Genomic DNA, 144,179 nt, shown 5'->3' on the forward strand with positions numbered 1-144,179 from the left:
TGATATTTCAGGTGGTCAGAGTCACTAAATGCTGCAGGACAGAGTTCACATTTGTACGGCTTCTCCCAAGTGTCTTCACATCCCTTGGGCAGTCAGAGTCACTGAATGCTGCAGGACAGAGCTCACACTTAATTGTAAGGCGTCGCCCCAGTGTGTTCTCAAGTGATGGGCGGTCAGAGTGTCTAAGTGCTGCAGGACAGAGTTCACACTTGTACGGCCTCTCCCCAGTGAGTGTTTGCATAGGATGTCTGAGTCGTACAGACTGAGTAAATTCTGCTCCACAGTACTTGCACTTGAAAAGCTTCTCTCTAGTGTGCGTTTGCGACATGTCTGGCTTTCAGACGCAATGAATGGTGTAAGACAGAGATCACACTCATACGGCATCTTCCCAGTGTGTGTTGGCACATAACATGTCGAATGTGCTTCGTGCATGCTTCTTGCAATAGACACCGTTGTCTTGAGACCGCAGTGTCATCAGACTCAGGACCTACCTCTGAGAGATGATTGTTTGCTGTGCCCTCCCTATAGGCACCATGATTGAGAGAACTGGCTGTGAACAGTTGAAGAGCTGCAGCCTGGATTCAGGTTTCCACAGAGTGTTGACGTTCCGTTTTAATCTGGAGAAGACCTCTGGATGCAGCCATTCCTGAAATGGGAACGTAAAATTATTTTGAAAAGGCTTGACAAGCAATTTATCCGCAACATCCATAAAAGAGAAGATCACTACTAGGAACAGCCTCATTCTCAGTGCTTCACTGGAGCTGCTCCTGTATTAAATATGTGTTTCACCCAGCAAGTGAGTGTATTATTGTGTTAGGCATAGTCATTCTGGAATCTGCTACAGTTCATGCTTGCCAGTGTTCAGTGACACCACGGTCCCTCAATACTCTTTCTGGTCAGGAAACTCCCGCGAAAAGTTCGCTTAGGGCGTCCCGACGACACGTGGCGGCGCATCGTCGCTCGGGAGGAGGTGGTGGTGGTGGTGGTGATAGGGCTTGCCGTTGTCGGCCTCACGGGAGGAGACTTTCGTGTCCGCCGCTGCCTGCGCGTATCGATTGCATGTGTTTCTGCGGGTGTTTGGAAGTGAGAAGTTTTTCTTTTTTGGTGCTTGGCGTTTTACGTGCGTAAACAGAGGTTTTAAATATCCTTGAAATTTACTGCAATCTTTGCACTCTGTTCGTGTGTAAGGATGATCTACACAGATGTAGGAGACTGATACGAGCACGCAGCATTTTGGAATGACTATATTCCTCGGAGCCTTAACTTTAGGAGAAGTGAATGAAAGTATTTTTTTCTTTGTCTACAAAACAGCGATGACTTGGTATACGAGAATAAATACAAACCATTCGCTAATAGCCTTATTGGAGGTGTACTGCGATGAGCGTGATTTGTGGAGCATCAAACACTATACGAACCGTAAAATTTTCAAATGATAGGTCTTTCAACATGATGTCAATACAATAACATTTCTTATGGTACAACTTGCGGGGAAAGATGCAGCAGTAAACGAGTTAGCTAATACCCGTTTACTCGTTTACGCATCCGTTTACATACCGGCTTATATATTCGTTTTTGCTGAATCGGAAGCAGGGAGAGGGAGGGATGATGTTTTCACCCTTTTTACCTTTTCCTTTTTCTTTTTCCTTTCTGATCTGCAATACGTGAAATTTTACTGCGGCCTATACACTACAGACTCTAGAGCTCGTTCATGACCGTGTATAGTGCTACAAAATATCGTTTCTTTGGCTTCATCATTACTTTCAAGCGAAAGACTGACTCATTAAATTTTCTGCATTTCTCCTTACTTATCTCTTTCCGGTTATTATATTTATTTGTCACCAGATTCTCCAACGTTTTTCTTGTAAATGTAGTTCTTGGCCAGTCCTAAAATTTATTTCCGAGATATGAGAACAGTGGCCGCTCCACCATAAAACTTCATTCTGTAGCAGCACACGCCGCTACAATTTTATCATTTTAAATAGTTTGTTCACTGGAACGTCCTGGAACTGATCTGACTGATACGCCGAGGCTATCTCCAACGTGATGAATTTGACACCTGAATCTCGTCAACCAATTTCTATAGCTGAAAAGTGCTATGAGGGCCACACTTCAGTAAGCGGAAATTCTGTCCTGTTAATTTAGTAACCCGGCTTAAATCATGTTGGAATCTCCTTATTACAACTGGTTGGTCAGTCAGTCCAATCTGCAAAAATAGTAGGAATACTTGAAGGGTTCTTCAGAAATATTATCATGGGATGATCATGTGCATTGTGTTTAAAGGGAACTCATGAGAGCCATTGCTATCTTAAGTCGATACATCTTCCCAAAGTGTGTAAAGATATCTACAATACGTTAATAGTGTTATATAGATCAGTTATTGTCAACCACATCGAAAAACAACATAAGTTTATTTCTTCACCAAAAACGATCGAGTCATGGGATTTATAGCATGTGTATCCCCCGTCTCTCATACCACCAGAGACGACTTTCAGATCATCATGATTACAACGCAGGATTTCTATAAGTACTTCTTCTCTGAAGTAGAATCACCTCGTAATTTTATCTCTGCTCAGATTGCAACAAACCGCATGCTACGAGGAAACCACGCGTTTGGAAAGTTTCGCCCTCAGGAAATAACTACCGAAAGCGGCATTACTTTATAACACACCACTGTGTGTGTATAACACACACACCTAGTTTGTGTGATTGTGTAACAGAATGAATTAATATGTTTCTCAACCTTCATTGAGAGATATGTGAGAGTACAATCAACATTTTCCGTGCCAGAAAAAGACAACAACGAAAGCTGCAATCTGCGCGGAAAATCTGCAAATTTACGCTAACTGAACTAAAATGTGCGGGCTGAACTCATGAACCTATTCGAGAATTATTTCTGTTCTAAACCCGAAATGAACTTCAAAAAGTAGCTGATCAAACCTTCCCTAAAAACACGCAGCGCTATGGAAACATTCGTCTGCTCCACGAGGGTGTCTCCTCCCAAACGACGCGATCGCCCCATGCGGGAGCAATTGTCCCTAAGTGACCTTGTCTATTGTATTCGAGCGGAGTTTCCAGACCAGAAAGAGTATTGATGGGACCGTGGTGACACTTTGGCAGATGTGGTTTATTGCGTCGTGGAGACGCTGCTCCACACGCTAGAAAATTGAGGAAAACAATTCTAGCTGGCGAGATGTATTCACATGAGTGCCATATTACCCAGAGTACTTCAGTGGAAAACGTGCAAAATGTCATAGCTTTGTGCTGCTACGTGAGCACTCGCAAGATCATGTCTTTTCCCGCTCTTGGGCGATTTCATTTCAATTCAGGCAGGGCCCCAACCTTTGGGTCCTCAATTTTCTTCGTTAATTTTTATATGATAGCCACATGTGTGGCATGAACATTGGCGGTGGCCCGGCTTTCCGGAACGAAGCGGTTCGCAAGATAAAAAATCAATAAGCGGGTAAGCGAGAACGCCGGATTCTCGCGAATGCGTTTTTCGGCTACTTTGAAGCGCAGTATTTCCTTGTCCGTAGCCTACGTCACTCTGACCTTTTTGCGACAGCATTACTGGGTCATGGGCTATGGCTGTGAGTGATATCTTTTCCCAGGGACCCCTGGAAGACCTTACAAAAAGGACACAAAAACGCTTCCCGTGCATTATTGCGCATATTTTGTTACTGTACCTGTGCGATTCACTTTCGCGGTAACCCGATAAAATGCATATCAAACGAAAGCTTGTTGTACGCTCTTTCTAATGGTATGCAGAGCAAATTTCTTCATCGCTCTTTTTGTGGGGAAATCGCGCCTGAATTGACATAGGTCGACACGTTTTGTCGAAGTTGGCCAAGCGTTCGCGTAAAAACCCCATGTTCTATTCGAAAAAGAAAAATTGTGCCTCAAGGTGGATGCTTTTTCTTGCTTTTGACGCAAAATTTCCCTCTGGTAAGCGCTCACAGGCCGAGTTACGGCCGTTGGGATCGACCCTACTCCGCCAGGCTCGTGCGCACTGACGCGCCACCGTATCGCTTGCCGGGCTTCGGCGCGCGAATTCTTCACGCATAGTAATCGATGGCTTGAATGGATTAAGACACAATTTGAAGTTGTAAATGGTATTTGAATCAGATTCATTGATTGGTTCAAAAAGTGAAAAGGCAGAAACAACGATGACAAATTATGGTGCAGTACATGGAAATCAGGACCAGAGTAAACTTCTCTCAATTTTAAGATACACAGAGGGCAGATATTAATGCGGGATGCTGACTTCATTCATTGTTCGTGCAAGAAGGACCTCCGATTGTGCCGTGCCATTCGCCTTGTACCAGACGTGTGCGGACCGAAGACCGTACACTGGCCGCACCGTCGACCACTCGGTTTGTTTCGCACTTCGGAACGATGCAACTTCGCCTGAAGGAAGATGCAGGAGATGTGTTGCATGCCTGCGGTTTGTCAGCACAGAGACAAAGTCTTCGGCAGATCGTATGACGTCCGCTGCTGGCGACCGCAGGTTGTATACGCTTGCCGCGTGCTTGAGGGATCCGCCAACACCGTCGCAAGCATTTTTCCCATGCCCACTCGCAGAGAATATCCAGCGGGTCAGCAGGCTATTAGAGCGCATTTCGTGCACCTGATATCTGTTCTTGAAATGCGCTGCAGCACCGTCAGATATGTGCACGATGTTTGTAAATATGGGGAGAATGTCCTCGAGCGTTTCTACTATTTGCTTCAAAGCAAGCAGCGCATGGGCTGTGTCATGCCGTAAGTCGTCGCTCACGGTCGCCATGCTTAGTGTGGCGTTCTGTGCTTTAACCACACACGTGAAGATAGACACTTGGCTTCTCTGCCAATAGTGGCCCTGCACTTCATTTGGCAAGTTCACTGTCCAGTTCTCAGCAAAGTCGAAGTGTAGAACGATGTGTCTCAACATTGCGAACTGCTTTTCGGTCCAGATTGCCTTCCTCTGGATGTTGTGAACGTGCTCGTGCTTTACGTACAATGAGGCCCACTTGCGTATCTCTTTCAGAAATGCGCGCCCGCTCATGATCTTCCTGATGAGGTCACCAGACTCCCACATCGCCACCACAACTTCACATTCCGCAGAAATCTCTAGTTTCCTCAGGGTTATGCGCTTAGCCTCAACGCACCTCCTGCACTCCCGGAAAAGGCACGCTTCGCTGTTGGGGTCACACACACACAAACTTGTAATCGTTTCTTTGCATAACTTTGTTGCAGAAACACTGTTCGCTGCGATTATAAGAAGTTCGTAGTTGGCGCAGTAGGTACACAGACACTGCAACTGGTAAGGTGCCATTCGAACCCATTTTGGTCGTAGGGAGTAGAACTTGGTCACACCTAGCTTTATTTCCGGATGGTCTTTTTTAAAAATGCTGTATGTCTCACGTATGGAGCGAGTCATAAATCTTTTCACTACCGATTCCTTTTGGCCGTTTCTCAAAGTGTGAACAACGTCCTTCTTATTCGGACTTTGCACGGAACAGTCTAGTTCGTCATCCAGGTAGTATTTCAGTGCCGTCGCAACTTCAGCCTCACTAAGCGGGTGCCCAGCGCATGGATCTGGCACGGCCCAAACACCTTCCGATCGCCTAATGCGTCTTGCCTTATCAATGACGTATTTCGTGGCTCCTGGTACCAAAGTCATTGTTTCTTTTTTGCTGATCGTGTCCGGCAAGAGCGTTAGAAGTTGACATCTGGCCTGCTGTGAGGTACATTTCTCGTATGCTTTGGCAACGCTTTCTAGAAGGCCCGGGCAGTACTTGCACTCCACTGCCGATTCACGCGGTTCGTCCACACCGTACGCATCACCGATTTTGCGGCGCACAGATCTGCTGATTGCCGATGTTACTTGAGAATGCTTGCGAGAAACGTAAGCCTCTATGCTTTTTCCCTTCAAGGACCCCGGATGTCTTAAAGGGGTTACATCAATATCGGTAGAGGAGATCTGTTCGTTGATATCTTCGATGATCTCTTCGGGCTCAACATATTCGCTGTCACGCGCCGAAGAATGAGCTTCACTGGGCATGCCACTTATGACGTCGCAAAAATACCTGAAACAGTTCCTGCACAGCTGGTCGTCCTCGGCCACGTTGCTGGCGACCGCTGGGTCCAGGACTCTCTTCAGCGCTGTCATGTCCAAACGAGAAACACTCACAAAGTCACTCTGCTTTGAGATGCGCTTCTTGTGTCGGCGACCATAATCTGCGCAATAAACACGGTCGCTGCTGTAGATCCTGGCAGCCATGGATGGGTCACTACAGCTGACACTCACAATTGAGATACTTAGGTGTGGCTTGTGCAAACTCGAAAGCAAAAATGACGAACTGCGGTTCCCACGCTTCGCTTATCCAAATCCTTCCAAATCTTACGACAAGGTCAGTTTCGTTACTGTACCTCGGTTGTTTCCGCCGCAGAGGGACCCGGTGGGGCCACACTAATGAAAACGACCTTCCACAACAGTGTGGTCCACACTGCTGTCCGTCTCTGGTTGCGAATACACGTTTCCTTTTTTTTTCTTTTTTTTAACGCCGCATACATAGCACCATCTGAATTCCCCGTTCGTCAGTGATATTCATAAGTTAGGTATCGCTGCCGTAATTTCTGCAGGTTTTATCTCTTTTTTCTATTTTTGTACCAATAAATGTATCTTATTCAAACACATGACAGTTCCAACTTCGACTTGTGCTGCAATCGTTTAGGTTTGCGTGAAGAATTCGCGCGCCGAAGCCCGGCAAGTGATACGGTGGCGCGGCAGTTCGCACGAGCCTGGCGTGGTAGGGTCGATCCCAACGGCCGTAACTCGGCCTGTGAGCGCTTACCAGAGGGAAATTTTGCGTCAAAAGCAAGAAAAAGCATCCACCTTGAGGCACAATTTTTCTTTTTCGAATAGAACATGGGGTTTTTACGCGAATGCTTGGCCAACTTCGACAAAACGTGTCGACCTATGTCAATTCAGACGCGATTTCCCCACAAAAAGCGCGATGAATAAATTTGCTCTGCATACCATTAGAAAGAGCGTACAACAAGCTTTCGTTTGATATGCATTTTATCGGGTTACCGCGAAAGTGAATCGCACAGGTACGGTAACAAAATATGCGCAATAACGCACGGGAAGCGTTTTTGTGTCCTTTTTGTAAGGTCTTCCAGGGGTCCCTGGGAAAAGATATCACTCACAGACATAGCCCATGACCCAGTAATGCTGTCGCAAAAAGGTCAGAGTGACGTAGGCTACGGACAAGGAAATACTGCGCTTCAAAGTAGCCGAAAAACGCATTCTCGAGAATCCGGCGTTCTCGCTTACCCACTTATTGATTTTTTATCTTGCGAACCGCTTCGTTCCGGAAAGCCGGGCCACCGCCAATGTTCATGCCACACATATGGCTATCATATAAAAATTAACGAAGAAAATTGAGGACCCAAAGGTTGGGGCCCTGCCTGAATTGAAATGAAATCGCCCTCTTCTAACCATAGGGAATGTCCTGTGTCCCAGCCACAAGAGATTCCGTAGCAGATGACAATACCATAGTGTCGTCTGCTATGTGTGAAATATGGCACTCCTGATATTCCGGCACAGTACAGACAATCAGCATAGGAACCAGCGGATGTTCTGCACATTGACCAGGTTTTGCCTTTTCTCCCACTAGGGTATTCCGTGGGGATCTCACTCAAGTGAACACATGGATTCAAACACTTGAATGAACTTCTGCGTCAGGCTCTGACATCGGAGAAGCCTCAGCCATTTCTATTGGTGTCTAATTTGTGTTTTGCTGGTCCAAAATAGTAGGATGCAGTTGTGAATCGATATTTCGAGGTAGTTCGAAGTTTCGAAGTTTTAGTAGAAGTTTCGAAAGTTTCGTTGGTAAAATTAAAAACAGGCTAACAATGGGTACAACAGAGGCTAAGAAGATAGGCAGATTAGAACTCAAACGTGTAAGCACCTTCTCAGTGATCTTTACTGAGAAAGTACTGGTTTTTCCTAGATTGTGAGCACATGAAAAGTACTGGATATGCAACGAGTAACTGATGCATTTAAGTCTGTATTTTTCCTATTACTCATATCTTTTGTCACTGAAACAATGTTCTAACTTCGCTGTTGCCTGTTATAACTATTCCATAGCTCTCACGGTCGTCTCCTGGTAAAGAAGAACAGATGACGCTGTAGGGTTCAGTCCTGACACAGACTTGGAGCCATTGTGGCCTCTAAGGACAGAAAGAAAAAAATCCCTAAATTGTAAAAACTCTGTGAAGTATGGAAGGGATGCTTGCAAGAAAGCTCATGACATTAAAACTCTGAGACTAGGGAGTTGACAAAAAATGGCCACACACAGTCTCAATTAAGTTTCAAAGCCTCTTATTGAGAGTTTGGGCGGGACCATCCGTTTTCTGTTAACCATTCTGTTACTGTCATGTATTATGGTCACCTGCTCGCATGCCTAATATCAACTCTTTCAACAATGCTAATAATAATGTAATAATGTAATAATAATAATGTAATACAAATGCTTTATAAGGCTGCAGATGCATTGTTGGACAAAATATATCAGGGTGCTCCAAACAGCCTAAAACCAAAGCAAAAACTAAGTCAATGGTTATCTAACCAAAGCAACTGCATGTACAGCATACATACAGTATGCATCTGCATATAAACGAAGCCACACTCAGTATTCTGTACACCTTACTTTGTAGTGTAATGATGACTAGAGTGTGGATTGTCATGTAAATGCATGTTCTTTTTTTTTTGTTATTTACTTCGATATGGTTTCGTATCTGGGCGATGAGAAAACACTTTTGGTCTTTGTTCTGGACCAATCCGAAGGGTTCGACGGTGAATACAAATGCGTGTTTTGCATATTACGGCTTATTTCGCATGAAGTGCATGCATAGTGCACATTTTGCCACATTTTCCATTGGGAGGGCCTATTCCTTCTTTTCTTCGTGGATGGTTTTGCTGGCTTTAGTAGAGCATTGGGTAGTCTTTCATGAAAATTCCGGCCAGAATCGAGTTGTTTCTATGTTTTGGTGGGATGGTTCAGCACGAGCCCTGGCTGCTCCATCCTCAACTTTGTGCTTTTTCTGAAAACGGCACTGTTGCTGCCCCGTGCGCTATAGTCAGGCAGATATACCTAGCTTTTCTTTTCGCTTCTCTTGTCTTTCATGTGCAGGTAGTGTTATTGGAAGGTGCTGGCAATGTGGGCATACACTAGCAGTACCCTGGAAGACTAACGGACATTGCTTATGCCGCCACCGGCCCGTCACATCAGTAAGAGCACTTGAAGGTTGAACATTGGGATACGCTTTTCTGCTGGGCCCATCGACACACAAACGTATTTCATGCACGTGGGATATTAAATTTTCGACGTCTTCAACACAGCTGACATTGCGATGAAGTTCAACGGAATCAGGTGTTACTTGCTTGCCAAGCAAGCATACAGTGCCATTTAAGCTTTTGTCAATGCTGACCACTTTTCTCGCAATGCAGTGGCGTATCTAGGGTGTGGCAGGTGTGGACAGGTGCCATGGGCGCCAGGTGAACAGGGGCGCCATTATGTGGTCGGGTGTGAATGTGCCAGGTCGGGCACTCAACCTGGCACATTCATAAATGATCTAAAGCACCCCCATTAGAGAGGTCGTACCGTGAAACCTAGTGCGGACCACACGAAAACGCATCCCCAAGGACATCATGTTAACCATGTTGCCATGGGCGCAGGTAGCTCTAGATACGCCACTGTCGCAATGACATGGCTTAGAGGAGCAGTGTGGTAAACACCGCCACCTCCGACATAGTCCAGCAGTGTCGTTGCTGCTTCAAGTAGGTGTACCTCAGCGAACACAATTGTTCGCTGAGGTACATCGACTTTGTGACTGGCCCGCGCAGCGTTTGGGAGGTGTACACTTTCTACCTTGTGAAATATTTCATCGAAAGTACCCTCGTCAGGTTCGATTAAAGGGCTCTCACTGCCTATGTCGGTGCAAAGTGAGTTCCCTGAACACTCTTCCATCAGAGAGGGCCGTTTGGCTACAGGACACTTGCGGTTAGCAGGTTCCATTCTTTTCTTCTTTTCCCGCTTTGACGTGCAGCTCGGGCAACCCGGAAATTTTGTTGGGACTGCGTCCTTCGCCAGAGAGGCTCTGCGCGGCGCACTTAAAAGTACGTGCCCTCCATAGGTCGCTTCCCGCGTCTTCGTTATGAACCTCGGTTCAAAGTGCTTCTCACAAAGGTAGTCCGTTGACTGGAGGACACGGTCTTTACGTGGAATCGCGTGTCGCCAAGCCTCTAGGCGCTCATCTTCCTTGGGAGCAGCAAAACAGGGACACTTTTTCCTTGCATGTCCTGTACCCGGAGTTCCACCTCGGGACGAAGCACATTTTCCCCATGACTGACACACCTGTGGGACTTCTCACGAAACGAAACAATAGGGAACAAATGGGGTAACAACAACCCAGTGTTGCCAAATCTCATTCGCAGGAAGTCGCTATAGTGGCACCCCGAAAAGTCGCTAAAATTGAAACTTAAAGTCGCTAAAAAAGTCGCTGCCGCTATTGTGCCCTTTTTGTTCGTTGCATGTTATGAAACAATATGGTGACAGCCCTAACAAGATGATTCAGCGAATGAGCGCAGTAGATGGCCAAGAGGGAACATGAAAAAATGGGCATGCGTGGTTCACACTACACTATTGTTCACACTACACTATTGTTCACACTACACTATTGTTCACACTATTGTCAAACCTAAACTCGAACCGGCCCGATAAAGGTTTCGGTTCGACTTAATTCGGCTTGTAACTTAGTTACTATCCAAGGCTGCCGGGAATGTATAGTCCGGGTAACGAGTTTTCTGGATATCTGAACTCCGGATATAAGAGGGACATGACTGTATACGTAATAGGTACCGGCCTACCAGTATACGCAGTATAAAGGCTGCAAGAAGCAGTTTTTGGAACGAATGACTCGAGGAACAATGAGAAACCGGAGGACGAAGAAGAAGGCAACTGCACAGCCATGCGACAGGTAGGGTGCGGACGCGGTGCCATGTTATGGTGGAGGCTAAAGAAGAAGGTAGGGTTACGTTTCCTTACTTCCCCTCGCACTGTTCTACGGTACTTATTATTCGCCGCTTTTTGTCCACCCGTCATCGTGAGGAAGACCAAAAGTCCACTGGCCACTCTCTGCATTCTCCCACTTCTTTATATGATACCTGCAATCATTTATTATCAACTCCCTGACATCTACACCGATCATAAAGCATTAATCGTTGACACTAGCAAGTGCAGGATTCGTGACTTCGATCCCTTCGACACATTGCTCAAAGGATACATCTATCCCTTGCCGATCTCGCGTTGTGATATCTCCCCACCAGTAATACTCCAGAATGGTTCAACATTCCATCTCAGCCAGGAATCCTTACGAATTTATTACATGTGTGAACCGCAAGACACCGCGTGCACGTATCAAGAAGTCGGTAGAAACCGCTCTGCGAATATTCCGGACGACACTGTTGTCCTCTCCGAAGAGGCTAACCTGACCTTTGGCGTGCCAGTGAACGCGGAGTACATCAAAGTGGAATGCCGTTGTCGAATTAACGGAGAAATCTTCTACACAGACTACTTCTTTCTGCCCATCCTAAAACGGAAAATGCAGTCTGAACGTAAATTCACGTCCGCAATGTCACATGGTACAAACGACCGACTAAGCGTCATAATATTAGGTCTGGACTCACTGTCTCGTCTCAACTTTAAGCGTCACATGAAACAGACCCGCGATTATATCGAGCGTTTCAAGCCGTTTGAAATGCTGGGCATGACGAAAGTGGGTGACAACACCTTTCCAAATTGCATTGCGTTACTGACTGGCAAGAAAGGAAACGAAGTGAACGAATCCTGTAGCAAAAGTTTCTTTGACGAGGAAGATCTGATTTGGAAGAAGTATTCCCAGCAAGGCTACTACACTCTCTTCCTGGAGGAGATGTCGAAGTATGGCTTGTTCACGCACTTCTGTCGCGGCTTTCGTGACGCTCCCGTCGATTACTACCCTCGCCCTCTGATGCTTTCCGTTTCGACGTCGCCTCTTAAGTTTTTCGCTGGCGGACGTCCCTGTGTCGGAAGCAGAGATGGGACATCGGTGCATATGAGCTACATATCGTCGGTACTGACTCTTCTGAAAGACAAGTTTCACTTTTCGTTCACCTGGATCATTGACGCAACGCATGGTAACGTTAATGGAGCTGATTACGTTGATGCTGCATTTCGAGCGACATTCGAAAGGCTCGAGGAAGCAGGAGTCATGAACCGTTCGGTTGTCCTCTTCATGAGCGATCATGGAACGCGATTCGGAAATATTCGTCTGTTACTAACGGGAAAGTACGAAGATAGATTGCCTTTCTGTTTTTTAATGTTTCCTCCAGCTTTTCATCAAAAGTACCGCCCGGTAATTGCAAACCTTCGCGAGAACCAACATAGACTGACGACACCATTTGATCTCCACGCTACCTTGCTGGAACTGTCACAGTTGCCCGCCTCTCTCGACAAGCAGGAATTCAGGACCAAGTACGGTACCAGCCTCTTGCATGAGATCCCCGAAGACAGGACGTGCGAAGATGCTTCCATATCACCGCACTGGTGCTGCTGCCAAAGAACGCGTGAAGTATATGCGAATAGCCAATTGGCCGTACGTATGGCAGCATTCGTGCTAGACACCGTAAACGGCTGGTTGGAAGAAGCAGTGCCGGGAAGGTGCGTTCCGCTTGAATTAGGTGCTGTGCACAGCGTACAAAAGCGACTTCTGACGCACGTAGAGGACGGAACGCTGTTCTTCTGGGTTACCCTAGAGGCCTCTAACACGGGTGCCCTCTTAGAAAGCACGGTGTCTGTGAATAGAACAGGTGGGATGAATGTCGTTGACATGGTTAACCGCTTAAATAGAATGGGTCCAATGGGTCCGGCCTGTGTTAATCGCCGCGTTCTTGAACTGTACTGCGTCTGCAGAAATATGACGGTGGCGTCTTAACTACTTTTTTGAGGCAGTCATATTTCTGTATAGTATGTGATAAATGAAAATGTTCTCACTATATATATATTGATATCATGACGTTTGTTGTGTTCCCTGATTTATGTGTCAGTAGTACGGGTTTCTCCGCCAGCTGGCATGCGTACACCTATTTGAAAGCATCGGGGTCTCACCTATTTCCCTTCAGTCGTGGTCGGTTGTTGGGTATCTGTCGGAAACGACCAGTATATGAGAGGAAGGCTTTCATTGATGACGCCCTAACCCTACAGTAGAAGTAAATAAATTGCCTCGAAGAAGCAAATATAACAGGAGGTCTGTCCAGCATCATCTGGAGTAAACAAACAATGACGTAGTACTCAAGGTTCAGTTTAAGATTAATGAGTCATCAAGGCAAGAGCTTGCTTTGTTCGCATATCCAGCCTGCTTTGTGCGACTCTGCAAACAATAATTGAACATATATACGCCACAGTCTGTATCACTATAGCTCGCAAATGTATTAACACCGGGATAAGATCTGCGTGTCAACTGCACTGGGTGTCTCCGTATATAGGAAATCTGCATATGATAATCCGTTTGAGGGGGCGCCACAGTCGCTGTTCCTCGGATTACCCCTTGAGTTTTCCATATTCCACCAAATTTCACCAATATTCCACCACGCTCAACGTCCAAGGGATGGTGGTGGCTATCGGATTCCAAAGGTAGCCCTGTGCCTATGTAGTGGGCGTCAATAGTACAAGGCGATGTCCAGTAGACGAACCCGCAGCCACACTCTTAGAGATAAACTTCACCGCATAGCACGCTCCTAGCCCCCCATCAGTTCTAATGATATCGTTATCTGCCCTAATTTTGTTGAAAACGGGTGGAGTACGCCTTTTTTTGTGGCAGTTATGAACTGCATAAGTGTCACAAAAAAGGCGTACGCCTGAGTGCGTCATCAGCATACATGACATCATGCAGAATCATCGACACTCTTTTCCCACGAAAGATCTTCCCCGTGTTATGCAGAGAATGCTCCATTGGTTACGCACGAGATCTGCGTTCACGAACTCGCAACTGTTGAAGATCGGCTCCAGGGAGGTATCCAGTTGCGGTCACTGTAATCATCCGGAGACTATCGCACATATCCTGACACAATGCCGCACATATGCAGGAAACTCACCTTCCCCACGCCAGGCCTGGCATACTGACGGACGTCCTCTTCCCCGAAGGTTCTTATGCAGAACGACTTACAAAAACTCGCGGCCTGGTGTGTTTTCTTCAAGAAACGGGCCTCGCGGGAAGACCACTCGAGCGCACCTCTCATCTACAGTGTGCCTCCGTCCCATCAGTATCGGCCATCCTGCCTATGCCTCACTTTGAAATCGTCAGCTCTCTTCTCTCCCTCTCTTTTTTATTCGGTTATAGTCGTGACGATGCCCACTTTAGTGCGACCAACAACGGCAAGCTACCTCGACCCCCCCGCATTTCGAAAAGTGCAGTGTCGTTTCCACCGCGAATCGTTCGTGGCAGTTTAGAACCTATGGGAATTCCTTCCCATCTCGCCGACCACCCCCGCCCAACCTTGACAGAGGACAGAGTAAGGCCGCTCCCTGGATCGTGCCGCTCGCACAAGTCTCTCCCCACCTCCCCGCCGTTCCTTTTTACCCTTTTTCCATCGCGCCCTCCCGTGGCGGCTCCTTTGCCCTCGGTGCCTCTTACTGGCGCCCCCTATAGTCTCCACATCCCCCCACCCACAAGTCCAGAGCACTGGGTCTTCAGAGATCCTCATTCGCGTCCAGGTCGATGAGGACGTCGTCCTCCTGGGGGTTGGGGGGTGCAGCTACTCCCTCCGCTTCTCGTAACAGCTCTGGGCGGAGCCGGCGGAGAGTAGCCAGGGCAGTTGCGACGTCGACGGGTTCTGGGCGCGCTCGCTCGGTGCGCGACCGGTGGAGGTCTCCCCGTCGATGGGTGGCACGGTGGAACTCCGGGACTTTACAAATGGGGCAGAGGAGACGCTGCTCGTCTGGCGTGAGGGGTTGAAGCGGGTCCGCAGGGTGCCTCTCCTCGAGCGTCAGGCCCCGGAAAGGCAGAGGGGCGGTGGCTGGGTCGGCGCTCGTGAGCGGGCGCGGCTGGGACGACCACCTGGAGTGCGAGGCCCACGACACTGGATAACCTTGGTGGACAACCGTCCACGTAGCCGCTGATTTCTGCCGCGGGCAAGGCCTGGCTGGCGCCGGATTCGATTGTGGTCTGCTGCGCGGCCTGCTGCGTCGGTACATCCTGAACCTGGAAAAACTAGAGGGAAAAGCAGTAAGAGGGAAACTCCGCACTGCGAGTGCCTGGATAAGCACTCCCCAAATACAAATGTGGAAGTCCGCGTAACGGAAATCACAGAAATATAAACTACATCGCGAGCACCAGGTGTTGGTGACCGAAAATAGTAAGTGCTGCGTGCGCTGCATGCGCATAGTGCCGTAGTTGAAAGCAGATCCAGAAGGATCCACGCGTAGCTGATGCAATGCGGCCCTTTGTAGGTCCTTAATTGCGGTGATCAACCTTTGCACAAATACGAAGGGATCAAATGCTTGGGAGAACAACACATTCGAAGCATGGCTTGCTCGTCCCAACCAGCTGAAAGCCGGCAATCAATCTAGCAGACACGAGATTCAGTAGAAAGATATCGTGAAAGTACGATCTTTCCACGCTATCGCTTCAGAGCTATGTAAGCGATATGCTCGAAGATATGGGCGAAAGCGGGGGTGTGGCACTGGCGGGAATAGCCCGTGCGACGCATCGCCTATCACTGCAACCTGCTGGATGCGCGTGATTATGACACCAACTTCAATTCCTATGTCGGTCTGATAGGCCGTCTAGTTGTGAAGTCTGACAACGACTTATCGTCCGCGTGCCCCTGAAAGGAAAGCACCGAATGCAAGTCGTAACGGCGCGTGCGGCTATGGTTACGGCGGCGAAACCAACCTAGCATCAATGCGCACCGTCATTAGCACGCACAACTTGGTTGCACGCTGCTAACTACTCTGCCGTGGAGGAAGTCGGGCTACGGCCCTGGAGGCACCGCTGCTAAGACGTCCTACGGGGAAGGCACTGCAGACACCATAACCCCATTGGCGAGACTACACGAGTCGTCGAGCGTCCGGCCGACTAAAGGGAACGGTCTCGGAGATTTTACACATAAATGAAGGGGGAACACGTCGAAACCAACCTATTGCGTTCCTCCATGCGGATGGGCACACGAGTGGGTCCTTGGGGTGGCGGGCGTTGTCTGCATGCTCCAGCAGTGCGAATCACGAGGCAAGTGAAAAATACTATAATTTCGATAAGATAACGGGGCGACTCCGCTGCACCGGGCTGGTTGAGCTAACTGCCCCTCGAGACAACAACACGAGGTTGCTTCCGTCCCGAAAAGAACGAACACACAAAACAACAAAAAATAAAGCCAGCGGTAACGCTAATGCACTGTGCAAATTACGGTCACTGCTGCGGAGACAAGAGCACGAAGCTCCTTCCAGCCTCCAGAAAAGAAAAGCCAAATTGAAAAATTACAAACATACCTCGCCTCGCACCCTCACCAGCAGAAAACGAGAAAATCCTGTCGACCGCGCCATTTATGGGAATTCCTTCCCATCTCGCCGACCACCCCCGCCCATCCTGCCCATGGAGGAACAGAAGAAAGGTCAGTCAAACATCAGACAGTTTATTTCGTACCTTGACAGAGGACAGAGTAAGGCCGCTCCCTGGATCGTGCCGCTCGCACCAGTCTCTCCCCACCTCCCCGCCGTTCCTTTTTACCCTTTTTCCATCGCGCCCTCCCGTGGCGGCTCCTTTGCCCTCGGTGCCTCTTACTGGCGCCCCCTATAGTCTCCACAAACCTTTTATAAGCTGTGAGATCTACGTCACCCATCCCCCCCCCCCCGCGACGGCGTGGGCAGCGTGGCAAAAGCTGGAGTCACTAAATAAGCTAAATTTTAGCACTGAGGTGCAAGGGAGAGCAGGAGCGCCATCTTGCTTCCACTCCACACCGGTACCATCTAGAGGTGTGTGCCGCCGCCGATACCGCAAGAGCTGGCCGTGGCAAGAGCCTGTACAAGAGCCCGTACACGTTCTTTGTATTGGTTAAATCCGAAATATAACTCTGCTTTTTCCGGCAGTCGTCCATTCAGAGCATGCTGTCAATAATTTGTACTTAAAAGCTTCGAAACTTTGTGCTTGAAAGACTATAAAACGACGGCATCGTGTTCACGCCGCACTTTTACATAACATTTACAGAAGCGGGACGTGAGCGGATAAGGGTTACGCCCACAGGGGTGGCATCCAATGTATTGCTCCGCAGATGAAAAGCGTGCTGGGCGAACGCAGTGCATCCTGGACAGGTCCTGGTCGCACGTCACAGCAAACGTCAAGGCGCACGTGACCTTAAAGATGGCGGCGCCCGCGATCGGCAGCCAAACCGTTTGTAAACAATGCGGTTGTTGTTTCTGGACGACGTTTTGGATGTTTTTCGATCACGGTAATTATTTTTATCCGATAATCTCGCCATAAAACGCGCAGTTTTACACATAAAGCCTCGTATTGTTGACAACTTCCAAAGATGTGATGACGACCGCGCGTTAAGACTTACCGAGCCGATGCCATGTACTTAAACTAAGGTAAAATGGGCTACCATGTTGCGGAAGAAGCACCGCATAGCTTACGCTGGCAAAATACGGTCATCTCTCGGTGTTATGACGGCGAAAATATGTCGGTAAGCGGCAAAACGACATGTAAACAAAGTCACATGACCTCAAAATGACGTTTTCTATGACGTGCGACCAGGACAAGATGGCAGTTTTGCCAAAAGCACCCGCTTGAGGGTAGTTACAACAATGGCGGGTTTGTGTCACCCCTGTGGTTACGCCGATAGAAGCAGGTCGGCGTGGCGCCGCCGCGGCCGCCGTCACAAAAACAGGCATGGAGGAAGGAAAGACAAGGAGCGGCCCTTCCGACAGTTTTCCATCGGGGCCAGCGAAGCAAGCGTAGCCTGCTTGGCATTGCATTCTGGGATACTCCTGTCTACCACGTGACCGCTCACGTGACCCTCCAGACAGCACGGCGCCACCGGAGCAGACGACGGGAGCTGTAGTACTGTCACAGTTCAGATAGCAGTATTACGTTGAACTCGTGCTTGCAGTTTATTTCTGTATGTTCGAATGTTTACTCTTCTGTTAGAAGACCAGTCACAGTCTGCAGAACGCAAAAGGAGTACGCGGGACGGGAAACATCACGTGTGGCAACGGTGACTTCCAACGTATGTACCAAGAACAGTATTAATCAGATTTGTACAACAACAGAGGATATGACATGAACTTGCGGCACAGTGTCAGGTCCGAAACGTACAATTGAAGATGACTCGAGCAGACACATGCGACTAAAACAACTGACCGTGTACTTACGAACAAAACGTGTTCCCGTGACAGAGCTGCTTTCAGTTCAACGAGAGCCGCAGCCAGGACAGGAACACATTACCATACGTCGTTTCTACGATGGTGCTCACATTTTCACAGTCAATTATTTTCAAAAAAGCAAAATCATACGGAGAGCAGTGCGAGAAACAAAGACTTGCAAAACCGAAACTCTAGAGGGGATCACGCGGTGGACAGGACGTAATGGCGATTTTGACTCGAGCGACCGCTAGATGGTGGCTACGCTAGTCTGGCGCGAAGAGCCGCTCCTTGTGTTTCCTTCCTCCATGAAAACAGGAGATACGCCGCTGCCGACAAAATTGCACTCGGCGCACACCTCTAGTGCCATCTCCATTTGAGGATTGAAGACGGATAATATAATGCCCCCTGTGGGGCAGAGAATGGTGTGTGATTATTGTGAGATAATCCATTTATTGTCAACCGGAGCATCCCGAGGTAGTCATGGTGAGGTCAAGGCCGTCAACCTAGATGCGCTACTTGCAAACGGAAGGAACTTTTCACCTGCGCACGATAGATGGCATCACGCGCCAAAGTGCTCTCAAGTGCGCGTGCGCGTGGGTAGCGTGGCGCGGAAACAAAATGGCGCATGCTCGCGCTTGGAACTCAGGCTGCGTTCCAATACCCCCGGTTAGTCGACTGCCTAGCGGTCTAGCCGGAAGTGCCGCCATGTTAAGTCTCGTTCCAAACCTCGCCAAGTCCGCTATTCAGTCGGCTACCGCCTAGTGCGCATCGATGGAGTCTAGTTATACGCCTGACCATCTGACAGCCGGGATGGAGACGCGCGTTGACGGTACCAGCGTGCCCGCTGTTTCTACTGGCATTAAATGTAAGTTGAACATAGTGGTATGTTTTTTTTTTTAAACCAAGAGATAATAATGACAACAACTCGGGAAACGCTAGTACCAGCTGCGCTTGCGCCGTACGCATTTCTTGCGTGAGCAACGAGATGGCGCCACAGGCGCCTCGGTCTACTCAGCTGCCTAGTCAGGCGGCTTCGCGGAAGCAGCTGAGTAGACCCCTTTGCTTGTCACTATTGGAACAGGCTTGCCTAGCCGAGGCGCCTGTGGCGCCATCTCGTTGCTCACGCAAGAAATGCGTACGGCGCAAGCGCAGCAAGACTGTAATGCGCTAAGTTTGTAGGACATCGTGCATAAACTGTCACCTTCACAACTAAACATGTGGTGCAACTCTCTACGCAGTTTTAAAAAACATACCACTATGTGCAACTTTACATTTGAAGCCAGCAGAAACAGCGGGCACGCTGGTACCGTCAACGCGTGTCTCCATCCCGGCTGTCAGATGGTCAGGCGTATAACTAGACTGCATCAACGCGCGCTAGGCGGTAGCCGACTGAATAGCGGACTTGGCGAGATTTGGAACGAGACTTAACATGGCGGCACTTCCGGTTAGACCGCTAAGCAGTCGACTAACCGTGGTATTGGAACGCAGCCCAGGTTAGCGTGGCAGAACTTTCTGGGGTTCGAGTGCAAAATATTTCTGCACTGGCTACGATTCTTATGGTAACACTACAAATGCTTGCTGTACGCCATTCTCGCGACAGAAATTTGTACATACATCGAAGCCACATCATGCACCGAAATAAACATCCGAAGCTGTCTGATTGATTAACATGATACGATCTTCTCAAACAGGAACAATCAGGGGCGGAACGCGAAATAGAATATCAGGAGAATTTTCATTGTTTCAAATGCGTGCGAGGTGAAAATATCGAAACTTTTTAATTCTAAACTAGCGATCTGAGAGATTCGGGAGTGCGATGCGATAGCTGCCCCAGAGATCAGTGCAAAGTACCCTTTTTGTGCTTAGGGGATCCACACTTCAGTTGTTTCCAAACAAGCCAACAATCATCACATTCTAGAGCTTGCCATACATAACGCAATTTTGAGTCAGATTCTTAGTTTGTAGAACATTTCCAGGAGAAGTTGGGGACATCCACATACAACAGCACTCAGAAAAACACGCAGCATGCAGTTTAGTGCCGTTTTTGCCGCTTTTCATATTGTGCCTAGTAAAAGGGCTGGATGAAGTTTTTTTTTTATTGCGTGTTAGCGCCGCGAAGCAACTGTGGCCATGAGCGGCGCGCAGACATGGACAGATGGAGAGAGGACAGCAGGAAGGAGTGGTGGATAGGGGGATTAGTATGCGTCCTGGGCCGACTTCGGGAGGAACCGTGCCGACGCTCGTCTGGCAGGTCGTCGGAAAACCTAGGGAAAACCTCAGACTGCACAGCCGGCGGTAGGATTCGAACCCACCAGCTCCCTGACTTCAGCACGACCTTGGCTACCCCCAACGGGCGGACGCCTTAGCCCACCCGACCATGTAGCTGGTGCTGGATGGTAAAAGTGGTAAATGAAAACGGTAAAATTCATAAAGGTGACGCAGGTGCATCAATGGGCATAATTTTTTTTTTTTTGAGCTGTGGAAACCTAAGTTCCCACAACCCGTTAACCCGTCCGTTCCGCGCGCAGAGGAACAAGCAGCACAACAACCAAATCAAGCAAACATCAAACCAGGTTTATTACCTCCTTACAAAAGCACATATACTCAGTAGCCACTAAGGCGAGTCGGCGCCTGTGTCGTATTTTGGAGCACATTGTTGCAGCTTCACATGCTTTTTCGTGACGCGTAAGCTATATAACGCGAGTTGAATGCTGCAGATAACGCTTTTGGAGTATATAGATTGTTGCAGCTTTATATAGCTTTATATAGCTGGGGCTTACTGTCCATAACTGAAAGTAGAAAGCAGACTGGTAAGCATTGGTTCCATTACCTTGAAGGCTTGGACTTCTGGGATGTTGCTGGCAGCTGGGATGGCAGCCAGCATGGCACGGAAGGCTGTGATGAGCAGGGGGACCAACATCATCACCAGCTGGGTGCCCTGGGGAGGTGCAGGTTCCGGCTTGGCAGCAGCTTCCTGTACAGCAGGCTTGGGAGGGGCCGGCGTCGTCCGCGGGGGTCTGTTGGCGGCAGGCGGCGGCGGTCTCTGGGTCGGGGCAGGGTCCCTGGGCAGATCCCAAACACTGGGGGTAGCATTAGTGTCAGGAATCTTACCTGAGGCCGGTTTGGCTGTGGCAGGCTTCTTGGCAGGGGTCGCTGGCTTCGGCAGTGCTGGGAAGGCGTCGGCGCTGCGGACGGGTGCTGGGCGCGTTGGCTTCACGACGGCAGGGTTGATGCGGCCGCTCCGGGACGGGCGGACCTCGCAGGCTTCCGTCTTCACAGCAGCGATGGCAGCCTTCCTCCTGGGGCATCCTCCGAAGCTGGCTGGATGGGGACCTCCGCAGTTGGCGCACCGTTGCTCCTTCCGCGTCGTGCAGTCCTTGAAGGCGTGGCTCCCGGCGCGTGCGCGGCAGCGCTCCGACCGACGGCAGTACTTGGCAACGTGCCCAAAGCCCTGGCAACGATAACACTGGGTGGGTGAGAAGTACTCGCTTACCTTGAACTTGTTGAAGCCTAGCGGCACTTCCTCGGGCATGGCGACGTCGCTCTTGAAGGTGACGACGACGCTGCTCGTTGGCTGGGACCTGGTTGTGCCGTCCGGGTTCGGGCGGTAGCGTACCTGGCGGCGGGCGTCGATGGCTCCGAAGGGTCGCAGGTACTCCAGCAGCTGGGCGTCCGTGTAGCTGGAGTTGACGCCGACGATCTTTCCCACGTTCCTGGCGTAGGACTCCGGGATCCGGGTGGTGACGGCGGTGGTTCCGAGGCACGTGACGCCGAGCAGCGCCTTGGCAGCTTGCAGCGATGCGACGGTCACGGTCAGGCTTCCGTTCCGCGAGAAACGGTTCCTGCGTGGATTTGAGTACCTGCGCAGCAATCAGATTCGGGTCAGTGTTGAGGAGACTTACCTCGGGGTCGACGGGCGTGAAGACCACTGGGATGCCGGCCTTTCGTGACTTCTTGTACACGACCGTGACGAAGCCGTCGTCGTCGTCTTGCAGGTGGCTGGTGGCGCTTGTGCTACGGGATCTGGAACGGAAAGAAACGTCGTCAGGAGAAACTCGCCTTGGACGTTTCACTGGCATGGTCCCGCGACGGGGTCGCCGGCGGTAGCAGCATGGCGGGATCCGGTTCCAGGTTCATTCCTGTAAAAGAAAAAAGAAAAACGCAAAAGGGTGAACGAGGCACTTAGCCCTGAAAAGGGCTGTTAAGGCTGGGAGGCGCTAACACGAGGTTAGGAGATTCCCAAAACACGTCCTCACTCGACAAGACCCGAGAGCGTTATCTGCAGCATTCAACTCGCGTTATATAGCTTACGCGTTACGAAAAAGCATGTGACGCTGCAACAATGTGCTCCAAAATACGACACAGGCGCCGACTCGCCTTAATGGCTACTGAGTACCGGCTAAGCCACTGTGTCGTAGACGGTCCCAACGTGTCTGCATCGCAGTACTTTTTTCTCTGCGTCGGGATCGTTAAAAAAAATTGGAGCATTACGAAAACGCATCTGAAGCTGCAACAATCTGCTCCGAAAGCGTTATCTGTATCATCCAACTAGCGTTATATAGCTTACGCGTTACGAAAAAGCATGTGACGCTGCAACAATGTGCTCCAAAATACGACACAGGCGCCGACTCGCCTTAATGGCTACTGAGTACCGGCTAAGCCACTGTGTCGTAGACGGTCCCAACGTGTCTGCATCGCAGTACTTTTTTCTCTGCGTCGGGATCGTTAAAAAAAATTGGAGCATTAGGAAAACGCATCTGAAGCTGCAACAATCTGCTCCGAAAGCGTTATCTGTATCATCCAACTAGCGTTATATAGCTTACGCGTTACGAAAAAGCATGTGACGCTGCAACAATGTGCTCCAAAATACGACACAGGCGCCGACTCACCTTAATGGCTACTGAGTACCGGCTAAGCCACTGTGTCGTAGACGGTCCCAACGTGTCTGCATCGCAGTACTTTTTTCTCTGCGTCGGGATCGTTAAAAAAAATTGGAGCATTAGGAAAACGCATCTGAAGCTGCAACAATCTGCTCCGAAAGCGTTATCTGTATCATCCAACTAGCGTTATATAGCTTACGCGTTACGAAAAAGCATGTGACGCTGCAACAATGTGCTCCAAAATACGACACAGGCGCCGACTCGCCTTAATGGCTACTGAGTACCGGCTAAGCCACTGTGTCGTAGACGGTCCCAACGTGTCTGCATCGCAGTACTTTTTTCTCTGCGTCGGGATCGTTAAAAAAAATTGGAGCATTAGGAAAACGCATCTGAAGCTGCAACAATCTGCTCCGAAAGCGTTATCTGTATCATCCAACTAGCGTTATATAGCTTACGCGTTACGAAAAAGCATGTGACGCTGCATCAATGTGCTCCAAAATACGACACAGGCGCCGACTCGCCTTAATGGCTACTGAGTACCGGCTAAGCCACTGTGTCGTAGACGGTCCAAACGTGTCTGCATCGCAGTACTTTTTTCTCTGCGTCGGGATCGTTAAAAAAAATTGGAGCATTAAGAAAACGCATCTGAAGCTGCAACAATCTGCTCCGAAAGCGTTATCTGTATCATCCAACTAGCGTTATATAGCTTACGCGTTACGAAAAAGCATGTGACGCTGCAACAATGTGCTCCAAAATACGACACAGGCGCCGACTCGCCTTAATGGCTACTGAGTACCGGCTAAGCCACTGTGTCGTAGACGGTCCCAACGTGTCTGCATCGCAGTACTTTTTTCTCTGCGTCGGGATCGTTAAAAAAAATTGGAGCATTAGGAAAACGCATCTGAAGCTGCAACAATCTGCTCCGAAAGCGTTATCTGTATCATCCAACTAGCGTTATATAGCTTACGCGTTACGAAAAAGCATGTGACGCTGCAACAATGTGCTCCAAAATACGACACAGGCGCCGACTCGCCTTAATGGCTACTGAGTACCGGCTAAGCCACTGTGTCGTAGACGGTCCCAACGTGTCTGCATCGCAGTACTTTTTTCTCTGCGTCGGGATCGTTAAAAAAAATTGGAGCATTAGGAAAACGCATCTGAAGCTGCAACAATCTGCTCCGAAAGCGTTATCTGTATCATCCAACTAGCGTTATGTAGCTTACGCGTTACGAAAAAGCATGTGACGCTGCAACAATGTGCTCCAAAATACGACACAGGCGCCGACTCGCCTTAATGGCTACTGAGTACCGGCTAAGCCACTGTGTCGTAGACGGTCCCAACGTGTCTGCATCGCAGTACTTTTTTCTCTGCGTCGGGATCGTTAAAAAAAATTGGAGCATTAGGAAAACGCATCTGAAGCTGCAACAATCTGCTCCGAAAGCGTTATCTGTATCATCCAACTAGCGTTATATAGCTTACGCGTTACGAAAAAGCATGTGACGCTGCAACAATGTGCTCCAAAATACGACACAGGCGCCGACTCGCCTTAATGGCTACTGAGTACCGGCTAAGCCACTGTGTCGTAGACGGTCCCAACGTGTCTGCATCGCAGTACTTTTTTCTCTGCGTCGGGATCGTTAAAAAAAATTGGAGCATTAGGAAAACGCATCTGAAGCTGCAACAATCTGCTCCGAAAGCGTTATCTGTATCATCCAACTAGCGTTATATAGCTTACGCGTTACGAAAAAGCATGTGACGCTGCAACAATGTGCTCCAAAATACGACACAGGCGCCGACTCGCCTTAATGGCTACTGAGTACCGGCTAAGCCACTGTGTCGTAGACGGTCCCAACGTGTCTGCATCGCAGTACTTTTTTCTCTGCGTCGGGATCGTTAAAAAAAATTGGAGCATTAGGAAAACGCATCTGAAGCTGCAACAATCTGCTCCGAAAGCGTTATCTGTATCATCCAACTAGCGTTATATAGCTTACGCGTTACGAAAAAGCATGTGACGCTGCAACAATGTGCTCCAAAATACGACACAGGCGCCGACTCGCCTTAATGGCTACTGAGTACCGGCTAAGCCACTGTGTCGTAGACGGTCCCAACGTGTCTGCATCGCAGTACTTTTTTCTCTGCGTCGGGATCGTTAAAAAAAATTGGAGCATTAGGAAAACGCATCTGAAGCTGCAACAATCTGCTCCGAAAGCGCTATCTGTATCATCCAACTAGTGTTATATAGCTTACGCGTTACGAAAAAGCATGTGAAGCTGCAAAAAGATAGGTGATGGAAGGAACATCTTGCCGTGAAGGAACGTCTGTGAAAATTACCATACAGAAAGATTAGAGGAACAGAAGAAACCATCAATCAAGAATAAGAATTAAATGTTCCATGTTCTGTTCCATGAAAGGCTCAGTCACGAAGAATGCTGTCGGGAACTGTCAACTCCACTTGGAAGATTTCGTGGGCGGCCTTTGCAGAAGGAACATCTTGCCGTGAAGGAACATCTGTGAAAATTAGCATACAGAAAAATTAGAGGAATTGAAGAAACCAAGAAGCAAGAATAAGAATGAAATGTTCCATGTTCTGTTCCATGAAAGGCTCAGTTCGCTCACCAAGAACGCTGTCGGGAACTGTCAACTCCACTTTGGTGGAAGATTTCCTGGGCAATTTCGTAGGAGGTCCTTGCAGAAGGAACATCTTGCAGTGAAGTAACCATACAGCAAGATTAGAGGAATAGAAGAAACCAAGAAGCAAGAATAAGAATGAAATGTTCCATGTTCTGTTCCATGAAAGGCTCAGTTCGCTCACCAAGAACGCTGTCGGGAACTGTCAACTCCACTTTGGTGGAAGATTTCCTGGGCAATTTCGTAGGAGGTCCTTGCAGAAGGAACATCTTGCAGTGAAGTAACCATACAGCAAGATTAGAGGAATAGAAGAAACCAAGAAGCAAGAATAAGAATGAAATGTTCCATGTTCTGTTCCATGAAAGGCTCAGTTCGCTCACCAAGAACGCTGTCGGGAACTGTCAACTCCACTTTGGTGGAAGATTTCCTGGGCAACTTCGTAGGAGGTCCTTGCAGAAGGAACATCTTGCAGTGAAGTAACCATACAGCAAGATTAGAGGAATAGAAGAAACCTAGAAGCAAGAATAAGAATGAAATGTTCCATGTTCCATGTTCTGTTCCATGAAAGGCTCAGTTCAGTCGCCAGGAATGCTGTCGGGAACTGTCAACGGAAATGCGAGCCAGACTTAAAAAAGCCACTCCTCCTTATCGTCTTTGGTGATCTTGAGCCTGAGTCTAGCGCCGCCGTTTTACGCGGGCGTTGGTGATAAGGCTGCAACACGTCCATTGTCCAACACTATGTCCATTCTTTGGGGGGAAATAGGACGTTATGAACGCTGTAGCTCCGAAGCTATTTCATTTTAATGCAATGAGGGACAGAAGAATGCGCAGATGGCGCAGCGTGTTGGCATACTATGTGCGCTTACAGCGCGGAGAAGACACAAAAAAGAAGACGAAAGAGGCGTAGACGCAGGCAAGATGGTGGACGACATGCATGAAGAACAAAACCTGAAAGTGGGCTCTACGTGGGTTTCTTTCAGTGTTTTCCCTGAAAAATAGTTTTAAAACCACTCAATTGTAAAAAGTGCCGCCAGAAAAACCGCTGGAAATTTCCAACACAATCCGGGCGCACTTGTGCCGAGTAAACGAGGGCAAAATATCAACGAAACATATGCGTCTTTGAGGTAGACCAAACAAAAAGCTATTCCACCTTTTATTTGTATGGGGAACAACGCATTGAACAATATCAAACTGGTTTAACTAATGAGCTTCTATTTCCGCCACCCGCTTGCGACGTCGTGTCGTTCGTCGCCAAGTGAAAGCTGGCCCTTATCCAATAGACCTCTCCCTGTTTATTAAAGTCATTAGGAATTATGTTATGACTAGGGTTTGTGGTTTCCGGCATTTATTTTCAACCCAATTCGGGGGGTGTTTATCGGCATTTATATGGGGGACTATAAATCGGATTTTTCGGCATCTATATTCCGCCCAAAAAATAAATGCCCGAATACGGGCATCTATTTATTTCGCATGAAGGCCTATTTTGCGCGTGAAGTAACAACGAACCGAAAAGAAGTGAATCGATTCATGGTTTCATTAACAATGTCTTTTATTCCTGTGCCAAACCAGCAAATAAGGAGACTACCTCTTTTTGCAATAGATGCAAGCGTACATCATCATGCTCGCATCTGTCATAGCGGCTCGCTCCTTGCGATTAATAACACGCAGTTTAGAGAACGCGCGCTCAACATTAGCGCTAGAAACAGGAATAGCCAGTACGATAACAAAGGCCATGTGCTGGAAGGGGTCGTCCAAAACTGAATAGGAGATATATCCACCTGAGGGGCAGGGCATGCAGCATATTCGAAAAACTCGCGCTTTATATCATCCATACGAGATTCATCTCGTAGAGAAAGTAAGAATAAGTCCTCATACAGTGGAGTGCCTCGAAGTGCCCCTGGAACGGAAACAAGGGTCACTCCAATTGGTAACTGGAGCGGAGTAGATAGAGGAGTACAAAGAACACAAAAATGAACTAGAAGGCTAGGACAGGGGATCAGCGATCGGCTTTTGAAACCGTTTGGGAGCTCCGTACACTCGTGATCTCTTTTTAACCCGACAACAACAGATCACAAAGGTTCTGAATAGTAAACTCACTAAAGATAGGTGTGTCACTAAGTACGTGTGCTGCCAAAGCTGAGGTCATCTTCCTATAAGCGCTTAAGCACAACGAAACAAGGGCACAGCCCGAAGATAATGCCACGCTCGAGAAATAGTCGACAACGGGAGATTCCAAGGGGATTTCCCTTTGCGGTTCCAGGAATGGCACCTGTCAAGATACGAGAAATTCGGATTTTTTCGGAATATTCCGAATCTGAAAAATATCATTCGGGGGGTGTTTTCCGGTACTTTTCGGAAAATGCCGAAAACCACGAACCCTAGTTATGACTCTGCGTGAATGGGAAAAACTTAGCCAAAATCTGAAATAGAAGGAACACAATACACATAACAAAGAATATTACAGGTATCATACATTAGCATTGAATAGGTATCACAAATCAAACACAATATTTTTATTAGTGGAAGTTTTCAATGAATCAGAATTGATAGCGCATTTAAAATATTCTTAATCAATACGATTACAATCAAAATTACAAATTGTATTATAAAATGTCTAATATTCCTATACGTGAGAACCATCAGTGCAATACCGGGAAGTTCTGATAGTTGTATGCAATTAAATGTGAACAGCAGAGACTCTGGAGGACTATGGGACACGAACACAAGAGGAAATAAAATCTATACCACTACATTGGTTAATCAAACGACATAGTAATCTATCATTCAGAAAATGAAAAAAATCAAACTCATCAGGAAATAGACATGTTAAAAATGAACCCACTACATTGGTTAATCAAACAACATAGTAATCTATCATTCAGAAAATGAAAAAATCAAACTCATCAGGAAATAGACATGTTAAAAATGAACTTCACCACATAGCACGCTCCTAGCTAACAATCAGAACAAAGAACGACACGAACACAAGAGGAAATAAAATCTATACCAATACAAAGAAGATATTCCACTTCACCACATAGCACACTCCTAGCCAACAAACAGAACAAAGAAGGACACGAACACAAGATGAAATAAAATGTATACCAATACAAAGAAGATATTCCACTTCACCACATAGCACGCTCCTAGCCAACAATCAGAACGACACGAACACAAGAGGAAATAAAATCTGTACCAATACAAAGAAGATATTCCACTTCACCACATAGCACACTCCTAGCCAACAAACAGAACAAAGAACGACACGAACACAAGAGGAAATAAAAGCTATACCAATACAAAGAAGATATTCCACTTCACCAGATATCACGCTCCAAGCCAACAAACAAAACAAAAAACGACACGAACACAAGAGGAAATAAAATCTATACCAATACAAAGAAGATATTCCACTTCACCACATAGCACACTCCTAGCCAACAAACAGAACAAAGAACGACACGAACACAAGAGGAAATAAAATATATACCAATACATTTGTCAAACTCATCAGAAAATAGACATGTTAAAAATGAACGGGTGAATGAATGAAGAAGACGGGTGCCGATAGATGTATGGACGACCACGGAACACGAGCGACAAGAGGAAATACAATCTATACCACTACAAAGAAGATATTCTTAATCAATACGATTACAATCAAATTACAAATTGTATTATAAAAGTCTGAGACGTGAGAACCATCAATGCAATGGCGTGAATATCTGTCATAACATTTCGAGCGCAATAGGGAATCTCAGTTTCATATTACTCAACTTTTAATTTCTTATTAAGTTCCGTTCGTCACACACTCCTGTTCGTCTTCGAACGCCGGCTGCGCCAAAATGTAACGTTCCAGTCTCCGAAACCGACTTCCTGGTCCGGACACTAGCGTAACTTCATTGTTTCTTCTTCTTCTTCAGCCACAAAGGAAATGGCCCTAATGTCCCGTGCTTTTTCCTCGTCCTCGTCTTCTCCTACGTTACAAGTCTGTTACAGGAAACAGTCACGTAAGATGCCTAGTCAGGATGCCGCGTTAATTCTCAGATTGCTTCTTTGTTGCCCTTTCTGGTGAGTACCATACAGATTTTCAAGAAGTGGTCTCACTAAGCTGCCATCACTGTTGTGACTCGGAAAATCGGAATCACGTTCTTCATTGCCAGCATTACTTGTCAGCTTAGTCGGCTTTACTGTCTCTATGGCCTCTCACTGTGACGCTATAGACTCACATTCCCCCAGGGCGTCAGTCGTGACGTTGCCCACCTCTGTGAGGCCCACAACGGCGAGCCCTTTCATCAGCAGCGCCACCGCCGCCGCTAGACTCATGCCCAAATCCAACCATCAACGCCACAAAAATCCTGCTAATTACTTTTCTCGTTTGCTTTTGTCACGTGTTTAATTAGGAAATGCGGCACACGACTATACAACTACGAGGGACAGTTAACGCAATATTTATAGCTGAGCTTATCTGGCAGTGAGTTTGAGTGATTTTGCAGTGATAGGACAGAAGTAGTATCATTATTAATGTCATCAGCAGCTGGTCCCGCCTCGTGTGGCTTGTGGCCACTGTACTTGTACTTAGTGGTGGAAGAAGGAGAAGAAGGAGAAGGAGCTGGTCCCGTGTAGAAGGGTAGTTAGAAGAAGAAGAAGAAGAAGGGTAGTCTCGTTCACCCGTTCGGTTGCTCACTCCTTCCCTTGACTTGCTGAGCACGCCTGGTAACATCAATATGGGTAAGCTGTGTTCCTCTTTCGTGCTTTGCAACCGTTGCCTACGTTCCCTACCCTATTTTTGCAAACCATAGCGTACTCGCACATCTACACAGTTCTATCAAGATGCTCTTATTTTTAGGAACCTTATTTATTTATTTGTTGCCGTTGAGTTTCGAGTAGTGTTGTCTGGATGTGATTCAGCAGTGAAATTAGGAACACGGTTGGTGGTTCGTTTTTGATAGCTGCTCGATGCTAGCAGGAAGGTTCACCTCGACGTAGCCAGTTGTAGCACCAGTTGTAGTGGTATGGTTTCGCTTAGTCATTGCGAGCTTTTTCAGTAACCGCTGGTGGAGAAACTCTTACGTCATGGCGTTGTAAACGCGTGGCAGCACTCAGCCATTCTTTGGCCCGAGGGCCCTTCCCTATTGAACATAATTCCTGAGGTTACCTCAGGGTCTGAGGTCTTGAGGTACTATGGGACATCTGAGGTCTTCAGGTTGCCTCAGAGCTTGAGGCCCTGCGGTTACCTCAGGGCCTGGGGTTTACACAGAGTGGACCTCAAGGCATGAACAACACAGAGCGCCCTCAGCACGACTTCGTGTTCAAATACTTTTTATTGGTATTCAGGGCATCAGGTTCTAAATACTTTTCCAGACAGTTTAATTTGTCGTTCAGTGTCGCGGCTCTCTTCATTTTCTTCCTGGTTTCTTCGCCTTGCTCCGCTCTGCTCTTGAAGCACTGGAGGTATGCACCTAGAAATAAAATTCTGTTCAGGTACGATAACCAAAGAGGTCATACAAAATAACACACGAAATACCGAATAGTAGTTACCGAGGTGAGTGAGCATGTGTGCACCTACGAAAGTAATTTACTGCCCGCAGTGACAAAACTGTAAAATTCCATGATGGTAAATTGCCAAACTCAAAACGCAGACGGTTGTGACCACTGGCATGCTCTATGCATACCACAAATATGCGTATACGTTTGGGACAAGGAAAATAACGATAACTGCTTGTCAAACCTGGGGGCTTAATCGCTTCATCGTCATTACGGTCGTTACAAGCTAACGAGTGGCGGGAAATTCAAAATGGCGGGCGGGAAATTTAAACAGGTGGGCACGTGATAAAACACGTGCACGGCGCTCTTTGCGCGATACGTGAAGGCCGTGGTACACGTCACGCGCAATGTGTCACGTGCCCACCTTTTTGAATTTCCCGCCACTCGTTAGCTTGTAACGACCGTAGCGACGATGAAGCGATTAAGCCCCCAGAGGGATTAACAGTCTGTCATTTTTTAAAAGTATCTGTCCGACACCATCTACAAGCTGTGAATGAGTGGTAGACGTTCATTATTTAAATAAAAATTCAAATTCAGTTTCCTGAAAGACATTACTTCTAAAGCAGGGCGCCGTTGGCATTAAAATGGGTACTACCCGTTTTCGGGCCATCGGTGGAGACCTTCTAGACAAAAATCTGCCACGGAAGCGGGTCATTAGTTGCAGTAATTAATTGGGTTTGGTTTACACATTTTTGTCGCGGCTGGTAGCCGTGAAGCGCAAAAAGACGCTCTTCCACTCCCTTATCCACTGATGAATTACGTGTTCTTGAGCTTACGTGTTCTTGAGTAAGGAGATATAGTCGGCATAAGGAGACTCGAGTGCGGAGAGAGGCTCGGTTTGTAAAAAGGGGGCCGAGTGAGCAGTAATCCCGTGCACCGCGAGGGAGGTAGCCGAGTCGACGAGACGGCGCCGAGCGAGGTCTACTAAGAGGCCAAAGTGCCCTAAAATGTCCGCGCCGAGGATGGGCTGGCTGACGGAGGCGATGGTGAAGAGCCATTTGAACTGCCGCCGGCGGCCAAGATCGATGGTACGTAGACACTTCTGTCCGAACACCGGGATGCCCGTGTTGTTCACCGCAGTCAGGAACAAGATGGGGGTTTTGATGACGCTGGGCGGCTGTTGCGGGAAGAACGCTGACTGCGGCACCGGTGTCGACAAGCACCTTGAGTTTCGAGTTCCGGTCGGTCATGTAGAAGGAGGCGACTGGGTGAGGGGTTGGGGGTGTCGCCTGTCGCCGTTAACGACGCCCCGCGCAGTTTCCCGGTCACTGGCACGGAGGAGTGCACTTGCGTGCAGAGACACCGTAGTTGTATTTGGACCAGCAATACGGGCAGTCAGCGGGCAGGTCGGACGGCGCGCCTCGAGTTAGGGGATGGCGAGCGGAAGCGGCGAGGGCTCCTAAATCGAGGGCGGAAAGTTCGCTGAGCAGGCGGGAGGCGAGGGAGGGGATCTTGGGAAACTCCGCATGTGAGACTTCCTTCGATGAGGTGACGCAGCTCTTGAACTTCCGCGCGAAGCAGCGTAACTGCGTAACAGAATCCTTTCCCGAGGGGGAGCTTCCGGCACCACAGGGATGGGCGCAGGAGGAGACGGAGAGGAAGTCGTAGTCGGAACATGAGCAATAGTGGCTCGCGATACCTCGGCTACTCTGTCTGCGACATCAGCGAGGGCCTCGATGGAAGAGTCGGGCAGAGCAGCGAGCACCATAAGAGTCTGGGGAGGTAGCCGGTTAACGAAAAGTTCCTTGAGGAGCGATTGGTCAAAGGTTGGGAGCCGCGTACTTACAACGCTGTGCATGTGGCGGAGCAATTGGCAAGGCTTGCGATCTCCAAGTTCTTCGGCCGAGAGCAGGAGTCGCAAACGCTCGCGCTCCGAGGCCATTATTCGGTCCGTGAAAGAACGTCGTATGGGTCGTATGGGAACATCGTATTTTGCGTGGGCGGAGCAGTCAAAATATCAGTGACCTCGATCAGGATTTCTGGCGGCAGGTTGCTGACGATGTGATGGAATTTGGTGGCCTGTTGTGTGACGCCGGCTAAAGCGAATTGGCTGTCGGCCATCTGGAACCATAGATCCGGATGGGAGGCGAAAAATGGGGGAAGGCGGACGCCAACCCGAGCGATAGTGGGGCCCGAGACGTCAGTACCGTGGGGGCCGCCGGGAGTCGGAAGCGTTGGTGGGCAGGGAATGTTCGGTCCGGGTCACCAGTTTGTGGAGCGCTAAGTAAGGAAGGACCGGCCATCAGTGAAGACGGTAAAGGAACGAATGGTTTATTATGGCGCGTGAGATGATGCCTGTAGATGAAGATGGCGATAAAGGCGAGCTATAGCGATGCCCCTACATTATTTAGCCCGGGGATTTAACTGAGACACCCTGTATGCATCATCAACTGCTGTTAATCCCGAAGCTAAGATGGACCTGTCTGGCAGAGCATGTAGAGATAATGTGGATATCATTGCTTTAGAAACTTACAATACTACCTGTCCATTGGCAGCTTCCTTCTCAAGTCGGCAATCAGCTTCGGCGAAACACGTTTCGGATATAGCCTTGTTTTTTATTTTTTTTTTTAGCTTGGCGACCGTTACATGGGACACCTTATGTATGTGAGCACTTCTTGCGGCTCATGGACCTCAACAATTTAGTCACAGCAACCTGCGCAATTGCGTGCACTTCGGTGAAATAACAACGTAACTAATGTGAGGGTTAAAATGTGCTCGTCTTCATTTTCACACTAAGGTTAGAAACCTCTAGAAGCAGCAACCTCTCCGATGTCATCTGCTGGAAATTGGAGGGGAAGAGGAATAGCGAAAAAATTGCATTACCTATTAGCAAGCTCGAAACCACCCAGTGTAAGCAAAGCAATGCTGTGTGTAAATGACAGATAATTTCAGGACAGCTGAATCGCTTTTGAAGTACGCAACTTTCTCGAATCGTTTTTCATATTTTCAGTGTACCCAATTTCGGCAAATCATGTATTTCTCTTGGTGAGTCTAGTTGAGTTTCCCAGTAATGAATTGAACACGCACACCGTCGGGCGCCACAATAACTGCAGCACTCCTCTTTTTTCTTTTTAGTAATGGCATTTTGTGGTAATTTATTTTTGCGCGGCCCATCAAGATATGGCCTCAGGTCGTGCGGATCTTAATGTTTGAGAGTCCTGCTCTACACTGAAAAAAACAATGGCATGCGAGAGAACGGATGAGTGTCCTTCCGTGTGCCCATACTCGGGCTTTTTCTCCTGCTAACCTGCATTTATGCTATTTGGTCACTCCTTATTATTTTTCTGGAATTATTTTTCCGCAGCTGAAAGTCAAATGAGTGCGATGAGCGGTATGAGCTCCATGTCTGGGATGTCTGGTATGTCTGGTATGTATATCTACTGACCATGTTGCAATGTACAGATGCTCACGAGTTTCTATATTTTAGGGATATCGACAGACATAACCCAGGACAAAGGCGGTAACTGACTTTTCCTGTCCTTCTTTTAAGCTTCGGGATAAAGCGTTTCATCCTTCGTTGCTCATGCAATATAGAGTGAAGTGGCATCAGCACAACTCTCAACAGAAACACACAAGGAATAGAATATTGAACACAGGCACGCGGGGTTTTCTATTCCGCCCCACGTTATGTCGCATTTATCCCAGGCCTAACCCTGCAAAGGCGTGGTGAAGGGAGGTACTTGGAGGCTTCAGCGCCACGCCCCCCGAAATGTAGTCGACCAGGAGTAAGCGTGGCGCTCGTACTCAGCTGATGGGAATTCGAATCATAACTGTCCGTGGAGCTAGTGCGCCAGTAAAACCCAAATCAAATCCAATCAGATCAAATAACTGGCTGTGGCGATCACGAAGCTTCTGGGTCGCTCCTGGTCCAGCCCTCGGCCTCGTTCTGGCGGTATACGGCTCATAGCCGCGGTGCTAACATGGTTTTGTGCTCCTCGTGATACGAATAGTTCAATAGCCCTTAGATTGGGTGGAAAGTACATGTGACTGCTTTGTTTTCCAGCTGAGGAGTAAGTACGGCTGCATGCTTCCGTCCGGTATTCTTCGTGCTCACAACCTTCATTACTTCCAGGACTTCAAGAAGATGGATGGTGATAGCGCTCGCAGTTGGCTGCCTTCTAGTTCTGGCGCTAGGCGTCGCTGTCGCTACCGGTAAATATACTGCTTCTGCTTAAACATCTGGGGTATTGTAAACTGTCCCGTGAATCATTGGGGAACAACACCGATGCGTAGCTGCAATGACGACTGTGGAGCGCAAGGAGACAAGACCGCGTGATTGAAATTGAGAATCATAAGGGCCGCACTTCGACTCCCATTGGATGAAATTGGATACGAATTGGATACGAAATGCTTTTCGTAATGCTTTTCGCACTGCACCATAGCGGCTTTATATAGCAGTACATCGATTTCGAAACTCTGTGAAATTGATGAATTTTCTGCAGAAATGAAAAAAAACTCGGTACTTTCTTTTTTTTTTTCTTCCAAGAGCTCTCTGACGTACTTCACATTGTGAGGTATAAATTTGCGAAATTCGACTCCTCGCTGTAGCTCGTGTGGCGCCTGCGAAGTCTCCGGGGGCTCTATGCTGTAAGGTGATATGACGTAGCGGCCAAGGACTCTAAAAGCTCTAAAGGGTAAGGGAGGGTGACCTCTCACAGTGTTGTCGTACATTCTGGTCATCTGAATGTTGAATAGGATACGAAGCCCATATGGCGTATATTGTTCATCTTGCGCATCAGGCGGCGACAAGGGTGGCACGCCGCCGACCATTTCGGCCGTCTCACACACCGCCGCCGCCAAAAATATGCCTGTCTCCTTCCTTGCTATTGGGCCAGCACAGTATCGCGTTGTGGAATGTACAAGGTGCCCCGAGATAAAGTTCGGTGTTTGTAATTACGATAAAACATTCATTCCTTCGGCAGTTTAATGGGACTTTCGCATCCGCGGGAACGTACTATGTATGAGACCGATATGGGAATGTTCGTCAGCGCTCCACTTCTTCTTCTTCAGTCACTTCAACACTTCTTCTCTTCCGAAAACAGCTTCGCACTCTCTGTAGCTAAAACCATGATGGCGTAAGCCAGTTACACGAATGGGAGCGCACCGCAGGTGGTTGTCTCCGAGTTCGTCTGCTTGGCGTTCGCATCGCAATATACTAAGTGAGAACTCCTCGGTACTCGCCAACAAGTACGTCTCATTCCTTTCCTTCACCGAACAAGACTACCGTCATAGACGGCATCTCTTTCAACGTCGGAACTGTACAACAACGGATCCTGGATATTTCTGAGAGGGGGGTGCAGTCTTGGGAAGCATGGTAGATACACGATTTCGGCCAATTAAACACTACGTGAAGACAGAAATTAAGGAGGGGGTCAGGACATCCTGACCCCCCCCTCTAGATCTTCCCCTGACTGTGCTGGATTTACTCTGCAAGCATTTTTCGTCTTTTGCAAGAACTTCTACTGACGTTGGACATTGTCGAGTTCAGACTCATGCAATCCCAACGCAGGACACAGTACCCATAGCACAACGACCAAGACGACTGTCAGCGGCTCAGAGGGATCTCATCAAATCCATGATTTTAGGATCTCATTGACGCTGGTTTAGTTCGATCGTCACGCAGCGCCTGAGCATCTCCATTAGTCTTTGTCAGGAAGAAGGATGGCACTACATGTACGTGTGTAGGCTACCGAAAACTTAATGCCGTTACACAAGACTGCGTGTATCCATTCCCCCTAATTGAAGATGCTTTAAAAGCCCTAACTGGCAGCAAGTACTTCTCTGTCATGGACCTCGCATCTGGATTTCACCAAATTCCGATGAAGACAGAAGGCGTTGACAAGTCTCCGTTCACCTTGAGGACTCTACGAATATTTGAGGATGGCCTTCGGTTTGCGGAGAGCACCAATCACCTCTCAACGAGCCGCTAATATAGTTATCGATGACGCGCTCTCGTGTATATGACTGACTATGAGTAAATGACCAGCAGAACCTTCGAGGAACACATGGAGCATCTCGTGACAATTTTCCAACGATTCCAAGATGCGGACCTCCCACGCGGAAATTCAAGCCCACAAAGTGCTTCTTTTTCTGCGCCCAAGTTTCCTACCTGGTACATTTCGTCACCTGACATGGTGTTTCCCCAGACCCTGGAAAGGTCGCAGCGGTTCAGCAGTTTACGACCCCGAAAAAGGTCAAAGAATTGCAATCATTTCTCGGGCGTACTGCATACTTCCGGGAGTTCATTCCGAGCTACAGTGTCCTCGCTGGGCCTCTACGTGAACTTAAGAAGAAGGACGTGCCTTTCACCTGGACGCGGACGCTCACTCTTCAGCATTATTGGAACTCAGATGCTCTCTGCAGCCAAGCGACTCACAATCCGTTCTCGGATGACCCATCCTTCGATATACAAGATCACACCGATGCTTCCACGCTGGGACTAGGTGGTGTGCTTCTGCAAGAGGATAAGAACAAAAGCCTTCGCGTAGTGGTATACTTCAGTAGTGCCCCCAGAGATGCAGAGGTCAATTACGCATCGACAGAGTTGGAAACGCTGGCTGTAAAGTGGTCTGCCAAAGAGCTACTCCCATACCTCATCGGCAGGATTTCCACGTCATCATGGGTCACCATGCCTTGTGATGGCTCCTGAAGTATAAACAAGGCAACCAACGGTTACTACGATGGTCACTTTCACTCAGTCACTTTGACGTCTTATATAAGACTGGGCGCTTGCACTATGCGCCGGATTGTTTGTCCGGGACTCCACCGAAGAACGCAAGATCAAACGTACTGCAAGTTACAGACGCCACTACGTCATCTGAAGCCCTCTCCCAAGAGCAACCGACCGACGACCCCTTTTACACAGGCATTCTCGATCAGCTACATAGATGCACGTCATGGTACACGGAAGCAGCAACAGAGCCATTAAGAAGTTCGTCCTACTCGAAAGCGTCCTCTGCAATGCTCAACAAGGGCTCGGCTCATCAGTGCTTTCTCATGCATGATGGACATGCTATCACCAATGGAGCTAAACGCTTGCTCAATCCTTTGCTTGAGATCTCCGACCGTGTTGATGCCGCGCCCAACTTGGGTTGTTTGCAAACCATTGCAAACCATTTGCAATGCGATTATGCCGATTCACGTGGCCATTGAAATGAAAGTTCGTCTCGTCGTTGAACTCCAAGTGAGTTGGACTGTCCGAAATGCGCCTCACAGTAAAAAAAAAAAAAAAACTACTATTTGACGCACTGCCTAACGCGTACGAAATGAGATAGCATTCCGGCAGCCGAACGATGGTCCCTGCGCTGACACCGTACGTGATATCCGTGAGGTGCAATAGCAAACACGACCATAGGCTAGTATGGGCCTCGCGCAGAAATACGGGTTTCGCCTGCAAACGCGATCACTTCTTGTTGAAGTCACTGTACACTTTGGTGCGAATTTCCGAACATCTTGCCGAGTTTATACTGGCGACACGCTTTGTCGCACGCTTCTTCCTAGAAAGCCATATATATCCCAGCAATATACATGTGATATCCTGATCTGAATGTTTGGATATCCCTGGGAGCATGCTGTAGAACCCAGGAGACCGGCATTTGGGCCCCGTTTGAACGCCACAGGTACGTCCCAGACGAAGACGAACATGAGAGAAGGCTGACCAAACTCCGGAAGAACTACTTCGGTCTCCAGGAAACCGTGTGACACAGGGCAGGTGTCGCACTACGATTCACCGCATTCTTCGGAGCATAAACGAGTAGTGGTTCGTTCTTTGACTTCCCGTTCGCTTGATCATCCCTCAAGCCCCAATTCCAAACAACGGGAGATGGGAATTACGACAAAATGTTTAACAGTCAGGTCGTACCCCCGAAACTTTATTACGTGCCACCACAGGACGAGGACGAAAGAAGAAACTCAAGGGCCTCAGAAACAAGCGTTCGTTAGACTTCCTTACATCAAGTGTGTTTCTGAACAGATAAGACTGATCCTAACGCAAGCTATAGTATGGACTGCCTTCAGACTCCATGTCACGAATAAATCTATGTCATCCTAAGACCAAGACTGAAACTGGTGACGAACTCTGAGTTGTGTATCGTGTTTGGTGCAACGACTGTCAAGAGGTGTATGTGGGTGAAACGGGAAGAAATTTCTTGTATTGGTCTATGCGAGCACGCCCACAAGACATGCCACCATGTGGATTTAGATAATCCTGTTGTTGTAGTACGAGAAAATCGTTGGGGGATCGCCAACAGTTTGAATCTTGGTTTATAAGAAACTGATAACGTTATGAGTAACATCCAGGACCGGTTCGCTAATACCTGAATAGGACTGCATAGCCACGTTGTGCTTCATGCTGGCGAGGGAGCCCGTATAAACTCTGAAACGTCAATGCCTTGTTATGTTTTACCTTGTTGTGTACGCCGTGCTTTTTTATATCGCTTTTATGAACACTTTGGGGGTGAACTACCGACCCTTTCGCAGCGGGTAAGATACGTTCCCGCTGCATCTCCAGTGTGTCAAAATGCGAACATCCCAGGCAACTCAACTAGCCCCACGCTTTCAAGCTGCATTCCTTTCGTGTTTAGTAATATAGGTCGCACACCGCTTACATTCCTCATTTTCGATCACCGCGTGTTCATCTTCCGTAGCAGCATATCCTACACATACGTGCGAATTCTATACATGCGTGAATGCTCAGCAGCACGGCGCCTACGCTATAACTCCGCGGCTGACCGCGGCGTTCGTGTTGCCAGACGAGCTGGAGGACATCACGTGAGACGCGTTGTGACACACTGAGCGACTAGCGGCATTGCCGAGTGGGTAGAGGTGTCCGCTCGTTGGTGATAGCCAAGGTGGTGCGTAAGGTCATGAGGTTGTGTATTCGAATCCTACCCTTGGATGTGTCGTCCCCGGTTGTGATTCCCCCTGTTTTGGAGGCAAAATTTTCAGACACAGCACGGTGCCCCTGAAGTCAGCCCAGGGCGCACACCAACCCCCTGTCCCCAACTCCTTCCTGCTGTACTCTCTGAATTTGTCCACGTTCGTAGAGGTCCCGACAAAATTTTACGGAAAACGCGAGCGGTGAATTTCCTCCTAGGTGCGACACCCCACAGGCGAGCGGAAACTCGTTACTCGTTCAGAGGGGTACGCGAGTGCGCTGGTAGCGACACACCGCGGTAGTTTCGGTATCGCTTTTATGTGCTCGAAACGTGGTTTGAATTGGTGTCGCTGCCTGCGCACTCTTCCACCCCTCTGAACGAGGGAGAAAGCCCGCTCCCGCTTGCCGCTAGGGTGTCGCGCTGAGGGGAAAATGCACCGCTTGCGTGTTCAGTAAACTTTTGTCGGGACCTGTACGTCGCTCCCTTCCATGCTTCCTTCACAATGCCAACACGCAATCATAAAGAAACGCACATAAGGAGCTTTGCAGATCGGACGCGAGCTAAGAAACAAATTAGTGGCGATTTAGCGGTAAATGCGAGAGAAACGCGTTAGCCATTAAACGCCTTTTCCAGTCCATACTTCACTGCCGAGTATCCACTTGCTATCTGTCAAACATGCCTTTGCTGAAGGTGTTGCAGACAATGCGATTTACAATATTACTACAGGCGCTTTGCAGTCTAGTTCAGAGGGTGGAGAGGGCGGTGGAGGAGGGGATGGGGACACTGCCAATGAGGGAAGTTACGACGACTCCTTGTCCTTTGCTACAACGGAGACCACAACGACAACGACGACAACAACGACAACGACGACCACTACGACTACCACCACAACAACCACAACTACGACAACCACCACAACAACCAAGTCTCCCCGTACGCTTCCCTTACTACTACTTTTAGCGATGGTTGGATGCTGTCTCTACAGTCACTTCTAACTTGCAGTTCCGGAGAAACCCATCGCTTGCGTTGTTTATTGGACAGACAAGGCATACTTTCCATCGGATGACGTCTGCGACATCCTGCTATTTACGCAGTCGTCTCCTTTCCCATCTTCAGAATCACTGTTTACACAGTTTCGTACAAATGCCCGGAGTAGTCGAAGGACCAAGCACGGGGTGGACATAAAGGCCTCGTAAGTAGTTGGCGCTTCTGTAATCGTGTGACTTTTCGAAAGCTGTTTACTCGGATGTGTTTGCTCCGTAATGCCTGTACAGGAAACTGTCAACGTTATACGGGAAACGTGCGTCATTAAATACAATGCAAAAAATAATGAGGGCGCATCTTAATACTGGCTGACAAAACACCCTTATGGGTGTAAATCGCTTGTCCTATACTTGACTCCTCTTTTTACACCGTATGGTCTGGAACACCCTTTTTAGAGGGTGTATCTCGTGTAAAACGCCCTTTGAAAGGGTGCTTTTCCTTGAAAATGCCGTCTTTTGCACCCTTTATACACCTTTTTAGGAGGGTGTTTAACGATCTTACACCCTCTTAAAAGGGTGTTTAAAGGGTGCAAAAGAGGGCATTTTCAAAGAAAAGCGCCTTTTCCAGGGGTGATTTACACGGAATACACCCTCTAAAAAGGGTGTTCCAGACCATGTGCGGTGTAAAAAGAGGTGTCAGTTATAGGACAAGCCATTTACACCCATAAGGGTGTTTTCCAGTTTACAGTGTGTCGTCACGTCACAGACTGTCAGTCGGCCTCTCTCCTGGCCGCGAGATTGGCCTCTTGCGTACTATGATTGCGCACTGCACACGTACCCATTGTGTGAATATGTATCCCACGGCTTGTAACACTACAAGCTCAACCCCTGATTCTATTACTACTTTTTCGAGGCCTTCCAGGGGCCGCTCAGTGGCGTAGCACTGAATAATGAAATGAGAATGCACCCTACTCCAGGTTATTTGTATCTGATACAGAAATATTCCGACTCAGAAGAGTACTGAATAGGAAATTTCTCAATGGTAAAATACGCAGAGAAGTTCTCTAGCAGAATCTCCATTTGGTTTTCAGCGATGCGGCTAAGGTTTACCAACAGTTGTCATATTCCACCGGTACGGAAGCGATGCGGACGTACTGGATGGATAAGATAACAGTCTTCTCCACCTTTGACCTGGATCTAAGAACCTCCACAACTGATGCACAAATTAGCAACATCATCAGTCTGCTCAAGGTACGTTCGTATACGACGAAACAAACTGCAGCTTTCCACTCTTATTGAAAACCGCCTTGAGGAGTTACTGTACTGGGCACGCTCATTCAGACGACAAAGGCCTTGCAAATATAATATATATGAGATAACTCATCCTTAGGGACAGAAGGAATGCGAGGAAGCCTGCAGTGACGTCTGACCTTGAGGTCATTTGGGGGCAGGTGAATAGCAGGGGGCCCTGTCTGTGTTGTTTTGTGGGAGACCGAAAATTACTGATAAAGAGTACGGGTATATACTGTAGGTCCGACTGACTACCTCTATTACACCTTCAAGAGTATTATATCTAATAGCACGATTTTGTGTATTTATTTCTCTGTACCCCAAGGGACGTTTCATGTGGGAGTGGGATGAAAGAAGCAAATACGTAGGGGGTAAACTACGTGAGATAGGTGATTTTAGTAGGCATGAATGTGTTGTCGTAGATGTCGTCGTAGGTTTCAAGGGAGGCCGAAAGACAGCTATAGAACAGAAAATGATTTAGAAAGTAGATTAGTATTGCAGATAAAATGCTTAACTTTGTTCGGGTGGTCGAGCCGTGGAGAAAAATGGTATCAGGACGAGATATGGGGGTCTGATCTGAGGGTATGAAATCGAACAGTCGAGGAAAAAGGGACAAGCGTGCGATATGAGGTCGATGCTCTAGTTGTGTTGTGTCATGTTCACGTTTTAATGATAACGCACAACAACTTTATTTGGAGATGATGAATGGGGAGCTTCATCGCCAGGGGCGATACTCTACCCCAATGCATTTTAAAGGGGTAATAAACAGGTATGCAAGGTGCACTTTTTTGTAATGCAGTGTGTTTCGTTTCCTACAGTGACGTTTAGCAAAAATTTTTGTCGCAAAAAAGTAAGTAATGGCTCCAAACCAACCGAATATTCACTGCACTCTTTCGCGCTCATGCCCCGCCCTGCGATGCCCTGGCGACAATAGCCACACGTCATTTTGACGTCGCACACCATCAACCATTCAAAATGCGGGGCGCCTATACACTGATTTTGTTTTAATATCGGGTAGTGAGGTCAATTCTAAACATATTTACACTTGTCAAACCCAAGGTAGCCAGATCAAAAGGTACCAAAAGCCCACAATATTCCATTTCATGCGCGCACTATGTTTTCAGCGCTGTATTGCTCCGCGAGGTCACAGCGGTGTTCTCACAACCGGTTCTCCCCGCACGCTGCTGTTTGTGTCAACGAGGCCCGTCATTGGCTAGGAGTCCGAAATCTCCCCCATCTGAAGTGACTGGAATGCAGCTCTGCTACACGTGCGAGACGTGTGACGTAGGTGCTCTCCGAGTAGGAAGGAGAGGCTCACGCGGATTATGCTCTTTGAATGGCATTGTTTCGTGGTAAAGGCGCTCGCTAGAAGTAAATGAATTTCATAATTGGATAGCGTGAGCCACGTTCTTTCATAGAGCATAATAACTGGAGAATATTCCTGGAGCTGTTTAGTGCCCCGTTAATGATGTGACTGATATAGAGAAGGCAAAGTCGTTATGGAACCGAATGGATCTGTTATGGATGGATTCGAGGGAACAAGAGAGGGATGTTTTTGGGAAACGTATGTCAGTCGCTTGAGATGAGGAGGAGCTGTTTTGAGTTCACGCGTAATGAAGCCAAGTGTACGATTAGCATTGGCTGAGATGTGCTCTATGTGAGTATTTAACCCTCTTAATAACATACCCTGCGGTCCATTTTTTTTCGTCGAACACAACGTGGAATACTCACATAGAGCCCATCTCAGCTAATGCTAATCGTTAAGCATGTTAAGAGGGTTGAATACTCAAATACTGGGTCACGAGGGGCACGGCAGCGGCAGAATGAAACGACGTAGCATTTGAGCAACTTTAGTGGCATCACAGTACAGATGCAAATATTTATACATATTACTCGAAAGTATTAGTCATAGTATTATAATACAACGTATGACTATTACAAACCACCCCTGATATAGCATTAAATAGCATTTGCAATACAGCAAGTGTTCTTCATATTTATTTTTCTGCAAGTAAAAAAAAAAAAACGGCTGAAATCGCTATGCAGATTGTATGCGATATATACGAGATGCGATAGCATTTAAGAGGTCATCGCGGGCACTCTCTGACGATGGACGATGGACATGAAGACTGGAGTAGCTAGCTGACGTACATGACCGCCACTAGCTTGTAGCTGGTAGTTTACCGTCACTGACTAGTCGAGGCTTTGCCTCATCAAGTTGTTCTGGGGCTTTTTAATGTCCGTATTGAAGTCTCCCATCATAATCATGGGCATGTTGTATTCTTTCAAGTTTTCTACGAAGGTTTTGCTTGCAAAGTATTTAAGGGTTTGGCTAGAAGGAACTTCGTGAACTTGCCTTTAGGTGATCCCGGCGTGTACTGTATACCAGCATGATGAGGTTGGGGTGCCACCCATGTATACACTGTGTACACCCTTTATCATAACCTTTAGCGGCGTGTAACCTGTACAGAGAGGTTAAAAAGGACCTGACTTTTGCATTCAACTCAAATCCAATCGTCGTAACGAATTCCGCGTTTGCATTTCTTTCGTTTGTTTTTTCTTGTTTGTTTGCGAAATTGCTTTATAAAAGGTATTGGCCAAAAGCTCCCCACGGAATATATCCCGCGATATGGTCATCAGCGAGTTTAACATTCTGTACAATGAATGTTATTTATCATATCGTTTATATAAACAACAAACAGCAAAGGTCGCAAGACAGACCGTAGTACAGACAGGTAGCAGACATACAGACAATTCCTGTGGTAAGCCCCAGATGTCGTACTCAGTCTCAGGATGACTCAGGTTCGTTATATTTAGGACCCCCGGATGAATTTTTTTCCAGATTTTTCAAAACAAAAAACAACGAGTATGCAGTACCATGTAAGCTGCCATCATTGAATGGGAAAGGGAAATCCCCGTTGGAATCACCAACACTATTCCTTAGGTACGCTCAAACCATGCACCATGTGCCATGCACCTTCCGCCGTATACCATGCACTAATACCCATTATCTTGAAACAGTGCCCTTGTTTAGTTGTGCTTCATCCCTTAGTAGAAGGATGACCTAGTCGTGACATCTGTTATCGCCAAGGGAATGTTCCGAATTCCCAAACAAACCCAATAGCCGATCACTGACTCCTTAGCCTTCTATGTCGACTTTGTACTGTTTAAACTCATCTGGCTACACCCCTCCAATAGCGACTTAGATCCACCTTTGTGTTTCCATTTCTGAGGCCCCTTAAAACACGGCCGAGCCAGCAAGACCTACGTGTGGAATTGAATTGATACCCGCATTCGGGCATTTATTTTCGGGGCGCGTAATATAGCTGCCGAAAGTATCCGATTTTTACTGAACCATTTAAATGCCGATAAACACCCCTCGAATCAGCTTGAAAGAAAATGCCGAAAACCTCAAACCGTATACAGTACAGTTAGTTAGTACAGTAGTACAGTACAGTACAGTAGAGTGTAGTTAGTATATTCCACAAACTCTGTTCGATCACACGGGTAGTCCCGGAGCTATTAGGTGGCAGTTTTTTTATAGCGTACGTACACGGTCAAATGCATTGGAGAGATGCAAAAGCAAAATGTCAATTTATATGTTATTATCTAAAGCTAATGCCAACTCGTGGATGAAATCAGATAGGGCCGTGACAGTGGAGTAATCCCTACGAAATCGATGCTGCGAGGGAGTCAGTAATCCGTTCGCTTCCAGGAATGATAAATCATGATGTTACCTGTTTGGAAAAGATGTGCTCTAACAATTCGCAACAGCTGGTGAGAAGAGATAATTCGAAACCAAAGACGGCTCTCCTGCCATATATGTATCGATTCTATGTATGTGGCAAGGAAAATGAGTTAAAGTACGCCCTTTTTTTTTTAAGAGTGTAAACTCACTGGGTTCGCTCATAAATGCTATCGCATTTAATGGCGTTCGCGATGTAGCAAAAGCCGTTCTCATCCAAAACCCATTCGTTGTTTCTCATATCATTTACAGATTTTCTGCTTGTGATGTGCATATACGCCAAATAGCATTCGCCATGTAGCAAATGCCTTAATCAGTTGGGCTCTCATTATTTCATTCCCAACATGACCACCACCATCCATTGGGGCAGCCTGTCGCTCCTGGTGATGAAACTCCCCATTCACCATCTCAAAATAAAGAAACTGTTTTATTCCAAACCAGGTTGTTACCTTTGATATTATCGGCGTGTCAACGTCGGCGACCAGGTTTGGTATCGCCTACAGATCTGCTTCTGGTAATATATGCATATACACCAAGCTAAAGTGCATTTGCCATGTAGCAAATGTCGGTCCCAAACCAAACACCACTGGAGGACAGCCACATAGCTCGTCACTGCTCTTAGAACGCCCCTCGTACATTCGCTGCAATACAGAAGACGCCAACATGAGCAGTGACATGCTTTTCAGTCCCATTCGACAGCTGGAATGTCACCGTCCTTGCCTCAACGTCTGGAAAAAGTTGTATACGTAAACGAGTGTTATCGTTGCTTTTCAGAGAATCTCTGCGCTCCAGCAACAATTCAGAGGATACAGAGCTTACTTCGGGTACATTTTGTTCGGCGCCGCGCCCCTGTTCGAGAAGAGATATGGTGACATGGACACGTTGAAGACGAAGTTCCAGCGAGTTATAAAGTAAGGACCAGTTCACGGTAATTTCCATTTGAACTTAACCCCACTTGTTTACTACCCAGCGAGGCCAAACCTGATTTGGTGCTTTACCGAACGGCCCTGCTACAGGACTTAAATAACGACCCTGGTTGCCATGAAACTGGCCATACTGCGTGGGAAGACTCTCCTCTGCCACATATTCAGGCGTCATTCGTAAGTGTTTCTGTCACTAAGAATAGCTGACAAGGGTGTGCGGTAATAGGAATACTTACTGTATTTATGTATTACAGTACTCATTCAATGAAATTATTTGTATCAGTATTATAATACACAACATCTATGTATAGCGTGTATTATATCGTATGCTCTGGGAGGTGTAATACCTTCCCAGAGATGTCCAGGGTTCAACGTACAGAGCGTCACCCATGCACATTATGTGTAATTGCCATATCCTACAAACCTTTAGATAATGATAAGGCCCTGCACTGCTTTCTGTACTGCTCCCCGCCGCAAAATTACCTGGACCACATGTTAGCGGGGGCCCTCCGCATTCCTTCTAGTTCAGGGTTCCTAAGGACGAGTCGTTCATTTTAAGGCCCAACCGCATGAGGCGTTTTTCGAGCGGCCGAGTTTTTCTCAGCGGCTAGCGACGCTGTCAAGAAACGTACCGCATGCAGCGTTTCACAGCGGCAGGTGTACGGTGTCCCATGCGAGCTTTCCCGTACGCTCTCAAGGAAAGGAGCTCTACATGACTTGATAAGCTCCCTCGTTACAAGTAAAAAGGTCTCGAACACTGGTGCTTTTGAGCGATATTGCGCCCGCATGGAGCCATTTGTTATGAATGGCGGTCCTGCTATTCACCAAGCATCAGAAATACTCGAAGCAAATCTGTTGCACACTTGTCTTTGTGTTTTTTGCATGTTGGACCTTACACAAAATTACGTTTTAGAGCGCAGCTCTTAGGCGCACGTTCCTGCGTTGAGCAGCGTCGGCGTCGTTACCGGCAGAGCGAACGAGGAGCGAAGCGAACGATGAAGGTACGAGAGGGCGTGAGGAGGAAAGCAGGGGGGACGCGTACGGCGAGAGTGAAGGGCGCGCGAGGAGGAAAGCGAAGGAGGAGGGCACGCTTGGGAAGCCAGAGCGTGTATGGTTACAGTACGGTGAGGTTGACTCTCAAGTTACCCTGCAACCGTGGAACCTGGAATGACTGGAAACGTGGCGGGCGTGAAATCGCACGTATGAAAAACACGTGTACTCCTATGCCAACAGTCATCTGCAAAAGTTGGTGTACGTGGCACTGAGTCGCGCTATAAACATAACCGGGCTGTACCTCACCAACGTGGACAACGACATCCCAACGGCTTCACGAACTGAGATAGGAGTGCCACCTAAAGAAAGTACTACATGCGGAAAATAAAACAGTGGTATATAACTTCCACAGCTGCGCTCAAAAATTTCGCATTACCGAGTACCGTCGTAATCCGTTGAACGCCATCCACCCTAGTGTCGTGTATTAAGCTCGAAACGCATGGGACGTTTTCCCAGCGTCAAAAACGTTGCACGCACGCCATGGCCTAGCACACGCGGCGAAGAAACGTCCGCGAGGCGACCACCCCAAACACGTGGGACGCGTAAGGAGCGAGTAACGCGCGCTACTGTTGCTGTATTCGTTGGCGTGGGGACTTGAGCGGGCTTGGAAGCAAGGTGGCCTTTTCTACGACACTTGAAGCAGGTAGCATCCTTCAAGTCTTGACCTGGGCGAAAGGCAGGGACTTAATTTTTCTGAAATACTCTTCAATTGTTTTCTGAAATTGTCTTGTAGCGTTCCTCCTGCTGAGCAGGTGTCTGATCAGAGATTCGTGGTCGGAAAGTGGAATGCTGTTGTTTAGACGAAGCTGCGACCCGGTGAGAGTAGGGTGGCTTGTTAGGTGGCATATCACATAATGGTGATTGTTCTTGTTCAAAGGGAATGTTTCGTGACCCCCTGCCCCTCAATTCGATCGCCCTTTGTTGAAAATTTGCCTTTGTTGTTGGAGTACTGCGAATATACCCGACAAAGCACGTCACGGTTATTAAACAACCGAATTAAGTTGATAAAGTAAGTCTGCGATGGGGTGCAGAAATTGTCAGTTCTTGCGCACGCTAGCGCAATGGCGTGAGCAGACGACTTTCAGAAATGAATGGGGACCGTGGGAACTCTCGTGCATTTGCTTTCATTGCTCAAGCGAAAGACGCATATTCTAAGAAGTGACCTGCTTGCTGGTTTAGAACAACTGTGTCAATCCACAGGGGCGAATTAAAAGTCGCAAGCCAACCCCACCCACAAATCTGAGGTCTTCCGTCTTTGATGGTCGCTGTGGCATTACAGCTCCGACCAAATTTTCGCGCGTCTATTACACTGCCCGTTGCACACTGATCATGTTTCAAAAAGAAGTGTCGCTGACGAGATACACAGAGAAGGAGTGCGTGTTTCTTTAAAAAAACAGCATTAAATAGTGGCGAAAAGAAAACACGTGACTTCCACGTATCTGATTATGTGCCGCATTCTCAGAATCTCCGCAGTCAATGCACGGGCTACATCCTCGGCTCGCGGAGATTTACTACGTGTATGGTTGCAGCTCTTATGTTATCTCTGGGCGTCCTGATTTCGAAGGCGAAGGGGAGCTTAAAGGGAGACTTCCCAAGGATTCGAGAAAAAAGAAAAAGAAAATTAGGTGAGCATCATACCGAACAGAAACCACCCCATCGATACCGAATACAACATTCGATCGCGTTCGTTTTGCGCGAGTAATTAATTCGTACATGATGACACTAGCAAACCGAAACCGCAATGCGAAGGGCATAAACCAGAGCCACATACTACGGCGGTTTGTCCGGATGAGGATTCCATGACGTCACCCAGCATTGTCGTCTGCTTCCAAGCCTGCATTCTTTCTTCCTCGCCAGATGCCGAATGACGTCAGCAGTGCGTTGCTTTCAGTGCCCTCTCGCTTCACAGGGGCGAAACGCTCACTTCGTAATGGCGCAGCGGTAACGCGTGCGTTTGGAGACTGGGAGGTCCGCGGTTCGAATCCGCGGGCCGGCTTTGCCGTCTGGGGTTTTTCTTGGGTTTCCCTCAGATGTGTAATAGGCGTGTGCCGGCACAGTTCCCCTGAAGTCGGCCCATGGATGCAGCTATCCTCCCCCCGAGCGGATTCCGCTTCACCCTTTCCTCTCCTCCTCTCCACCTTCTTTCCCTTCCCGAGAAACATGCCGCCAAATCGGGCAGGCAGACCTCTCGGTTCCTCCCAACGACACTCCTCCTCCTCCCTCCTCCTCGTATGAGTGAAATCTGCGCAGTTTTGGACCGATATATTTCGTACACATGTTCCTGTCATCCGAAAGATTACGCATTTACCACAACCGTTGTAGTGATTTTGTTGCGGAGCCCCACTTTAAGGGGATGACTCAACCCACGATCCTTCTGCTAATTATAACTGCCATGGCAACGGCGGCGACTGCAAACAGCTGCGTTGCTGTTCGCTCAGCCAATGGGCGACTTACCTGCGGGCCGATGTCATACGTGGTGTTGCATGAGAGTGAAGTGCAGGTTTCGTCGTCTGCTATTACGGCATGTTTTGGCAAATTCCTCGAAGACGATATCGTTATTCTGGATGAAACTCTGTCGGTTGTGTGTCTACAGTACTCGAGAATATAGTAACAGATGCCGCTCCCTTTGCATTTGTCGATGACTGTGTGCGACTATGTGATGGATATACGCTCTGCCCAAGTCCGTGGATATGTCTAAACATAGCACACTCTGCGGACGTTGTGCAGAAATTCGGGCATGTTGGTACAGTCGGACCTCGTTTTATGAACCCTCGATATACGAATTCCCTCAACTTACGAACGGCTCCACAGGGAACCAAACTTTTTCCATGTATTTTGACCTCGTTTTACGAACCCTCGATATCCGAACTATGAACGGATTATTAGGGAACGGACCCAAAGTAGCCAAGCCATTCTGACCTCGATATACGAACGGGCGTTATGAACGTACAGAGGACAGGCCAATGGACCGGAGGATAATGAAAGTTCCTCAGTACATTCTGCCAAGGTCAAACATACAATGTCCCAACGTCGCTACGTTCCACAAACATGATTCATCATTTCCTGAAAGAATAATTCGGGCGTTTACAGCCGAACGGTTGTGAGTTTGGACCAGGTCTCCGAGATGGAAACATCTTGCCGTTCCAAGAGAAGGCGTTCAGTCCTGACAGCCGGTAACAAGCGTTATATTTGCCGTTGGAAACAGTCTCATCCGCGCGATACGGTACTTTGAGGACCGGGTGGATGAGTCAAGTGTCAGACTTCTGTCATTTCTTCTAAACAGGATAGACCTTGCAGAAAGTATGGTGCAAAGCACAATTACGCAGTATAAAAATAAAACTTATTCAAATCAATTTCCCGTGTTTTTGTGAGGTATTTGTGCACTGCACTGCACTCCTCGGACCTCGATTTACGAATACCTCGATTTACGAACGATTTTCTGAGAAACGAAGGGTGTTCGTAAAGCGAGGTTTGACTGTATATAGCATTAGTGAAGCGCCAAAGAACAGGGACCTGGACGACAACACAGGCGCACTTCCAACAGTTTGTCTGACAAAAGTTACGCGTACGTACGTCAGTGTCGAATTTGGGGGGGGGGGGGAGGCGTACCTGCGTAGGTTTTCTTTCATTAAACTGTTGGAAGTACGCCTGTGTTGTCGTCTCTCGTCTCGTTCCTTGTTCTTTGGCGCTTCACTAAAGGAATCCACAGACGATCACACACATTCTAGTTGGTCACCACCGAAGACTGTGTGTGTATATCCCTTCTTATCCGACGTGTCGGGGTTTCGCTATCATGGGTACTTATCACCAGCTCCCCTAGTAACACAAAATATTGCCGGAACATTGTTGCAATGTTGCCCCCAAACGTTGTCAAAACGTGGCTAATGTCCTTTTGAAGCCACATCCTAGTAACGTTACATGCGAACATTTCTCCGACATTGCCACAATGTTTAAATTAGCTTTGCAACGTTGCTGCAATGATACTGCCACGTAAGGACAACATGTTTTTAACGTTGTTCCAACATTGCTGCAATGTTCCTGGCAGCAATATTCGGTAAACGTTTTAGTGTGACGTTGTGACGACATGATGACATGTGACGAAAAATGTTGACCAACATCTAGCAACGTTGCCACAATATTGTTGAATATTGTAAAACATTGCTCCACTATTTACAACATTCGCAACGTTGCAGCAACGTTGTGGCAACAATATGTGTTACTAGGGTCACTGCTTGACCTCGTCCCGCGGACGCACCCGCGCTGTGTACGACTGTTCACGGTTGCGGCACGGCGGGAGACTGAGAATAGAAGAGGATGTGCCGTCGCGTTGCCTCTGGTTACTTCCGCCAGCATGGCAAGAACATGGCGCCAGATTTGTGGTGCCATTAGTGCCATCGTGCCGTGATGTCGTGTGTTGACAAGAGTTATTTATTGAACGGGTGACGGGGTGTCCGTTCCTGTGTGACGAGACACTCCCCGAGTTCAATGACATAGCCTTAGAAGGGGACTCTGACCAGAAGTTGAACAAATCTTTCATTTGCATCTCTTACGAAAGTATAATGTGCCTACAAGCCACATGGGAAATATTTTAACTGCGCGCGGCAGCGAAGTTTCCGGGAAAGTGATACCCGGTTTGTCTTTTCCACGTCAACCACGAAACCTAGCCTCTTTTAGTGGTTTTTCGCCTGTGTGGCTCGTGTTGATTGGACGCCCGGACCGGAAATTCTGTTGTTAGTTAGTTAGTGAGAGCGGTAGCGGAGGCGCTCTTCAAAATGAACGTCGAAGCAAGCAATGCTGAGACTCCGAGTCCGGAGCTTTTCTGTGTCCTTTCTGCGATCGAGAAGGAAATTACGTGGTGAACATTTCGGGAGCCTTGCTTTCGAAACGTCGCCGATGCCGCGAATGCAAGCCGAAGTCGAAGCTCCACGAACGTCTGGTACAGATGATACAAACGCCGTCAGTCGCCTGTCTTCGACAGACTGGTGAGTGATGATCGCACATTATGATCGCAACTGTAGATGTTCTATGTAAATTTGGTGTCCTCATATTCAATGCGCAGTTGTAAGGATGGTTGTATGTTGTTGGAAGGATTCTAGTTGTGCGGACCAACGTGATTAAATTTCGGATTGGCCACCCATGTAAAGTCAGGGCAGGTATATGCTCTAGTACGCTGTGTTGCATTCCTTATGTCAGATACATCATTGTGCACTCTCCCATAGCTTAGCCGTATTATTCATCTATGTGTGACTTGATCTGAAACACTAAAGAGCATTTACGAAAAAGCGCATCCGCGCATCTATGGAGCACACAGTTGATTCCTGCTTGGGAATTGCTGTTTTTGATTTTTTTTAGTATTGAGCATAAAAGATTATTTTATTGTCAGAGGCTAAGCTCTACTGTACTACTTGAGGAACAGTGAACATCACACATGTAAGCCAGTGTCATTCCGGCAATTATGCTAGAGATTAAGGTTAGATTTGTTTCTCTTCTTTTTTTCCTCTTCTTTTTTTTTTTCTTTTTGTCTCAGTGTACACCTTCCATAATAGTCATCCGATGCTCAACATTCTACGCAACTTTGTAAGCCTTCTGTGCAGTTTTCAAACAAAGGAAGACACAAATGCCTTTCTTGAAGGTGGATCCCACCCAAAACAACATTGTGGATACATAATTATGGACATCCTCTCTCGGTGTGAATGAAGGTATGTTGTCACACTTTGCCTAATTGCGCCTAAAGCCTAGTTGCTACCCTCAACCACACCCTCAATCTTCAAAGCAGTACAAGGCTAAAACACACATTCCGCATTTCAACATTTAAGTAGTTATAAAATCGAAGAATAGGTTTGACATATTTGCTAGCTACTGCGCCTTTCCTTGAATACGTTCATTGATTAAATAAAACATGTGAACAACTATAAAACAATCAAATACTGTAGAAGTCATTTTTTCCGCGTGGAAAATATTTTCGCGTTTCCGAACAGAGCTGGTTTGAGGAGTTATTCGCGAGAAGTTAAATTCGCGACACAGGTTTCCGGGGGTGCTTTGCTCTTGCATATAGTGCCGCCGTCAACACTCCGGCATGTTTCGGCAAGTACTAAGACATCCGTTGTTCACGTTAATGGCGGCATTCTAGGTCAATTCCTTTCTTCCCCTCACAGACATGGGAGGAAATGCCCTGTACAATGGCCTTTAGGGACCCTACAGGAGGTCATAGTACTGGCCGCGTGCAGGTCAGCCACTTGATTTTAGCAGCTCTCATTCATTATCACTCAGGCACTGAACAGTTCGGCTGAGGTGTGGTAGTATAATACAAGCTGGTTTTGAGGATGCGAGAAAAGGCTTCGTGGTATAGTGGTACACTGTATGTACAGTGCAACGGGTTTGTAGGAGTAAGGGTTTGTAGGGTGATCGATTTTCATTTCCTTACATCTAGCCTGATGGGATAAAACAATCTTCTGCGGCTTGCTTAAACTGCCTACACTGCATGGAGCAGAAAGAGTCAAGGTAGTCACGGTACAGCGTCGAACGCCGAACGATTTTCGCCTTCATGTGGCTAGAGTTATTCGCGGGAACTTAAATTCGCGATTTTGGAGGAGTGCGCGAAAAACGCGAAAAATAATTCCGCGCAAAAAAAACCACTTCTACAGTAACCCATCTCCTGGTACTACATTAAAAGAGGGGGAAGTAAATCAAAAGCTGACACATCTAAACTGATTGGTTTCCCGGGGCTACTCAGTCAGGTGTATGTCCTCAGGTGTAATCTAGAAAAGCCTTAGCTCTCTGGCGCGAAATTGCTAATTAATCTGAGTGTCTTTTGTTGGAACAGGTTGTACGTGCCTTTCTACCACCTTGCCTTAGCAAAAGCAAATATGTAATTCGATTCATGATTGCTTTGAGTGTTTTCAGACCTCTGAAATGGAGCTACCTGGTGCCGCTGTACCATGTCAGCAATGTCATAACTCAGATTGCCTTTACTTTTGAAAATGACCCTTCAGTGCTTCATCTGACTGCAAGAATGGTATCCTCAAAACAGTAAGCAATAAGAATAATTTCTGCATCGTAATGAGCTTCGTAAGAACTTTATTTACATGGTGATTCGTGGGAAGCTTCATCCTCAGGGGCACTACTATAACAATTGCTTGCGGTAATGTGATGAATTGGAATAATGCGCCTTATAAACAATTTACTTGGCACTATATTTATTTATCATGTGCTACAGGAGCATGGAAAGGGTATTCAATCTGTATAAAAACCGCTCGTACTGCGTGAAATGGTCCATGAGAAGCATACACGAAAAATATTTCGACTGAGAAGGTCCCACTACAACGCAAATTAATTGTAAGTTTCCGAACTCCATCTACACTCTTAAAAATGAACTTCACCGCATAGCACGCAACTAGCCAACCATCATCTCGAATGATATCGTTGTCTGCCCTGATTTGCTGAAAACGGGAGGCGTACGCCTTTTTTGTGACAATTATGAACAGCATAAGTGTCACAGAAAAGGCGTACGCCTCCCGTTTCCAACAAATCAGGGCAGATAACGATATCATTCGAGGTGATGGTTGGCTAGTTGCGTGCTATGCGGTGAAGTTCATTTTTAAGAGTGTACAGGCCGCTCCTCCAGTCCTGTGATGTCACACCGGCGATGCCCCTCATCATATTGAATTATACACTAGCCGTTGTACGACAACAGCGGGCGACAAACGAAGTGCTCTCCGCCATCATGTCGTCTGCTCCTCTACACCCTTCCGTTGCACTAACGGGATACGTCGTGCAAGAAAATCGAGAGCTAGTGCAGAACTAGGTCAGCACTTCCCCCAAAAGAATGGGGACGCGAAGGTGTGCAAGTGCATGACAAAAACGATGCGAGAGTGTTGCACTCCTTGCACTAGTTCAGGAGGTGCAGGTAAAAAAAAGGCAGCTGATGGCCGATCCCAGCTGACGTCACTCCGCGGTCCCTCCTCTGAGTGGTTGCGGGTGCTTCATCACATCGTGACGCGCGTTTTCCGGCTGGCTCCGTGTCCTCCACAGAAAAGCTGAGATCAGTTTCGCGCAAGCTGGGAAATCAAACGTCTGCCGTGGGAGCAATATGTTCGCTAGGACAGTGGTGTAAAAACATGATACAGTGGTGGCACATTTGAACGCGGTCAAAGAGATTTTTTTTTTCTTCCCACTTTCCATGCTCCTTTAAGGACCCCAATGTGGTGTTACATAACGGAGGGACATGCAATTATGCAAGATCGAACACCTTCACTCTTAAAAATGAACTTCACCGCATAGCACGCTCCTAGCCAACCATCATCTCAAATGATATCGTTATCTGCCCTGGTTCGTTGAAAACGGGAGGCGTACGCCTTTTTTGTGACAATTATGAACCGCATAAGTGTCACAAAACAGGCGTACGCCTCCCGTTTTTAACAAATCAGGGCGGATAACGATATCATTCGAGATGGTGATTGGCTAGGAGCGTGCTATGAGGTGAAGTTCATTTTTAAGAGTGTTGCTTCACACTACACTCTTAAAAATGAACTTCACCACATAGCACGCTCCTAGCCAACCGTCACCCCGAATGACAACGTTCTCGCCCCAGATTTGTTGAAAACGGGAGGAGGAGCCTATTTTGTGCCGTGCATAATGGCACAAAATAGGCCCCTCCTCCCGTTTTCAACAAATCAGGGGCGAGAACGTTGTCATTCGGGATGACGGTTGGCTAGGAGCGTGCTATGTGGTGAAGTTCATTTTTAAGAGTGTAGATTAAAATGTGATGCAATCATTGTAACGTGAGAAGCGCCGCGTGGTGCCAGAATGTTCAATAATTGTTGGAGCAGGATCAAATTTCAATAAGGCTAGTTTGGCCAACAAGCGAGCATAAAGAGCAGTGTCAAAAGCCTTTGCAAAAAAAGAAAAAGAAAAAAAGATATTCCATCTATGTGGAACCTAGAATCAAGACAGTTTTAAATGTCGTGAACGCATTCCACTATACGTTAGCCTCGCCTGATCACCTATTTCTAAAGTCACGCTGGAACCTAAAAAAAAAAAAAAGGATTCGGATGGTTAACAACATGCTAGCATCTGCTGTGCTCCATTAGTTTACACTAGGGGACACTAAATAGTGGTGCTGGTCAGTAGATTGAAGGAGCATCGTTGTCGCCTCTTCTGAAGACAGGAATCAGGTTGAGACGTCCTCGACTCGGACACACATACGAAGCACCTTTCACACAGACTAACGCATCGTCGTTCCAGCACTTTTACCTTCGAGTGTTCATCACTGTTGAGTAGTTTGCCATACACACATTCATTGAAATGCGGGTGCATAAGGGATGCTCTGAAATAAAAGTGCTTGGTTTTAGATTTCCAAAAACAAAAACAAACTTGAAAAACGCAGTCGAAGAAAAGGCAGAAGCAATTGTTGGCATTGTGTGGCTGGTGTCGAGTTTACCACACTAGGTGTCGAATAATAATATACGCAAGATATGCTATAGCATCAAAAGTACGATTATACAGAATACATTCAATATGTGGTGGGGGCATTTGAGACCAAAATAACACATACTTACATTTCAAACTTTCGTGGAAAAGGGCAGTTCAGGTCTGTCGGATTTGTCAGACTCGGTACCCACTACCCCTCGAGAGCTGACCACTACCCTTCGTCATCTCAATGCTCCGGAGCAACGTAGCTTTAGTAAGAAACCAGAATGGTCACATAAAGCGTAGCTGGGGTTTATGAAGCGGAGGATTCTGTGGGATGTATACGCATACGCGTCACACAGCAGCTACGAATCTCACTGGGGCACTCTGTATATGCACTTGCGGACACGACACAATGATCAGATACACTTGCATGGTTTTCAGCGCGTAGACTTGGAACTGAAAAAGAAATGTACTAACCCTGTTTAAACTACCTTTCCTTCAGGACCGCACGAGAGCACACTTGGTTTCTTTCGATGAAGGTTCAAAGAATCCAACCTCAACATTCGCATCGCATCTTTTGTCCACGGTGCTCCTTGTGATGCAGCGGACAGAATTTTGCTGAGGCGAGTGTAACAGCCGTTTCGGTTCGTTGCTTCGTAGTGGATCAAGAACAGTACGCCGCAACGATAGGTGAAACGTTCAGGATATGGCGAACAACAAGCTCGAAAACTCTTGCGACAACTCCAGCACCAGCCCAATGACTCGAAAAAGGCAGGATGGACCGGGAATCATACTAAGTTCGCAAGCTCGTCATATGACAGCCATGACAACTGACCGGATGCTGAACCATACGGAACGCCGTGCTCAGTTTGAAAGGCTTGAAAGGCAATCGTAAAAACTACTGTAGCTGTCAAATGCAGGGTGTATTTTTCATCTTAAGACTATTAACATAGGACATATTAACATATAAATGCTGTTTCATTAAGGTAATTTATATAGTATTGCGCCAGACACTAGACGCTTTCGAGCCAATTGTGAGTGGTCCTCATGGTCATTTTTCTGACGAGCCAGGATGGATATTTGATATAACCGTATGGTTCCTCGGTTTGACGCCCGGCGTGCTGCACTCGGATGAAGTTTTTAATGCATGAATTTTCTCATGGAGAGTCCTTTTTGGGTACTTGATCGACTGCAAGTACGAAAGAGCTCCCACGGCTTCTGGTCAGAGTCCCTTTAAAGGAAAACAGGTGGCGAATTATTGGACAAGAATTCCAATTGACAGGCAAGTGTCGTATAACCTGCTAACCTTCTTGGAGTTGCGCATAGCGACGATGCTGTAGGTGACGCGTGCCAAAAAAATGGAATAACACGAGGAATTATCGCATCAGAATTAGGTGCAGACATGTCGGAGGAGGAGGAGTTTCGTTGGGAGGAACCCGAGAGGTCTGCCTGCCTGATTAGGCAGCATGGCGGATTAGGATGGATTAGGCGGCATGTTAGGCGCATGGATTAGGCGGCATGTTTCTCGGGAAGGGAAAGGTGGTGGAGAGGAGGAGAGGAAAGGGTGAAGTGGAAGACCGAGCGGAATCCGCTCGGGGGGAGGATAGCTGCGTCCATGGGCCGACTTCAGGGGAACTGTGCCGGCATACGCCTATTACACATCTGAGGGAAACCCAGGAAAAACCCCAGAAGGCACAGCCGGCCCGCGGATTCGAACCGCGGGCCTCCCAGTCTCCAAGCGCACGCGTTACCGCTGCGCCACCGGAGCTGGTTGCAGACATGTCGGTTCTTGCACAAGCAGCATAGCATAGCCCATGTATGGCAGCCTATGGCCGTAGCCGAAATCGAACTAAGTAGTGAATTTCAAATTTCGTCACTGGGGGTGCGTCCCTGGGGGTGTGATCTAGCAACGTGCTGGTTACTTCCATGTTCTTTCACGCGATATTGCGTCCCAGATTTGGTGGTAAGAGGGTTCGGGGGAGGGGGGGGGTATGGATAAATCGCAACGACGTCCCGCACATTCACGTGCGAAAAAACGGGTGAAAGGAGCGAACGTGAAACTCGGAAACGCGAAAGTTAGGACGACGCTTCGGCACTTGGCCGTCGACGACGTTCCTGCTCATACCACATATTCGGGAAGCGAGAAAACTTTACGGCGAGTTGACTCTCTTTTACGCTAACTGGGATGTTGTGGCAGCCGATACCACACATAATTAGCTTCCGTTTTTTCTTTTGCTCTCCATGCAGGCAGTTTGAAATGAATCGATCCTTTCGAGCGGTGAAACTGGCGCTGCTGGCTGGTACATACCAGAGCCATTTATAGTGAGAGTTTGGCCATTCTTTGATCTTTTGCCGCCTCATGGGTGGAGCCTATTTTGACGTCAGAGTCATCGTTGCGCCGCCAAAAAGCCTGAATCCGAGCGGAATCCGCTTATCAGCCGTCTAGTCCGCGCCATATTGATGCTGTCCTCCAGCTGGTCCACAGCTTCGTGGTCGCGCTGAATGTAATCTACAGGAATAACCGGCTTATGACCCACTCGCCCTAGTGATAAGGGGGGCTTTGTTGGCGAACTCAAAGAGTTCAAGGACGAAAGGCTTTCGAAGCAAGAAGTTCGCACGTGTCTTCTCTCCGTGGATTGTAAACAACGATCAGCATCAATATGCCGTCGGCGACCAGCTGACGACGGGACAACAATAGAGCACGACGAGGGAGGTCGTTCAGCCGTGACGTCGTATGACGCGCTTTAAGTTAGGCTCCTCCTAATGGCCAAACTCTCCCTATAAACGGCTCTGGTACATACCACGCGTTTACACTGGAGGGGGCACTTTCATCGAAAGCGCCATCGCTACTAGTGCGCGGTGCCCAGGCTGGAGTACAACACAGTTGCTTGCATTTTGGCAGATGTGTACTATGGTCGCTTTAACCCCGTTCTTCTCTTGTGAAGGTTGAGGCCCTTTCATTCAGAAACCAGATAAGATTGCCGCCGGCAACAAGAGAGGCGCTAGCGTTTCACATGGGAGGTCGCTGGAGTTATTTTGATCCCCCTTTCACGACGGCCCAGCTCAAAGCGCCGCTGGTGATACCAAGCAGCCACGTATGCAGTTCCAGTGACACGTCACCAACTCTTCGCTACGTAAGTACTAAGCATCAATTAAATATAAGATGTCTTGTTTATTCGTGAGATAGGGGGAGCAAAATAGATGTCATTTCAGCAGGTGTGTTATACGGGCCAGGCAGACATCCTGCAGGGCAGCGTATGTAACTGCTGGTCGACTCTGGGGCGGATTTAGGGGGGGGGGATGTCCTGACCCGCCCTCAATTCCAGACTTGAACATAAGGTTCAATGGACCAATCCCAGCATGCACCAGGCACTTGTCCATAGCGGACCCCCCCCCCCATCGGAAAAATCTTAGATCCGCCCCTGGGTCGACTAATGGGCCAAAAACTTATTAAAAAACTGGTGACACGCTCTTGGGTCGGCGCAAACACTGTCTCTGCAAGACATCAATGTTCCAGGGTGTTAGCAGCACCTCTGGAAGCCGCAGTGCAAAGCCAGTAAGTACAGATACAAATATAAAAATGAGCAAATGCTCCATGGCTGCACGTGAGGCATATGTTTACAATTCGAGCGTGCCACAATCCTAGCTGTGGACGGCCGTTTCGAGCTTGTTGGCTCTCATTGGCACAGCGTAGGGATGTGACATGCTCATATATCCCATGCTATATCCCACGCTGCATATCCCATGACATGCTCATATCGATGTGACATGCTCATATCCCTACGCTGTGCAGATGAGAGCCAAGAAGCGTGGGGCGTACGCCTTTTTTGTGACACTTATGCTGTTCATAATTGTCACAAAAAAGGCGTACGCCTACCGTTTTCAACAAATCAGGACAGATAACGATATCATTCGAGATGATGGTTGGCCAGGAGCGTGCTATGCGGTGAAGTTCATTTCTAAGAGTGTGCCGTCGCGTGACGCATGGAGCGCGCTACCTTATGTTCAGTTCAGCAGCAGACCACCCAAATAGAATAAGCGGCCTCGGTTGCTGTCGTCCATCTCTCCCCAGTCAGACCTACACTCTTAAAAATGAACTTCACCACATAGCACGCTCCTAGCCAACGCCAACCATATCCCGAATGACAGCGTGCTCGCCCCTGATTTGTTGAAAACGGGAGGCGGAGCCTATTCTGTGCCGTGGGTAATGGGCACAAAATAGGCTCCGCCTCCCGGTTTCAGCAAATCTAGGGCGAGAACGTCGTCATTCGGGATGATGGTTGGCTAGGGTCGTGCTATGTGGTGAAGTTCATTTTTAAGAGGGTTGTGCCTCATATGCACCAAATTCTCATAACCTCCAAACGCCCATATGCATCGAAAAAAAGTTGGTTGTTTTGAGCGTTTGGTGGAAATGAGCAGAAGGGGAGAACCTGCTCATAAGCACCAAACGCCCAGAACATCTGAATGCTCATATGCACCGAAAGACGGGCGACCACAAAGGCCGGGTCTTTCTCTCCCGCATTTGGAACAAGGTCAGAGGGGAGAAAGGTGGAAAGGGAGAAATTTCTATTGGCGCAGCGGTAACATTTTTTTTTTTTTCGATGAAGTGTGCAGGTTTTCCACATTACATAAAATTGCTTACGAAACACTAAAAGAACGCACGACATGACGAAAAAATAAACATCATATAATCATCAATCATCAAAATAAACATCAATCATCGTCAAAATATAATTGTTGTTATGTAATGCGCGTCTTTATAATGTTTGCCTGTCATGTCTACAGTATTCGATCTCCTTTCAGTGAACAAAGTAAATGTATGTTCAAGATTCGAACACACCCTAGAATACACCCTGTATCACACCCTCACCGAGATTTTTCAGAAAAGGGTGTAATACACCATTCTTACATCCTCAAGAGCTCTCAAACAAATTTTAGGGGTGCACAAAGGGTGTATTGCTCCTGATGTGTACAGCCATTTTACACCCATTTTACACCTTCGGGAGTGCGAAAAGATTTAGAGTGTGGAAGACAGTTGTGTAGTCCGGAGGCCTCCCATATGATTAGATCCACATAGGAAGCATGATGGCTATTTTTCTACTTTTTCTTCTGATACTACTACTGCTACTACTGCTCTGTTTATTGTCGTACAAGCTGTCACGCAGGAGATTGCATTTCATGAAGTTTCTTTTTCTCTAAAATGAAGCTCTGCATAGATCCCCAAGATCCGCATCCCACTAAGAAGAGGTTCATTGATTACCATTGCGGGGACACGTCGCAGGACGTCATCGACCAGAAGAGAGTGTTACGGCTGATGCGTACAACTGGAGACTGGGTACTCGCCATGGACACAAACCTCACAATGAGGGTTAAGGTATGTAACGTCACCTTGGCTTCATTGTAGCAAGGGGTCGCGATGGGTAACTATGAATCCCAGCACGGTTCTTCAGGATCTTATAGAAATGATGAGGAAGTTACTTTCAATCAGACTTGTGCGTAACGCGTTACTAGTAATTGCGTTACTTGTAATCAATTACTTTTTTGAGTAATTTTTCGAGTAATCACTTACTTTACTGTGAAAGTAATTTTTCGAGTAATCAATTACTTTTTGGAGTAATCGATTACTCAGTAATTGATTACTTTTCCGGCAGAGATTAACTTCTTTTTCAGATGTTCTGCCCCAAATCAAGCCCCTCGTGCCGTCAGCCTTTGTTGGATCGTTCTACTATAGCAAGTACAGGTCATTGTACTAACGTTCTGGAATTTCAGGGTCTCTCTCCCTAATCTTTTCCTACACCAGTATGGTGGTACCTGAAGGTTTAGAGGTTTAGTGAGTCATGGGGAGGTTCCAGGCAATGTTCTTCCACAATCGGGTCAACGTCTTCCCGGGCGATAAATACAGTAGACGTACAGGTCTACCTGTCCTAAGCGTTTTTGCTTTTCGTGTTATTTCAGCTGTTCCGCTGTTGAACCTTTCTTTCTTTCCTTTTTTTTTCTTTTTTTCTGGGGCACACAAAGACAGGTATAATTTGTGTGAATGCAGAGTAACGACAGGAGTAACGCGTTACTTTTTTACTCGTTACTCAATTACATTTGGAGTCGAGTAATTGGTAACGATAATCAATTACTTTTTGCGTAGAAGTAACGGTAACGGTAATCAATTACTTTTTTCGAGTAACGGGCACAAGTCTGCTTTCAATGCAGTCATCGCGTGCTCGTTTTCTATCGTGTGCATGCGAGAAACGACACGCATGTAACCTGTAACTCCGGAGGCCCATATTTTTAGTAGATATTAACCAACCCTGGTGGTTGGTTCATAGACCTACCACCCACTATTCCGTGTTGACGTGTGACGTATGACGTGTTGTCTGATTATTGTTTTGAGCAATTTGTTGTCGCGGTGAAAATATTTTGGACTTGTTATTGTGTAGTCAAGATGAACTGTTTCGGTTTTGCCTGGTATATCTGATCACGACTGCATAATTCCTCGCATCTCCACCAGGAATGGGGTCAAGTATCGCCTCTGGCGAGGAAACTCCCCATTCATCCTCTCGCAATAAAGTTGTTGTTGTTTACTGCATAATTGCTAACTTGAGGCTTTCGTATAAGTGTTCAATGCCAAAGAGAAGTCTTCATGTGTACTAGGGCTGACTTTGAGGCAATTAGCAGAGATCTTGCCGCAAACGTTTCTACATTTGAATCGCTCAGCGAATTCTCGGGAATTGACTGTCAGTGGAATCACTTTAAGAACGTGTTAATAAGTTTGATTCGTAGATATGGTGTCATCAGTGAGTATCAAACCAAAAACGAAATGTGATAAGCCCTACTTCACAAAGAATATAAAGAGCTTGATCAGACTGAAAAAGAAGGCTTTCTCTGCGTATACAGAAGGGAGAGAACTTAATCTAATTACGAAAGAATCAAAATATTGCGTAAGAGACGTCGTCATGCTTTTCGAAATGAAAAACGCATCTCTCTTCACAAGTAATGTCTTAGGTTGGGGCGTGAATTACGGAAATATATAAAAACTATTAATAACACATGCACGTGTATTCCCGCGATGTAACGAAAGATAGTGAAAAATGCCGTGCGTTAAATGATTATTTTAAATCAGTATTTTGTTGTAGTGTTGCCTCAGGGTGTTCGATACGTTTCTTCAGCTCCCTATGTCTGTTGTTATACTGACTGTTGTTGATTCTCCACCACTCTTTGCAATCTTTACTTTTAAAGTAAAGAAAGTAAAGGACCCGATGGAATTCAGGCTCATTTGTCGTATTTTACGGACTAGTTATGGTTCGTTCTCATTGTCTTTACTGGGTGGCCATACCTGGAACGAACTTCCACTGCGCTATTAACTTCACATCATTCAAGAGCTCCATAAGACTGCACTTTTTGACACCATGGTACCCTTCTTTCGTATGTATTTATGGTTTTGTGTGATTGTTAACGCGTTTTTTTCCTTTACCGAATGCTTTATCTGCAGGCCTGCAGCCTGCGTTCCTGTTTATTTTTCATTTTCTTATCTTTTTTTTTTTTTGAATTGTTACTCTCCTCCCCTCCATCTATCGTGCTACCTGGACTGTATCGCAAGGGCTAGCCCTCACAGTCCTCTATTCTAGTTGTGTATATGAGTTTGCAATAAGAGAGAAAGAAAGATCAAAAAAGGAATTTCTCTTATACTTCTGAGTTTGTTCTGATGTTATTGTCGATTATATCTTTGTACTTTTTAATCGTTCGCATGGAAGTTATGCTAAAGCATGCTAAACTTCCATGAAGACTCTAGTTACACGGGCCCTGTAACCCTGGCCTTTGCGAATCGTTTGGTAACGTGTCTCTAACTGTAAAGGTAAGAGACAGTCGAGGATCCCACAGACATGGTTGCATCTTGCAACCATAGGGATATAGCACTCACACTGGTGCACCCACTGATTTGATTTCTAAGCCCTATGCTATGCCCTAACTCTCCAGACCCCCGAAGCAACATTTCTAAGTTGCAATATGTTCTCTAGTATTTCTTTTGTGTCTGCATGCATGGTGTGCAACCACATGGCTTCTGGAGCTTTCGTGTGCATGTTTTTGTGCTACGGTGCTCATTAAAAACAAAATTCAGATGTTAGACATTAAATGCAGTAATTTGTAGCGTGCTACACGACGCAGCATGACATGGGAGTGTGTGATGCAAAGAAAACTACTGAAAAATGCATATAATCCCACAAAAAGTTTAAAATGTGATTGGTATTTTGTTTTATGTCGCTCGTCGTTCCATAACATCGTCGATGGTGTTACACATTGATAAATCGTACGTAAAACTTGTCCCATACCATTATGCGGTTTCTGAATACATGGTACACTTTTTTCCTGCAAAAATAAAACGTTGTCGGCATTTTCTTGCTAGAACGGCTGTCGAAACGACAGTCAATTTCCTAAGATAATTGACCCTACACTGGGGAAGTGCTGTAAAGAGGCTCATGAAGACGCGACTTGATACAAATTGTTCGAGCTCACAAAACACAAACGGCGAATTCCAGAATTCCAAAAATCTTACCTTGGCGTTCAAATTATTTTGATTGACAGATACCCAGCGCTGTCGCGATCGGCTGTCACATGTTGAACGGGGAAGCGCTGAAACTTCAAACGCTTCCCCGTTTCGTTGTCCACATATCGCTCGCAAGGACGCACCGCGAAGTAAGTACTCTGGTTCTCTGGGGGGGGGATATGTTTATTAAGAAAAAAAAAGAAAGGAGAGGTAAGCCAGATGGACGTCTGCTTGTTATTCCAAAAAAAGTGAAAGGGGAAGACAAAAAAGACAAAGAAAAGAACGAAGCAACAGAAAACAAAAAGAAGGAAAGGAAAGGAAAAGAAAAATGAAGAACACAAAACTAAAGCTGAAGAATCTCACACACTAGCGGAATCCTATGATGTATGCAGACCTGGTATATAAATACGAGGATGGAAGAACAGAAAAAAGAAAAGAAAAGAAAAAACAGAGCGTAAACAGTGAACATGTGCACAACTGCCTTTGAAAACTGAGTGCAAAAGGAACAAAATGCATTGTATCCTCGGTGTTTGACCCGAAATGCGCGCAATATAATGAATATGGTCAATGAAATGGAGCGGCGGGAGTTGAACCCGCTCCCAACGGACATGCGTTCCGAAGATCCTACCGTTACACCTCACTGGCAGCTGCTGGTACCTTTTCGGCTGCTTCGTTTCATTGATCTGATTGCTTTGGGCGAAATTCAGGCTATGTATTTTGTCATCCTCTGTGTTTCTGCGCCTCACCTTCTACTGTGATAATGAGTATGGTGGGCGGACACATATTTTACACATTGCAAGATGCATTTTTGGGGTTGGTGCCTCTTCACTTTTTTGACCGGGCGCGCCGAGCCCCAAAGGTTGGTGTCAGTCTCTTAGCGGGACTTCCCGGGGGAGGCGGCGCCGGCCCTAGTTCATGTTCCGGGGGGGGGGGGGGGCAAGCCCCCCCCCCCGCACTCGGCGCCTATGTGTACAACTGTTTGGTTCTCTGGCCTCAAGTGCTAACAATGTACGAAACGGAATTTTTCCAGATACGCGAACCAAGAAAGTCACATTACTAATATTGTTAATGATTTTTCCTGGTGACCAGCTCACCTCTTCGCGCCTCACGTTCTTGACCCAAGCCACATCTCCAACTTCAAACGTTCTTGGCTGGGATCTTCGTTTATCCGCGTAATACCTCATTCGATTTTGTTTCTCCCGACGAGTGCGTGAAAACCCAGGCTTCAGTAACGCGAGACGTGTCCTCGGTAACCGTCCAAGGAAAAGTTCTGCTGGAGTCTTCTCCATCATGATATGAGGTGTGCGGTACTGGAACAAAAAGTTTGAAAGCTAAAGTTGCATGCTCCTTCTTCAATCTCCACGTTTGTCCTCAACAACCTGCTTCAACAGAGCTTTCGTTAAACGCTGGACCGCACGTTCCGCAAGCCCGTTTGAAGCAACATGGTACGGTGGAGTAGTCGTGTGTATGACGCCATTTTCTTGCATGAATTTCCGAAACTCCTCGCACACCAACTGGGGACCGTTGTCTCTTACAACTTCTTCCGGTAGTCCGAACTGTGCAAAGACAATCTGCAGTCGTTCGATGGTCTTTTCGGCTGTCGTAGAGACCATCAAAAGCGCTTCAATCCACTAGTCATCCACTAAAACCGGAAAATTTGCATCATATTTCTGAGCGAAGTCCAAATGTACTCTTCGGCACACAAGTGGACAAAGACCACGGCTGCAGTGGCGACAGGGGCACGCTGTTGAGCATACATGACAGTTCCGTACTAGATTTTCAAACATCTGCGTCGATACAAGGTCACCAAATATGCTGTCTTCCCAACATCTTCATTTTAGTCATTCCGGGATGTCCTTGTAGAAGACCAAGGATAACTTTTCGAAGACTTTTGGGAATGATCTGTTGAAGGGGAGTCCCACCCCTGGAAATACGTTTGTAAGTCGGGATAGTCCACCTTGTTTGGCCATCCTCGTTTCGTTAGCTTCAGTGTTTCCCAAAGTGTGGTCCACGGACCCCTGGGGGTCCGCGAGAGTGTCCAAGGGGGTCCGCGACCGTCTCACTTTTCAGTGAGGATTTTCGTCCCCACAAACACGCGCTCGTACATGCTGCCCGATTTCCAAACACCCAGAACTTCCAAAATTGCTACAAGCATGCTTCAACGGCTAGCTTCTAATTTCTGATAGAAAAGTCCTGCAATGCACGTTTGTCCGCGTCATGCACATGCTAACAAGAAGAAGAAACCAGTCCGGAATCTGAAGCTGTATCGAAAGCACGCAGCAGCTGACGAGGTTGTTGCTTATGCACTGGCTAGCATGGGAAATACAGTGCGTCATATTTGTTTTGCTTCGAGTTCGAACTGACTGAGAGTGTTCCTCCTGTGTTTAGCGCATTTTATATTTGGCAGCCGGGGTGGGGGGTGGGGGGGTCCGTGAATTGGTTCTCATCGCTTCCGGGGGTCCGTCACCGCCAAAAGTTTGGGAAACGCTGAGCTAGATGACTCCCCTTGGTAATAGAGAATTGTTTCTTCTTTCTTCTTGTACGGTCCAGTTGATGAGTGGAACTTGTTCCAATGGTGAAGTGTACTTCAAGGGGTCTTCATCTCCTGGCGCCGATGACAGTGGAAGTCTCGATAAGGCATCGGCGTCTCCGATATGGCTGCCCTTTTTGTACACTGTGTCGTAATCGTACTCAGCAAGTAAAAGACGCCATCGGTGGATCCGGGCTGCAGCACCTCCGGTAGTTTTGCCACCCAATTTTAGTAGTGCCCTTCAGCGGATAGTGATCTGTAATCAGGGAGAGCATTCTTCAAAAGAGGTATTTATGGAACTTCTTGACGGCGAACACAGTGGCTAGGGCTTCTTTTTCGACATGGGAGTAGTTTCGCTCCGTAGTTGTTAACGTCCTCGACCGTAACTCTAGTGGTTGAAAAACCCCTTACTCACTACTTGTCCACCCGAGAAATTCCCTAGACTGCACAGCGTCCGTGCCAGAACCCAAAAGGCACTCTTTATTTCGTGCGTCAACTTCACAGGGGTCACGCCCCCACACAGTTGTCACAAGGCAGGATCGCACAGCAATCTTATCAGGAAAAACAGCCTTATATCTGACGAGACACAACAGCCTTAGCGCCTCTCCCAATGCAAGCGAGCATGTTCACTCGCGCATGGTGTTGTGGATAGTTGCCCACACACGTGACCCACAAACGTCACGTTAACACGTCATCAAACATGGCGTCCTCTATGCCTGTGGCGTATCTTACCTGAATACGGAGACGAGCAGCGGCAGAATAACTTGCTTCCGCTTTCATAACATCTTGGAAGCTAGAATTATCGTACCCGTTGAAACGCAAAATAGATCATCTCAGTGCGAAAAGTTTGGGGGACACGTGGGGAATAGTCCCGTGACCTCAACCCCCCCAGGCGATCCCTCGACATAGGGATTTTCCACTGGCCAGTCTGGCCGCGTGGGCCGATTGGCGCTTCGGAAGTAGGTCAGTGGAAGGTGTCGCGGGAGGGGACCCTGGGGAGGAAGGGGTCACTCGTGCCTGGGACTTGGAAGGGATCAGACGTTGCAGCAATAAAGTCAGCAATGTAAGTTATTCCAAACCTGTGTCCTTCTTGGTTGACGATAGAGAACGCACCGGTTATTTAGGCTACACACCGGTGGGGAAGGTTACTTGCAGGAGCAAATCCCACATCTGGCGCCCAACGTAGGCCTACGTTCCTTTGTCGTCAATTGAGAGTGGTTCTGAGCGCCTACATTTTGGGGGCCCTGTTAGGATTGTGAGGGAACACGGGTCTTAGGCGCCTCATGGTATGGTAGTACATACGCGATCCATGGAGAATCAGTCCGGGTCAGCAACAACCGGGGACACTATTAACCCCGGCGAGGCAGGAGCACGTGGCGGCAACGGCGATGCCGCAACCAACACGGGGGCAGGTGTGCATCCACCTCTCCCCACTCCACAAGCGGTTGATACCGCTAGCTTATTGCATTGCAATATTGTCGCTTCATTGACCCAGCAGTTGAATGTGGCGCAGACTAGCCCGCTACTTTCTTAGTCGTTACTCGATTACAATATTAGCCAAGTAATCTGTCACGGTCAAAATACTTTTGTTACCGGAGTAATAGTAACGGGATTCAATTACCTTTTTCAAGTAACTTGTACAAGTCTCCGTCGTGAGAAAACACGGCGAAAAAGAGGAGGCGAAGATGATCATAGGAGGAGTCTAACTTTCTCACACTTTTTTGCTGTACTAAATGGCTTGTCCCTAGGGCCCATACCTTTCGGCGTTGCCTTTTCACCCGAATGAAGGGTGTTTCCTAAACCCTCCTTAATTAGGTGTATTCTTCATGAGACACACTTATAATGGAAGGGATTGAAAACAAAAGCACCCCTAAACAAGGGAGTATTCTATTGAAAACACCGTTTAGGATGGAGTCGTTTTCTAGGAAATGCTCCGTCTCGAATAGCTGGTGTAATACAAGCTCTCGTGGCACCATGCCGAGACATTATGAACTGTGTTGTCTATGCGCCATTAAGACATCAATCAGCAGCAGCAGCATGCCGAGACATAGTTCGACGTTCTTGCTTCTATGGCAAGCACCACCCTGAACACAGCAGACTTCTAGACGTGGTTCCATCGTCCAACCTAAACCTCACAGGCATGCCTTGTTAGCTTGCTTAGCTGTGGGACTAGCGCGAGTGCCGAAGTAGCCTATATTAGCCTATCGGATGGATCATATACTGAAATACAATTTGCTAGGGCATATTCGTTAAGTACACTGTAAACTTTTTCACACCTTTAAAGGTGTGCGCTATGCACATTCAACCTGGTTGCGTAACATTGCATCTCCAGGGTGATATTTTACAAAATTCGGAAAGCATTACTAAACATCAAGTGTCAGTGCAAATCTTGCTTTCATTATGTCTTGGATATCGTAGGTACGAGCTAATGCATATATGCATCGCTGTCGATAATCGAGCACGCGCAACTGTCTACAATACCGTTGAACAATGTTGAGATGTTGCAAGACTGAATTTTTGGAGGACAGACAACACTGGAGTAAAGAAAATTTGTGCGAAACCGTGCTCCATTGTGATGTTACCAAAATTACACCTAAAAAGGCGTGCGCCGTGCACGCTATTACACCTTTAAAGGTGTGAAAAGATTTAGAGTGTATATAGTGGAAAAAGTCTGACGGTGACGGGAATGCGATTTTGCAATTAACACGTACGTCTGCAACGAGTCAAAGATTCCAGCTAAATTCCTAACATCCTTCCCTGTCAAATACTGTCTTTAATGCGATTACTCGCTGAGCGGAGCTGTGCAACCAGCATAATTTTCCTTTCACGAATTAAAACACCATTTTTAACGCCATATTCGCAGTTCAAATGGAGTGTAAAAAAGGTGTATTGTACATAAAGACCTCTTTCAACACCACCTCACTTTTACGGCTTTAATGGTCGACATTGGATAAAATGTGGTGTACGTCAATATTACATCATTCGTAATGCTCTTTTTGTACCCTTTGCTTCACCCTGTGGAATAGAAAAGGGTGTTTTTGTAAGAATTTGTTTTCAGCAAATGAAGGTGTAAAATGATGTACTGTGTAGGCCAGACGACTGGGCTGACACTTACACAATTGCCCGCACTCTGTAGTGCCAAAGCTTCTCCCACGCAATCACTGTCGTTTCACCCCAAAGCGGTTACCAATTCTTATAAACCTCTAAATGGCCCGGTAAACTTGAGCAGATTCTTTTTTTCGCTGCTGACCCAATAGAGAAAAACCCACATGCGAAAGGAACACAATAAAACCGCCCCACGCAAATTTCGCGAAAGGTGGCAAGCAATTAAGCGGAAATGATTCCTAAAAAGAAGCCGTGCATTATAATGAGAGATTTCAAATTATAGGACACAATGGAACAACACACTTCGTATCTGGCGACGTACTCTACAGAGCAAGTACATTACATACAATTAAGTTCCGATGTTAGCCTGTATACTTGCATCAGCTGGCCTGTATCAACGCCATACTCAGTGCAGCGCTCCATTGCACCGCCACCGGTTGAACATTGTAACCGCACAGGTGCATTGCTTTCAGGCGTCAAGCACAACCGGGGTACTTATTCCGAGGTGCATACTACTACTTCATTATTTCATTACTTCATTATTTCAGATGTGCAAGGCAGGAAAGCAGGGCTTTCACGGCGGCTACGTTATGTTCGGCTTGCAGTACATTATCGGGACCCATGGTTTAGAAGCGAACCTTTGCCACGACAACTACAGCGATGGCTACAGGGATATTCGCCACGTCAGAGACTACCTGAATGACAATTTCCGTGTGTGCCCAACACTGCAAAATTGGAAGAAAGGTCCGCATGACTGTACTTGAAATAAATTATGCATCTGACGATTATTTTTGACGTGTTCTCATGCGAAAGGCGACACGAACCGCTTGGAGACTTGACTAAAGAATTCACATGTGCCTGCTCACAACGACCGTTTGCGAATGAATGACAGAATGAACAGGATGACTGATGGGTGTGGCTTTCTGAAACAAACGGTACTTGAGGGGCGCAAGTGTTTGACGCATCCAGTAATGGAAAGAGTGCAATGAATGTAACTATAACGTCGCTACAATGCAGCACTCAGACGGGACGAAGGGCGGTTAAAACAAAGAGACAAACGTATCTGCAACGTTGCAGATACGTTTGCCTCCTTGTTTTAACCGCCCTTCGTCCCGCCGAAGTGCTGCATTGTAGCGACATGAACCATTACCAACTCTCCCCCTCTTCCTCCCTTTGAATGTAACTAAATCTCGGTTTTGGAGGTTTCAGTGTGAGTGTGGAGTTGCATTTTCAGCCTGAAGTGAGCATTGCGGTGACATTCAGTTTTTTTGTTTTTCGCTGTGGAGTGTTCTGCAGCGAATAAAATGGGCGCCTGCCAAAGAACGATGAGTGCAGGTGACCTACAGAGTACGCGCGTGGCTTCTGTTACGCACACATTTGAAAAATCCTCCCCTCCTGGAAAGAGCACATCACAGAACGACAAGACATTGTCCCTCGTGACTCGTGATGTACAGCGGTACAGCTCGCAAATATATCGCATGGCGACTCCTGCTGGGCAGCCTGACAGATCCCAAGCAGCAAAATGTACTGAAAGTCGAGTGCAATAGGGGTGGACGGGTAGGTGGAAGGCCTTGAACAGACTCCTGAAACTAAAGAACATTGATAAGACACATACCGCCCACCCCTATTGCACTCGACTTTCAGTACATTGTGCTGCTTGGGATGAGGCAGGGTTTCGAGCCACGTTAAACTAGTTGACGCTATCTATGCCACGATCGAGTATCGACTACGGTTACTATGAGGGCTCTCACACGGGAGATGTCTACACATGTCAACATGTCTACAGTGATGGCAAATGTTTTTAACGAATCTTTATTTGTTATTGGCATTTGTTATTTATTTATTTGAATTTTAGTGCGTCGTACGCAACCACCAACGCTGTCTTACGTACGCTAAGGCGATCGCGTACGATGCAGTAAAACTGTATACAGGGTGTCTCAGTTAAGTGCATGCACAATGTTTAAAAATAGATATATTACTTTTTCCGAGATGAAATCAATTGCAAAACAGCATATATGCTGAATAGCAGTCCTTAGGAGGGCACCAGCAAACTCCTAAAGTAATTACAGTCGACCCGCGTTTGACCATTACACCGAAAACTATCCATTGCCGTCTGTTTCATTCCAATACACGCATCCAGTTCTTGCGAATCTTTGCTAATGCCATTGACTTCCGAAATATAATAGAGCTGTTCTCAGTGCCGGCCGCGCATTTTCTAGCGTCACAGCTGGTGCATCCGCGCTTTCATCATGAGATACTCCTTGAACACCGTCGGAAGCGACGACACTGACGATGTCGTCAACGGTGATTGCAGCGCAGGGGTCCTCGTTGCGGACCTTCTCAGTCTGAAATTACCAGACTGCTCAGTGGATTACTTTTGTGTAACGTGCAAAGTCGGAAAAGGAGAAAATTCTTCCTAGCAACACTGTCTTTGTGTCACTAAAAAGGAGGCCACGACCAGGGTTCTCGACCTCGCTTGACTAGGATGTGGGCCAAGTGTCATTCATGGACAATGACCGGATAACTGAATCCGATCGTTGGGTCACTTCTGTTCCCTGGAATTCTCGTCAGATTCGGGAAGCTGAAGTCCGGACCAGCTCCGGTGGCGCAGCGGTAACGCGTGCGCTTGGAGACTGGGAGGTCCGCGGGCCGTCTGTGCCGTCTGGGGTTTTTCCTGGGTTTCCCTCAGATGTGTAATAGGCGTATGCCGGCACAGTTCCCCTGAAGTCGGCCCATGGACGCAGCTATCCTCCCCCCGAGCGGATTCCGCTCGGTCTTCCACTTCACCCTTTCCTCTCCTCCTCTCCACCACCTTTCCCTTCCCGAGAAACATGCCGCCTAATCAGGCAGGCAGACCTCTCGGTTCCTCCCAACGACACTCCTCCTCCTCCTCCTCGCTGAAGTCCGGACAAACGAGGGCGAAATACATGGGGAGAAATCAGTCCCCGTGCTTTTTTGTCCGGATAGCGCAGGTTCCGGGTAAATGAAGTCCGGATAAACGCGGGGCGACTAACTTTCGGCAATGAACTTTTGAATTATAAAAGCTAGCAGGTTGTCCCAATGAGAACGTGTGGTCTCTTCGGTCGTTTTCTGAACAGAAATCTGTTCGAGAGTCGTCAGCACAAAGCTTTTTTCAAGGAAAACCTTTTCTTTTTTATTTTGTTCATTACGCATCTTCACAGACGCGTCTTCCCTTCACCCCCAATGTGAAAGTTGTGGACGAGCACAGTGCCACTTAATGCCTCGATGATGCTTGCGGAGCTTTAGCTTGCGGAAATAAAACAAAAACAAATTTATCGGGTAATTATCACAGCTTCCTTTATCTTCGGTTGCATTTCCTCTTTTCTGTTCCAGGACGCAAGGGGAGAGAGTTAGGGTCACTGAATAGCCTCACAGTACTGCAACTGATGTACAACTGCGAGTTGTAGGCTATAGAGGGCGCCGTGTGAGGACGCCATATCGGCTCCGTTAAGTTCGTCTGCTACGTTAATGATGCATCCCATTTGTAGACGTTCGTTCTTTCATCTTCATTCGACCACGGTTTCGCGTCTTTCTTGACAGTTCAAGGCCCTCTAAACAAAACCGGCACGTGCTGTTACGGTCAACGCGCTGCAATTCGCGATGTGAAATATGCTTGTCGCAACACACGGTCGTTTTGCCTGGGTGGAATGTTAGGCGTAGGAAAACAGGTTTCCTACAATTAGTACAACCGTAGCGAAATTGTGACGCCTGCAATAGCCCCGGGAATCTCCCGTGTGCGAAACACCGTCCTTCGCCTTCACGACGGACGCGTGGTGAGCGCCGCCACGCGCGTCACTATGTGACGTGCGTGGTAGGGACCCTCCACATTGGTTTTGGGATCACATGATCGAGGTGAGCAACACCTTGCAGGCCGGAGCGTCTGTTACCGGTTCGGAGACGCTTGGAGTTCTCTGGCTGCGTGATGTCCGAAACTGAGGATTTGAAGGCTTTCAACCACACGACCTCGATTTTTTGGGACCGCTAACACTACGGGAAGAACGAGGGGTGCAGCACGAATCTAACTGTCGTGTTGTACAGCGATACCCCAGTGCTTCCCGACAGTGTGCAGCATGGCTGACCGTTTTCACCGCACTAACAGGTTCAGTGACTAACAGGTGGCGCCACAATAGAGCCGTCATCTTGCTTTCTGCTACTGTGAGTTTTATGAGCAGCCAGTGCGTCCTGTGCCTTTTCCTGGTGGAGTAAGACATATTTCCCACATTGGACACACTCAGATTTAGCACTGGGAACGAGGTTTAGACGGAAGTGCATCTGATGCAGCAACGGTATAGTTTCGCCTGTCGCAAGGCTTCTGCCATGGCGCACCGACATAATCAACGGCTTCGCCGTTTGTTAGTCTAACCAACCTAACCTCACTTAGAAATGTACAAATAACAGCGTAATTCATTACTAGCATGCGCGCGACTTCCGGTTAGCCATGTTCCCAGGAGTGGGGGCCGATGTGGGAACTGTTCTTTTTCGTTTCCTGGTGTGGTATACTGTGCTATCGCACCAGGAAGGTCTTCAGCGGCGCCATCGGGACGTGACAACTGGTGGGGACGTATGTGTGTGTGTGCGTGTGGCAGCTGCTTCAACATGGCGACCAAGCGAGGGAGTATCTGCTGCTATTGACGTACGACAAAAACGCTCGTCGGTGATTGATAATCGCTTTTGCTGAAGTATAGACTGCATGTTCGAAGGTTTGCATCAGGCTTTGCATCTTGTGTGAGGGTGGGTTGATGATTTGTTGAGGCTGTTGTTTGGGGTGTTGGAATGGAGTGATGTTGAGAATGAATAAGTGATGAATGTTAAGAAGGCTGGAGTCATTGGCTACATAATGATACCTGATTTATTGGCGAACGGGAGCGTGCGTCCGCACTCGGGCAAGGCAGGAGAACAACTCTGGCAGCAGCGGGGGAGAGGCGAGTCTTTGCACGACGGGGGATTTTCGACGGGGCATTTTTCAATCCGAATGGCATGCGAGTCCACATAAAAGTGCCATGAAGGCAATCTTTTCATAGTCCTCTGGGCGAAGGCTCACCTTCCAGTAGGCGCTTTTTAAGTCAAGGGAAGCGAAGAATCCACATCCAGCAATGTCTTGGATGGTGTCATCCGCATGAGGCAAAGGTTGAACAACACTGATAGTATGTTCGTTCAAACGCACGTAGTTCACACAAAGTCTCTTTTTGTTGCCCTTGGTGACGACGCCGACGGGAAACGCCGAGGGGCCTGTAGCATAACGACAGACTAGAGTTGAGACAGGAGTTCGGTCATCCGGAGCGCAGGACTACGGCCTGCGACTATAAGGCGTGGTATTAGACAAAAGGTCAATGCGATGTTCAATGTCCGTGTAGTGGCCTATATAATCTTCATGGTCGGAGAAGACTTCATGATGACCTGTTAAGATGAACTGAATTTCTGAATGTTGGCTGGATGACAGATGAGCTTCGATTGCGGCTGGTCATTGTGCTCACTATGAATTGGAGCCATCAGTAACAGCTGGGGTGCTGTAAAGTGCTGATTGCGACGGCGGTACATTAGTTCCTTGAGCCTGGGAAGACTGAGGACGAGCCATAGAACCAGGGCACTTGGCCAAATGTCCCAAATGTTTACATTTGTAGCACGTAGCAGTGGAAATGTCTTATCCTTTACGAAACGCTGGGGCTCTGTATTGTGCGGAAGTCGCCTTGTATTTCGCTTCCTGCTAAGCTCTAGGCGACGAGGACGTAGAGTTCATGTTGCCGTTCGTAGGAGATGGGAGAGTGTGAGTAGGGGAGGTAGACGAAGACATGCGGCTATTTTAAATCTGTGATCCAGTTGTTGACGTTGCTGAGTCCAGTTATTGGGACTTAAGGCTGAGACAACGTTGGGCATGTCGGAGGCTATTCTCGAGGACAGTGACGATGTCAGTGAAGTCTGCAACGGTCTTTAGTCGCTGCACTCTTAGAAATAGGCCTTCTACCGTGCCGTCAAGAGCTGCCGTGTCTTCTAGATCCACGCTCAAGGCCGAAGTTTTAGACGACAGATGCCCACGTGACCCGGGAGAAAAGAAAATACCATAAAAAAATTTCTTGCTTTTTTTTGACGCGTACGCCGTGTAGAAGACACGTTTATCACGTGACCAGGAATCGGACGTCGTGAAATCTATTTCGTGTTGTCTAAATTTTTGCCGTGGTTTCTATGCGCTCGGAGTGATCACCTGACCGGCGTCGAGGAGTCACGTGAACTATGCGACGGGGCCAGACATGCTGGTTGCGCGGCACTGCTCACACCTCTTCTTCGATGCCTTGCCGCCAGCGTTTCCTCGCTTTGCTGATTCTGGGATTCTTTTACAGGTAAGACACGTCCGTCTAATAAATTTTATTGCGATAACTATGCAAGCAGCACTACTACTGTAGTGGCTACCTGTTACTTCCCCACGCTCCTAACGATCATTTGGAAGGTGCAGGTGCGAATGGAAGTGTCATGGCGGTTGTGACAGAACGTCAACGAAAATTATGTGGTGATGCTTGAGAAGTTGAGTATAGTGAAGGTATTCGAGAGACGCTAATGTGTTATCAGCTGTATCCGGTTTGTAGCTCTGTTAGAATTTCCTCTAAACGTGGACTTCACGAGCGCTAACGTTTGTGTATGACGCAGGATGTTTTTGTCTTTCGGGGGCTCGTTTCGACCGTGGTTTGAGTAACCATTCTCTGTCTCAGCTGGCCGCAGTGGGTATGGACGTCACCAACGAAGACTTCACTGGTGTTCAACGTGCCGCCTGGAGGAAATGTGCGTGCGATTGACCGAAGACTGACAGATATTTGCCGGTACATGGCACAAGTGTTACCCGGAACATGCGTCCAATGCTAACACTCACCTGTCGACCATGACCGCATTCAGTAAGATATCTCTTTGATCTCTCCTCCTATACATACTTGGTACTGCTGTGGTACCAAGTTTCCATTCCAAGTACCATTTTTCTCTCCTCGCTGCCTCACCTATCATCGTTTTAGTATAAGCTATAGTTCGTACCCTTTCACTGTTGTCGATAGTGGCTTTTATTACACTTAATGTTGTTCCTATCCACTTTGTAATGCTTCTGTGTCGTCGTTTACTTTGTCACAGTTACGCCTTGAAGCAGAATTCCGATTCGAGGCCAGGATGGGAAGCATGGAGGAAACGCTGCACAACGGGTGACAACTGCCATATCAACAGCCCCCACAAAGAGATGTAGAGCCGCTGAAATATGGTGATCATATGCCCTGAGCAACAAACAGGTCTGCATCCCAGCGAAACTTGTTTCGTAGCGAGTTTCAAGCTTGCAAATAGTTTCGCAGCAGCGGTGTCGAGCCGCGCCGTTTTGTGCAATCTGTGATATTTTGAGTATGTATGGTTCTTATTCATTTATATTTTCTCTGAGTCATTTCTCTGTGAACAGGGTATTCTGCATAGTTTGCAAGTCTAGTCAATAATCACTGTATCACTGTCACAATTTCACAACTTTGCCGAAATAAAGTCTTCAATCCCCTTTGAAACAAATTCTGTTGACTGCAAGCCTGCCTACCAAGCCTGCGACGGGGGAGAGGGGAAAACGGGGGACAGGCAGTAGCACGCAGGGAGGGGGAAACGACCGGGGAAGGAGGAAACTGTGAAGCATAAAACAGACGCCACTTTTGTGGCTTCTACGAGGGAAACCACGTGATGCGACGTCATTCCCCGCGCTTTCACGTGGTCTCTACGTAGAACCCCCAAAATTACCGTTTTTCGGGTGTCTGTAGAAGACACGATAGAAGATCCATTTCTAAGAGTGTGGGCAACAATTGCTGCCACAAAGTTGGGGTCTTGAAGTCCTTGAAGATGATAGTCAATTTGCTACTCTTTGGTCCAGGTGTCCGGACCCCCCCTCAATTCCAGACTTGAGCATAATGTTCAATGGACCAATCCCAGCATGCACCTGGCACTTGTCCATAGCGGACCCCCCCTCCCCTCGGAAAAATCCTAGATCCGCCCCTGCTTACAGCAATTGCTCGAAGGGCTTCGTCAGACCACTGTGCGGGCTTGCGTGCGCATTCGAGTTCGCTCAACCACTGCTTCGACGAGTGACGGCGGTTGTCCTCAAAGGTGTGGATAGGTGACAAGTCGAGCATCGCCGTGACTTGCAGCAACGACGGAGTGACTGACTGGAGAGAAGGCTGCGAAGACTCCGACGACATTTGCCAGTGGGCGGCAGGCGATTGTTGGGTACGAGGTTGGACGGATAATGGCCAAGCGCCTCGTTCTTCTTGCATACAGTCGAATAGTGTGCGCATGAGGGCATTTCGATGACCATGACATGATAACCGACGATGTCGCAGTTCGTCGACGTCGCAGTCGTCGTTAGAGAGCTTCGTCCGATACGTCACCAAGCTGGGTGATACAGGACAAGGAGTCCTAGTTGATGAGTGACACCATCACGTTTCGAGGAGAATAGCGTGAAGCGAAGGGCAAGGAACGGAAGAGGCAAAGAGCAAGTCACGTGAACCTGAGACGACATAAACAGGGGCCGTACACTAAGCTGCTATGCTCGGGACAGGAAGTCAGGCGAGGAGGATGGTGCAATGACGGGACGAATGTTCAAGTGGTGGCCATCATGGAATATGTAATGTCCGTCTTCGGTGGCGAGGCTGCCGTGGGGACGGGTATGGGTTTTCAGCAGGGGACAGGGATGCGGCCGGCTGGTATAGTTCTTGCTGAGCTTGCACTCTTAGAAATAGGCCTTCTATCGTGCCTTCTACAGACAGCCGAAAGACGGTAATTCTGGGGTTTCTACGTAGAGACCACGCGAAGCGCGGGGAATGACGTCGCGTTACGTGGTTTCCCTCGTAGAAGCCACAAAAGTGGCGTCTGTTTTATGCTTCAGTTTCCTCCTTTCCAGGTCGTTTCCCCCTCCCCGCGTGCTCCTGCTTCCCCTTTCCCCCTGCGCAGTCGAAGGAAGGGTTGGAGTCAAGACAATTTGTTTCATACGGGATTGAAGACTTTGTTTCGGCAAAGTTATGAAATTGTGGCAGTGATATAGTGAATATTGACTAGACTTGCAAACAATGCAAAATACCCTGTTCAGAGAAGTGACTCAAAGAAAATAAAAATGAATAAGAACTACTACACATAGTCAAAATATCACAGAATGCACGAAACGGCGCGGCTCGACGCCGCTGCTGCGAAACTATTTGCAAGCTTAAAACTCGCTACGAAACGAGTTCCGCTGGGATACAGACCTGTTTGTTGTTCAAGGCATATGATCACCACATTACATCGGCTCTCCATCTCTTCGTGGGGGCTGTTGATATGGCAGTTGTCACCTGTTGTGCGGCGTTTCCTCCATGCTTCCCATCCTGGCATCGAATCGGAATTCTGCTTCAAGGCATAACTGTGACAAAGCAATCGACCACAAAGAAGCATTATAAAGTAGATGGGAACAACATTAAGTGTAATAAAGGTAACTATCGACAACAGTGAAAGGGTACAAGCTATAGCTTAGACTCAAACGATGATAGGTGAGGCGGCGGGGAGAAACAAAAATGGTACATTGGTACCACGGCAGTACCAAGTATGCAGGAGGAGAGATCAGAGAGGTATCTTACTGAATGCTGCGGAGATCAACACGCCAGTCAGGCCAAGCTATCACATGACAAACGAATAACTACAATCAACTCATCTCGCATGCAATGCGAACAACGTGGCCACCTGCACGTGGCATTACCTTGCACATGGTCGACAGGTGAGTGCCAGCACTGGACGCATGTTCCGGGTAACACTCGTGCCGTGTACCGGCTAATAATACACAAGCGTTAGCGCTCGTGAAGTCCACGTTTAGAGGCAATTCTAATAGCGTTAACCGTATACAGCTTATAACACATTAGCGTCTGTCGAATAACTCCTCAAGCGTCACCACATACATAACTTTCGTTGACGTTCTGTCACGACCGCCATGACACTTCCATTCGCACTTGCACCTTCCAAATGCTCGTTAGAGGCGCGGGGAAGTAACAGGTACCCACTACAATAGTACTGCTGCTATCATAGTTATCGCAATAAAAATTATTAAGCTGACGTGGCGTACCTGGCAAAGAATTGCAGAAACGCATAGCAAAGCGAGGAAACGCTGGCGACAAGGCATCGAAGACTAGGTGTGAGTAGTGACGCGCCAACAGCATGTCTGGCGTCTGGTCAGGCGCCCACAGCTCCCCATAGTTTGAGGTAATTCAGGCAACTCTGGACATACGACCAATGAAAATGCGTCGTGATGCCTAGCAGCCAGCCAATCAGCAACCTCTCCGTTTGGCTCGCCTTTCGGCCAGCCCTGGCTACCATTGACTTCTACTATTTTTCATACCTGGCGCTCGTTATTCCAAAATAACTAAGACATTTTTGATAGGCCAAATATATATTTATTGATGCAACGTACAGACTCAAATGTTTGACTCATATATTCACCGTGCGTACAGGACGTTTCGTTTGTTGAATAGACTGCAACCAAACCAAGTTCGAATATGCAAAGCGCACACACAGTCTACTTCTGGAGGTGAGCGAAGTCCACGAGTGCGTGCGTTTCACAGGTGAGCATCTTCTTTTCATACTGGTGATGCACCGAAGGTCACACAGTCACGGGAAATGCTTTTGTCGTTACGAACACACTCTTCTTAGTCACTGTATTTGGAAATGCGACAGCGCTCCAAAGTGTTCCTCAGGCGTCAGCTCACCAAGCATTCCAGTGCCGACCCGTCTAGAATGTTGATACTTTATCGGAGATCAGTACATGGCCAGAGTCGCGATAACTCACGAACAAACCCGCCAATACACTTCCTCTTTGGTCGTTGTGGTCAACCGTCAACCGACATCGGCGAGCCGCGGAGACGCAGCGACCTTTCTTGGAGCTGCCCGCGAAAAGTGAGCTGTCAGGTATTTCGAAAAAACTTTGTCAACCAATCCCGGAGCGCGCAACCTCCTTGGGCCAATGGGCATCCGTCATGATGCCTGACGATCTAATACCACGTGACTATGACGTGATTTTATATTTTTACTGCCGCAAATGCGGGGAGCTATGGGGGCCTGGTCTGGTCCCGACGCATAGATCACGTGACTCCTCGACGCAGGTCAGGTGATCACTCCGAGCGCATAGACACCACGGCCGCGATACAACAAGAATTTAGACAACACGAAATAGACGTCACGGCGTCTGATCCCTGGTCACGTGATATAAGTGTCTTCTACACGGCGTACGCGCCAAAAAAAGCAAGGTAATTTTTTATGGTATTTTTTTTTCTCCTGGGTCACGTGGCCATCTGTCGTCTAAAACTTCGACCTTGACCGTGAATCTAGAAGAGATGGCAGCTCTTGACGGCACGATAGAAGACCTATTTCTAAGAGTGTGGAGTCGAAACTGATGATCCTTTGAGCTTGTCTACTTATCGGCTGCGGGCTTGCCCATGTTGAGATTCGAAAGTAGACTACGTCATGCGAGGGTGCAGTCTGGCTTTGGCTTGAATGACTAGTGGACGCTGGATTCTCAAGACGGAGTTTCGTGGGTGGACTGCGCCATGTGAGGTTGGGGCGATGATGGGAAATGGAGTGATGATCAGAATGATGAAGGGACGAAGGTTAATAAGGCTGGAGTCACTGTGGCTACATAATGATAACTGATTTATTGGCAAGGCAGGAGAACAACTCTTGAGGCAGCGGGGCAGAGGGCGAGGCTTGGCACCGGGCGGCGCAAATGGTAAGCGGGGGGAGAAGGTACTACGCTCACATTTGACGTTGAATTAAAGCGAGCGTCTTGCTTCTTCCTGGCTCATTCGGCGGAACCTTGTGCAAGCGATAGTCAGGCGTTGCCTTTCTTATTCACACAGCCCTGAACTCTGCGCTGGTGAGCCACACACTTCGCTGATTTAGGTAGGCACACGACAGATGAAACAGACTTTGCCGTGACTGGGAATTTGTGAATACGTCGGAGAGACAAAGAGCAAACGCCTCGAAAGTAATCTCGCTTTCAACGGCGCACTGACCCGTACGTCGCTCCACAGTTGTAGACGTACAACGACAGATTGCACACAAGCTACGGATATCACTCTTATGTTTTACTCGCTTTATCGCTTTTTAATTATTCTTGTGATCGCAATCTTACTTTGTCGGGCTGAATATATGCTTTGTTTGTCAGAAAACGTGATATAAATCATATGGGGGTTCGTAGTGAGATGTTTTTTTTTTTTTCTACCATCGAGTTAGGGAGCTCTCCACCACAAACGTCACACTAGAGGGGGGAGGGGGTCTGCAGTGGGGGTGCTCCGACCTGCCACCGCGGCAGCGATATTGTAAATTAATTGCGCGACGGTGAAATAACGTCGGACAAATATTTTGTGGGAATGCTTTTCATATACTGCTTTACAGATGACAGCAGTTTGACCATGTTTGATACCACACTCTTAGAAATGAACTTCACCGCATAGCACGCTCCTAGCCAACCATAATCTCGAGTGATATCGTTATCTGCCCTGATTTGCTGAGAACGGGAGGCGTACGCCTTTTTTGTGACAATTATGAACAGCATAAGTGTCACAAAAAAGGCGTACGCCTCCATGATAGGCAAGCCTGAGCGATGGGCAAGACACGTAAACAAACACAAACACGAAGGCTCAAAACCAGCAAGACGTTTAATTGATAACGACGAACTTCATAAACATGTAAACGGTGCGAGGGAAGACAGAGAGAGGGAAATAGGGAATTGAGGACAAAATGAGTTGAAGGAGGTCAAAGGAGGCGCTTGTAGGCCGGATGGATACATACAGACGGCACACTAATACAATTGCCCACACCCTGTATGGCCAACGCTTCTCTCAAAAGACGTTTTCGCCTGTCTGGTTCCCACGCCAGCACCGCCGTCTGGGACCATAGGGGTTGACAATTATTACAGATTCTTAGATGATCCGACAAATTTGAATCTGGGCTGTTTTTATGCTGGCCCAACCTTTGGTTAACGCATTGAGATGTTTGACCTATGTATACAAAGCCACAAGCTAACGGGATTCTACATACAACATTTTTTGCACAAGGAACAAACTTGATGGTTCTGTGTTCAACATTACAGGCAGACTCTGGTTTTGAAAAAGGCGTTAAACGATCTAACCTGAAGTTGTTCCTAGAGAGGGGACGGACCCCCATCTCATTCGACATAGCCTTCAAATTATGTGAAATCCTGTGGTAGTACGGAACTACTGCAATTTTCTTGTTTTCCTCATTTTCTTCCATTAAGCGTTTCGGACGAGCTTGAAACTGAGCAAGTAGATTGTAGTAGATTGTGTGTAGCTGTATTAGCTTAAACTCATATCCTGCTCTTTGTAATTTGGCAGTCTGTAGCTTGAGAGCACTGAACACAAAATGCGAGCAAGATTTGGTCAATGCACTGGTTATCAAGGAATTTATCAAACTATTTTTCACCAACTTAGAATGGCAACTCCTTCTTGGCAGAAGGGGTTTTTCACTTGATGCACCATATTCCCAGCATAACCCACCTTTGAAGTGTAAGGCCAAATCTAAAAACTTCAGCTTCCCGTCGGTAGGATGGTCTTCCGTAAATGTTAATTCGGGGGCCGATTCACGAGCCACACGTTGCACTTCTACCAAGCAGGAGCGGGAACGAGACATAAATATCAGATCATCAACGTATCTAGCCACCAAAACAGTGTCAGGCAAACACGAATTTACAAAAGCACTTAAATGAGAGTCGAGGCAACCTAAATAGATTTCAGATAAGAACGGTGCAACAGACGAACCTATGAAAACACCATCCTTTTGGGTGTATAAAACGCCATCTATGCAAGTTACATTAGAATCCAAATACAAATTCAGCAATTCCAAAAAATCACTTATTGCAATGCCAGCGTGAGACTGGAAACGTACCAGATTTGCGTTCAAAAGATCCGAAACCCGTTTCAACAGCAAAGGTTTCCTAAGAGGGTAGTACAGATCTTTGACATCCAATGACATCACAAACATTTCAGAACCATGAAACGGCAAAAGCATTTTGACAAAATCTTGAGAGTTCCTCAGAGATAAGGAGTTGGGTACATCTAAAACTGACGATGATTTCTGGATGAAGGTTGTAACCAACTTCTGCAATGTGCTATTTTCATTGAGTACAATTCTAAGGGGTAGATTGGGTTTATGATCCTTCAATAAAAATTTTGAAGAGAAAGTGCAAGAAGCAGTTCCTTTCATACTCTTTAGCAAGGCTGACATTTCGTTTTCATTCAAAATATTCAAAACATCCCTTTTCAAAGATCGAAGGTTCCCAATGAAAGGCACCAACAGCTTGTCAATCGCGTCCGACCGCTTTTTTAAGAACTCTTCTCTCGGCAGAACACCAAAACGGCCAGATGTGTCAGTTTGAAGCAAGACCAGATTTTTAGCCTGTAACTCCTCCTGTGCCGCAACAACAGAACGGGTGGTGGTGGTGGTGGTGATAGGGCTTGCCGTTGTCGGCCTCACGTATGTGGGCAACGTCACGACTCACGCCCTGGGGGAATGTGCGTCCTGGGCCGACTTCTAAGGCAACTGTGCCGACATATGTCTGAAAGCGTCTGAGGAAAACCCAGGAAAAACCCCAGACAGCACAGCCGGCACCGGGATTCGAACCCGGGTACCTCCCGGGTTCGAACGGGGTTTGGCACTGTAGCGGGGACCCGTGCAATGGAAAAGCTTGGCAATCGAATTTTCAATGAAAGCATGTTTCTGGGAACCACATTGCAGCTTATAGCAGCTATGAGGTCCACGTCGGAGATGAAGTCGAACTTCGAAGGTTTCACATTAAGGCAGAACTTTGGCGTTTTGGAGAGCAGGTCTGTGAGGTGCGTCGATAGATGCACACTTGCAGGATTGACGGGGAGAATCGATGAATGGACCGGCTCTTCACGGCGTTTTGCAGCAGGTTTGGGAGCCGAGCGACGGAGGACTGACCAAAGAGAAGCGAATTCTTTTTCTTGACAACGTTGCCAATGGGAAAACGTACGCGCCTCCCTCTTTTCGACAAATCAGGGCAGATAACGATATCATTCGAGATGATGGTTGGCTAGGAGCGTGCTATGCGGTGAAGTTCATTTTTAAGAGTGCACTTTAATTCTCCTTCAAAAATGAACTTCACCGCATAGCACGCTCCTAGCCAACCATCATCCCGAATGACATCAGTCTCGCCCCTGATTTATTGAAAACGGGTGGCGTACACCTCTTTTGTACCGCTTATGCAGTACATCCTGTTCTCAACAAACTACAAACATGCTGACACTCTAAAAACAGAACTTCACCGCATGGCATGTAGTTGCGCCAATCGTTATCGCGAACGATAAGGTTGTCGCTTTTGATTTGAGGAGAAGGGGGAGGCGTACGCCTTTTTGTGGCAATTTTCATATATCGAAATTGCCACAAAAGGGCGTACGCCCCCTTCTCACCTCGAATCAAAAGCGATAACCCTATCAATCGTGGCAATAGTTGCCGCACAGCGTGCTATGCGGTGAAGCTCTGTTTTTAGAGTGTATAGGTTAGGAGCGTGCTATGCGGTGCATTTTTAAGAGTGTGCGGTTCCACTGGCGCGTCAACAAAATGCCACCGAGTTGCAGATTGTGTCCCATGGGGAAGCGGCGCTGTCAATGTTGCCAGACGTCTGTTGGCCTAGCGCCGGGTGAAAGGAATGCTATACTCTGAGCGAAGCTCTTCAGTGACTCTATCGATAGGGTGCTTCTTCACCCTCTCACATTGGAGGTCAAGGGAAGACGCGTCTCCGAAGATGCGCAACGAACAAAATAAAGAAATGGTTTTCCTTCACGGTTTTTTTTTTGCGAACGACTATCGAACTGATTTTTGTTCTGAATACGGCAGCGGTGTCAGGGGACCAAAGGGACCAGATGTTCTAGTTGGGACAACCTCCTATAGCCTTTATAATCCAATTATAACAAAAGAGAAGCATGACACGTCCGTAAGGGGTGGATGAAGCAAGGTTTTTTTATGTCTGCCACAAGAGAACATAAACTGATGATGATGGTGGTGGGTCGGGACCCGCAATGTCCTTCTTCCTTTTCTTTACACTCCCCCGCACTCTTAAAAATGAACTTCACCGCATAGCACGCTCCTAGCCAACCATAATCTCGAAGGATATCGTTATCTGCCCTGATTTGTTGAACGATAACGATATTGCCACGAATCATCTTCGAGAAACTTCGAGGGCAGGCACGAAACGGTACATCTCATCCCGGCGCGTGCTAAAGAAGAAGCAATAAGTTTCCAGACACATCGCCTGCTCTCTGGGAACCGCACGTGCTGTTTCTGGACCTTTCGGCGCGACGCTTAAATGCTTGTGCGCTCCAAGCTGGAGCATTCATTCATTCTTTCTTTGGACTCAGTTGTGTTCAGCGAGCTATCACTCCTGTGCTTTTGCTACCAAGTAGTTTAATAAACCGTTTGTTGTTTATTCGACGACTCGCCGGCCCATTTCGCTTCGTGACAATATCATTCGAGATTATGGTTGGCTAGGAGCGTGCTATGCGGTGAAGTTCATTTTTAAGAGTGCGCCACAGATGATGCATAGAAGTGCGCAGAAGTCTTGACGAAGTAAGGTCAGATAAGGGTGAAGTTCACAGTGTCCTGAAATGGCGTGGAGCACGGAGTCGGTGCGCCTCAGTCCGCCTCGAAGACGAGCACAGAATGTCGGCGCAGTTCTCTCTGAAGCCGGCCCAGGATGCACACTAACCCCGTGTCTCCCGCACCTTCCTGCTGTCCTCTGACAATATGTAAATCCATATTGGGGGAAGACCCATCGCCATCGCCTGCTTCGCGCGGGAAATTCATTCGAGTTGTACGCTATCACCGCCATCACTGGAGTAAACCTTTTCCCCTCTGCTCCCCCGAACCGTCTTCACAATATAATAAACTTTTAATTAGCCTTAATTACTTTCAATTGCTCTCGTCTCCCTTCAAATCCGCGTCAGCGGTCAATGGAGGCAAATGGGAGTTGGTCCCACGTGTGTGTCCCACGGGCTGTGGGTGGGCTGGGTATTGGTCCCACAGGGCTGTGTGTCCGTCGTCCTTGTGCTTTTAGCGGTTTTATTCCGCCATGCCTTACCAACAGGCCCAGTCTGAAGTTTTAATTCCGGTTTTGACCGTAATGTCAGCTACAAACAATGAACGGTCGGAATATTGCACAGAAATAAGAAAAAAGAAAGCGCATCCGGACAGTGGATTTATGTTTTCTCACAGTGATTTTCTAAAAAAATGCGAACGGGAAAGCTGACACCTTGTTCCCAGACAGCGGCGCGCCGATCAGCAAAACCGGCGGCGGCGAGTACAAATAGAGATGTGCGCCGACGGCGTTTTTGTCGGGTGGCGGCGTTGGGCCCATTTTGGGCCGGCGGCGGCGGTGGCGTAAATCGACGAACCGGCGGCATCATAGCCGGCGGCGGCGGCGTTCAACGCAGACCGGCGGCGTGCTCATCAGCGCGTTAGCCTTACCTCCATGGCGTTAACGAACGACATTTTAGCGACAAAGCAAGCGAGCTGGTGTCATACACCCAGTGGTTCTAATTAAACGTGAACACTGATAAGAAAGATTCCCGAATTGCAACTAGTTCACTGTCTTCATATTTAACGAACTGTACTGTGAAATGTAGCCTCGTTATGAATTACCAATATATGACGTACATTGTCATGCGGTTCTACGCCCCGTTGAATTGTTAGAGCCTGAATAAATGAGTTTCTAAGTGCGAGTTTACCTAGTTTTGAGACTTTACGCCGTCCACTTGGACATCCCCTCCTAGATAGCGTCTGCTTCAAGACACGTACCCTAAATCCCACACATTTGATGTCAGTGTTTCAATGTAAAAAGCTCTCCAGAATTATATATTGAAAGAACACGATAAATTGGTGCGACTCGGATTTATTGAAGGTAGAATGGCAGGAGTAAGTAATTCCAAGCAGTAAATGCAAAATGTACACGAAACGGATTACGCAGAACTCATGCTCCAGATCACTGAAGAGCGTACACAAAATACAGGAGGCCAATTGAGTCACACTATATACTTCTGCATAACCTTATGTCATGCAAAAAAAATTTTTTTTCGACTTTCTAGGCAACGACATGTGTGCATCTAACAACGGTGGCTGCCAGTACGCATGCAAAAGCACAGTGGTGGGCTACAGTTGCTCTTGCCCGGACGGCTTTGTTCTCCACCAGAACAAGCGTGATTGCAGAGCGAGTAAGTTTTGGTCTGGTAAATGCTTTCAACCATACCAGTGCCACCGTCACCGCCGCAAAGCAGGTATTTTGCACTTCATCTGTTCCCCTGTGTTCCTCCTCCTCAGCAGTCATCCGATTTCATTCCATATCCATACTTTGCATTCGTTTTCCATTCTGCGGTCAACCCGTGCTTGTCTAGGGTCACTACTTCAATGAAGGTCTGACGCAACAGCGTGGAACAAACGTAGCTGTGGTTAATGATGGTGGTTAAAATTATTAATTTGTGCCTTGTTCGTATCTGTGCCACCTCTCCCCAGGATCTTACGCAATACACTGAAATCACGCCATTGGGCTTTAAAATTCTTGTTGTACAAGAACGTGAAAAGAACGGGGGAAAAGACTGACCGCTTATTGCAAAGGGAAGACCAATGAGGCATCAATATACAACAATTACCTGCTGAATGTAGATGGTCAGTGTAACATCTGTCTTTTTAGCCTTCGATTTAAAGTGGTGGTGGTGGTGGCGTGCTATTTCCGAGCGATCTGCCTGCCGGTGCGGCGGCATCTGATTTAGAGTCGGCCGCCAAAGTACGCGTCAAAGTACGCACCAAATGAAATGCACATAAATGAAGCTTGCGACCACTTGGTCAGATGCATGCATAATTAATGCTGAGTATTCATTTCCTTGTGTTCCACACCTAGAAGTCTGTGGAGAGCTCATCTCAGCATCGCGAGGAACAATAACAAGTCCTTTTCCGAACACGTACCCGCCCAACTCAAACTGCACGTGGATGATTCTGGCTCCTCCACAATACCGCATCGCCATCAACTTCACAGTCTTTCACCTTGAAGGGGATGAGGTAAGTTCACGTTTTCATGTGCTCCTTTTGTATCGAGTCTTTTCGTGTGTCGTGAATACTTATTTTATTCGTGGTTTGTCACGCAACAGGCCTGTGAGTTTGATAGTGTGACCATCATGAGCAAGATGGGCGACGGCACGACGCAGAAACACGGCCTCTTCTGCGGCTCTCGCCTTCCACCAGTTATCATGTCCGAGGATAACATCCTTCGCATCGAGTTTAGAACAGATTCGTCTACCCAGAGAGGAGGCTTCTCTGCCATGTTCGTCACTGGTAAGTTCTACTGGCCGGCCCTCATTGCATCCTAACACGACAATATAGGGTATCGTTTGCTATTTGTCTGCGACTCTCTATTACACACGAACACCAAAAGCTATCTTGGCCTTTCGGACAGGACACATGTGCGCGCATGACAACGGTTTATGCAGCCACATTTGTGAAAACACGGTGGAGGGTTACACCTGCTCGTGTCGAGAAGGCTTCATTCTCCACCCCAAAAAGCACGATTGCATACCGGGTTAGTTCTGGTAACGGGCTTGAACCACCGCTACCACCGTCACCGCACCATGGGAGGAGGTACGATTCCTTTGCGGTCACTGAATTCCTCCTCGGCCGGAAATACCATCGGCCATACGATCTCACTCCTCGTCCGCGGTCTATTCTCTGTAGCGCATTTCGTCGGCCTCATCACGTCCGGCGAGTTTTCGACGGGGAACCTCTGACGGGAAAGGGAATCTCCCAGTAGTCCCGTTCCGTAATCTACCAGCAACCACTGAGAAGTTTTTTTATGAAGACCCTGGGCGTTCACAAGAAACTGACGTTCATCATCGAATGAGACTCGTGGGCACGCCGACAGGGGTCAGGCTCATGTACTGTTTGTTCGACAGACCTCACCCCCGAAAATATTTCAGAACAATCCTGCGTCGAATAGAGAAGGTTCGACCTTCAGCTAGCTCTGTGGATGAATAGGGCGCAGCAGATGTAGCGAGTGTCCCCGAAATGTATCGAACCATCTCCTCTGTCACCTGCTGAATAGCAACATGTCTGACGCAGCGGCCTTCTCTGGCATGCCGGGGCGGTTTATACTGAACAGGGGTCGGGCTGCCTTGGGCGTATCGAGGGGGGCCGGAGCGTGAAGGTCACTTGTGAAAATTGTGCACTCTGTATTCATAGGTCATCGTGTTTTTTTTCTCAGATGTCACGATATTATGAACATATGAACGGAGGCAGAGTCCGCAGCGTCTCTCTTCTGCAGAAGAAGACCACTGGAAGTATTTTGGCACCCCTTAGAGAAAATTCTGTGAACGCTTATAATCAGGTCACGTTTTTGGTCGCTTTCGTGTCCTCCTTCGCGTTCCCAGTCCACCGCGGAAAGAAAAGACAAAAACGCAAAGAACTTCTTTCTTGAATGATCTCCTAGGGAGAGAGGCGTGCCCTCGATTTTAGAACAACTCGCGTGCCACAGTGGTTAGCGTGCTGGCCATGTCACGTCGAGACTGGGAGGTACCCGGGTTCGGCTCCCGGTGCCGACTGTGCTGTCTGGGATTTTTCCCGGCTTTTCCTCAGACGCTTTCAGACATATATGTCGGCACAGTTCCCTTAGAGGTCGGCCCAGGACGCACATTCCCCCAGGGCGTCAGTCGTGACGTTGCCCACCTCTGCGATGCCGACAACGGCGAGCCCTTTCGCCAACACCAGAGTTGCATCGTCTGAAGGTCAACGTCGTAATCCTGTGCGGAATATGCTTTGTAATTACGACTTAGTTGGCGCTTGCTTTGTATAGAGACACCACGTGCACTCCGAGAGGAACTGGTGCCCTTCAGGCTCAAGAAGATGGAAGAGCCCAGTAGCAGTATTTAGAAAGGGCTACCGGTACAATGGAGCAGAACAAGGCCATACGACTAATAATATGTAAGGAATTACATAAAAATCTTACAATACGAGAAGCCACATTTAAGAGTGGCTTTCCTGTGTTTTTGATAGAGTAGCCCATAGTAGTTCCATTGTACCTAGTTGGCGGCGCTGTTGTACCATCTGACGTCAGTCACGAAGTCGGCCTACTAGTCACGAAAGGAAAGTTAGATAGCAGGCGAGCTTGTGGTGACGACTCATGACTTGAAAACCCGAGACGAGGTAGAGGACGATAACAGTCAGGCCGTGTTGTACTGTCTGTTATCGTCCTCTACCTTGTCTCGAGTTTTCAAGTAATTGCTCTATTAGTCAGCCGCCGTTCAATCCGCGGCGTCCCGTAGACGACGAGACGACGCGCCTCTGCTGCCGCGCGCTACTGCACCTGGCAGCCAGTTCTACCGGCACCGTCCTAGCGTGAGGCCACGCACGTCTGCCCGCAGGGACATTCCATCATCGACGGTCAGGGCCCATGTAGGTGGAACACCACCTCCTCTACAAATCTTTCGCCGCCTTTGGTGGAGCTCCTTTCTCATGAAAGAAGGAAGTCATTGAAAAGGTTAGCCAGCTGCAGGACTCCTCTTGGAACCTACATCTTGTGGATTACTGGATGTGGGTTCGAATACTGCAGCTGGCTAGCCTTTCAGCGACTGACTTCTTTCATTGTTCTTAGGCAATTGAGGCTTGTGTGTAGTCCTTTGTGTTCCATCGTTTCCCATACGTAGACTGCTTCCTATGCAATAAACGTTTCATTTTGCATGTGGGTCACACAGGCGAAGAGGATGTGTGATATTACTCATTTTAAATGCTGATGCCGCTGGTGTGAAAATATCCACCCCCCAAATGCTGAAAACTCTACTTTCCCTGTAGGAATACGGTGAAAGAAGACAAATAGAGCCTACGGGAGACCATGGAAAGCCTTGCGTGAAAGCCGTCAAAAATGAAGTGAATCAATAAAGTACATCTATTCCCATGTGATTTTGCGTGCCTCTCCCTTCTCGGGACGGAAAGGTAAATATTAACCCATAGGGGCTTTATGTTCATCGGAAAGCTTGCAATGTTCAAATATGCAAACCACTCCGCTCCAATCGCCGTATTTTATAAGAATCGAATTTCAAAGATTGCGTGTCCAGTGAGCTGGTGGGAAAGAGTCTGGCAACCCTTTCATCACTGCGCCATCTGTAGATGACGCTTGCAATACGGAACTCAGACTTGCAAATCCGGCGCGACTGAAACTACACAACCTGTTTCTACGTCGACAGTGTCGCACCTTCCGATTCTGAGCACGTTGCAAAATGCGCTCGTCGTTCCCATTGAAAGAAATCCGAACATACTTTCAATATTTTACAATAAATTTATTTTTTCTCACTGGGATTCTCAGGGCAACAAAAACAGTCTGTAATCCTTTACACTGCAGCGTGGACACCGACAAAAAGTGGACAATCCACAGGACAACTTTAGGCGACATCCATTGAGCGTATGTTCAAGATGTCACTGGGACCACCACAGAAGCGCAATTGTCGGCCCCAAAACTGCTATACCACCTATACCATGACACAGGGTTCTTATGGATGACTTGAGTATGCATACATTGTGCTATTTAAATAAAATGTGTCGATGGAGAGTTCGAAGCACTCGCAAACCACGTGATGAACGCTGGAGGTCCGAAGCCAAATCAAGACCCTTCTGGAGGAATCCGTTGATCTAAAACATGGGTCAAGCAAAACGGATTACATGTAAACGGCATACTCAGTCTGGAATACAAGGACTTACATGACCCTACATGACTCAACTCCAGGAAAAAATGTCCCCAGAGGAATATCTACTTTTGGTACACGTGGACAGTGTGAATACTCGAATTTATTCATCAACATCTTATTAATATTTATCTCAAAATAAGGTTATTGTTGTGGCAAGTTTTCGAACACCGAAGCGAGTAACCGTATATATTCTATCCGAACTCCGAAACAAATACGGAGTTCAATGTTCGAATTCCAAATCGAATTAATGTTTCCTCTTAATCGAATATACGAGGGGTGTTCAAGTCAAACCGGGACTTCTCCCGAGTGTACAAATGGCTCGCGCTCTTCTTTTTCGTCATTTTCACACGCGACAGGCCTCCGCGTTCACCACGTGGTGGTCCAAAGTTTGTGCAAAACAGAAGACACGTGCTGGACAAGATGGCCGACAACGAGGTGAGCACGCACATCGAACAGCGAATTGTCATGAAGTTTCTCGTGAATGAAGGCGTAAAGTCATCTGAAATTCACAGAAGACTTCAGGCTCAGTAAGTGGCTACGATACACTTAGCCGCAGCAAAGCGTTTGAGTGGTGCAAACCGTTCCGAGACGGCCGTACATCAGTGCAGGACGATCCCGACCGGGGCGGCTTTGAGCCCAGTGTCAGTTCCTGAGAACATCCAACTTGCGGAGCGCCTGATCCTCAAGGACCGACAGATATCATGTCTCGAACTGGCTCGAAAGACGGACCTTTCTGTGGGAACGTTGAATACTATCATTCATGAACACCTCCAGTTTCGAAAAGTTGGTGCCCGTCGTGTCCCGAGGCAGCTCTCCGAGTTTGACCGGCAGAGAAGACTGGAAATCTTCCACGAGTTAAGGTACCGTTTCGACACTGAAGGACAGCCGTTCCTTGATCGGATCATCACGTGCGATGAAACGTGGGTGTACCATTTCACTCCTGAGTCTAACCGCGCATCAAAACAGTGCATCATCCGGGCTCGCCAGCTCGTAAGAAGTTCCGAAGCACCCCGTCTGCAGGTAAGGTCATGGCCACGGTTTTCTGGGACAAGGCTGGCGTTGTTCATGTTGATTTTCTGCCCAGTGGTACCACCATCAATAGTGCATATTACTGCCACGTTCTCAGGGATGTGCACAAGGCGCTGAAGCAAAAGTGGCCGGGCCTCATCGCCAAAGGAGTCCTCCTCCTACAGGATAATGCACGGCCGCATACCGCGCATCTCACGACACGCACCATACAGGAACTTGTCTGGGAGTTGCTGCCACATCCCCCTTACAGTCCAGACCTCGCCCCCAGCGATTTCCATCTCTTCGGGCCACTGGAGGCGCTCCTTGGGGGCCGCCACTTCAGCTGCGACGACGAGGTCAAGAATGCGGTCCGATCATGGCTGCTACGCGCCGGTAAGGATTTCTACGCTGCTGGCATCCAAGCCCTCGTGGAACGTTGGGACAAGTGCATTAATGCAGCTGGAGATTACGTTGAAAAATAAAACTAATTTCTCGCCTGTAAGTTCATTTTACTTTTGCGAAACACGCACACACACACATTGACCTTGTATTTGAACACTCCCGAAACTGCACGCGTAAGGCCGGCGTAAAACAAACTGACTTCTGGGAACTTGGTATATATGGAAGGGGAGGTGCATGTGCTTTGCATGAACCGCCCTTGCACTTTCGGTTTCTCGAGGCACCCTATCCCCAAACGCCCAGTGGCTCATATCCCCGTACACGGGCTTCTCGGGAAGTCCCGAAGATGAAATAGTGAACACTGAATAGTGCCCCGGAAACTTGTAATACTCTCACAATTTTTTTACGCATATCCCTTACCGAACACTTGAGAGCCCTGCTGATATCACATAGCCAGTATATTCTCTAACTTTTCTCTGGAGGCAGAGTTTGGTCATTCTCTGATCTTTTGCCGCCTAATTGGTGGATCCTGTTTTGACGTCAGAGTCGTTGTCGAATCGCCCAAAAAGCCTGAATCCAAGCGGAATCCGCTAATCAGCCACCTGGTTCGCGCCATTTTGATGCTGTCCGCCAGCTCGTCGACAGCTTGGTGGTCGTGCTGAATGTAACCCACAGGAATAACCGGCTTATGACCCACAACCCCATGTTATAAGGGGCTTTGTTGCTAAACGGAGAAGTTCAAGTACCAAAGGCTTTCGAAGGGCGCGGTACGCAGGTATCTTTCCTCCGCATGCTCCGGATCGAAAATGACGTCGGCGCGGCAGCCAGACGAAGGGCGAGACAACAGAGCACGGCGAGGGAGGTCTTCCAGCTGTGACATCGTATGACGCTTAAAGTTACGTCAGAGTCGCAGTTGCGCCGCCCAAAAAGCCTCAGTCGAAGCGAAATCCGCTTATCAGCCAGCAGAAGGGCTCCATTTTGATGCAGTCGACAGGTGCTTTTGTCGCGCTCAATGTAAACGGCCCTGGGGCGGAGCAGAGCCGTATATAGAGAGAGTTTGGCCATCTTTTGATCTTTTGCCGCTTCACGGGCGGAGTCTGTTTTGACGTCAGAGTCGGTGTTGCACCGCCCAAAAAGCCTGAATCCAAGCGAAATCCGCTTATCAGCCAGCAGGTAGGCGCCATCTTGATGCAGTTCACCGGCTGGTCGGCATGTACTTTTGTCGCGCTCAATGTAATCTACCAGAGTCGCCGGCTTATGGCCCACAGGCGCCTGTGAAATGGGGGCTTTGTTACCGAACTGAAAGGATTCAAGGACGAAGGGGTCTCGAAGGCCGCGGTACGCACGTGTCTTCCCCCTTGCATCGTGACCAACGCTTTGCATCAACATGGCGTCGGCGACCGGTTGACGACTGGACGACAATTGAGCGCGGCGAGGGAGGTCGTTCAGCCGTGACGTCGCATGACGCGCTTCAAGTTAGGCTCCTCCCAATGGCCATACTCTCTCTATAAACGGCCCTGGGGCGGAGGAAGCAGCAGCGCCCCCTCACAAGGTAATGAAAGAAACGCTCACCTCTCCGTGCAAGGACCGCTTCAAATTTGTCCATCTCCTCCTCGACGCTCCTCAGCTCATCGACGTTCTCCGTTGAAAAATCGCCCCTCATCATTGCATTGCAGATTTCTATTCTGAAAGGATGCAAAGCTACCTGGCTGGATTACATCTCAGCAGTCATGGGTAAGCTAGTAACACCCCTGTTGCACCCCTGTCGCCTTCTGCTATCTCGCTTCTGCCCGAAGAGTTATTTAATCAATTGAGGTCATTGGTCAACTTGGAGTTGTATACTTCCGTGCAACTTGCAAAAACGATGACGATGATGCTGACGAAAAGTAAAACGGGAGAGATTGGATTCGACAACAACGACATCTGTACAGCTCGTAGCTTTTAAATAAAAATTGTGTAAAGGATAAAGATAGATACCTTGTATAGATTATATAACTCGGCCGTGGCAAACGTGATTACAGTTAGAGTTACAAGCTACGTGTTAGCTTAGTTACTACCCAAGACTCGGCGCGTCACGCGAGCTTTGTTCGACTTCCTCCAGACGACAGACCTCATGAGCAAATTATGAGTTGACCTTTCACGTCATCTACACTTCACGCCATCCTCGTTATCTTATATTTGGTTTTGCTTCATCTTTGTGCTATATTTTTGTCTTAGGAATAGCAAACGGAGCTTCGGTCAGGCTGACTATGCATTTGGCTCCTATCTCGTGCTGCACTAAATAAACTTTGCACGGGACAGGTTGGCAACAATGCCAAAACAGCCAGGCTAACCTCGTGGCGTAAGCTGTAACGCGAAGCAAAGCCAACCGACTGGCATCAACAGAGTTAACAAAATGCATTGCTGGTTTATGAGCGTTGTGCGCTATCGCGTGATTAGGGTTTAGCACGCAATTTAAATACTGCATGACGAGATGCATGACTCGCAGTGACCAAATACAGTAATTACAGTAAGTATGTGATGTCACGAACACAGTTCACAATTCAACCACGTGCAGCTTACAACACGTGCTTCACGTGGTAGCTTACGTACACTGGACTGGACCCTGGACTTTACCGCAGAGCAGGCTCTGTACCAACCATTGCCACGAATGATAGGGCCATCGCTTCTGATTCGAGGACAGAGGGAGGCGTAAGCATTTTTGTGTCAATTATCATGCAGCCAAATTGACACAAAAAGGCGTACGCTCCCCTCTCTCTGAATCAGAAGCGATAACCCTATCATTCGTGGCAATATTTGGCGCAGAGCGTGCAATGCGGCAAGTTCAGTTTTTAGAGAGTACAGTGGCGGTACGTACTATCACATCAGGGAAGGCGACACACACGCGTGCGCAAGAAGTTTTTATTTTTCGAATTCCAGTTTATAGGCGGGTTCCTGGCATCACTACACTCTTAAAAATGAACTTCACCACATAGCACTCTCCTAGCCAACCATCATCCTGATTAGAGAAAAATTGGAGAAAAAGGCGGACATGCACACCAGAGGTGTTACGGCCATCTTACATCGTCTTTTCACTTTGCGCTTTACGTGGCTCACTTATTTATTAAATAAAAATTTAAGCAAGTATACATTTTAAAAATGGTTTAATCCATTCACATCACACAGACTTACAGCTCGTAACAACATGTGTTGCAAACATTTTAAGAGTCACTTCTAGGAACTTCAGTAAAGGAGTATGTCCTGCAAACGCACGGAATTCTGCTCGATTAGGTAACTGCACAATGTCCGACTAGAGCTCGATCAAGTCACTCAGATTCCGACTCAGAATCGCTGGTATTCTCCGGCGGCCGTTGCAGACTCTACATTGAGGTTACAGTGAACGTAGACCAGCTTCTCCACACGTTCTCCTGCAAGCCTGTTACGAAGCTTGGTGTGAACATTTCGAAGCTGTGGCCAATTTCGTTCACAGGAAGCAGACAAGGGAGGAATGCAAAGTACAAAGTCCTTGCCACCACGTGGACGGCTCTAGATGCTTCGCTGACTCCTACAGGGATGGCCTGAGCCAAATACCTGTAGACGTCCTGTATTCAGCGACATTGGAAAGCACTTCCCCGACGTCAAGTCCGAGGTGTTCTGCCTGCTTGGAAATCCAGTCAAACGTGTCGGCAATCTGAGCATCATTGAGGTCCTTGCCTCGGTATCTCGGATCCAGGAGATTAGCGGCGACGTGAATAGGTCGCAAACAGAACTGCTGGCGTCTTTTTAAGATATCTGCTGCCTGATCCCGCTCTTGTTGCGTCAGAGTGACTGTCGCCAGCCTTGTCGTCATAGCGACTTTGATGGAGTGAAAAACTTCGGGCACGTCGGACAACAAAGCTTTGTCAGACTCGATAGCAGTGATTGCTGATGAAACAGGTGTTACCAGCTCCTAAATATGAATCACAAGCAGTGATAAAAGTGAAGATTTAATACACATGCACGGCAGAATTGAGCTGCACCTCCGTTCTCAAACAAGTTGCTCAAGGTAAAAGTCGGAAGCACAATCGTGCCGTAAAGCTTGCGACAAAATGGGAAGTACTTGGCGCCCGCAGTAACCTAACTACTGTAGTTAACTGCTCGAAATAGTAGTTTAACTAGTAGTTGTCACTGCATTTCTGCAAGTAGTTGATAACTACTTTTTAACTGCAATCAGGTAGTTTAACTACATGTAGTTAACTACTGGCCATCACTGCTCAGTCCACGAAAGACAAAAAAGACCGAGGTGTTTTTTTTGTCGGAGGTTCCCCCGAGCATCCTGCGGTTTCAGTGGCTACTGGTGGTTGCACAGTACGCTCCTTGTCCTCGGTCTCATTACTAAAACGTTCTCTGAGGTATTGTGGGCATTTCTTGCATGACAGAAGATGCCTCGTCAAGCGCGTTGCGTTAAGGAAACCCGTATGGCTCACCACAGGACTTGCAAGCCGCTTGCCTCTTTCCTCCTTCCGTCGATGCGGACACGATGAAATGCATTCACACGTTTGATTTTGGGCGAACCATGTCTTTCGATTTAAGTCACGGCAGCGAAAATGTAGAGACACTTTCGTGGTTGCACTCGTATCCTAGCGCCATGCGAGAATGACAATGAAGATCGCTTTCGGAAGATTAGCAGAGCTCGCAGCCCGTTCGAAACCGAAACCGACGACTTTCCACGAAAACAGGCAGTGCGGGAATTTTGACGTTTTTTTTTCGCAATTACCGCAGTGAAAAAAAACGAAACAAATTTTTCCCAAATAATCCCGGTTTTTTTTCGGCGCCCTTACATCATCGTTCTCCCCCTGATTTGTTGAAAACGGCAGGCGTACGCCTTTTTTGTGACAATTATGCAGAAATGTTAATTGTCACAAAAAGGCGTACGCCCCGCGCTTTCCACAAATAAAGAGTATTGGTTGGCCTTCAGCGTGCTATGTGGTGAACGTTTATTTTAAGAATGTAGTATGAATACCTCACTTATACCCTACACTCGTAAAAATGAACTTCACCGCATAACACGCGCCTAGCCAACCATCATCTCGAATGATATCGTTATATGCCCTTATTTGTTGGAAACGGGAGGCGTACGCCATTTCTTTGACAATTATGAACAGCATAAGTGTCACAAAAAGGCGTACGCCTCTCGTTTTCAACAAATCAGGGCAATATAACGATATCATGGGAGATGATGGTTGGCTAGGAACGTGCTATGCGGTGAAGTTCATTTCTAAGAGTGTAGTCAGATGGCAAGCCTTCACCTGTAGTCCAACTAATTGATCATTTATATTTATTGATATATTATTTAAATTTATTTATATTTATTTATTATTTATACTTATTCATTATTTCAAATGACATCGTATCGGGACAGAGAACGAAATCATTCGAAATAATGGCTGGACTACAGGTGAAGTAACGGCCGTTCCGCTAACGGCCTTAGGTATGCCGTCTGACTGTTATGCTGCCACGTAAGCTGGAAAATTCCTGCGTAGTTGAGGCGCGCAAACTGTTAACAAATGCTGCAAGATGTGGAGAAAGTCTGTGCGTGTTCCCTGTGCACTTTATTGCTGTTGCACCATAGGATTGCGATGCAGAGCCCCCCCCCCCCACCTCCCCACCTCCAATGCACTGAGTATGTATAAATACTCACTTTCGAGCGTTGAGGGCCGTGAGCTGCTGTTCTAAAGATGTAGTGTCCTCTGTATCACTGTCGTCCGACAAATTCTGTTTCAGGAGAGACAATATCGAGTTTTAGTACATGGGAAGGTGTTCCAGATAAGGATTCCGAAAACACGATTAGCTCAATTTTTTTTTTAAGCGGGTGACAGGCCAAGCCAAGCCAAGCCAAGCCAAGCCAGGATTTGGTAACTTCGTTTATCGCGTAGTTGTTTTCGTGTAGTTCTTCAGATGTACCCAAACTCGCTATTGCGCTTCGCAGTTCATTGCATGCAATACATTTGCAGTGAGCCCTGCATTATGCTGCAATACGCAGCGTGTCGAGTGCATCGCACGAGCCTAGATTTGGTCACGGCACAGAGTATAGACAAGGGGCGAATCCAAGAGCCTTGGCGAGCATGGTAGATACACGATCTAGGTCAAAACAATGCGAAGACAAATTGAGGAGGGGGTCAGGACATCCTCACCCACCCCCTCTAGAGCCTCCCCTTGGTATAGACATTGGGCTATACAGGCACGACGGGAATAGTTCTGCAAAGACGCGAAATCTTAATACGCCCACCCTGAACTGAGAGACGATAATTCATGCAGTGCACGTAAACACGGAAGACACGTATAGTATTGGAAATGCATACAAAAGTCATACATAAAACGAACAGCTCACGTAAATAGAATTCAATTGCCATTAGCCATTGCACCACTATTTCCATCGGAATTTTCACGAAGTCCCATGTGTGAGAATGAGGAACCCTTCCTCCAGGTTTCTTCCAGGCGTATTTGACCCTCCTGACATTGACATCCTGACCCCCCCCCCCTCTAGACCCGCCCCTGGGTATAGACTTTGGGCTATAGGCACGCCACGGGCTAGGCAGCACGGGAATAGTCCTGCCCTGACGCGAAATCTGAATAGACCCAGCCTGAACTGAGAGAGAGAATTCATGCAGTGCACATAAACACAGTCATGCATGCAAAAGTCATAACAGAAAACAAACTTCCCATCAATAGAATTCAATTTGCATTAGCCACTACACAGCTATTTCCATAGGAATTTACCCTTCCTCCAGGTTTCTTCCAGGGGTATCTCGAACTGTGTGGGCTGAAAGAAAGTCGCAACGATCCAGCTCAGCTCTACTTCATGCTAGCGTCATGCTCCAGATGCTATGTCTGCTCGCTTTCACCTCCTACACATCTCTTCACGTGAAGCGTTTGAACTTGGATCTGAAAACCGCGCACAAAAAAGTACACCAGACTTGCCTGCCAGTATGGAGACAGGGGGTCGAACGAGCTGACAACCGCGGCCACTTCCTGTCTCAGCTGCTTGGTCTGGCAGTCGAAGAGGTTGAGGAGATCATTCACACTGAGAATGAGATATTAATGTTGTCCAATACTGTTCATATACATAGAGGCACCAGTGGTCCAAATGGTTTAGAGGTTCGGTAATAGACCTCTACCCGAGGAACGTCATCATGACGTTGGGAGACGGACTGAAACCGAAACAAATCGGAAGGCGAGGGCTGGGTTAATGTAGAGTCACTAAATAAGCTTCGCTTCAGCGTGTCGACACTGAGGTCCAAGGGAGAGCGGCAGCGCCATCCTGTTTCCGCACCACACCGGCATCATTCCCATTTGGAGATCAAAGACAGATAACGCAATGCTCCCTATGGGATAGGAAAGCGTGTATGATTGTTGTGTGATACTCCATGTATTATCAACCAGAGCGTCCTGAGGATGTCAACGTGAGCTCAAGGCCGTCAACAACTGCTTGCAAACGAAAGGAACACTTCACCCCCGCACGATAGATGGCATCGTGCACTAAGGTGCACCAGAGCCATTTATAGGGAGAGTTTGGCCATTCTTTGATCTTTTGCCGCCTCGTAGGTGGAGTCTTTTTTGACGTCAGAGTCGTCGTTGCGCCGCCCAAAAAGCCTGAATCCAAGCAGAATCCGCTTATCAGCCATCTGGTGTGCGCCATATTGATGCTGTTCGTCAGCTTTGTTGTCGCAATGAATGCAATCTACAGGAATAACCGGCTTATGACCCCCAGCCGCCTGTGATAAGGGGTTCTTTATTGCCAAACTGAAAGAGTTCAAGGACGAAGGGCATTCGAAGGACAATGTACGCACGTGTCTTGCCGCCTTACATCGTAAACAACGATCAGCATCAATATGGCGTCGGCGACCGGCTGACAACGGGACAACAATAGAGCACGGCAAGGGAGGTGGCTTAGCCGTGACGTCGCATGATGCGCTTCAAGTTAGGCTCCTCCTAATGGCCAAACTCTCCCTATAAACGGCTCTGAGGTGCGCAGTGCGCTTGTGTAGCGTGGCGCGGAAAAAAAAAACGCATGCTCCCTCTTGGAACTCAGTGTCGATACTCTGAAGCGTAGCTTATTCAGTAACTAGGTTAATGGGCACTTGTTCGCTGCCTTCTATTGAGAGAAAAGTAGGACCGAAGGACTGTCTCTTCCAGGGACCATCGTAATCCCCTCAAGACCGTGGCTTTCGTGCGCGACTTTGTTCGCCCCTAGCTTCGATCGTAGTTCAACTCTACCAAATCGATGGCGCTGTCGAACACTATGACGTCATTTGTTTACAAACAGGGAGAGATCTATTCGACACTAACAAGGGCCACAATATTGCTGTATATATTTCAATACTTTCAATATGTTGATTATCTTTTTCAGCATATTCAGAGGGACGCGGTCGCATCCGTTCCATTCGATTTAAGAAAGGTAAGAAAGGTTCCAGAAAAGGACAGGACCTACCTGCCCAGAGGAAAGACTGTCAATTTTGGGACAAGGAGTTCCCGCTGTTTAACGCCGGGAACGTCGTAGCTGAAGAGCAATGCCAACGCAGTATGAGTGCCATGGTATGCAGATCGAAGGCAAGTTTGCCTCTCGCGAACCAAACAGTCAGAAATGCATAGATCGAGAAGAAACCATTCAAAGTATAACCTACCTTGCCATCTGGTTGAACAGATGCAGGTGCTCTTTCTTATCCAAGGTGATCGTCGGAAAGCGAATCTCCTTCGCTTCCAACTGCAAATCGAAACAAAATTACCAGCTGTGAAATAATTCACGTATAAGTCTACAAACTGGGATATGAACTGTTCTGCCCCTCAATGATTTTGTTCCACAAACGATAAGCAGCTACAATTTAAGTTACCGTCCCATGTATATATATTCAGCGCTGTAAATGATTTGGTACCACAGAAGGTGCGGACAACCTTCTTGAACATGTGAGCTCACTTTATTAGGGACATATCTATAAATAACTGGAAAGTCAACCGGCAGTGCATTGTATCTACAGTGCAGTGTCCACGTGCATTGTATCCACACTCTGTACAGCTACTGAACTCACCAATTGCAGAACCCTGTCAGATGGGAAGCCCAGCAGTTCAGACACATTGGCAGACGACAGGTACGGCTGCCGGTCGATGTTGACTACCATGATACAGTGTCCCGTACGGAGGTATTCCCTGGCCACGAGAATGAAGACAACACAAGAACACGTCAGTTCAAACAGTGCATACGTTGCTAGGGCTATTTGAGTAGGGGAACTGCGCGCGAGAGGAAGGTCAGAATGACGTTGCACAAAGTTTCTTCGAGAAACATTTCTTGGGAGCAGTAAGGCAGCGAGCGAGTTAAATAAAGCAGAATAATTTTCCAGAGTTGCAACAACTGTGCTGGGAACAACAAGGGTGTCTGTACTCTCCCAAATTTCGCCCGATTTTATTGTGCCGGTGTTCCTGCACAGATTCGACGTGACAACGTGTATTGTACTAATGGGGTATATGCACGCTACTGGACAATGCGGTTCTGATAACGAGAGTTAATGACAGACTGACAAAGGGAACGGAAAATGTGGATGAGGTGTACTGCAAACTAGCTAAAGCATGACTTGCACCATTGTACTTTCATTTCGACTGTCAATTTTGATAAAAGCTTGCATGATTGCATGCAACAAAGAAATCTCGAACCAAGATTATTGCAAAGTAGCTCAAGCGCACATAAAAAAGCCTGAGACAAAAGCTGGAAAGTTTTTCTGCCCGCTACTATAGCTCATTGCTTGTCATTTTTGGTGTTTCCCCAGACACACATTGCAGAACAAAATTATGTACACCCGATTCTCACAGAAAGGCGTTAGAAGGCGGTTGAGAGCATCTAAATTTTAGCGAGACGAGACTTTCCGTTTGCTGCACTTCTTCAGGTCACCTCAGTCACCTCCTAGTGCGGCCCTCTGCACGAAAGTCTCGTCTCATTAAAATGTAGATGCCCTCAACAGTCCTCTTTCTGTTGTGAATCTCTATCGTTTAATACTTGCATTTTGCTCTTCTACGTATTACGATGGAAGACGTCACTAAAAGAACGTACGGTTTCACAGCCTTTGGTCTCACTGGCTCGTCTAGTTCTCGGCGCAGCACGCTCATGAAGTCCTCTACCACTCTGAAAGAACGCAACAATAATTTTGCATCACATAAGTGGCAAGAGGTGCTTACTATAGCAGACATCATACATTCGTTCGCTCAACTCTGCAGCCATTGCGGATACCTCGGTAACAATGTATTTTCACATCGCCTACGCATGCACCAGTTCGCTTATTTCACCAGCGGCATGGCCGAGTGGGCTAAGGCGTCCGCTCGTTGGTGGTAACCAAGGTCGTGCTGAAGACTGGGAGGTGGTGGGTTCGAATCCTACCGCCGGCTGTGCTGTCTGAGGTTTTCCCAAGACTTTCCAGACGAATGTCGGCACAGTTCCCCCTGAAGTCGGCCCAGGACGCATACTAACCCCCCTGTCCCCCACTCCTTCCTGCTATCCTCTCTCCCTCTGTCCACATCTGTACGTCGCTCATAGCCACAGTTGCTTCGCGGCGCTAACACCCAATCAAAAAAAAAAAAAGTTCGCTTATTTCAGAAATATCTGACGGGTGTGCCTGTTCATGTCATTCAAGTACACCCCCATGACTAGAGAGCGGATATTCAAGCCAGTGTTGCAAAATTTCATTCGCAGGAAGTCGCTAGTAGCGTCCCGAAAAGTTGCTAAAAGTCGCTAAAATTGAAACTGAAAGTCGCCAAAAAAGGCGCTGCAGCTACTGTGCCCTTTTTGTTCGTTGCACGTTATGAACCACGGTGTTTTAGCGTATGAGCGTGTAGATGGCCAAGAGAGGACATAACAAAGTGAGTCTGAGTGGATAAGAAGGAGAGAAAGTAAATGAAATTCGGACAGCTTGAACATCTTTTGCAGAACTTTTTCTCGTTTTGTCATCGGAAACACTGAATGTAGTTTGTTTATTGCTTGCAAAACGTTCCGATGACCCTTCCCGTCTTTTTGCGACCTAGCTGCCTTATGTCTGACAACCTCGCATAAATCTCACACTTGCAATAGATGCACTGGGCCCTTGTGTCACAGTCTTTGACTGGACGCAGCTACCCATTGAATACTTGCAGCATCACCAAGCTCTTGCGGAATACTTCAGGTCTTACTTTCGGCATTTTGGAACTTGCGTCTAGTCAAAGCGGCGCGTCAGAAAGGGGGCAAACTGGAAGCAGCTCAAAGAAACTAGCGCTGCGAAGAGTAGAAACGAAACTGCACGACGCTGAGCTCCCCGTGACTAGGGTTTGCTCTGAGCAGTTGCGGGCGGCGAAAGGTGGCGCTGTTTCATATTACTCTTCGCCAGCTAGAGCTTATTTACCGAAATGTGACAGGAAAATCACGATTCTTCCTGACTTCATGAAGTGTGTCTAAAATGTGTCGTGGCGCTAAAAAGTCGCTGAACGTATCTGAAAGTCACCAAAAGATCCGCTAATCCCAAACACAAAATTTTGTCGCTAGACAAACCCCGAAATCTAAATTTAGCGACTTTTCCTTAAATTCGGCAACACTGAAAGCACTATATAACAGGTAGCGCTCTTCGTTGCATATCTTCCGATTCGAAGGAAAGTTGATAGTACATAAAATGGTGTGCACCTCCTTTCCACTTTTCTTTCTCTGTCTCATAGACAGAATGGCGTAGACGCAGGCTATAGCTGGTGGTGGTGCATGATGAGCTTGAGCGACGGGCGAAGATACATAAACATTAAACACCAGCCCTCGTGTTTACGTCCCTTTGTGTATGTGTCTTCTCCTCGCTCAGGTTTTCCAATCATGGAAGGACATCCGCGATGATGATCGGCATACTGTGTGCTATGCTGTCAAGAGCGCCCGTGTTAGTCCCTCAAAATCCTCTGTGTACCCATGACAAACTGATCCATATTCACATCCTTCTGGTACCTTCGTTAATAAGGTGCGTCCTCACTCTACCGTTGGGCGTAGTGAGCCATTAGGCGAGGTACACAGGGGAACCCGCACCTTTATTTTCGCGCCGGAGTGGACCTGTGAGCTGTACACTCTTAAAAATGAACTTCACCGCATAGCACGCTCCTAGTCAACCATCATCACGAATCATATCGCTATCTGCCCGGATTTGTTGAAAATGGGAGGCGGACGCCTTTTTTTGTGACACTTATGCTGTTCATAATTGTCACAGAAAAGGCGTACGCCTCCCGTTTTCAACAAATCCGGGCGGATAACGATATCATTCGAGATTATGGTTGGCTAGGAGCGTGCTATGCGGTGAAGCTCTGTTTTTAGAGTGTAGGAGCTGAACGAGCCCATAAGACACATAGGTAGAGCCTTTTCGCGGATCCGCGAAATTAGTCATGTCTCGTGGAACCTCCTGTTTGTCTCAGAATAGTGCTTTTTCTTGGAATATTGATGTTAGAGTTATGTAAGGATTTCAATCGACCCGGGACATTTTCGTGGGTACAGCCTGGTAAGTCGCGACTGCAATGCCTGATGATGTTGATACTGCTGGCACTTTCACGGCTGAACATACCGCGACGAAAGACGCGCGAAATTTAACGGCAGGAACGCCCGGAACAGTGCCTTGCAAATCTCACTTCGCGGAAGACTATAAGGGACTTGGATTGTCCTGTGAACTCGACTTGTTGTTGGACTATTGGGACACATGGATGTGAAACGAGTCTTGTGGTCGCTCCATAGGTATACTATGTTGGTATTTCTCATCGCTGAAGTGTAGCAATCACGCCACTCCCCTCAGCCAAGCTACTTACTCGAGACTGAGTGGCTCAGCAGCAGCTCTTTGCGGAAGTTCGGCACCTTTGTGGAGCGCAGGACTCCCCGTGGCAACCGCCTGTTCCGGCGACTCCTATTGTAGCGTTGCGTTGTAGAGGGGAGTGAAAAAAGTGATAATTGATATCTGGTTATCAATTATTACTTCGAAAAGTTCGATCGTCGCACCTGGTACAGCGGTTGGGCGTGTCCTTCGTCTACCAGAACATCGGAGACGTGCCTCTCCGGAACAGTTGTCGTGTCGCACAGGAAAATTGGGTAAGTGCTACCCTCTTTCTGTGAAAATAGTCTGGTCTCAGCATCTATGCATACTGTTCAAAAATCCATACAGAATACAGTGTACTGAATGCACGATTTTTCATTATGCCATTAAGCAGCAACCTAACAGTGATTATAGCAATGGTTCTCAACCGGCCAGGATGTTCCTTTAATGAAACTGGACGCTCGCCCTCTGCCAGCCTCGGGATTAGACCATGTCCACTTAGATTGGCATCAAAATCCCTAGGTCAGAGTGCCGCTGCAAAGGACACCGTTGGTTGAGTCAACCGGCAAGCCAACCCGGCAATCTCTCAACGGCACGTGGTGATCTAGTTGCTTTTCACTTGCATTTTGGAAGCATGGCATACGCGTGGGAAGTCAGAGCTAATCCTGAGAAAACTTCTGCTACCCTTCTATTCTGCCTATACATGGACCCACGGCGCTAACCCAGGACGCATCATACCTGGCAAAGTACGGTCATACAGTTCAATATGGATTCGCCAAGGCTCAGATTACATATTGCGATGAAACAATACGTGATTAATCAATGAATTGATTTGCTATTTGTACAGCATCTAGTTCGCTGACCCGTTCATACACAATTGCTTCTAGTAGTCCTTGAGGTCCTGGCTGACATAATCACGTGTCCCATGAAGTAACCCTCAAGTAACCACCAAGTTGAGAACCACTGACTTATAGTATCTAATAACGAATTCAGGAGGCTCATCTTGTGGCTCATCATTCAGGAGGCTCATCAAAAAGTTGTGAAAAGGTGGTAACTTCTATAGTTACCACCAAGGTGAATGTACCGTCTGATAAATGGTGTAAAAGAGTGGTAAAGGCTACAAAAAGGCGTACGCTCCCTCGCTCACCAAATCACCTTTTTTGTGACACTTATGCTGTTCATAATTGTCACAAAAAAGGCGTACGCCTCCCGTTTACAACAAATCAGTGCAGATAACGATCTCATTTGAGATCATGGTTGGCTAAGAGCGTGCTATGTGGTGAAGTTCAATTTTAAGAGTGTATGTTCATCTAGGTGGTAACTATAGAACGTTTTCACACCCATTTTTCTTGAGTTTGTTGCCTTGCGCCATGAGGTTACTATTGGTACAAAAGTCACTTAAGTCAGTATTCTTAGGCCCAAGATATTACTGGACGCGGGTGGCAAAAGGAGACCAAGTGCCCACCTCCATCACTTTACACATAAGCGTGCGGTCATCATTCGTCAGCTCCAGCAAGCGCTTCGTTGATGCCTCTGTCCAGCCAGACTGCAACAAAAAGAGCAGCACATTAGAGGGTTATACACACGAAAAAATAACCAGTTCTTCCAGAGTTATTCGTAGCAGAGGAACCTTTCTCTGAACATTTCCTATCCTCGGGAACGGAAGGATGACTAAGAATATCCTTGCGTCCTACTTTTGAAGAACCCTTTTCAAGGTGAAAAGTACGCCGATGAACTTCCGAAGTTCTTTCTCGAACGGTTATTTTCCTGTCTGTGTATGGAGGATTACACACATGGAAGGTGTCTTCAAATTCCTCGACTTTCAAAAGGGTATACCTGCTCCTACGTTTTCAGACATCATTAATAAATCAGATCATTTATTTACATCTGGTTTACTGTATTCAAGCAAACTGAATATAAATATACATGTTTCTCGTTCCTGCACTCTTAGAAATGAACTTCACCACATAGCACGCTCCTAGCCAACCATCATCCCGAATGACAACGTTCTCGCCCCTGATTTGTTGAAAACGGGAGGAGGAGCCTATTTTGTGCCGTGCATAATGACCACAAAATAGGCTCCTCCTCCCGTTTTCAACAAATCTAGAGCGAGAACGTTGTCATTCGGGGTGATGGTTGGCTAGGAGCGTGCTATGTGGTGAAGTTCATTTTTAAGAGTGTGGTTAAGGCTCTCGTTCCTGGATAGGATTATCGCTTCTGATTCGAAGGGAGAGGTGGGCGTACGTCTTTTTTTTTTTGTGTGTGTGTGGCAATTTAGATATATGAAAATTGATATATGAAAAACGCCCACCTCTCCCTTCGAATCAGAAACGATAATACTATCATTATTCGCAGTGGTTGGCGCACAGCGTGCTAGGGATGGTGTAGTAGGGATACCTCGTACTGTGCGTTCTGACCTATGCACTTTTTTTTGTTAACTCCTATCTGCAGGTATTCAGTTACGGGTGTAATAGCTGTAATGTTGTTCTACACTCTTAAAAATGAACTTCACCGCATAGCACGCAACTAGCCAACCAACATCTCGAATGATATCGTTATCTGCCCTGATTTGCTGAAAACGGGAGGCGTACGCCTTTTCTGTGACAATTATGAACAGCATGAGTGTCACAGAAAAGGCGTACGCCTCCCGTTTCCAACAAATCAGGGCAGATAACGATATCATTCGAGGTGATGGTTGGCTAGTTGCGTGCTATGCGGTGAAGTTCATTTTTAAGAGTGTACGCGTCGTTATTTCATTTACAATATACTTCTCCTTCATAACATGTGCAGCGTTAACACAAAAACGCACTTTTCGGATACGTGCGAGTAGACGTACCGTCATCGAGATACCTCTATCCATTTTTACGTCATCTGAAGAATTGTAGCACCCAATCAGACGCCAACGCGGAGGTACACGTAGCGTTCTGCTCTACACCCTTAAAAATGGACTTCACCACATAGCACGCTCCTAGCCAACCATCATCCCTGAGTGACAACACTCTCGTCCCTGATTTGTTGAAAACGGTAGGCGGAGTCCATTTTGTAACCGTACATAATGAATACATAGTAGCTCCGCCTCTCGTTATCAACAAGACATGGGCAAGAACGTTGTCATTGGGGATAATGGTTGGCTAGGAGCGTGCTATATGATGTGAAGGTACTATACAAAAGGTTTCACAGTTAAGGAGTTAAATCGCCGTTTGGAGCCGACACAGTCGGCGGGCTAGCTTGGCAGAGTTCATTGGGCCACTTATTGGTGAAGCTCTGCCTCTGAGCTTGTCGTATTGGTTAACTGTTACTCGCGGCAATGTTCCTGCAAGTCAACCGCACTCACAGTTCGCAGCGTACACTCTTAAAAATGAACTTCACCGCATAGCACGCTCCTAGCCAACCATTATCACTGATATCCAATGATATCAGTGATATCAATGATATCAATGATTACCAATGATATCGTTATCTGCCCTGATTTGTTGAAAACGGGAGGCGTACGCCTTTTTTTGTGACACTTATGCTGTTCATAATTGTCACAGAAAAGGCATACGCCTCCAGTTTTCAACAAATCAAGGCAGGTAACGATATCACTCGAGATAATGGTTGGCTAGGAGCGTGCTATGCGGTGAAGTTCATTTTTAAGAGTATCGCCACGACACTCGTCTGCGATCTGCCCTGACTTGAGTTTCCTTTTGAGAATTTCCCGGACAATCCCATGGCTTTTCTAATCCGATCAAAATTCACTGACAATTCCCAGTTTGCCAGGTTGGTAGGCATCCGAGAAGCGAGGGGAAACCACCAGCACTGTCTTTATACTCTATCAGCTATGATAAGTTCGTGCAACGCATATTAACACGCGGTACTATTAACACAAATTCTAGGCCTACTACTACAGGTTAACACGATCCCGTGTGTCGTGGATAAGGACACTCACTCTCGATGCTGGCTTTATGTGAGACAGCTTGGCATGGATCGCTTGCGCAGGAAGGTTGAAAAAGTCATTCCTGTCATGCACAAACAGGCAATGAATAAAAGGGTGTGCTACAAAAATTGGACCCCACCTCAGCTTGCGGAGGTCACTCTTCTGCACAGTGGCCTCTGTTCCGTAATCCACATACAAGACCTGCAGAGTACATGGCGATGACAACCTGGGATCTTCCCAGCACAATCTGAACTTAAATGGATCGAGAAAGTATATGGCTCAAGTTTCATACGCTGTACCGGCTTCCTCTTTACAACCGCCTACGTCGCCATGGAGACCGGAAAAGTATGCACTTCCTTTCTCCACTATAAAACGTCACCCTAAAAACGGTAGAGGCGGCTCGGAGCTGAGAGCGGCCGCGGAGCTCGACTACCTTCGTAACGCGCGGTCGCAGATAAAGCTGAAAGATGAAAGTCACTGAAAAGGTTAGCCAGCTGTAGGGATCGAACCCACATCTTCTGGATTACCGGTCCAGGGCTCTACCCTGTTCAGTGACTTTCATCTTTCATCGTTGATTTCTTAGGCAATTGAGGCTTTGTTTGTATCTGTCCCTTCTATGTTGTTCCAGCCTCAGAACATCAGTTTCTTTCTTGTTCGCAGATAAAGCGTTTTTGATGTGATATGATACGTGGATATCAACAGGCCATAACCAGGCGAGATGGATGCACCCTTGCAACCCGCTCCCGTGAAACTCTCCCTGCATGTACTGCGGAGCATGGTTCCTATTGGGTTCAGGCTATACCATATAGCCTTGATGCCTTAAAGCAGTTCCCATTGACGAGAATGCGAAACACCTGCAGCACTTGCTGCTGCTATGGATGACATTCCTGTATGGACAATCGGTTCATATCTGCAACCCTAGGATACGCGTACAGTGAACACACAATAATAACTATAGGGCTGCTAAAACTACGTCTCACACTGCTGGCACCGGTTGAGGCATAGAAAGCTCCAGCTCAACATGAAATGCTGCTGGATATCATTTGTACCCTCCAGGAAAGGTACTCTTACCTGACAGGAGAGCCCATCTGGGCACACAGACGTGACCTGAGCTCGGTGCCAGTCCCTGATGTCGTCCTCGTACACATAAGGGGCGGCGCACGGAAAGCCCCGTTGTATGTGCTTGTCTTCAACGCCATACCTGTCCGAGTAGTGGCCGTCGTACACCTGAACATGCAAGGGTGGTACTGCAGAGCTCTGTTAATTTGACTAAAACTGACGGCACTCGGTTCCACGGATGGTTATCCAATGGTGGTTCCAGTGTGGTTATCACAAGAGGAAGTATACAAGTGGGACCTTTTTTCACTTGAGGAATTTAGGCAGCATCAATGGCAGGACGTCTCCACAGGGCCCAGGTATTTGGGAGTGAATTCCAGATCTTAAGGGTGAACCGCATGGCACGAAAAACTGTCCGAAAACTGTCCGAACCGAAATCGGGACCGAACGTTTTTCTGTGCATCACCGCATGCTACCGAAATGCACCCCGAATTTCGGCCGAAGACTTCTGGCCTTGGGGAACATCGCCTTTCAACCATCCAGGTCAATGAGATAATCCCTGTATTCATAGGGGTAGAAGTCGTACACACGGCAACAGTAAACCCGATTGTTACGTCATCGTTGCTATGGTTCTCCTTCCGGCTGAATAGCCATTGGATGCTCCTACTTTTTCGGTTGGCGTCACTTCCCATTTCGGAGGAGAAATCTGTCTTGGCCAGATCGGGCCGAATTCGGCACGGAATTCTGTTCTCCGAAAAAAGTTCGGTCCCGAATTCGGTTCGGAAAGAATTCGGACGCTTTTCGGGCCATGCGGTTCGCGCTTTACTCAACAAACGTGTGGGTAGCTAGAGCTGAGACGCCAGAGCTGCTGCCCGCTGCACCTCGCCTCGATTGCATCATGAGGAACGCACCAAAGGTTTTTTTTCTGTTTCTCGCGGCTGTCGTCACCTTACGTCTGCCTTCCTTGTGTGTCCACAAATTCTATTACTGGTGACTCGCTACAGTTTGCCACACAAATTTCACCTCGCCGTTTCTCTACCGCGAGCTAAATGCACCTTTTTCACGACTGGTTACACGCGCAGGACAAGGCGCTCTGGATGGGGACGACGACGGAACCGGGGACCAGCCGGGACACCGTACGAACGGCTCGAGCTCGTCGGTCGTCGAGTCAGACCGGTTTTTGTCCTTTGTGCTACCCACGGGTGTTTTGGCGCGCCACGAATGTGGTTTGCTGGAGAGCCCCTGTATAGGGCACGACGCGTATGTGAAAAAAGTCAATTTAAGCTCGGCCACCGGGAGAGTTTCGCGGCCGCGCCAAGTGTGTCGCCACGGTAGTATCGATTGGGGCGCCATCACTTCGCAAGAGTTCTTCATTATGAAAACAAAACTCCACTTAATAGGTAGATGGGTAGAAATCCAGCGAACCGGTAGAATGTAGGAAGGAGTTGCCTCAGGACAGAAGCCGCCGATATTTCGAACAGAGACTGTTCTTCTTCTGGGCACCGTCCTCATCATTGGCATGGTATTTAAAGGGTTAGGTGTGACGTGTTTAAAGGTTCATGCGAATTGTGGGTCAACAGCCCGGAGGGAAAAAAGGTTCCGTACGGGGTTTTACGGCCGGAGTGAATGGCTGCTTTGTTAGAGTGTGGAGGGGATTATGTGAACCTAGTGAACACTAGTGAACACTAGAGAACCCTAGTGAACACTAGGTTCACATAATCCCCTCCACACTCTAACAAAGCAGCCATTCACTCCGGCCGTAAAACCCCGTACGGAACCTTCTTTCCCTCCGGGCTGTTGACCCACAATTCGCATGAACCTTTAAACACGTCACACCTAACCCTTTAAATACCATGCCAATGATGAGGACGGTGCCCAGAAGAAGAACAGTCTCTGTTCGAAATATCGGCGGCTTCTGTCCTGAGGCAACTCCTTCCTCCACTTAATAGGTGTACTTCTTCTACAACAACTGAACACTGTGCGAGCCTACGTTTGTTTGAGTAAACTCGTTCTCTTCAATTTAGAATGTGTGTGTCACGTGGTCACATTCCTTTCAACCGCCAGCAAGCAATCCGAAACATTGTGCGCGAGCTTTGAACCGTTGACCGTTGGAGTGGCAGCAGGGGAAGGTAGAAGCTGGTGCGTTAGTGTGTTTATATCAAAGTAAGCAACCGTAGAAATATTATGAGTTATGATGAATGTGCCTGGGTGGGTGCGTGAATTGTTATGCGATTTTGTATTGCACGGATGTGATAGACACCAGTTCCGGATACACGGATATACGCCAAGCAAAATCGCACTGGTAAGAATAAGAATACTCGTAAACTGCTTTCCCGAAAGCGTTGTGTACGTACGGAAATCCACATTGGGCATGCCAAAGAACCTTGCAAATATATAAAGACCGCCTGAAAGCCAAGCTTCATGATACTGGAAGGCAAGTCACAAAGCATGCCTCCTCCAGAAGAGACTTGTTGCGGAGAAACCCTGTGATGTGTTTGTAAACTATGTAATTATGCTATCTCGCAACGCCTGTGCAGCGATTTCGAGAAAAGTAGTGACATCATATTTGCATATCTATGAGTAAGCTTGATGAATGCAGTGTTTCCGTTCCGATATCTGTCTTTGGTCACTTTCTGACGTCCTCGTAAGCCAGTAGAATAATTAATGAAAGGCACAGAACCCCAGCACCGGAGAGGCCGCAGAGCGCTCCGCCATGTTGGATAAGCATGAAAAACAGCGTCCTCGGATGAATGCGCTACCCGCCGCGCCTTATCCAAAATCTTGGCGAATGCGCATGCGCAGAATTGGTCTTGCAACCACTGGGGTCGTATTTGGCGCTGCTGCTGCCCGAAAAACGTCCCCATTGCGATCAATGAGAGCCCATCCCTGGCTATAACGTCATCATCAGGGCTGACTAACTAAATGGCGCTCAATTGAAATATTTTTTTTACTGTGATTGAGTGTCACGAGCACGTATATAAGCACTGGCCCAGAGTAGCCATTGACCCACCTTCTCCAACTCGTCCATGAGGGCCTCCAGCTTGAACGTGGTATCCGTGCTCTTGAGCTGGATGTAGAAGTGGTGAGGATGGTACACCTGGGACACATACACCGGCGTATAATCGTATTCGGACAGCCCATCTTGCACCACGAAAGGGCTAGTTGGCAGGAGCACTTCCTGCGCAGCCACAGATGGTCGGGGAGGGGCAACCATAGGGGCGACCCCTAATGGAACGGTCGGCGCATTGAAGGGCCCGCAGCTGAGGGCACTGTTGTGACTGCCGTGGTGGACTGCGCTGCTGGCAGCACAGGCAAGTTCCGCGGGATTCTTGGGCGGTTCTTCGATGGGGCCTGTCCATTGCAGCACGAATTCTCCTGCACAATTTAGAAACATCTTTGGCTATATAAACAACGAGGATTGGGCGAGGCAGACCACAATTAGGGACGACACGGTATTTTTAAAGTTTTTTTTTTTTCCTGAGTCGTTTGAATTCGTTCCCTACGTCGCAAGATATTAATTCTCCATCTGCCAGTAAAAACCTCTGCTGCGAAATTTGCAGCGCGGAAAGCGTACTGAGTGGAAAGCGCAAGTTATTTAAAGACCATGAGCAGATTTTTGGGTGAAGAAGAAAAGCTCCTGTAACATTTCAGGAAGACACGAGATGGAAAGAGGCACTGTGCGCGGGAATACAGCGACATACCGTTCATTTGGACGCAGCCACAGGACAGTTGCTCACCACAGAGCACGCCAATTTTTGGACACCATATACAGTACCGTCCAGTTTCCGGAGTAACACAGGATTCGGTGTAGGCTCAATTTTCAGAATTGGTTGGCTCGGCATTTGCTCGTCCACACTCTTAGAAAAAAGGGTGGAGCAGTTACACCTTTTAGGAGGTAATAGTTGCCGCATATCCTGTGCCTAAACGGTTGCAAAGTTCTACCTTTTACCTACCAATGATAGGGTTATCGCTTTTGATTCGGTGAGCGATGGGGGCGTACGCCTTTTTGTAGCCTTTTTACACCCTTTATCAGAAGCTATGTTGACCTATGCTAACTATAGAAGTGCGGTGACCTACACCGTATCCTGTGTTACAGGACTGCTGGCGCGAGGACATACACAGTTGCATGTTCCGGTTCAGTTTCCGTAGGCACCGAATGTCGTTAAACTTTTTCTTTTCAGTGCGAGTGCTTTCTGATGCAAGGCATAATTTGCTTGGGTCGGTCTGATAAGCTTTAAAAGGACGCGTGACCGCAAGTTGCATAAAACTAATGCCCAATGAACCTGACAGCAGCGCAGTTGCATTTGTTGATCAGAGTGCCAAGTAGAGGGGATGAAGAAACTTCGAAAAATGAACGAGAGATGTTGTGTTCACGCTGTCTACGGTGTTCCAACTCCAATAGGACAAAGCCTACAGCGTCTCAACTTACTGTTGTCGCTTCGTTCAAAGATAAGCGGCAGGTGCGCCGTCAGGTAGAGGACAAAGGCAAACCGAGTGAAGCCATGCTCAGAGAGGGACAGTGGCACCCCGCATGATCCTTCGTAGAGGCGGAGGAGGTCATTCAGAGTCACACCCTACAATATGAATACAGTGACCAAGCAAGTTGCGCAACTAGCCATGACCGACAACGCCCACCTGAGGACCCGCAGATCGCAGGTGTCTGCCAAGGGTTGACACGACTGATGCAGGCAGAGAAGGTCCAGCCTCTCTCCAGCGAGGAACCCAGGTCTCTACCGCTTTGGCAGTGAGACAAACCAAGAAGTCTCCGTCCGGGATGGGACGGTTGACGACGAAGAGGGATGAGTAGCTCTCCAGAAGCTCCAGGATGCTACTGAAGCCATACTCTGACGGCTGTAGCTGCTGAAGCGGGAGAAATCGAGTGGTAGGGGAGAGTGAGTGGACAAACAGATAAAAATGCCGCTGCCCAATGTCAACGTTCATAAGGATGACAGTGGCGATAGGATCTGCTCGGGTCCCTCATGTAATCGCCCAGCTAACAGTGACGAAATTGCCCAGTGCATACAAGGTAGACATTCGTTGAGGAGGAATGAGCGGGGTCGGTGGAGGATGTTCTTCTACAGTCTAACAAATTCCCAAGGACAGCGATCCCCTTAGTTGAATCCCATATTTATGCAATCAGCGATAACTCTTCTCGTTATAGGATAACATGTAATTTATGATTTAGTGCGATCACCGGTGCCGCTTGTTTGCTACTCGTCGTACACTACTGTCTTAACAAACTGCACAAACAGTTCAATTACCTCAAAGAGGTGCATGAAGTCCATGAGCCAGACACCCTCCGGATGCTCACTGAGCACCTGCGCATTAGAAAATAACGGACTAAGTATTGATGTGAGATAACAATCTTGTCCGATAGTGTATCCTGCAAAAATTCCTTCACCATTCTGGACACTGAAAGCTCTGCACAGGCCTGACCTAGGGCCGAATTCGGATAGAGTAGGGTTTGAAGCTCTTGGCATGCTGGGCTCAGCAGCGCGGGACTGCCAATAAATATTACCTGTGCAGTGCTCCACTATGAGTAACACCGTAGAATATTCTAACCTTTTGGATATCATCCAGAATTTTTTGTGGGATGTCAACTTTGTCCACACTGGCACGTCTGCGGCTGTAGCTTTGAAGTCCATCACCTGATGGAGGACAGTCATGCACGAATGGGCCGCCTTGAGCGTTCATCAAGCTGTGAATAAACATGGTTAACAACTTTATTCTATACCGTCCATAATCTACGTCTCGTGATCCACTATGATCTTGAACATGTGATCAAAATCCATAGTAAATCCAACAGGCTGAAAGCCTGATAACCCATCGGTCTTGTACCTTCAGCAGAAATCAGTGGAGCGCAGTAAATAACGCAATACCTAGGTGTAAGTGAAGTGTCACCTTTTGTCTTTTGTTGTGGAGATGATAGGCCTCCTTATCAAGGGCTTGCTCCTGGAATCTCCACAAGCAGCCGCTGAATAGGAGAATTACACAAGTTACATGTCCGGTGTTGCCCGAGCACATGAAACTCCCTTTCTGTGAAAACTCAGGTGAGTGCAAAACTTTGAAACCTTGAAATTGAGATTTCTAATTAAATGTTCTAATGAAGTCTGGCCACAATGGCATCACATGATGCCATCGTGGAAGGCGATACTAGAAGGCGAAAAAGAATGTAGAAATGTCCGCACACTATACATGGAGAACCCTGGCTACTAGGCAGGCCATACAATCCAGTCCACAGGCAAACAGCTCACCAGGATTACTGTAAGGCTTAGCGAACAGTGGCTGAGCCAACGTGGAATAAGCGGAAGCCGTGGAGGTTGCAGTTTGCCGGCTACGAGGCTGAATCGCCTGCGGTGGCACGGGTGATTGTGGACGCCACGGAGGAACCTCCCACGTCTGGGCAACACAGTAGCCTGAAGAAAACATTTCACACCAGTCACAGTCAGTGATGACAGCAGATGAACCTGAACCGTATTGCTGAAATATATTCAAACTGATATTTGTCACTTTCCCACCCTCTTACTTCACCGCATAGCACGGTCCTACACTGTTAAAACACAACTTCACCACTGGAGCGTGCTTTCATTCTGTACATTTGTTTGTTGAAAATGGGAGGAGGCGTTTATCTGGGATGCATTACGCTTGTCCCGGCGCCTCCTCCTATTTTCAACGAACAAATGCACAGAAAGAATATCATTCGGAATTATGGTTGGCTAGGAGCGTGCTATGCGTGCGTGCGTGCGTGTTTTAACAGTGTAGATACACGTTTGAGTTTCACTACATATAGCGCTCCTAGCCAACCACCATCATCCGAAATGCCAACGTTCTCGCCCCTGATTTGTTGAAAACGGGTGGCGGAGCCTATTTTTTTTACCGATTATGCACATGCATAATCGGTGCAGAGGCGTACGCCTTTTTGTGACACTTCTGCCGTTCATAATTGTCACAAAACACCCGTACACTCTTAAAAATGAACTTCACCGCATAGCACGCTCCTAGCCAACCATTATCTCGAATGATATCGTTATCTGCCCTGATTTGTTGAAATCACGGGGCGTACGCCTTTTCTGTGACAATTATGAACAGCATAAGTGTCACAGAAATGGCGTACGCCCCCCGTTTTCAACAAATCAGGGCAGATAACGATATCATTCGAAATAATGGTTGGCTAGGAGCGTGCTATGAGGTGAAGTTCATTTTTAAGAGTGTACGCCGCCCGTTTTCAACAAATCATGGTAGATAACGATATAACGAACTTCGTCGCATAGCACGCTCCTATAGCCAAACATCATCTCGAATGATATCTGCCCTGATTTGTTGGAAACGAGAGGCGTACGCCTCTTTTGTGACACTTCTGTTCATAATTGTCACAAAAAAACGTACGCCTCCCAGGGCAGATAATGATATCATTCGAGATTATGGTTGGCTATAGGAGCGTACAATGCGGTGAAGAGTGTAGATGTAGAAACCGCATACACACCAACGCACAATGTGCAGGCACAAAAATCATCTTCAAGTGCACAAGACGCAACCAGTCAAAGATGACAGGTACAGGAAACAGTCATTTATTCCCGGAGGTTCATGACTCAGTTGCCATCTACAAGGTAGCTGGCTCAATAACATTTCATGAATAACATTTTATCAAACATTCCATGTTAAACAAAGGGAAGAATTTCTAAATTTTCTTCCCAGAAGGCAATGTGGTCACACTCTAAGACTTCGCCGCATAGCACGCTCTGCGCCAACCATGCACTCTTAAAAATGAACTTCACCGCATAGCACGCTCCAAGCCAAACATTATCTCGAATGATATCGTTATCTGCACTGATTCGTTGAAAACGGGAGGCGTACTCCTTTTCTGTGACAATTATGAACATCATAAGAAAAAAAATGTCACAGAAAAGGCGTACGCCTCCAGTTTTCAACTAATCCGTGCAGATAACGATATCATTCGAGATAATGGTTGGCTAGGAGCGTCCTATGCGGTGAAAGTCATTTTTAAGAGTGTGGCCGCCAACGATAGGGTTATCACTTCTGATTTGAAGGGAGGGCGTGTTCCTTTTTGTGTCTATTATCATATACGCAATTGACACAGAAAGGCATACGCCCCCTCTTTCCTCGAATCAGAAGCGACAACCCTATCATTCGCGGCAATGTTTGGCGCAGACCGTGATATACGGTGAAGTTCTGCTTTTAGAGTGCAGGCGGAATTTCATAACAGGGGATGACCTTCCACTAAAAAAGCACTACTTACCAGGTCTGCTCACCACTTTCACGTTCCCAATCGAATTCCGCGTTGCACTGAGAACGTCCGATAGTCCCACTACAAAGTCTTCGACACTGTGAAATCCGTACAGTTGATAGCACACAGGTGAGCCGTACTGCTTGCCGTAGGCTTCTTCCAAGTCACGTGCGTTAATACCATCAGGGAAGCCGTTCACCAAGCGAAAAATATTGTCCTTTACAAGCTTCGGAACGCAATAAGGCGTAGAGTTCACGTACGGAGGTTTCACGCACAGTGGTCGGGGCAAAAATTGGCGGAGGGCAAAGTTGCGTGGGGCCATGGAATGACTCCCAGGATCCTTCTGTCGGCTCACCAGTTTTTGCACATGTTCCACTTCCTCGGTCACTGTCGCTTGGATGTAGTTGTCACCGTCGGCTTGAAACACCCGAACGGTATCCGTTATGCTTCTGAGAAAACTTAAAGCGTTGGAAAAGCCAAACGCTCTCCACGGTAACTCGTGTCCCTCATTGTTTCTGTACTCACTGAGAAAGCGACGGACGGTCAGTGGACGCTTGTCCGCAATCAGCAAGGCGCGGATAATGGCTTTCACAGTTTCGATATCAGGGTTTGTCATCACGTAGCAAGGAACGAACCAGCGCTTGAACGGACCACCCGATTCACTAGCATCGAACTGAATGAACGTTATCGAATACGTAGATCGCAGCTGCGAGCTACCACATGCGAGCTACGAGCATGCTCGTGGACATCGCGCGAGCATTAGAGTGCATTTAGATTTCTTCTTCTTCGTCCACCACTGAGCACAGTGGCCACACAGGGCGAGTGTCCAGGCTTCCGTGCGGGGTAATCACTGGGGGCTCATAAGTCCCACGGCTTCACATGCGGGACAAGGAGGATGGCGAAGACGGTAGGAAGTACAGCGGGTAGAATAATATGATTCCAGCCACTGTAGTAGCAAGGAAGGAGGCGAAGGCTGCGTGGTGATTCAGAAGTGGCCGCAGATGTCAAGAAAGGAGGCGGCATTCGACGCGATTTCAAACAGCCATTTCCCAGTATGGGAGGCTCCAAACGACAGGATGGCGCCCATGGAAAAGGGAACGCCTTCTCTCGCCAGCGGCTGGGCAAGGTAGCTAAGGCAGGACCGATCGTAGAGGGGGCAGTGCAAGAGAACGTGCTCGACAGTTTCCTCTTGACCGCAGTGAGCGCACGCAGGAGAGCGGCTGACACCCGCACGGTGTAAATAAAAGTTCACGGGAAGGGCAAGGCAGCGCAGTCGAGTCAGCGGGACTTCAACGTGACGGGAGATGCAGCGGTCAGCCTGCCAAGCGTGGGAAAGGTGGGCGTACCGGGCGGAGAGCAGTCAGTTCCAGGAGCCTTATATACCTGGCTCGCGTGATAGAGGCCAGGGGCGGAAGAACGTGAATGAGAGGGCCAGAGAGGGAGATTTTAGCCAGGCTGTCCGCCAACTCGTTGGGAGAGAGGCCGCAGTGTCCAGGGATCCATGTCAGAACTACTTCCGTGATGTGGCTAGGACTCAGGGCCTACAGGAGCTGGAGCCACTCGCAGGAGGTGCTCGCTAGGGCGGTGATGACCGATAGGGAGTCGGACAAGAGCAGAATTTTGGGGTATGCACGAGGCAGCAGTCTGAAGGCCAGTATCATGGCGAGGAGTTCGCTCTCGAACGCTGGAGTGTAGTCTGGGAGGCGGATGGGGCAATGACAGTCCAGCTGGGGGAAAACGACGCCGGCACCCGCCAGCTGAGCCGAGACAGAGGCTATAACGATGACGATCGCTATGTGAACGTTGGAGATCAAGGCCCGGTTATCGTGCTGGCCATGTCACGTTGAGACTGGGAGGTACACGGTTTCGAATCCCGGTGACGACTGTGCCGTCTGGGTTTTTCCTGGGTTTTCCTCGGATGCTGTCAGACATATGTTGGCACAGCTCCCTTAGAAGTCGGCCCAGGACGCACATTCACCTTGAGTGTTAGCTGTGACGTCGCCCATGCACCTCTGTCGGGCCGACAACGGCGAGCTCTTTCACTAGTGCCGTCACCACCACCACCACATGGGAGACACATAACCGCCATTGTTGTGACTACCCTCAGGCGGGTGCCTTTGACAAAACAGCCATCTTGCCCTGATCCCACGTCATAGAAAACGCCATTTTGAGGTCATGTGACTTTGTTTACGTGTCGTTTTGCCGCCTACCGACATATTTCCGTCGTCATAAAGCCAAGAGATGAACATATTTTGCCAGCGTAAACCATGCGGTGCTTCTTCCGCAACGTGGTAGTCCATTTGTCCTTGGTTTAAGTACACCACATCAGCGCTTACAGTCATCACATCTTTGGAAGTCGTAAACAGTACGAGCCCTTATGTGCAAAACTGTGCATTTTACTGCGCGATTATCGAATAAAAATAATTACCCCGATCGAAAGACATCCAAAACGTCGCGCAGAAACAACAATCGCATTGTTTACAAACGGTTTGGCCGCCGATCACGGGCGCCGCCATCTTTAAGGTCACGTGTGCTTTGACGTTTGCTGTAACGTGCGACCAGGTCCTGTCCATGATGCATTGCGTTCGCCCAGCACGCTTTCGTCTACGGAACAATACACTGAGTGCCACCCCTGGGACCACCACCTATACACGAGACTGCATGCGTGATACGCCGCTATCTTTTCGCACTGCTACTGCTCTGTTATTTACACGCATTTTTCTACGCGACAAGGTTATCACAGCTTTCTTGACCGCCATAATGAGTTATAGCTCTGGGTAAACATCGAGCGCTTTAGTTGAAGAATAGCCTGGAATTAATCTAGGAAAGTCTGTGAGAGAGAAACGAGAACAATTCAGAGACTTACATGCCTGTAAGCTAAACTGCTTATGCTCTGTTTCCTGTTGCTTCGCAAGCTGACTTCTTTGTCACGCAGCACGCACATATGCACACCTGTATCCTGTATCATCCTTAAATGACGTTGGGTAATTCAAGAGATGCGAGAATATGTGAAATGTGAAATTATTTCGCGTTAAGTTATCAACCCCTCAAGTGTTAGTAACCACAAGAAATAACCGAGACGTAGACGGTGCTCATTTACTTTTTATTCTTACTATTCCATCTGCTTCTATAAAAAAACAAAACAAAAATAAAAAACATTCACAATGTTTCTGAGAAAGACGAGCAAATATATGTTTGTTAGTGAAAGGTTTGTATAGTTTGTAGTATAGTTGGTAGTTTTGGTTTCTGCCTTCGGGACCTTTGTACGAACGCACCGCACCTGCACACGGTCCAGAGCGAAACAACCTTCTAGTCGGAATGGAATGGGTGGCCCCATTCCGCGACCCTGGAAACTACTAGAGTCAGTAAACAGGATGCAGAGTAGCGACACTAAGCCACGCCGGCGAGCTAGACCGCTATCTTGGGTCCGGCGTTGCTGCGTCGCCTAGCAACGGGACACCAATCTCCCCCTTCTCCATCGGAGAACTGCGGGCAGTCGAGCCAGCTCGCAACCGAGGAACCAAGTTTTGAATTGAGGGGATGGCGCGTTCTTGGAAGGAGAGACCACGTGACACGATCGGCCCAATCGAGGACACCGAACGGCGTCTCCGGCGCGGAAAAGGAATGCCATACTCTGTACCCCTATTTAGTGACTCTAGTAACTACTTTCCACCTTTCGGGAAAGAAGCTGTAAAATGTAACCGCAATTCCGTTTCTCAGGTATTACCATATTTATTAGAGTAGCCGAACTCACCAGATGATGAATTAAATCTCTTTTCCTACGTCTAACCAACCAACCTACCATAGCTCTTTTTTTTTATGCGTGTAGACTTCGAACGTCGTTTCGTCCTTCTCACACGTTACAGTTGGACACGGGTTTAGCTGGTATTTCCGTGCTGGGTTGCCTGTATAACCTGTCTTTGGTGACACGACAAACCAGAGCTACAGCTTACGCGTCTAACAAAAATGGTATGCAAACATAGTCGCGCAACAAAAAACAAACAAGTGCGCAAAATAAAGCGTTTGAGCGTTGCATTTACCCGCTTTCGTTTCTAAAAAGCAAACTCTAAATTGAAGCACTTACGTTAAGTCGACAGCCAACATGTGCAAGATACGATAACAATACTTCAAACACGATACTATATTCCGAAGGCAAAACGCAACTGAAGCGGTATACATATACTTGCAATGGGAGCATCATAATGAACAGAGCGATCAGAGCATATTAGTAGGCACTGGCAAAAACATTGAAGCCAGATGTAAAGGCGACAGCCATCGTCCTCCACTTCCTTCGAAAAATAACCTGCTTAACCACACAAGGATGACAACTGGACTGATGGGATGCCGTTATCTACAAACCGTTGAAAATCTAAAATCGTTGAAAATCGTTGAAAATACGCTACACTGACCACGTCTTCAAGGTCTGCTTTCATGTCTGGGTCATATAGTTGTATAGCTCTAAATTTTCACAATTCAAGAAAACTAATTCTAAATTAACTATTTTTGAAAACTTAACTGTAACTCCTGACGTCCCCGTAAACAAACGTACCCGTCAACAAACGGCTAGCCCCTTTCCTGGTTTTTGTTTTATTCAAGTCACCGTACCGGTCTTTGCTCAGTCATGTACAGATGGCTTGTTCTACGAGTTCTGCTTGGTGTATTTGTCCTTTATGGACGTCTCTTACTGGCACGCTAGCGTGCGCAGTACTAGCGACGACATCAACGAAAACACTTACACCCGTCTGTATCAACAAATATAACAGTTCTGTTCTCAAATTCTATATCTTATGTTACTTCGGCGTGACAGCGCCTATCTAACTGGATGTCTTTCGGACTGAAACACCAGGACTGTTGTATCTTTCTTTGAACACGTTCAAAATTATATTAAAAAAACAAAAAACAACGGGTGAACTAGGAAAGACATTTAACCCGTTTAATCTCCTGTCCTCGGTATAATTGAGAGCGGTATACCGCCAGGATGCCGAACTGGATTTCTGTTTTTCTTGGGCAAAGAGTATATAAGCTTGTTCCAGAAATGCTTCTCCCCCCAGCGCAGATAATTAGTTGCCTGCATGTAATGAACGAGTTCCTGATCGAGACCATCCGGCACCTTATCCACAACCACGATGACCAGTCTGTTGATTTTGTCTTGCAGAGCCGTGTGATGGGCGACGCGAAACTCCCAACGACACCAGTCACTCTCCACGAAGTTTCTGGAAACGGAAAACAAGAAAAACAAAACAATTGTCGATTACATTTCGGAATGCAACATTTGCCACTAGTCCCACCCTATACGACACGTGCAGGATGTCGCCACACTACAGGCCAATAAGACCTTACGTCTAAGTCTGCTCCGATTACGAATTACCGGCCGCTAGTGGGCGACACTATGGTGAACTATAGCCACACGGAGAGTTTACGCGGTCAAAATGTGGCAACACGGCCTTGCGCGCGGGAATTGCTAGCCTGGCGCTCGTGCCAGATCATGCGACACAGAGAGTTTTCACCCGAACATGGATGTCCAGAGAGAGAGCTAGAGACCTGGACATCCGCAAAGTTCCCGGCACCGGGGTAGTAGTTCTAGCAGTCGCCGCTGCACTATGGGATCTGGCGCTAGTTAGCATTATTCGTTACCACGTTATTTGCCGAAACCGCGGCAATGTACGATGGGCTGTGTTGGTAACGACGAAGAGGTACAGAAGAGGTTAGCGCGTGTTTAGCAACGGTGGTGGTGGTGATGATGATAGGGCTTGCCGTTGTCGGCCTCACGTATGTGGGCAACGTCACGACTCACGCCCTGGGGGAATGTGCGTCCTGGGCCGACTTCTAAGGGAACTGTGCCGACATAGCACTGTTTAGCAACAATGTAGTATGTCACAGGGGTGGTATCCAATGTATTGCTCCGTAGACGAAAGCGCGCTCGGCGAACGCAATGCATCCTGGACAGGTCCTGGTCGCACGTCACAGCAAACGTCAAGACCTTAAAGATGGCGGCGCCCGTGTTCGGCGGCCAAACTATGGCCAAACCTTTTGTAAACAATGCGATGGTCGTTTCTGCGCGACGTTTTAGATGTCTTTCGATCAAGGTAATTATTTTGATAATCTCGATCTCTGATAATCTCTGGTAATCTCGCAGTAAAACGCGCAGTTTTGCACATAAGGCCTCGAACAATTGACGACTTCCAAAGATGTGACGACGACTGCGCGTTACGACCCACTATAAGCGGACGCGATGTACTTAAACTAAGGAGAAATTGGCTACCATGTTGAAGAAGCACCGCATAGTTTACGCTCGCAAAATACGTTCACCTCTTGGCTCTATGACGACGGAAGTATATCGGTAATGGGCAAAACGACATGTAAACAAAGTCTCATGATCTCAAAATGACGTTTTCTATGATATGCGACCAGGACAAGACAACACTACTGTCAAAAGCACCCGCTTGAGGGTAGTTACAACAATGGCGGGTTTGTGTCACCCCTGTGCCCGGTGTAGCAGCAGGCGAACGACGGTGGCAAGGATGATCGTAGTGTCACATGTCATATCCTCTCCCCAATGCTGCTATGTGGCGCTTGCAGCGGCCACTAGCGTAACTAACCCATGACGCGGCTCTCCTCTCGGCGGCTGCCATTTGTCCAGGTCTCTAGTAAAGAGTAGGTCATGGCCTGCGGTTTCAGATAGTCGTTTGAATCATGCTAGGGGCACCGCGGTCGTCGGTTTCGTCGCGTGCTAACACATGGGTTGCGCTGTGTAGCGACTTCAAATTAACTGTCGCCCTGTACCAGCCACCCTGTATCGGCATCCGCTCACACCTATTTCCGCTTCGGAGTGCTTTGCTTCGACACCACACACCACGGATATCGCGTGAACCTTTTCAGGATGCAAAGGAGGGCCAATCGATTGATGGTACAGATACCAAGTGTTTTAAAACCAAAACGAATTATAATAGTGCTTTTTTTTTTTGTTCTGTTCTCATATTGTCTGCAACGCTGCGTACGACTGTGTCGCCTTCTGACGGAAGAAGATGAGACACAGGTATAGCCAACTGAATATGTTAAGACAACAGAGCTTCTTCTTTTTTTTTTTTTCACGATTTATCCACAAAGAATTCGGCCAAGTGGCAGTAGCGTTATGGGATTTTAGCGCACAATGTGTTACTCCCGAACAATCTATCTCAATCACAACCAACAAAATGTCCCTTAGGGAACCCAACACATCTGAACGCTGAATTTCAGGGTCTGTATTCCATTTAGATCACTATTTCAGATGAGTGTTCCGCAAGCACCATCCTCAACCCTGTTCATACGCCTTTCACTTGAGTGGGAAACATAGAAAGGGACATATATGCAAACAAGACATGCTTTGTTGTATTCTAAAATGTCTGAAGCGCTGATAATTAATATAATAATTCACAACATACCCTTAAAGTGGCATTATTCCTTACTGTGTAAGCAGTAGCAGCGTACGCCGTGAACAAGAAACTGCCTCCCGTATAATATCCTGCAGTAGAAAGCCTCCTTTGAAGTTTCTATCGTAGGTGCACAATGAGAAGCCTGCCCTTTCGAGTCCGGGTATCAGGTTCGCATAAGCCCAATCATAGTCCTTGCTGCTGAATGATATGAAGACGTCAAACACTTTGTCGCTGTCGAGTTCGTACTCCTTGACAAAGTGCACGCCATGCGAGTACAGCCATATCTTGATTTGTCTTTCACGTTTTACATACACCACCGTGACGGTCAGCACAATGGTTAACAGAACTGGAAGGAAAATGGGTACGTAATGACTAGCAACGGACGGTAACGGGCATGTGTAGTGACACCTGTCTTTTTTTTTTCCCTTTATTATTATTTTTTTTGCTGCCTATATTATACAGGGTGTCCCAGAAAACGTGTCATTGAATTATAATAAAAGAAAATACACCACCTAGAGTCATGCGGTCAACGGTATTTGTTCTTACTGGGTTTTTGCCACCTCCTCATGTGAATGTCGTGTAACGTAAGTTTAATTATGTAAATTTTTGCGAGCTTAAGTCGGAAATTTGCCTAGTAAAGGTCACTTTTTTACCCCACCAATGTGAAGAGCGTGTCTAATTTACTCAAATTAATGATAATTGACAGGGATATTCAGGAGCTATCCCATCGGAAAAAATAGCCGAACATCATGCTCTACGGAGGTCGCACAGAATAGTGCACGATGAATTTTTCAGCGCCTCGGGGTTTTTACATTATGCATCATCTTCACCAGCTCGCTTGCTTCCTAGCCATTGTTTCATTGAGAAACTCTGCCTTGCAAAAGTGCTTACTCGTATCCGGCAGAACTTGCAGACGACAACACCTGTGTCACGATCACCTGGCGACGTGAACATGAACTACACGAAAACTGGATCTTCCTTGGCCTACTCGCAAAAGCAACTCTCGCTTGCGTCCCCCCTTACTGTCTGCGTTGCAACAGCTTTCTACCCTTTCAAGAAGAAAATATTCATACCATCTCTGCTCCCTTGTCCATTTTGAGAAGGAAGGGAAGAATGGTTCATAGAAAAAAAGGGAAAACCCAAGGCGGTGGGCGTTTTACGGATGCTGCCCGTGCGTCGAGCGCCACTACCCTGTTCAGTGAGTCCAATGTCGAGGTTCCTCTATAGGCAAGGGTGAAGTTTACCCGGGTTACAACGGATGCTTCGAGCACTGGTGCTGCACAGTTGGTTTGAGGAGATCAAGAAAGTTGCCTTTCGTCGTCGCCATGGCTGGTAACCTGAGACGCGAGGCAGTCTCGACACCAAACGAAACTGATCCGGTCAACCAGGTATCACGGGCGTTGTTTTGCTTGCTCAGCCTTACGTTACTGGAATCCGCGCCTTGTGGAGTTTTTCGGATGGGTCCGAAAATAACTATATCACATAAGTTACGTGACTTGTAGAAGAGATGACCGGTCGATTCTACACGAGTTTCTGGCAGCGTAAAAACGCCGTTTTATTTGGCAGCACCATCTTTTTTGTCAATGCCGTATTAGACGCCAAATGATGCGAAAGGCCTTAGCGTGCGTGATGTCACCAGCACTGTTCGTGTACGACAGAAGACATAAAAACGTAGAGACCTTGTAGTCGGCTACGAAACAAAATTGAGAAAACGCTCACCAAATACAGGAACTCCAAATGTAACGAACTCCGATATATCGGGCGGACAGAAGTCCACCGAGTCCAGTAACATGAGAGGTTTCTGAGAAACGCTGGGATTGCTTCCTTCTGCACATATTATGGAGTCCCTTACCTGGAATGAGAATTTGGTAATGGAACCGTTTAGGGCCCAGACATAGTTCGTAATATTACGGTGAAACACCTCAAGTTACAGGAGAGCAGAGCAAACATTTCGAAAGTTAAACGCAACGACCAAAATAAGTAAAGAAATAATGTTCCTACACGAACTTTTTGCGGACGATCTATCGAACGGATTTTTGTTCTGAAAACGGCTCCAGTATCAGGTGACCGAAGGGACCAGATATTCTCATTTGGACAGCTTCGTAGCTTTTTAGCTTTTAAAAAGTTAAGTATTGAGAGTTAATTAAGACATTGCCTTAGGAGTTTGCTAATGCCCTCCTAAAGAGTGCTTTTCAGCATATGCTATATTTCGATTGACTTCATCTCCAGAAAAGTGATATATATATATTTTTTTAAGAAATCTGTCCGTATTTAGCTGGAATACCCTCTATGTGAAGTAAAAGTGTGGTAAAAGGTATACCAGTCATCAAGCCAGTGGCTTCACTTTTATTCATTTTGAATTCCGCCACGATGTTGGGCAGTCTGTGTATATATCTGTGCGTTTGAAATGGACGCTAACTGGTGCACTTACTCAATGTAAAAACACACGAGCGCGCGTTAGACTTAGTGTTATACCGCGGTTTGAATCCCATGTCTTCAGACTCCTACCGAATACATGCCATTGGAATCCACAGGTTTTACACTGTACTCTCCCTTAAAATATTGTCTCCTTATGTCTGTAGTTCTATCTACGTATAAATCACATTTCATTGTGAATTCCGCCACGATGTTGAGCAGTCTCTGTATATATATGCGCACTTGACATGGATGCTAACTGATGCACTTGCGCAATGTAAAGACACAAGAATGTGCATTATGAAATCCCATGCCTTCAGACCCTACCGAATATATGCCATTGGAATCCACGGGTTTTACACTGTACTCTCCCTTAAAAAAATATTGTCTCCTTATGTGACGTGGACGGGTAATAAATATCAGTTCTATCTACGTCAAAGTCACATTTCCAACTGCTTCTAATTTCATAAAATTAGTTCCGATATTTTCGTAAATATAATCTATATATATCCATAAAGATAGCTTCGAAAATCGTTCTAAAATCATTTCTATCTTTTCGTAAAATTGTTTCGAAAAAATTTCGGTATTATTGTCTGTCTTTTCAACAGCATTATTAAAACATGTAAAAATAATTCCTATCATTTCTAAAAATTATTCCAAATTCATAGCTACCTTTTAATAAAAATAATTTCTAGCTTTGAGAACTGTGACGTCATGTATGTCATGTGGTGTCAGATTTGGCGCCTGGCAACATTACTCCTGGAAGGTCGATTTCCGTGTCTTCACCACACCTGCTGGTACTTTTGCAGTGTGGGGAGGAGACCGGAGACACGGAATGTTGCTAGGAGAAAGACGACACAGTCGAAGGTATACAGTACGAAGCTACTGCAAGACAGAAACTAACCAGACCCACGCGTTCACGACGCTGGAAAAAAGGCAGTGGAACGCAGACCGGTTTCCGAATTAACAGAATTTGTATGTTGTTGATTGAGCCAAACGTGGTTTTACGCGATCTTTCATCGTTTAACATGCAGTTCTAAACGAGATGAAACAAACCACCTCCCTATTTGCAGGCGCCTGAACTTTTAAAACATTCTTACCACATCTTCGTGGACACGAGCCCATACTTGAAAATCGTAGGCCTCACAACCGCAACTCCACGGGTTCCCCGACAGCCACAATCTGGATAAGTTTAGCTGCGACGCCACAGGTGTTGGAAGTCGAGTAAGGCTGTTGTTTCTCAGGTCCAAGAGTTTCAAGCCTCTGGGGATATGCATGGCTTCAATATTGGCGAGCGAGTTATCACGCAGGAGCAAGGTGTGTAGGTATGGTGTTCGTTCGACGAAGAAACTTCCTGTGGCACGTAGTTGATTTTGCCCAAGGTTAATGAGGTGCGTATCCCGAGGAACCCTCTCTGGTATGTGCGTTAGGCCTCTGTTTGAGCAGTCCACGTTTGTCACTCTGCTGTAGTCTTCATTCACGTGGCATGTGCATGTGCACCTGTGGTCACAGTCCTCGGGCCAGTGCTGCAGATCTTCCAAGGTGAGGTTCCGAAGCGACGATCCCTGCCACCAGAAAGGAGTGTCGCAAAGCGGAATGCCTTGTAACGACACTCCTGTACGATCTTCTAGAAGCCAGGAGATTTGGCAGTCGCAGTGTAATGGATTTCCTGGTCGCACCATATGAAAATTGAAACGAAATAAATTACAAGCTCCTCCTACTTCCTCCAGCGCACATGCATGGCGTGTGGTGCATCGTGGGATAAAAATCGAGCTTTTTGGTAGCTCACGTTAAAAGTGTTAAAGCACTCCAGGGCAGGGGACACAAAGAAGAGACGATCACAAAGAACAATGCCATCCGTGATCGCTTCTTCTTTTTGCCCCTTGCACCGGTGAACCTCATCGCTTTAAACATAGTATTCCTAGAGTTGGAGGAGACGAGTGAAATGCGCAAGGCACATCGGGAAGCCGCTAACCTTTATAGCCCATAGCGTTGTATAGACAGGGCGCCAGCATAAATTCCTCTTTCTTTCTTTTTTTTTTATTTGAGTTGTACAGCCAGGCGGACATCCTCTCGAAGTAAGTATGCAAATAAGGAATCAATAATTTCTAAAACTTATTAATTGATTCTTTAATTAGAGGATTTGGGGCAAAAGCAAGTAAGCAGAGTGGGAGACAACTCTCACTGTGAGCCTTTATACCTTTTAAGTGTCCTGAAATGAGCGCGTGCGGTGAAAAAAATGGCTGTACTCTTTGGCGCACTGCCAAAGGCGCATGAAATGTGATAGCATTACTAGCGTTGCAGTAGATGAAGGACACCGACTGCATTTTGAATACGAAAAGAGCATACTTCCGGGAGCTTTGGCAGATCGTGAATACACTATCGAAACGACGCGATAAAGGAAACCTTCAAACCACAGATTGGGAACGTGACGCAGGCCGATTGACTTATCATATTTTCCCAAGGGTTATCGTTGAGAACTTGCGATCTGCTAACACTCCGTATCCATTCAATCATGAATCTGAACGTGCCACCGTACACCAGTGGTACCCAAACCATGGATGGCGACACATTTTGAGGGTACGTGGTCGCGAAGAGGCGCACAAATGTTTTGAAAAATGCGATATCGATGTCATGAAGTCCACTAACCTCCACTAAAGACCACAGTCCTAACCTAACCTAACCTAAGAAAACCGTTTCGTGTGGGCCATATCAGTGAGCGAATCAGTTGCGCAACCAAGCCTGCAGTTGTGCAGCATGGCCTTGTGCAACACTTTCTGGTTCAGAGAACTCGTTGTGAAGGTGGATGCAATAAATTGTGAGTGCATGGTTTTGGCTAGCGTTCATGCCCCGAGATCGGAAGACGACAGACATCGCGAACAGGGACACCCTGTGGGTGGATGGGGGAGGGGGAGTTAGCTACGTGTGGTCGTCTATATTTTTAGGCGCCGCAGGGCGGTGAAATCTGAGAAACGCTATGCACACGACTACTCGGACGATTCCTTTCTGAGTGATCTTCATTCTAGCAATGCAGAAGATGGGGTTGTGGATTCCGTAGTAGTATGTGTAGTCCACGTAACGCATACATCCGAGGGGTGTTCAAGTCAAGCCGGGACTTTCTGTCTTCTGAGTGTACAATTGGCTTGCGCTACTTCTTTTTCGTCATTTTCGCAAGCGACACGCCTCCGCTTTCATCACATGGTGGTCCAAAATTTGTGCAAAACAGAAGACACGTGCTGCAAAAGATGGTCGACAACGAGGGGAGCGCGCACGTTGAACTGTGAATTCTCATGAAGTTTCTCGTGAATGAAGGTGTAAAGTCATCTGAAATTCCCAGAAGACTTCAGGCTCAGTATGGCCACGATTCACTTAGCTGCAGCAAAGCATGTGTGTGGTGCAAAGGTTACGAGACAGCCGTACTTCAGTGCAGGACGATCCCGGCCGAGGTGGCTCAGAGCCCAGTGTCAGAGTTCCTGAGAACATCCAACTTGTGCAGCGCCTGATCCTCAAGGACCGACGGATAACATGTCTCGAACTGGCTCGAAAGAGGGACCTTTTTGTGGGAACGTTGAACACTATCATTCATGAACACCTTCAGTTTCGAAAAGTTAGTGCCCCTTGGGTCCTGAGGCAGCTCTCTGTGTTTGACCAGCAGAGAAGACTGGAAATCTCCCAAGAGTAAGGTACCGTTTCGAAACTGAAGGACAGCCATTCCTTGATCAGATCATCACGTGCAATGAAACGTTGATGCACCTGAGTCTATTCCTGAGTCTATCTGAGTTGATTCCTGAGTCTAAGCGCGCATCAAAACAGTGGAAGCATCCGGGCACAACATCTCCCAAGAAATTCCGAAGCACCCCGTCTGCGGGTAGGGTCATGGCCACAGCTTTCTGGGACAATGCTGGCGTTGCTCTTGTTGGTTTTCTGCCCAGCGATACGACCATCAATAGTTCGTATTACTGGCAGGTTCTCAGGGATGTGCATACACTGTTAGAAGAAGAGGTATATAAAAGGTATAAGAAAGGTATAAATAAGGTCTACAGTACGACATTTATACCTCATCACGACTGTCTATACCCTGTTTAAACCATGTGTAAGGTATAGATCACTGATTCTATACCTTCCACGGCAGCTGAGGGTATAATAAAGTACTTCTATGTCACGTTTATACCTTTAGCGTTTTGTATACCTTTTCTTCCGCAACATCTGTGATCACATTCATTTGTAACGGCGACTATATCATCTCGGTTAAACAATACGTTAATTTAAAAACATAGGCAGTAATACAGTAGCATTCTAATTATATTGGGTAGTGACGTCTGGAAGCCTATGATTTGATCCCAAAATAAATAAATTTGCACGCCCTCACTTCTTGAGTTGCTTCCCGGGCGAAGGATGGTCTCCACCATGTGTAGCCGCGGTGTATTGTATATGTATCTGTTCTCCAGCAAATGCCAACTGCTCCTGGAAATATTTTTCCTAATATTTGTTGGTGTTGCTTCTTGGTTTCCAATTTAATGCTAATTGTTACTTAATTTCTTTCCTCTACGATTCACATCCATGCTTTGTGAGTTTGTGCGCGAGTGTCTCCAGGTATTTTCTTTTTTTGTTATTGTTCCTTTGGTCCTTTTTTTTTCAATATTTGTGGAAAGCTGCGCTGGGAAGCCGCCACTCCGATATGACGCCGAAGCAAATCGAATATTACCGTTTTCTTCAATGATACCACAAGGTCTTCAAAATATACCCTCTAGGAGGTATATGTTTATACCCTGAGGTGCAAATAATATACCTTTATGGAGGTATAAAGAGAGTATACCTTCTGGAAGGTATAGCGTTTATATCTCAAAAGGTATGCGCCCTGGGACAAGCCGTTTATACCCCAAAAGGTATAAATTTTTCGAACAGTGTAAGGCGCTGATGCAAAAGTGGCCAGGCCTCATCACCAAAGGAGATCCTTCTACAGGATAATGTGCACCGGCATACCGCGCATCTCACGACACACACCTTACAGGAACTTGGCTCGGAGTTGCTATCACATCCCCCTTACAGTTCAGACGTCGCTCCCAGCAATTTCCATCTCTTCAGGCCACTGCAGGCGTTCCTTGGGGGCCGCCTCTTCGGCTGCGATTAAGAGGTCAAGAATGCAGTCCAATCATGGCTGCTACACTCTCAGAAAAAAGGGTGTATAAAGGTGGTGACTTCTACAGTTACCACCTAGGTCGACATAGTGTCTGATAAAAGGTGTAAAAGGGTTGGAAAAGCAATTATCATATATCCAAATTGCTACAAAAAGGCGTGCACTCCCTCGCTCACCAGATCAGAAGTGGTAACCCTATCATTCATGGCAGAGAAAGAGGTAGCAGGTAGAAGTTTACAACCTTTCAGGTACAACATATGCGACAAATATTACCCTGAAATATTACCCAACCTTTTTTCTGAGAGTGTATGTGCCAGAAGGGATTTCTACGCTGCTTGCATTCAAGTCCTTGTGAAACGCTGGGACAAGTGCATTAGTGCAGCTAGAGATTACGTTGAAAAATAACACTGATTTCTTGCCTGTAAGTTCATTTTACTTTTGCAAAAAATGAGGAGTTCTGGTTTGACTTGAGCACCCCTCATAAATGCACTTCTGGTGAACACACAGCATATCGTTGTGCCGTTGAGGGTGATCGGCACATTCACATTGCCCGCGACGTCCAAATTGAACGCGTCCTTCATATAGGTGACAGACAACCCACTGTTGTAGTTCCTCACGTTAATTTTGAAGTTAAAGCCTCCATACACAATGAGCAGCATGTCAGTATAGTGTGCCATTTTTACCTCAGCAAAGTTTAGGTGCGTTTTAGGAACTCACGGCAGGAGATCCCAAGGAAGGAAGAGCTTGATGTCCACCTCATCATGCCTCCTCCTTGTTATCTCCTAGGTGGCGAGTCGAGGGCACGGCCTACTATGTTATGGCAACAATGTGATATGATCCCCTTCCTAGCACCGCACCTGGAAGATAGCGGTGGTGCTACTCAACGGCCTGGATATTGCTTCGTCAATTTCTACCTTACTCTGTACTTTAGCTTATCTTAGTGTACTTGTACAAGGGGTGCTTGTGTTCTTTGTAAAGCTGATTATCATCATCATTCCATGCATTTTCATAGGAACTGTCACGACTGACACACTTGGGGGAATGTGCGTTCTGGGCGGACTTCTAAGGGAACTGTGCCGACATATGTCTGAAAGTGTCTGAGAAAAACCCAGGAAAACACCACAGACAGCACAGCCGGCACCGGGATTTGAACCCAGGTACCTCCCAGTCTATGTCTATGTCTGCTTCTGCGTATTCGCAATTCCAAATTGTATGGTCCAATAATGATGTACATCTTGCAGGCCAATGAGTAGAGCCCCCTATCGAACCATGTGGATGGCCTCCTGATAGGCTTGCTAGTTATGACATGGTCGCTATGATCTCTGTAGTAAGCCATGATCGAGAGTGACCAAGACTGGCTGTGCTTATGTAAATTTTTTTCTCACAACAAAAAACTGCATGCATGAAAACCTTTGCGCTGTTTGGAAAACTGACATGTATACTTTCATCAGATGATGGCCCTTCGGATGCTACTATGGATGGCCCTTGGTGCTCCTTGTGGCCACCAGGGTGGCAGCGATGACAAAGAAAGTGGGACCAAAAAAAGAAGCCTGCCCTGGTGCCAGAGAAGACAACATGGTTTGGCAAGCCTGCAGCAGTGGGTCCGATGCTCAACTTTGTTATCCCAAAAACATGTATTAAAGGCAAATTATCCGCAGTCCTATCCTGTGGCACGTACAAGATGTCGCCACACGGGGAAGACAAACCTCACGTAGCATCACGGCACCAGTATTATTGTGAGCAGGGCGGTGCGTAGATAGTCATCAGATCGGCTGGTGGTCTTGCAACAGGTTCAAAAAGTCAAGGTATACTTGGCATTGTTCTCGGTGTTGTATGGTGTGGGACATAACAGATAATAAACCCTTGATGCTAAGGTATATTCTCGCATGGCCCATCCTCTTTTAGCCTCTCGGCAAGAGGGGTTGGAACCCTCGGGTGGGATGGGCAAAGCGGGCGCCACCTGTGTCGAGCAAGGGATCACGGGAACTTTGAGCGCCCCAGAGCATTATGAGACGCCAGAGAAGACGGTAGAAGAACAGCAACAACATTCCCGGTGTGCGCAATAACACTGTAAGCCGGGTTAAACCACACCGAAGCACACGACGGAGCATTGTCCCTCAAAGTTCCCATGCTGCTTTGCGCCGCTCGCTTGGTGGCGCGCGCATCTTTCTAAAATCGTCTATTCCCTCATCTTTGAAGACAAACGTCTGCACAGTTCCCTATGAGGTCGCCCAAGGATATGCGATCCCCCCAAGCAGCATATCGCCACACCAACACGCAGATCGCTTAGAGCAGTGTTTCCCAAAGTGTGGTCCACGGACCCCTAGGGGTCCGCGAGAGTGTCCGTGGGGGTCCGCGACCGTCTCTCACATTTCAGTGAAGATTTTCGTCCCCACAAACACGTGCTCGTACATGCTGCCCGATTTCCAAACACCCAGAACTTCCAAAATTGCTACAAGCATGCTTGAATGGCTAGCTTCTAATTTCTGATAGAAAAGTCCTGCAATGCACGTTTGTCCACGTCGTACACATACAAACAAGAAGAGACCAGTCCGGAATCGTTTCTGAAGCTGTATCGAAAGCACGCAGCAGCTGACGAGGTTGCTGGTTATGCACTGGCTGTGACGGTGTGTGTGTGGGGGGGGGGGGGGGGGTCCGTGAATTGGTTCTCATCGCTTCCGGGGGTCCGTCACCACCAAAAGTTTGGGAAACACTGGCTTAGAGACAACACACCACAACTACCACCATCAGATGAGCCTTAGCTGTGACGTCCGACCCCCTTCCTACCTCCGAAAGGGAAAAGGGTGATGCCCATATCTGCTGTTTTACTTGCGTCTTTTTTTTTGCGTTTCTGGCCTAGATTTTGCGGAGAATTAGGGGATATATCTATTACAACAAAGGGGGCGAAAAGGAAGAAAGGTCAGCCAAACGGGACGTCGGGTTACTGTTCCGCAAAAAAAGAACGAAGGAGAAGGAAAAGAATTGAAATAAAGTGAGTAAACACGAAATAAAATATGTAGAAAAGAAAGGATAAACTAATAAAAGGTAGGGTCTCCAAAAATCCCTGCCTCAAGCCCCAAAAACGTTGGCAGGAAACTCGACTATTTTATGGAGTACAAGGTATGCACGTTTCACTTACCTGCAATATTTATTATTTTCAAGCTCATCGAAGCCGTGGGGAAGCTGGCACGATGTATTGTGGTCAGGCTGTTGTTCTGAAGGAGAAGTTTTTCTAACCTTGGAAGCTCCTTGAACGCACCACGAACATCGCTGATGTTGTTTGCGAACGCATAAATCATTTTTAGCCTTGGAGCGCCGCTAAAATCATCATCTTCAAGTGCGCCTAATAGATTGCGTTGAATATATAAGAGCTGAAGAGTAGGCATCGAGTGCAACGATCCGTTCAACATTATCAGACGATTTCCTTCCAAGAACAAATGCTTCAAGCTGACAAGACGGTGAAAACAGTACCTTCCTAACCAGGCAATTCGATTATGTCCGAAGTCTAATTGTTCCAAGTTTCCATTATTTTCAAACGTGCCATCAGCTAAGAACGAGATCAAATTTTTTGCCAGCTTCAGTTCCTTGAGATACTTAGTTACTGAAAATGCGTTGCTTATATCGGTTATCTTATTGGAAGACATGTGCACTTTTTCCAACATTCGCGTGTAATGGAAAGTCTCCTCCAAACTTGTGATGGAATTGTGAGACGCCAACAATGTAACGAGTCTTGATATCTTATGGAACGCACTGCCGTTAACGTAGGGTATGTTATTGTAGGAAATGTGTAAGGTACGCAATTGTTCGACAGTTACAAAAGCGACGGGATTAATCAGGGAGATGTTACAGTTTCGAAGCGTTAACACTTCTACGTTAACTTGAAACGCTCCAAACGCAGTGACACCAGTGATGGGATTATCATTCAAGAAGAGTTTCTTGAGAGAAGTGAGTGGCACAGCTGTTACCCCATAGATGTTACTGATGTTATTATTGCTCAGGGTCAGCTCCTGAAAAAAGAAAAAGAAAAAGAAGAAAAGATACATTATTTTTTCAGCAATGGCATCCTTATCAGCAACAAGGACAACCTTGGTTTGTTGTTGACGACGCAAAATAATTCGCGAAAATGAAATCCTCGTGGAAATTACTGCACCTCAAATTTAATGAATTACATCTTTTTGGGGGTGAAACCATTTTTCTATATCCTCTGATACCGGCGCTGTTAAATTCTACTACTACTACTACTACTCTAAAACTCCGTAATGTACTTACTTGTAAGTAGTTCAGATTCTGAAACATAGCTTTAGTCAATGAACTTATGGAATTGTTCCTCAGGCTCAGGACAGCCAGAGCGGGCACTCCCGAAAGCAGTCTGGGAGGGATGGTCTTGATTCTGTTGGTGCCTAACCACAACTTCCGCAAACTGCGTAGATTCTTAAAAGCGTTCGGGTGAAAAGACGAAATTAAATTGTGCGACAACGACAAAACGCGCAGTGACGGCAGGTGACCGAGGCGTTGGTCGACATGCTGTATTCGATTGTAATCCAGGTACAGCCCACTCAGCTCACTCAGTGCGCCAAGTGCACGCGGTACAGTCGTCAGAAGGTTGTGCGTGAGGTGCAGGTCTGACAACCTACCCTCAGTGATTCCTACGAAGGCGTTGTCGTCCAGCGATGTCAGACCACAATGTCGAATTTGGAGCACTCTCAAAGTGATGTTGGAGAATAAGTACGCTGGCAGAGCAGCCACACTGACGTGGCTCACATACAGTTTTCGTATCACGTGTCCCTGCAACCTCGCGATGTCCTGTAGGACTGGCGTCTCGTTGTTGACGCTACTGCAAGTGACAAAGGGGCCGGTCGTTTTGCAGGCACACAGCTCCAGCTCTGGGCACGTGCCAATCCTTTTTCGGGCACAGTGTGAGCAACAGAAGCACAGCAAAGCTATCACCGCCGTGAAAGAGCCGGGGTACATAGCGGAACGAAATTCCGTGCGTGTACATAAACAGGAGGAGCCGTTGAGGGGGAAGTCAACACAGGGAACTGCGACAACGACGGAAAATAACTAAGGGCGCTGGTAGATAACGCCAGCCTTTCAAACAGGGGAAGTGCACGTGGTACCGAAAGCGCAAAGAAGTCGCATTCAAGGAAACACCGCACCGAAACGACGACCCACGCGTGACGCAATTTGCAATATGCACCCGTCGCATTTTCCCCTCCTTTGTGTGTGTGGGCACACGAAGGTTCCAATACGAAAACGGTTTCGGCAGCTATGCACGTTTTTTCATCTTTTGTTGTTAAAAGGCTAAAAATAACAGCGTGTCAGTCTATATATGCACGACATGTGAAGGGAAATGTCCAAGGACGAGAGCCGCCGATATTTCGAACGGACACTGTTTTTCTTCTGAACTCAGAAGCAGAAGTGTCTGTGTTTCGAAATATCGACGGCTCTCGCCCTGGGTGACTTCCCTTCATACTTCCCTAAAGGTTCGCTGGATTTTCTACCCGTCTACATATATGCACGATATGGGCTATAAAGGGAGTTGGTATGTGTCGGTAAGTGGTAGGTCCATGTATGCCACAAAAATGCCAACTTTTGGTACGGAACCCTTCAAGGAGGTGACAATAAATATATGCTTAGGCGTATTAGACATTAAAAAGTTGCGTTCGCTCAACGTCATCGTGTATGGGACAACGGTAATCCGCGGCTCGTCTCAGCGCGGCAGGTTCTTGAAAGTGGGACTTGGGAAAGGAGGTTGATTCTGCGCGCAGTCTGCGCGAAACATTTAAAGGAACATTGACGTTACCAGAAGTTACAACGCGCAGAAGTGGTCGATGGTTACATTGGCAGAAATGACGCGTGTGAGTGTATCCGGAAAGAATGCCAACAGTCTTAAAACAAAACAGTAAATAATAATACTTGTAGCAAAAAGTACGGTAGGGGAAGCTGTACTCTTCATTAAAGATGCATGTGAAATCGCACTCACATCCCCTGCTGAGAATTTTGTAGGAATATTACTTTCGGAGCGGGACATGAAGTTCTGAGGCGTGAACGCTCCTTCAAAGTGTTTCTGAGGCGGACGTCTTAACGATACTTCTGTGAACACCTTGTTGAGTTCCTTTGGAATCAACAGAAACTCCATAGAATATCAATGTAAATTGAGTTAGCTCAAAAGGAACTCAATGCAAATTTTATTGCACAAGGCTCAATAGAGAGTCTACTGCAGAGTTGCTATTACTTTTCCGTTGCGCGTTAACAGTGTTGAGTTGGCTGAAAACGTACGCAATGGAATTTTTATTGCACAATTCTCAATACACACTCAATTGCAGAGTTAGTACTGCTTTCCTGTTGCACTTTAACAGTGTTGAGCAGGACAACTGCGACATATGTTCACGGTTTATTATTACAGCATACACGCGCTGTGCCGCGTGCAATATTATTGACATAAAAACTATGAAAAAGTATTTTTAATTGCTTGCTGCGCCGATCCTTTACGTGTTCGTACGTACTTTTACGATAAAATTTGTCATGCAGGTTCGGATTGATGAAAATAGCCATCTCCCTGGGCAGGTTTGACTTTCGATGGACCTATACCGAATGACTCAAACGAAAAGCAATTAGAAGGACAGACGTTATCCTGGCGGTGAGGTAATACTCCAGCGAATTCCCCACTTCAATATTGTAAGACACGACGGCAGAAAAACAGGCGATGTCAAGTTGCCGGTGATGAGTAGACCAGAGAGTGATATTAAACGGTAGGAGCAACTTATTTGTAAATAAATAAGTTCCTCCATTCTGACTCAGAGGCGAGCAAGTCTCTCGTAGTAGCGGAAGCTCGCAAGACAAGTAACATGTGGTATCTGTTTTCTCCTAGGAAGGAAATGTCACTACTACATACGCCTTGTTTTTTATGTATATTTTTGTCTGTCTTTTCTTTTTTCTTTTTTTTTTGCTTTTTGAAACCGCTGCGCATATTGCCTGCTATATGGAAATACGCGAAAGAAAGAAGAGGAAGAACAGCGAAAATGAAATATGAGTAGGGTTCTGCGTTTTCGGTTTTTATTTTTTGGGC

General features: G+C 47.4%; 4 protein-coding genes and 1 long non-coding RNA gene across 10 annotated transcripts; 3 read left to right on the plus strand and 2 right to left on the minus strand.

Annotated features, from left to right (window-relative positions):
• Positions 1 to 11,006: 11,006 nt before the first annotated feature.
• Positions 11,007 to 13,092, plus strand: LOC135365988 (uncharacterized). The gene has a single exon (XM_064598638.1). The coding sequence runs from the start codon at positions 11,011 to 11,013 to the stop codon at positions 13,012 to 13,014; it is 2,004 nt and encodes a 667-aa protein (XP_064454708.1). The 5' UTR covers positions 11,007 to 11,010; the 3' UTR covers positions 13,015 to 13,092.
• Positions 13,093 to 30,560: 17,468 nt separating this feature from the next.
• LOC135366541 (uncharacterized) lies at positions 30,561 to 35,051 on the plus strand. The gene is made up of 4 exons (XR_010414206.1): positions 30,561 to 30,673; positions 34,794 to 34,856; positions 34,917 to 34,949; positions 35,024 to 35,051. It is a non-coding gene; the product is annotated as an uncharacterized LOC135366541 (long non-coding RNA).
• A 516-nt stretch (positions 35,052 to 35,567) lies between these two features.
• On the plus strand, positions 35,568 to 72,729 carry LOC135366540 (uncharacterized). Of its 2 annotated transcripts, none has more exons than XR_010414205.1 (9): positions 35,568 to 35,641; positions 41,092 to 41,298; positions 41,368 to 41,557; positions 42,440 to 42,599; positions 47,158 to 47,294; positions 47,354 to 47,483; positions 60,716 to 60,904; positions 62,987 to 63,144; positions 72,490 to 72,599. XR_010414205.1 is itself a non-coding variant. In XM_064599271.1 (9 exons), the coding sequence occupies exons 1-9, from the start codon at positions 35,578 to 35,580 to the stop codon at positions 72,703 to 72,705; spliced, it is 1,461 nt and encodes a 486-aa protein (XP_064455341.1). In that variant the 5' UTR covers positions 35,568 to 35,577; the 3' UTR covers positions 72,706 to 72,729. The 2 variants fall into 2 exon arrangements, 1 of the variants encoding a protein (XP_064455341.1); XM_064599271.1 differs by having other exon boundaries at positions 62,977 to 63,144; positions 72,490 to 72,729.
• A 21,570-nt stretch (positions 72,730 to 94,299) lies between these two features.
• LOC135366542 (tudor domain-containing protein 5-like) lies at positions 94,300 to 123,086 on the minus strand. 4 transcript variants are annotated; one of them, XM_064599273.1, is made up of 22 exons: positions 122,159 to 123,086; positions 120,156 to 120,317; positions 119,803 to 119,875; positions 119,464 to 119,599; positions 119,163 to 119,219; positions 118,537 to 118,758; positions 118,331 to 118,475; positions 116,912 to 117,276; positions 113,917 to 114,072; positions 112,985 to 113,046; positions 112,858 to 112,927; positions 110,395 to 110,475; positions 109,115 to 109,222; positions 108,928 to 109,022; positions 106,190 to 106,261; positions 105,177 to 105,294; positions 104,775 to 104,854; positions 104,582 to 104,650; positions 103,072 to 103,174; positions 101,792 to 101,865; positions 97,705 to 97,817; positions 94,300 to 94,669 (listed from the first exon to the last, which is right to left on the minus strand). In XM_064599273.1, the coding sequence occupies exons 1-22, from the start codon at positions 122,760 to 122,762 to the stop codon at positions 94,641 to 94,643; spliced, it is 2,994 nt and encodes a 997-aa protein (XP_064455343.1). In that variant the 5' UTR covers positions 122,763 to 123,086; the 3' UTR covers positions 94,300 to 94,640. The 4 variants fall into 4 exon arrangements, 3 of the variants coding, with proteins under 3 accessions (XP_064455343.1, XP_064455342.1, XP_064455344.1); XM_064599272.1 differs by having other exon boundaries at positions 118,537 to 118,761; XR_010414207.1 differs by lacking the exon at positions 101,792 to 101,865 and having other exon boundaries at positions 118,537 to 118,761.
• A 2,166-nt stretch (positions 123,087 to 125,252) lies between these two features.
• On the minus strand, positions 125,253 to 142,194 carry LOC135366543 (protein toll-like). 2 transcript variants are annotated; one of them, XM_064599275.1, is made up of 6 exons: positions 141,380 to 142,193; positions 140,250 to 141,117; positions 133,074 to 133,642; positions 131,278 to 131,410; positions 129,592 to 129,904; positions 125,253 to 127,359 (listed from the first exon to the last, which is right to left on the minus strand). In XM_064599275.1, the coding sequence occupies exons 1-6, from the start codon at positions 142,079 to 142,081 to the stop codon at positions 127,080 to 127,082; spliced, it is 2,865 nt and encodes a 954-aa protein (XP_064455345.1). In that variant the 5' UTR covers positions 142,082 to 142,193; the 3' UTR covers positions 125,253 to 127,079. The 2 variants fall into 2 exon arrangements, with proteins under 2 accessions (XP_064455345.1, XP_064455346.1); XM_064599276.1 differs by having other exon boundaries at positions 127,273 to 127,359; positions 129,568 to 129,904; positions 141,380 to 142,194.
• Positions 142,195 to 144,179: the final 1,985 nt, after the last annotated feature.

This window comes from Ornithodoros turicata, chromosome 8 (genome assembly GCF_037126465.1).
Source record: "Ornithodoros turicata isolate Travis chromosome 8, ASM3712646v1, whole genome shotgun sequence".
Classification (NCBI taxonomy): domain Eukaryota; kingdom Metazoa; phylum Arthropoda; class Arachnida; order Ixodida; family Argasidae; genus Ornithodoros; species Ornithodoros turicata.

Coding starts and splice junctions, on each gene's coding strand:
- LOC135365988 (XM_064598638.1), top strand. CDS start 11,011: ATGCGACAGGTAGGGTGCGGACGCGGTGCCATGTTATGGTGGAGGCTA.
- LOC135366540 (XM_064599271.1), top strand. CDS start 35,578: ATGGTGATAGCGCTCGCAGTTGGCTGCCTTCTAGTTCTGGCGCTAGGC. Junction 47,484..60,715: donor CACATATTCAGGCGTCATTC/GTAAGTGTTTCT, acceptor TCTCTTGTGAAG/GTTGAGGCCCTTTCATTCAG. Junction 60,905..62,976: donor CGTCACCAACTCTTCGCTAC/GTAAGTACTAAG, acceptor TCTAAAATGAAG/CTCTGCATAGATCCCCAAGA.
- LOC135366542 (XM_064599272.1), bottom strand. CDS start 122,762: ATGACAAACCCTGATATCGAAACTGTGAAAGCCATTATCCGCGCCTTG. Junction 104,651..104,774: donor CTGTTCAACCAGATGGCAAG/GTAGGTTATACT, acceptor ATTGCTCTTCAG/CTACGACGTTCCCGGCGTTA. Junction 97,818..101,791: donor ACGGCCCTCAACGCTCGAAA/GTGAGTATTTAT, acceptor GCATCCTTTCAG/AATAGAAATCTGCAATGCAA.
- LOC135366543 (XM_064599275.1), bottom strand. CDS start 142,081: ATGTACCCCGGCTCTTTCACGGCGGTGATAGCTTTGCTGTGCTTCTGT. Junction 133,643..140,249: donor GAAAATAATAAATATTGCAG/GTAAGTGAAACG, acceptor TGGTGCGACCAG/GAAATCCATTACACTGCGAC. Junction 129,905..131,277: donor ATTTGGAGTTCCTGTATTTG/GTGAGCGTTTTC, acceptor TTTTCCTTCCAG/TTCTGTTAACCATTGTGCTG.